Source organism: Ammospiza caudacuta, unplaced genomic scaffold (genome assembly GCF_027887145.1).
Source record: "Ammospiza caudacuta isolate bAmmCau1 unplaced genomic scaffold, bAmmCau1.pri scaffold_39, whole genome shotgun sequence".
NCBI classification, from domain to species: domain Eukaryota; kingdom Metazoa; phylum Chordata; class Aves; order Passeriformes; family Passerellidae; genus Ammospiza; species Ammospiza caudacuta.
The window spans coordinates 725,508-868,879 of NW_026683124.1; the positions used below are offsets into that span (position 1 = coordinate 725,508).

A 143,372-nucleotide genomic window follows, 5' to 3' on the forward strand; every position below is an offset into this window, starting at 1 on the left:
GACTTTTCCCCCTGCTTTTGCCACATCTGTGAGCTTAGTTTTGGCATGTTTTGCTCCTTAGCAATGCCCCTGATATAATCCCGGGCCATTTTCTTTGAGTCACTCATTTTCCCAAAATTTTCTTTTTTTCTCCTCCAATTGCAATTCCTTTGATGGTATCTCTATTCCAGCGTGTTTGTAAGTCCTTCTTTTCTGTTTTGACCTTGCTGGGACCAGCCTTTTTTGCCTTATTCCCCAGTGACCTGGCAGAAGGGACGGAGTGTTCCCTCAGCATTTGCTGATGGGACAGAACTGGGAGCTGGGGCTGAGGCATCACAAGCCTCTGCTGCCCTTCAATGAGACCTGGACAGGCTTGAGAGTTGAGCAGAGAAGGACTTATGAAGTGTCATTGGGAAAAGCCTCTAGAAGAGGTTCAGGCTTTGTAATTACCAGGCAACAGAAGTGCTTTAGTATAGTGGAGTCTATAACGTTTTCTTTTAATGTCCACTCAGGAAAACCACTGCTTCTCTGTATGTTCTTTGTATGTACATTAAGAAAGCCTTTGAGAGAAACATGAAAGAATTCAAAAACTTCCCCTGATATTATTTGAATTTTCACGATTTTCTGGAATGCCGGGAGAAGTGTAAGGTTGCTAGAAGCAAAGTGAAAGCAAATCAATAAATTTTAAAAGAATCAGAACTATTTCTAGTTTGTTCCTTGAAGAAGTTGTCAAACAAAGTCACTTTTGCAATCCTTTGAAAGATCTTATAGGAAAAATCATTGGCCAAAAGTGCTGCTCTGTGTTTCTGAACAGCAACATGCATTTTGTGTTGATGCAAGGTTTGTACCAGGGTTTGGGGTTTTTGTGTGTGTGCTTTGAATGCGAGTCTTTGCAGGACTATTAATAATTAGACCATGTACTGAAGAGAACATGTTACTGTGTTGTGCTGTTCAGTGCTGAAGAGGGTTGAGACAGAGCAGGTAGCTCTGTGTCTGTGTGTAACTTGCATGAGCAGCACGGGAGCAGTGCCCAGGGCCTGGAGAAGCAAACGGGTTCCCAGTGCTGAGGACAAGGTGTCCAGAGCTCGGGATTGTCTGGCCAAGCTCTTCTGGCTCCTTGTGCTTCGAGCCCTGGCCGGGAGCCCTGCAGAGCCCCAGGTGCAGCTTCCTAACTTCCCCCCTCTTCCTCTTCCTCCTCCCTGCCTCCAGGGTAAAGGCACTCCCTGGCATTGCACTGGCTGTGCCTCCCTCCTAGACCAGTGAAGGGATCGTTTCCCAGCCAAGGTGGCTCTCCCATGGAGACAGGAAAATGGGCAAACTCCTGCTGCCCCAGCATCAGGCAGGTGCAGGGTGTCCTTGCCTGTCAGCCCCTGCCCTGCTTCCCAGAGATGCCACTGATTGTTCCAGAAGTCATGGATCTGCATTTCCAGGAGCATGTTTGCAGAGACACGAAAGAGAAAAATTGACAAGAATTGTTTGTGCTTCTCTTCCTGATTTTTTCCAATGTATTTTCTAGTAGGAAAGCATGGACCAAACTGGCAAAGTTCCTATAATGTAGGAAAAGCATCCTCCTGTATTTGACTTGAGTTGAGGACAGTTGCAAGCTCTCCTGTCAAATGTACACAGAAAATTCTCAGTGAATTTGCTGTCTTTCTGCTGAGTCAGTATAAAAGATGAGGTTTCTCAGAAGCTTAATACTAATTTTTCCATTTATATGGAAAGTCAAAGTTGTTACTTCATATGATGGCAGGATAACGGAGGCAGCTGTGGTGGTGTCCAGGTTTATCTCCTGTACCCAATGGTGATCAGCAGCAGCATCAAATCAGGTTCATCTTAGTTTTCTGCAGACAGGTCTTGATGAAAACATCAGTTCACGTAGAGCAGGGTTTGAATCCCTGCAGTGCAGGTGACTCTGCACGGGCTCTCTGGGCCACCGCCTGCCAGGGGCAGACATTTCCCTTGGCCGGGGCCGGAGCCCTGGCGTGGCAGTGCCTGAACAGCACCTCCCTGCCTACAGTGCCACCCTGGCTGGCTGCCCCAGGGCCTGGCATTTGACCCTGCACTTGCTGCAGGAGTCCCGGCCCTGCTTACACCCTGAGCAAACGCTCGGACCCATCTCAGAAGCTCGGTGCCCCAGGGGGCCACCACAAGTGGTTGCCAGGGACCTGGGGCCATGGCTGCCCTGATTTTGGGTACACGGCGCTGATGTCAGAGTGGCCATTGTGACCTGTGCCACCAAGGCCACAAAAGGGAACGCAGGGCTCAAGCCGAGTGTCAGTGCGACCTGACAACGGGAGGAGAAGGTAGGGCGGGGATGTGGCTGCCCAGGGACCAGAGGGGCCCCACACCTTGGGGCTCTGGGCCTGTGCTGCAGGCTCACCTGCCTCTCCCTTCCCAAAATCACAGAATCAGCGGAGGAACAGCCAGAGGACACTGCAGTGTTCCTCAAGGCGACGACGGGAGGAGAAACAGACAGGAGCAGGGCTCACGCAGGCCTGAGCAGGGAGTAGAGGCCTCGTGGCTCTGGGCCTGTTCTGCAAACTCCCCCCCCTCCCTTCTTTCTCCCATAGAGAGAGAGGAACAGCACCTCGAAGTGACCACGTCCCTCGAGGAGATAGACTCAATGTAGACAGCCGCCATGTCTGGCAGCAAGCAGGACGGCACTGGTGCCAGGGAGCCAGGTAAGGGCAAAGCAGCCCTCTGACAGCCTGGCCCAGGGGCTCTTGTGGTAGCAGGCAGCGTGGGGATCAGAGCAGAAGCAGGGGGAGGGAGGAGCTGCTCGGCCATGCTGGGGCTGGGAGCCTCATTCCTGCCCAAGTGGGGCCCAGCTGGGCCAGGGGGCAGCTCCTGGGACAGCCGTGCCCACAATGGCCCCTGCTCTGCAAGGCCTCCAGCCCTGCCCATCAGCCAGGCAGGGACAGAGCAGCCTTGGGGCCGATGCTGCTGCAGGTTCAGAGCCCCGCAGAGCTGCTCATGCCCGGTGCCATTGGCTCTGTCCCCTGCAGCCTGCATGCTGTGTCGCCGTGCCGAGGCTGACCCGGACATGTGCGGTGACAAACTGCAGAAGGGTGGGCTCTGTGCCCACGTGTTCTGCATGGTGAGTGGCTCCGGGCGCTCCCTCCACCTTTGCAATGGGCAGCTCCTGCCGCCCTCTCCTCATCAGCTTCTCCCCTTGGCTGCAGTTCTTCGCCACTCTACTATTTCAGCAAGAGACGGACCGCGGGGGACTCATGGGCTTTCTCCCTCGAGATCTCCTAATTGCAGTGCGGCGGGCGGCACAGAAGGTGAGAGCCTGACAAGAGCAGGGAGATTTGTGCCTGGCGAGGTTTGCCAGAGCTTAGCCCAGACTGCAGGAAAGAAAGGCCGGCCCAACAGCTGGGACAAAGTCTGGCTCCCAGCAGCTCTGGCACAGAGGCCCTGCCACAGGAGCCTCCCTCCTCCAGCTGGCGGCTCTGTGGGCTGGGAGCCGGCAGTGGCCACGTCCTGCGCCCTGCCTGAAGCCCTGGGGCTGCCCGGGGAGGCCTCGAGGCTGCTGCTGCTGCTGCTGCTGCTGCTGCTGCTGCTGCTGATGCAGCTGCTTGGCTCTTTCCAGCGCTGCTGCGTCTGCGGCCAGAGCGGGGCAACCATCATGTGCTGCAGGGAGCACTGTGACAGATGGTTCCACCTGCCCTGTACCAAGGAGGGCGGCTGTGTCAATGTATACGTTACTCCATTCAGGTACCTCATCTCTCTTTATGGCCACCCCTGGGGAATGATCCAGCATTTCTCACTTTCCCCATCCCTTTGCCCCCAGCTCTTTCTGCCCTGAGCACCGTCCAGAGCAGGTGGTAGAGGCGACTCCTGAGCCGGACACCGTTTGCCTCATCTGCCTGGAGCCTGTGGAGGACAGAAAGACCTTCACAACCCTGGTGTGCCCAACGTGCAAAAGGACCTGGTTCCACAGGGACTGCATCCAGGTAGGAGCCCTCCCCTCAGCCCCGGGGCACAGCAGGTGCTCAGCAGCAGCAGCAGGGCCTCACTCACCCTGCCTGTGTTTGCCCTGCAGGGACAGGCCTTGCGCGCTGGTGCTATGTATTTCCAGTGCCCCCTGTGCAGAGACAGTGGGGAATTCCCTGTTGAAATGTTCATCCTGGGGATCCGAGTCCCCTTCAGGTTGGTGTCCTTCTGCCTGGCCCACCAGCCAGGAGGGTGCAAGTGCTGTGCTGTGCCAGGCCCTGCCCCAGGAGCCCTGGCCCTGCTCTGTCCCGTGAGTCTGGGCTTCAGCTTCACCCCCAACTTGGAAAAGTGCTGGAGAAAGAGCTGGGACACCCCGGACCTCCGTGAGGGAGCGCAGCAGAAATTCATCATCTCTTCCTTTCTCCATCAGACAGCCAACATGGGAGGACAACGATGCCTTCGCAGATCTAGGAGTGAGGCACGGCCAGTGCAACGCCAGGGATTGCCTTTACCCCGGAGGCAGGGAGGAGGCAGAGGAACAGGGGTAAGTTGGGAAGCTGCACCTGGGGCTCTGCAGGGAACCTGTGTCTCGGCAAGGGCTCAAAGTGGGAAGAAGCAGAAGCGCTTGGCTAGACAACCACGTGCTGGTACACTTTGTTCTCAGTGCTATGAGCTTGTTTGCCTCCCCAGGCCCTGGCAATTGCTCCTGTGCTCCTCCTGTGCTGCTGAGGGCACCCACAGGCGCTGCTCTGGCCTGAGGAACAGCACACAGAGATGGGAGTGTGACAGCTGTGCTGGGCTCGGAACATGTATGAGTCAAAGTCCCCGGTGTCCCTGGGCTGGGGGCAGTGCCCAGGCCGGGCTTGGCAGAGCACAGCATCCACTGCTGGAGGGCTGGGGGCACTGCTCTGGCCTGGCCTGGCCGGGGCCTGGGTGATCTTTGACATTCCTGCTTGCCCTTACAGCCTCCAGGGATGAGTCAGAGCTCAATGGCCCCAGGCCGGCCAGACAGTCAGGACTACAATCTGCTCATGGCTGGTCAGAACCTGAGGCTATCAGCCCCAGCTCCCACAGCCCTGTGCCATTGGTGCTGGTTTCCCCACCTCCATCTCCAGAGACGGGCAGCCACAGCAGGCCCCAACACGCAGCATGGCAGCAGGCGCTGCCATCTTCCTCACTGGACACCAGCAGCATCAGCAGATCAAGGGCAACGTGCAGCACGTCCCCTGACCCTGAGGACAGGGTCCATTCCAGACGTGCTGGGCCCGGCCGCAGGAGAAGCTCCTCTCGCCGGCAAAGTTGCGCCCAGAGTCCACCTGTCCGGTCCAGGAGTCGCCGTGACAGGAACAGTAGGACAGGGCCAAGGGCTGAGAGGCCCAAGCAAAGGGAGACACCATCACAGACATCCCCCAGACGCAGGCGCTCCCGCCAGCAAGGCTGGGCCCAGAGTCCACCTGTCCGCTCCAGGAGTTGCCATGACAGGAACAGAGGGACAGGGCCAAGGACTGAGAGGCCCAGGCGAAGGGAGACATGGTCAGGGCCATCCCCCAGACGCAGGCGCTCCCGCCAGCAAGGCTGGGCCCAGAGTCCACCTGTCCGCTCCAGGAGTCGCCGTGGCAGCAGCAGTGGGACAAGGCCAAGGACTGAGAGGCCCAGGCGTAGGGGGACATGGTCCGGGCCATCCCCCAGACGCAGGTGCTCCCGCCAGCAAGGCTGGGCCCAGAGTCCACCTGTCCGCTCCAGGAGTTGCCATAACAGGAACAGAGGGACAGGGCCAAGGACTGAGAGGCCCAGGCGAAGGGAGACATGGTCAGGGCCATCCCCCAGACGCAGGTGCTCCCGCCAGCAAGGCTGGGCCCAGAGTCCACCTGTCCGCTCCAGGAGTCGCCGTGGCAGCAGCAGTGGGACAAGGCCAAGGGCTGAGAGGCCCAGGCAAAGGGAGATATGGTCAGGGCCATCCCCCAGACGCAGCCGCTCCCGCCAGCAGCGCCGGGCCTTGACTCAAACTGTGCGGTCCAGGAGTTGCCAGGACAGGAGCAGGAGGACAGCAGCGAGTGCTGAGAGGCCCAAGCGTAGGGGGACATGGTCAGGGACATCCCGTAGGAGCAGCCGCTCCCACCAGCGACATCGGACCTCAACTGGGACCTCCAACAGCAGCACGTAGCGCCGTCATCTTTTCTTTCTAGGCCGTGTGTTCCTTGCCGGAAGTGAAGGTGAGAACGGTCAGTGCAGGGACCCTGAGATGTGCAGCTCTGTGGGCAAACCCTATTAGCTCTTGATGTTTCTACTGGCAGGAAGAAGTCTGGGCTAAATACCTTGATTTCTGTGTAACTGTATTCAGTGAAAAGTCACTTAAAGATGTGGCTAATTAGAAAGGACTCTTGTTCCTGCCTTTAGACTTCAACCTCAGATGTTTCCCCACTGCCTACCCTTGATAATGAACCACTCCTTAATGGGCTTGGATATGCTTAGGGAGACATTCAGAGCAAGGTGGCTCTTAGGGAAGCTGTGTCCGAAAAGGACGTGTGCTGTGTTGCTATCCTTGAACAATCTCATTTCAGTAAAGCCAAAAGAAGAAGAAAGAGAGTGAGACATTGCCTCATGTGTCTGAAGACAACTCCTACACCATTGCTGCGGAATTGAAAGAGGCCTTTCAAAGAACAAACCAGAATAGACGGTATTTCCTCCGTCTATTCTGGTTTATTCTTTGAAAGACCTTCAAAGAACAAACCAGAACAGACTGAGGAAATACCCTGGGACAAAGAGGATGCACAGGACTCTGCCCCAGATGACCATTTGGGACCTTTGCCTGAGGATGACGCAGCTCAGGAGACGAGTTACTTCAAGTTTTCTTTCTTTGGAGTCACAGAGGAGCTGGGCATCAAAGAAGGTAACAGCAGAACCCATCTAACAGTGCCATTGCTAAGGAAGAGCTTCTGGCAGGCACTGTAGGGCAATATGGTGTAAAAAAGGTCAGGATGCAGGGGATTTTCAGCAACAGAAGTCAGTAATTAGGCAGAAGCATTTTGATCTTCATTTTTGCTTGCCAGGGTTGTGGTAGATTATTGAGAGGTGCCTCATGCTTGCATCTCAGGAATTCTGAAAGGCATGCTTTGAGAAGGCATTGGGGGTTTTTGCTGAGTGGTGAAAAAGCTTGTTCTCATGCCCTGAATTCCTCAAACAGGGAAAAAGGTGACACAACAGTCATATCAAGTTTCATAGGAACTCACAGGCTTTTAAGGAAATGTGCGGTAATGTAGAGGGAGGAGCAAAGTCCGAGAGCTGGCCCCAAGATCCATGAACATTCTGTTTGTTACTGAATTCTACTCTTGGACCTTTAGAAAAAGGAAATGGAATGACACATGATCATTGGGGTGTCCTAACCTTAGATAAAATGAGGCCGTCTGAAATGAAGATGAAACAACATTAACTCGAGTCCCAGTCATGTAGGAGAGAAAAGAAACCCCGTGAAGTTACCCAAAATATTAAAAAACCCAACACAACAGTACAAAGCAATGAGCCCCCCAGACTTGAGCTGAACTGAGAAGGTATTCAGTGTCTTCTGAATGCAATGAGAAATGTTTAAGAATACATAAGGGATCCCTGGAACAAAGTGGAAAACACTGGAGCAGAAATGTAGCTTAGAAAATCTGGCAGGGGCAGACTCTGTCCTTCCTAAATCTCTCTTCTCCACTGTAAGTATTTCACTTGAAAGGAGGCATTTTTCCTGACAATTAGAGGAATAATCTGGTTTTGGCTTTTTTTCTCTATTGGTGCTGTCATTGCAGAGCCTCACGCGCTTGGGACAATAAAGCCGGTAAAAGCCACATGGCAAGAGGATCCACGTTTCCAGGACAGCAGTTCTGAGGATGACGATGAGCCTGAGATGTCAGAAATTGAACAGGAGCAAGAAATGCAAATTCCATTTCTCTTTGTTGTCTACTTGGCTGTAGTAGTTGGATGCTGTGGGAATATTAATAGCAGCACTCAGGGAATGGGAAACTGACATTTCACACCTCTGAGCAATGAAAGTCATCTTGGAAAACCGTTTGTGCTGAACGGAGTCAAAACTCCCAGCAACCCATTGGATGTGAATGTGAATATGGAAAGAAAGAGCAGAGCACAGGAAATTAACTGGGTCATTTTGGTTTGACCAACTCCAAACTGAGTTTGGCCAAAAGCCAAAGACACAGTCAGTTTTCTCTTTAAAAGAGGATTTGGAAAATAAAAAGATCTATTTGGTTTCTAGGGAATAAAGCTTTTCAGTGTATGGCATTTCTCTGAAGCACTACAGGATTAACTTGTGTTCATGAAATTTGATAGTACAATTTAGGATGCTCAAATCCCTTTGTCCTTTTCTAGGTTTCTTTCTTTACCATGCACAGGAAGTGCTAGAGTTTTTTTTTTTTGTTCTCCAAAGATGATGAACACCTAAGAGATATGATAGAATTTCTTTGTGCTCTTTTTTTTTTTTTTTCCTTTTAAAGCCTTCCTGTAATTCAGTGAGGAGGAAAAAATGATTCCTAGTTGTCAAAGTTTTCTAGTCAAAATTTGCCACCCTCACTTGTGATCCAAGTTATGGTAGAATCCCGTGAGAAAGTCCTGACAAAATAAAGGTCAACCAGATTTCTGGCTTTCTTTTCTTTCAGACAATTACCGAATAGGAATCTGGACTTTTAGAGTTTACCAAAAACTTAGTCACTTGACAGCTTACGTAGACATTTTGGATCCTTTCAGGTATTTAAATCATGTTTATCTTTTTCCTCTCTTTCTGGTGTTACCGTTAGGAATGTTGAGTGTTCTTGTCAGCCACATATGTCCCTGTGGTTCTTTGTTCTAATGAATCTGGGGTTTCGCTTCTGAATCCAGTGAATTTTGTATTTAGAAACAAAGAAAACAACATCCAAAGGAAACATGCACAGTCCCCAAAACCTGGACAGGCCACCAAAACAGTTGCTGGTTAGATTTTGTAGAATAGAATCTTAAGACAAGCATAAAGGATGTGCCTTCCATGAGATTGATTCCATAACTCTGCTGAAATGCACTGCTGTGTTCACACAGTTCCCGGCCGGCAATCTTCCAGGCAGCCTGATTTACAGCGTGTGTTGAAATGGAGAGCTCAGGCCTCAGTTCTGGGGGAAGATGTGGGGTGCTGGTGCTGAGCTTCTAATGCAACAGCTACAATTTCAGTGCAATTCAGATTGCAGCATGTTGAGGAAAAGTGCTGCTGCCTTTGATTGTTCTTAGCACACCAGGCTGCAGTAGGGAACATTTCTGCTGGAGCCAAGGTGTGGTGGGGGCAGGAGAACAGGAAGGATGTGAGAATTGATTTCTGATTTTAGTGCTGTGTTGGTCAAGATTGTTAGAAGCAGCAGCACAATCACAAGTGTTTAAGGCTATTAATTGGTTGTTTCTTTTGTGCAGAGGGTCCACAGTTATTTTATAGATTAGTAGAAGTCAGTGAAGAAAAAGAGGGTTAGGAAGACAGACGTAGATTATTGCTTGAGGTGAGTATGGAACATCTGTTCCCTGGTAAGTCCAGGTGAAAACTGAGCATGGGGAGGGATTGCAGGTATGAATGTGCATGCAAAATTAAGTCAGGACCTCGAGAAGAGCTTTAAATTTGTGATGAACAGGGAAGAGAAGATTTTAGTGTAGCGGTGTATATAACATCCTGTTGTGTGGTCCAGTCAGGTAAACCACTACATCTTTATATGTTACAGGAACAGCTACTTAAGTGTATGTAAGGATAGTGAATGTAGAGACTTCTCCTCATAGTGGATTCAAGAACTTCTCTTTAGAATTTGTTAGATTTTCATTATTTTCTGGAATGCCAAAGGAAGCATTAGCATACCCTACAGGAAGTGCAAGCAAACCAATAAAGTTTTTACTGATTAGAAGCGAGTCACGTTTGTTCCTTGAAGGAGTTGCCAAACAAGGTTACTTTCAAAATGCTTTCAAAGGTCTAACAGGGATCAATATCAGCAAACCCTGTTAGGTCGTGTTTGGGAGCTGGGGCTGAGGCTCTCGTGCCCTGGGGAGCCACGGGAAGGCTCCAGGCCTGAGTGTGCGGCCAGGCCGGGGCCATTGAGCTGCAGCCCACCCCTGGTGGATGCAAGGGCAAGCAGGAATGCCAAGGGACCCCAGGGCCGGGCCAGGCCAGGCCAGAGCAGTGCCCCCAGCCCTCCAGGAGCGGATGGGCTCTGCCAAGCCCAGCCTGGGCACTGCCCCCAGCCCAGGGACAGGCGGGTGCTGTGCCCGAGGACCGGGCCCAGAGCAGCAGAGCTGTCACAGCCCCAGCTGGTTCTGGTCTGCGTGTGGCCCAAGCAGGGCCCGTGGGTGCCCTGGGCAGTGCAGGAGCAGCACAGGAGCAGTTGCCAGGGCCAGGGGAGGCACAGGGCTCAGCCTCTGCACGGCGACACAGCATGCAGGCTGCAGGGGACAGAGCCAATGGCACCGGGCATGAGCAGCTCTGCGGGGCTCTGAGCCTGCAGCAGCATCGGCCCCAAGGCTGCTCTGTCCCTGCCTGGCTGATGGGCAGGGCTGGAGGCCTTGCAGAGCAGGGGCCATTGTGGGCACGGCTGTCCCAGGAGCTGCCCCCTGGCCCAGCTGGGCCCCACTTGGGCAGGAAGGAGGCTCCCAGCCCCAGCATGGCCGAGCAGCTCCTGCCTCCCACTGCCTCTGTTCTGATCCCCACGCTGTCTGCTGCCACAAGAGCCCCTGGGCCAGGCTGTCACAGGGCTGCTTTGCCCTCACTTGGCTCCCTGGCACCAGCGCCGTCCTGCTTGCTGCCAGACATCGCAACTGTAAGCAGATAGTCCCTTTCCAGGAATGACGCAGTCACCTCCAGGTGCTGATCCTCTCTTTCTGTGGGATAAACAAGAGCTTGGGGCGCTGCCATGGCAGGGCTTCCCTCAGCTGTCGGCACTTCCAGCCCGGCTCTACCAGGGGCTCTGGCAGCGCCACGGCGCACGGCAGCTCTGGCATGGCAGCTCTGCACTGCAGCCTCGGCCAGCAGCCAGATCTGCGGGCTGGGACTCCGCAGCGGCCGCACGCTTCTCCCAGAGCCCGAGCAGCGGCGGCTCGCTCCCAACACCGAGCCGGGAAGGCGTTGAGGTGCAGCGCGGGCTCGGCTCTGGGCACGAACCGCCCCGCCCCTCACACCCGCCCGCCCTTTCCCGCCCTCCGGCCCCACCGCGCGGCGCCCGCGCTGTCATGGCGGCTCTCGCCCACAAGGCGGCGCCCTGAGCCCTGCAATGGCGCCGCGGACCTTCTGGCACTCTGGAAGGCGCGGGCCTGGACCTGTTGCAAACTGGGCCCTACGTCCCATTTCCTGAAGAAAACATGTCCTGTCATGCCTGGGCTGTCCATGCTTCCAAGCCTGATCAACAGGAAGAGACATTTAACCTGTGACACACATAGCAGCCTACAAGCTCGAAGTGATGGCCAGGTGTTAAAAAAGCAAAGTAGTTGTTGCTAGAATTGTCTTTAAGACTCAGGGCTGGGCCCGTTTCACTGATCTCAGACCCAGAGGGAGGTTGACAAAGCTTGGGAAGAAGGATGCCCACTGATAGTGGACACAAAGGATGCAGAATTTAGGGGCCATAAGGACATCTGCTAGAACTGCCAAGTTAAGGAAAACAGTCCTAAAGTCGTCTCAGCAAATATGCTGAGATGAGCACCAGCTGGGTATAAAAGAGTGTGATGTTTGCAGGCAATGGGACTTTGGCACCCAAATTATCCTGGGCCTGGCCATGGGATGGTTCTGGTCACCAGAACACATGAAAAGACAGCATAATGCAAGCCCTGGGCATTGTGCTTCATAGAACCCAGACAAAAAAGCTGGGAAGACTGTGCTGGATTCTTGTGTGGTATCTACCCCTTCTGTTCCTTCTTCTTCTCAAAATATATTGTAAGCCTGACTTAAAAAACTTACTTAGAGCCATGGTCAGTGCCATATTCTGAAAACTTACAGCTGACTTACAGGTTTAGTATCTCACAGAGCAGGTTTGAGGCCCTGGAATTGGAGGGACAGACAAGTGATGAGGTAGGCAAAAGTCCTTCTGGAATAGAGGAGCACCTAGGGCAGGTCAGGCAACACCATGCATGGTGAGCACCTCTGTTCCAAGGGAAGGCAGGGTCCCTTCAGGCCTTCCCAAAAGCATCTCAAGGGAAGGTTTCCATCTCCCCTGCCCTGTTTCCTTGACTTTAGCTGAATCTTTCTCTCACTGAAAGACAGGAAGCTCAGGTGTGTTAGGAGAATACTGTGAGCATTGGCAGTGGTGAACAGTCAGTGTGAAAAACACCAATCACTTGTTTTTAAAATTTTAAAAGTTTAATAGTAATAAAATAGTTATAAAAATAGTAACACAATTAGAGTAATAACAATTTGGATAAATTGAATTAAGACAATATGAGACAATAAAAACAAAGAGTTACAGATGTTCGGGTACCTTTTTCTGGGCATCAGGAGCCTGAAAAAGGACACCCATTAACAAAGGATTAACCCTTAAGAACAATAGCCTGTTGCATATTCATACACTTCATACATGATGCATAAATTCCATTCAAATACAGGATTCTGTCTGGTCACTGTCAACTTCTTCCTTCTAATCCTAACAGCGCCTCCAAGGTGAGAAGAAGTTTGTTTCTTCTGATAAGAAGGCAATAAATTCCCTTTCTCTGAAAGATTTAGGTGTCCTGTGGCTGCTATCTCGCTGCAAGCCCTTTCTGTTAAACAAAGCATCTTACATAGCATAGTTTCTTTTTTTATAACCTAAAACTATATTTAACACAGTGCTTAAGAAAATTAATACAGCATTGCTTTCTAACACAACACATATAATATTCATTTTAATATTTGCGAAAAGCCAATCATAAAATACATGCATTTTTCACAATCCCCACTCCTGTTCTTTGTAAATCATTTGGCTTGAGCAATATTTTTTTCCTACTTATATCTTCTGGACTATGCTGGTAAAATAAAACACGGGATTACACAAGAAAGAAATATAAAAACAGTTGTAACACAAATTAAAGATCTTAATTTCTTCTAATACATTACCCCACCAGCTAGATTTTAACATTGTTTTCTAATTTTTGGACTGGGACCTGGGTTATTATATGCATATATATTTTTCTTTTTGATTTCTTTTGCTTTTGCTAGAATGACTTTTCTGTGGTCATCAATTTTCAACGATCTGATATATTGAACTTTCCACAAACACCCCCTTCTTTGGCCAATAAATAGTCTAAAGCGAACCTTTCTGATACCCTACTTTTTTTGTTTGGATTAGCTGACTTAATTTTAACTCTAATGCCTGGGCAGCCTTACTTGCTATCATTTCTATAACTGCTTGGAGTCTTGTAATACAATTCAACAGATAATTTGGAGTCAATACAGAGTTAGATTGCTGTGCTGGTTTTACCTTTTCCTTTATTATTTGGGTTTTTTTTTTCCAAATCTTGAACCGCATCTTCAAGATTAAATTTAAAACAAATCCATCTCTCTCCTGTTGGACATTCAGTTCTAAATCTATTGCCACTTTTTCTTAAGTTTCTTGTAATCCAATAATTTACTCCATTTTGCCTACAAGTTCTTAATTTGGATGGGTTATAACAGTGGCTGTTGACATAGGTGTGTGTAATAAAGGAGGAACTTTGGTTTCTTTCTATGTGATGCGTTCTGTAGCATTTGTGACACAATCCTGCTGGTATCCCGAAAGGGAAAAGGCAACAAATGAGTGCCAGAAACAGGAATAACAGAGGGCCAGTATGGCTTATACTCCCACCTCTCATCCCTGTGAGGTTGCAACCCACAGCAGGTGTATTTGATCTTCTCGGTGGTGAAATAGAGAGGCCAATCTGGTCTTGCCCTCTATTTCCTTGTCACTTTCTCTTAACTAATTGCTAGGCAAATTGTTTTTGACACTCTTTAACTGTGGTCTCTTACTGTTCCTCAGGTATCTCTCATTTAACAGGCACTAATAATTCCCATCCACAAAACCAAGTCAGTACTTTAACACTTTTTGCAATAAGAGCATAAATTTTGCGCATCACAACACTAATTACTCTTACAATTTAAGCATTTACTTATAACCCACCTAGCATGTCCAGTATTGGAATGAATCAAGTAAAGTTTACTAATGGAAATAGTAATTCCCCTTCTCCCTTGTACAATTCTAGGGCTAAGGTCAGAATACAAAAACATTCTTGATCTTTCTATCTGAGGTATTCCTCCCCCAAGGAGATGTTTTATTCAGGTAGTGCTCAAAACCAGTGATATAAGCATTATCTTATTTCTTAATTCAGTGTAATTCTTTGTACATTTTTTGGATCATTTGGGTTTTCTCAAACCATTACCACTCAGTCCCCATTGGAAAGTCAGTTCAGTATCACCCGGTTTAAATGTGATAGTCCCTTCCTCAAGTTTCTTCACAAGTCCTTTGATTCTGCTGGCATGAATTCACTCTCTTTCCGTGATTTTGATTGTTGCTTCAGTAGTACCTGGAAAGGACTTCTTAATAGCATAGTAATAAAAGAAAGATAATACTGCATTAACTTTTACTATTTGATTTCCTCCTAAACTTTCTGGGTTTAGCTAAAAGCTTTCTCTACAGCAGCCTCTTCTTCAGGAAAAAAGCCTTCTCGTTAACGGCAAACAAAACACACAAAAGAAAAAAAACAACAAAAAACTTATTACTTAAGAAAAACAAACCGCTATGTGAGGTTTGGAGAGTCATCAATCTCCGCTTTGATTTTATCTTTGAGTGCTAGCCCCTCTCCCCCTCTCTTCACGGCCTTGCTGTCAGTGCTGTTCTTGGCCCTTCCCCCGGTGCGGCCCCTTGGCTGCAGGGCCGGAGCCGGGAGAGCAGCCCCGGGCATGGGGACCCTGGGGGCTGCCCTGGGTCTCTTTTGCCCTCTCTCTCTGTCTCTCTTCTTCTCTCTCTCGGCCCACTTCCCGGGCCGACGCTGCCATCCCGGGCTCGGGACCCCGACAGTCTGGGAGCCCCCCGGCAGCTCTGCCCCGGAGCCAGCCCGCTCCTGGCCGCAAACCTGTGTCCTCTGCTGCCAGCACCGCCCGGGGCACCTCCATGGATCGGTCCCTGCCGCAGCCCCCGAGACCCCGCCGCTCGTAGGGAGCGCTCAGACACCTCCCAGCCTTGACAACCCCAAACTTGGCGTGCCCAGGTGCTCCTGACATTCTTTCTCTTTCTCTAGGCAACTTATCCTCTTTTCTCTTCAAGGAGGGCCCGTTCTGCTAAGGCTTTTCCGGACCCCAGTGTGGCATTGAATAACCTCTTAACAACCATGTGTTAAGACACTTCTCTGCCTTTCATGCAAAAAACTTGCATTCACACTTCTGCTCTCTTCGAGCACCAAGATGTCATCACTTCACATTCTAACATCTCAGAGTTTCCTAACTACTTCTCTACTTCAACTTCTCTCTTTCTTCTCTCTCAGTTGTAACCCTTATGGGGTCGATATTTATTCTTCCCCTATTTCTTTCTCCAGCCCAAACTTCTTCGTTGATTTTTTTTTTCTTCATCCTCTTGGCTTAATTTCAAAACTCTAGCTGTCATTTTCTTATTTTCTAATATAACTCTTACTCTTAATTGCACTTGTAAGACTCTTCCCAATAAATTGCTACCTGCCCCTGGGACCAATAACACATCTCCCATCTAAATTTTAGTTTCTTCCCTCAATTACCACATCTTTAATGACCAGAAATGTAAAACTTCCTCTTTTTGCCCCTGTTACTTTCACTATATGTTTGCTCACACTATAACCTTTTGGAACGTTTAACAGGCAGGTTTTCTCTGCCCCTGTGTCTATAACAAATTCCAATTCTTCTTCTTGGGGACCCACTTTTAAAGTTATCACAGGCTCCTGATGGTATTTGTTCCCCCCCAAAAAAATTAGAGCCTATTACTTTTTTTTTTTTTTTTATGGACCCATTTCTTTAAAGATTTTCAGATCTTCTGCTTACTTAGGACCATTTTCCTTTTTCTCTAAAGTTTGTTTATCTATTTAGTTGGAGTTTTTTCTTTCCCCTCTAAAAGCTGTCTCTCAAAAATCTTTTGTTTTCACATTTCGCCTTTGATATGCTGTCTCATTTATTCTCTTGGTTATGTAATTACAATAACTGTTCATGTGTTTACTCCCCTCCTCATTATTTTAACCCCATTCAAGAGGTACAGTTGGCATTTTGTCTTCTCTGGGGGTCCCTGTGGATTATCTTTTTCTTAAGCTTTTATTTCAGTTGCTCTGATTAATTGCTTTTCTTCCTGAGAAAAATATTATTTTCATTACCAACCACATCTCTTCTCAAGTATACATGTTTGGACCTAAAAGTTGGTCTAATTGTTCAGCTATGCCTATGGGATTCTCCAAATATCTCTTTTATTTATTTCTTAAAATTTCAGACCTCAGACAAAGTGAAAGAAGCATTTACAAACTCTGATCCATCACCCCCCTTTGAGAACCTCTCTTAATGGAAATAGACCAATCTCTTTATCCCATTCTTTTTGGATTTTTATCTTCTACAGCCTTTCTCACGTATTTTTAGGAAGAATCAGGAGAGGGCTTTCTTCTAACTGAATTTTTAGTGCTTCGATAAAGTGATTCCTTTAGAGAGTTTCCCTGAGCAGCCAGAGCTGTTGTTACCAAGGGAATGGAGCTCAGGGCAGGACGGGGAGACTCGGCCCAGCTCAGGGTCTGGGGGCTCCAAAGGCGGGGTCTGCAGCCGGGATGGCCCGAGGGGATCGGCCCAGCTCAGGGTCTGGGGGCTCCAAAGGCGGGGTCTGTGGTTGGGATCGCCCGAGGGGATCGGCCCAACTCAGGGTCTGGGGGCTCCAAAGGCGGGGTCGGCAGCCGGGATGGCCCGAGGGGATCGGCCCAGCTCAGGGTCTGGGGGCTCCAAAGGCGGGGTCTGTGGTTGGGATTGCCCGAGGGGATCGGCCCAGCTCAGGGTCTGGGGGCTCCAAAGGCAGGGTCTGCAGCCGGGATGGCCCGAGGGGCTCGGCACAGTTCAGGGTCTGGGGGCTCCAAAGGCGGGGTCTGTGGTTCGGATCGCCCAAGGGGATCGGCACAGCTCAGGGTCTGGGGGCTCCAAAGGCGGGGTCTGTGGTTCGGATCGCCCGAGGGGATCGGCACAGCTCAGGGTCTGGGGGCTCCAAAGGCGGGGTCTGTGGTTCGGATCGCCCGAGGGGCCGTTCCGGTGCAGGCCGAGCTGGAGCGGGGATCGCCCCCTCACGGCTCACGGCGGCTGATCCGGCACAGACAAAGCCGGGACTGACCCCGGGAGCCGACAGAATCAAGGCAGCCGGGGATGGGACAGACGGAACCCCCCTCGGTGCGGTCAGCGCGGTAACCACGGCGCACAGGGCAGGACAGACCCCCAGCCCCGGCACGAACTGCGGAGCGGGACTGGGACAGACGGACTGGGACACACGGACTGGGACACACGGACTGGGACAGACGGAGTGTGCCGGAGCCGGCACAGGGGCTGGGAGGGCTGGTGCGAACGAGTGGGGGAACGAACGGGAATGGATGAGGTAATTTGTTCTCAGCTTTATACTTTCCCCGTTTTGCTTTTATTGACTTCCAAAAATGTTATTTTCTTACAGCCTCCCCCCTCCCCAGCATGTGGTATACTCTTTTTCTTCTGGTTTAAACGGTTTTTACAAATAAATCCAGAGCTTAGCAAATCTAAACTTCTGCTTGGATACTTTGAAATGGTCGACGAGCTAACTCACGACCTTCTCATATTGTTTTTCTTATCACCCTTTTATTTATCTTTTGGCAAATTATACATGTTTCAAGTACTTGTTTTCTTACTCTAAAAGTCTCAGTGCACCCATAGTTCTTTTAAAAAAATGATCACACCTAGCCTGTGTATCCCACCGGGCTTTTTGATGCATGTCTTCTGCTACTCCCTCATAAGCGTTTTATTATCTAATTGTCTTCCATATAAAGATGTTTCTATTTCCCCAATTTATCTTGTTCGCCACGATCTTGTTTTAATTCCCCCCCCCTCTTTTTTTTCTTCATTTGGAGTTAATATTAACTCTTTCAGCTCTATTTTCTGCTGCATCTTTAGCTTCTTGATCTGCCAATTATTTATTTTATTTCTTCTTATTTCTAGGTCTTTACCTTTTGGTGTCCTTTAATATGTACTATTGCTATCTCTCTTAGGTAATTTTAATGCCTCTAAAACCTCGAAAATAAGTTTCTCATGTACTAATCTTTTTCTTCTTTAATTAAGCAATCTCCCTTTTAAAATTTTTCTTAAGGTACGTGCTACTCTAAAGGCATACCTTGAATCAATATATAACTCTCTTATGTTAAATTTTCTAATGCTGTTTTTAAGTATATAATTCACAAGTTTGCATGTTTTTTCTCATCAACTTCTGCATACCCTGTATTTTGCAATGAGTTGTATTTCTGTTTGTTAACATAACTCCCAAAGTGCTGTCTTGGGGTATTTCTGTTGGTAATTTTTTTCTGTTTTTAATTTCCTGTATCCACCTTACTGAATTTCTGTCTCATTTTTCAGTTTTCTATCTATTCGTCCCCTGCTTCTGTTTTTCACTTTTTACTAACAACTTAAATACCACTTTTCTTTCAACTACTTACACCCAAAAAAACCCCTTTTTCTCACACTGCTTTTCAATACAATCCACCTCCCTCCAAGGAGATACGGTAAGGCTTAAAATGCACAATCGACATTACCTATACTTTCATTCATCTACATTCACTCACTTTTATTTCTCATTCACTTTCACACATTCCTTCACACTCTCAAGACACAAAGTGGATCCTTATTGCTAGAAAATCACAGGTCCTTGTGGCCCCCTCTTTTGCTTTGGGGGTTACCTCCAGGTCTCAGTGTCACCAGGCCCCCTAGAAGGGCCCTGACTCTGGCTGCCTCTGGTGTCCGTTCCCCTGTGAGGCTGTCTGCGTGTCTTTCACACTCTTCAGCTACGGCCCCTCACACGCCCAGGGAACGCTAGCCTGGTTCGCAGGTCACTCACTCCTCTTCGGCCCAGAAGCCCCCACCCAGCCGGGAGCTACAGCCTGGTGTGCAGGTCACTCACTCCTCTTTCCGCTGCCTCCCCCTTCCCACCCGCCCGGGAAACTGAGGCTGACTCTGTGTGGGTCTCACTCTCACACACCACAAAACAGCAATAAGGTACCTTTTACTTTCACATCACCTATTACAAGTTTAGGTGTTACTGGCCAGTCCCGGTGCTATTGGATATCCCTCAACCCAGCTGTGTTATCCAACCTCAAATGCTCTTGGGCAATTTTTCCCTCAATCCTGCTGTGTTGTCCAACCCCAGATGGTCTCGGGTAATTTTCCTTCAATTCAGCTGTGTTGTTCAACCCCAGATGCTCTTGGGCATTTTCTGTCCCTCAACCCAGCGGTGTGGTACAACTACAGATGCTCTTTGGCATTTAATTTGTTCTGCTGTGTTGTCCAACCCTGGATGTTCTTGGGCATTTTTTTATCCCTCAATCTAGCGGTGTTGTCCCACCCTGAATGTTCTCGGGCATATCCTCACTCTGACAGAATTCTGCTCAACCCTGCTCTTGGATGCTCTTGGAATATAAATCCCTCAACCCAGCAGGTTTTAGGGGCCCCTCCTGTCCTGTTTCCTAGTGGATTGGGCTAGGAAACCTTGCTCCCCACCTCCGAGGGGTCCAACCCCTCCCTGAGACCCAGTCCCAGTTACTCCGGGGGATTCTTTCACTCTCTTATGAGTCGCTTTGTCTCTTTACTGGCCGCTTTTCCAGCGAAAAGTCAGAAACGCAGCATGGGAGACTCCGCACTCACTGTGCAGGTCTGGGACAAGCAGCCCTCCTCTCATTCACACGCGTTCATCCCCCGTGCCTGTCCCCCCCAGAAGTACTTACCAATCCTTTTTCCTTCCCGGGTTCTTCGTGCGCACTACTACTCTTAGGGGGCAAATTACAGCAGTTGTAGGGAGCCTTTTCCCGTTCTCTTTGTTTTATTGTCTCCTTTTGTCCACAGATCGTAACCTGCGTCTGTCCGTCACTTCAGGGGAAGCAGAGCGAGGCTGCCAAAGAGGGCAGGGCGCGCCTTCCCCACTCTGACTCTCCTAAAGCACCGGCAGCGAGGTGTTAGTAACCATCCTCTGCTACCAAATTGTGAAAAACACCAATCACTTGTTTTTAACATTTTTAATGTTTAATAGTAATAAGATGGTTATATAGTAACACAATTAGAGTAATAACAATTTGGACAAATTGAATTAAGACAATATGAGACAATAAAAACAAAGAGTTACAGACGTTCGGGTACATTTTCTGGGCAGCACGAGCCTGAAAAAGGACTCCCGGTAACAAAGGATTAACCCTTAAAAACAATAGCCCGTTGCATATTCATACACTTCATACATGATGCATAAATTCCATTCAAACACAGGATTCTGTCTGATCAGTGTCAACTTCTTCCCTCTAATCCTAATAGTGCCTCCAAGGTGGGAAGAAGTTTGTTTCTTCTGATAAGAAGGCCATAAATTCTTTTTCTCTGAAAGATCTAGGTGTCCTGTGGCTGTTATCTCGCTGCAAGCCCTTTCTGTTAAACAAAGCATCTTACATAGCATAGTTTCTATTTTAACAATTTTTATAACCTAAAACTATATTTAACACAGTACTTAAGAAAATTAATACAGCATTGCTTTCTAATACATCACATATATTATTCATTTTAATATTTGGAAAAGCCAATAATAAAATACAGGCATTTTTCACACCCCATTTCTGGACATCAGGGCTCCCTGCTCCCCTTTTCCTGGCCATCCCATGGCTCCCAGCCTCCAGACTGGCCATTGGCTTGACCCTGGGATGCCCTGGAATGCCTTGGTCCCCCATTCCTGCCTTTTCCAGCCCCCAGCCCCAGCTTTGTGCAAAACAAGAGACTCCCTGAACTCCTTGTTCTCAAATATCCCCAGTGTCCCCACCCTGGTCTCCCCTTTTTGGGAAACCCTGGACTCCCCTTTCCTGGGCTCAGGGACCCCCTGGAACTCCCTTTTACCTCTCCACATCCCTGCCCCTGTCCCCTGTCCCTGTCCCCTGTCCCTCGGCTCTGTGGGGCCCAGGGTGGCAGCAGGAGCCAGGGCAGCCCTGGGGGAGAACAACCCTGAGCCCCAGCTGGGCCAGTTCCCCCAGGTCACTCCCAGCATGGGCCCTGTGGCTCCCAGTCACCCCCAGGATGGTCCCAGTCACTTCCAGTTACACTCAGGATGTTCCCAGTATCATCCCAGTCACTCTCAGCATGATCCCAGTATGATCCCAGGTGTTCCCATTCACCCCTACTATAGTTCCAGGCACTCCCAGTATGGTTCCAGTCCTTCCCAGTATGATTCCAGGATGAACCCAGTCACTCTCAGTACGGTGCCGTTTGCCCCCAGTATGGTCCCAGTCACTCCAAGTCACCCAGTAGGATTCCAGTCACACCCAGTAGGATTCCAGTCAATCCCAGATACTCCCAGTATTATTCCAGTGACTTCCTTTATGGTTCTTTTGTGATTCCAGTCACTCCTGGTCTCTCCCAGTACATCCCAGTTGTCCCTAATGTGTTTCCACTCACTCCCAGTTGCTCCCAGTAGCTTCCAGTATGATTCCATTTGCTCACAGCCACTCCCAGTCACCTCCAGCATGATTCCTGTCACTCCCTGTATATCCCAGTTGCTCCACCATGGTCCAAATTGCCCTCAGCCTGCTCCTAGTCACTTCCAGTATGATTCCAGAAGGATCCCAGTCACCCTCAGGGTGGTGCCAGTTGCTCCCAGTATGATCCCATTTGTCCCAGCATAGTTCCATTTCCTCCCAGTGTGATCCCAGTTGCCTCTAGCACAGACCCAGTCCCTCCCAGTATGATCCTACTCTGATGCCATGATGATCCTAGTTGCTCCTAGTATGGTCCTGGTTGCTCCCATTTCCTCCAGTCTGATCCCAGTTGCTCCCAGTGGCCCCTGTGTTATGTTTTGGAATGGGAGGAAATTTAGGGAAGTGATGCAAAGTTTTTTGTGTATCTGACAGTCTGTTGAGCTGCTGAAAAGCTAGACGTGCTTTTGTGAAACACATATGGTAAAGATGAAAAAATTCAGAAACTTTTCTTTTCTTTGTTGGTCGGCAGGGAGGTGCTGGGTTTCGGTTTGGGCTTCTGCTCTGTGTCTGGGCTGGGCTGGGCCAGGCCATCTTGCTGCAGGCTGGGCTTCTTTTCTATTTTCTGGGCTGCTTGCTGGCTTCTCTCTCCATGGGCTCTGGTTTGGCCGGGCTGGGCTTCAGCAGCTGCCGGGCAAGGAGACAGGGGAGGCTGTGGAGCTTTAGCCAGAGCAGGGCTGGCTGTGGCTGCGAAGATCTCGCTGTCAGGCTGCTGCTTCTTCTTCTTAGCGTGGCTGAGACCAGAGACTTCTGTGGCTGGTGTAGAAAACTAAACACTAACTATAAAGCTGATCTGAACACAACTGAGCCACACCCTTCTGTTAGTAGTTACTGGTGGGTTAGGTAGGCTTCAGGCGTGATGTTAACTTTTTCAGTACTTCAATCTTCTTTTCAATGAGAGAAAAGAAAAAAATGCAAGTATATTAAAAACAAGATGAAGACATTAAAGGTAATAAAGAAGAAGGTAAGTAAGTCCCAGATGGGAGGGGTGAGAAGATGCTTTGTTTTTAGAGCTGAATTCCTCTTGTAAGCTATAAAGAAAAGACTCTTTTCCCTTATAATACATAAAATGATAAGGAAATTAAAGTGTTTGAATTGATATTAGGTAAAGGCTTCTATGTTAAAGTAAGCAGATGTTGAAATAGCTGTAATCTCATGAGAAGTTTGTACAAAGAAAGAGCACAGTCTTGTGCTTCTAAAAATGAAGATCTGTGCTCCCAGAGATGAAAGTGATTTTAGAGATAGATAATGAGAACTTTTGCCTTTAAACAGCTCATCTTTAAAACAATACCCCATAAACCAATATAGCCCATCTCCAAGCTGTGGGAAGGTAGAAATAAGGTAGAAATAAGAAAGATTTTACGATAGCAAGGTTCCCCTGGCGGTTGTTATTCATGACAAAATTGAGAACCATGAGAAAACTGTTTTTTCCTTTTGTAGAAAAGTCTCCATAACTTTATCAAGACGGACTTCTCTCCCTAAGTGAACTAAAAAAAGACTCTTTGAGAGGTAGTAAACTGACTAGAAATCTTAAGTTTAGTTTCTTTACATTATCAGTGAGAAAGAAAAAGTTGTGGGGAGAAGTATTCTAAAAAGTTTGCTTTGATTCTTACTACCTTTTTTCTCTTTTTACTTACTATTATTAAAATTTTTCTTTCTACCCTTTTAAAGTTTTGAGCCTGCTTTACCTTTCTCCTAATCCTATCTCACAACCAAAAATAAGTGTATTAGTAATTAACCAACACCAAACCCACCACATTCTTTAGTGCATTAGCCAAAAAAAATCTCAAAATTAAAGAGATCTTATATTAGCAAACCAAAACCACGACACCCTAGCACAGACCCAGTCACTCCCAGTATGATCCCAGTATGAATCCATTGTGATCCCAGTCTTCCCCAGCACAGTCCCAGTCAATCCCAGTTGCCCCCAGTGTAGACTCAGTTACTCCAGTCGCTCTCAGTGTGTTCCCAGTCACCCCCAGTATGGTTACAGTCACTCCCAGTATATCCCAGTTGGTCCCACTATGATCCCTGTTGCCCCAGTTCTGGCCCTGCTGAGTCCCAGTGTGCTCTGATCCTGCTCCCAGTGGGTCCCAGTGCTGGGCACGGTGAATCCCAGAGTGTCCCGGTGTATCCTGGAGTATCCTGGTGTGTCTTGGTATGTCCCGGTGTGTCCCAGTGTATCCCAGTGTGTCCCGGTGTATCCCAGTGTATCCCAGTTTATCCTGGTGTATCCCAGTGTATCCTGGTGTATCCCGGTGTCCCAGTCCATCCCAGCCTGTCCCAGTCCATCCCGGTCCATTCCCTTCACTGGGAGTGACTGGGATCATACTGGTGGAAAGTGGAACCTTACTGGGCCAAGTGGATGTGACTGGGAATGACTGTGAGTGTGCTGAGGGCAACTGGGATATACTGGGAGTGTCTGTAACCATGCTGGGGGTGACTGGGAACACACTGAGAGTCCCAGAGGGTCCAAGGACACCGTGGTGACACTAGGGAACCTCATGGAACCAAGGGGATCATGGTGGCACCACTGGAGCCCGTGGAACCAAGGGGATCATGGTGGCACCACTGGAGCCCGTGGAACCAAGGGGATCATTGTGGCACCACTGGAGCCCATGGAACCAAGGGGCCTTGGTGACACAGCAGGGCTTCAGTGAACCCAGAGACCATTATGGCTCTGTGGGGCCTGATGGAACCATGGAGACCATTGGGACCCTTCAGGGCCTCGTGTCACCAAGGGGGCATTATGGCACCTCAGGGACACATGGAAGCAAGGGACCATTGGGTCCCATGGAACTGAGGGAACATGGAATAGGCCTGGCTGGCTTGGCCTCCCAGGGGCCACTGGACAGCTCTGGCTGATGTTGGGGTGTCAAGGGCTGCCTCTCATCAGCTCCTGGAGCACTGGGGCTCTGTGCTTTCCTTGCTAGGAAAGGAACTGTCAATCTCTTCTAAGCACCCATGGCCAGAACTGGGATTTCAACTCCAAATTTTTCCTATAGGAATATTGCCAGGACAAGTGTGGCAAGCAATGGTTTCAGGAGAGTCACCTCCCATCTGTCCCCAAAACACTGGGGAAGGCTCCGTGCTTTCCTCCCTATGAGAAACAACTGTCCTACTTCTCCAGGCATGCATGGCTGAGATTGGTCTTCCACCTCCAGAAATCCCTAAATCCAAAGACTGCTCACAAAAAAAATCTGCCATTCCTGACCAGTTTGGCTGGCCTTGGCCCAGTGAGACTCTCACCTGCCTTCCAAACACTGAGGCTCTGTGCTTTCCTTCCTATGGAAAAGAACTGTCCTTCTCAGCCAGGTGCCCTTGGCCACAATTGGGATTTCACTTCCAGCATTCCCTGTAGTGACAGACTGGAGGAGATCATTGGCTTGAAACATTTTGTGTGTGAGGGAGGAAGGGGCAGGTCCAGCCTTGCCCTGCCCTGGAACCCCAGCCCTGCCCTGCCCTGGAACCCCAATCCCCCCAGAGCCTCTATCCCAGCCCAGCAGTGGCTGCCAGTCCCTGGCACAGCACAGGCAATGCTCCACGGCCACCTCTGCAGCCCCAGCCCAGCTCCTGAGGGACCAAATGAGCCCAAGTCCCATCTGGGGAAAGGGCCCAGGAAGACCAAGGGGTATTGAAGGCTGACCACAAGGCAAGCACACATCTTGACCCTACCTCCTCTTGGAATTTCTGTCTGAACACTGCTGGAATCCAGGAGTTGGTAACTCTGTGTGTGCACCTCTGTATCTTTTCAGCCAACAAAGCCAAGGGAAAGCACAGTTCCATCAAATGCAAAAGTCATTCCTCTGCTGGATATTAAATCCACTTTCCACAGCAGACAGCCTCAGAGCAATGGAAAACACCTTCTGTGCCCAGCACAGATCCCAAGGTCTCCCCAAACCCTCCCTGCCCCAATTCTGCCCAGATTTGCTCTTTGCACACACGAGTCACACACTGAAGTCAGGAGCTCCCTCCATGCCCAGAGGGAGGAAAAGAGAGAAAGGGGATGAAGAGCTCTCCTGTGCAGAGCCAAGGTCCAAGTGCTCTGGGATGTCCCAAAACCATATGTCCACCATCCCCCAGAGATTTCCGTACAGCAACAGTTTCACACAAAGACAAAAGAAAAGGTAATTCTGTGAGATATAAACACAATTAAGATGTTGACTAAGATGATATTTATTTGAGCTTCAGAAATATTAGGCAATTCCCTGAAGCTTGAAGCATGAAACCAGTCAGCTGAAGGGCACTTGAATGACCAGAAAGCATTGAGAGGAGTGCTGAGGGTTTTTTGCAGGAGAATGGACATATGCAACATGTGCACAATCCAGCCTTCATAGAAACTGAGTAAGGTCACCATGCCCTTGAAGGACACAAAAGAAGAAGAACACGCTCAGCAGCAGACGGTTCAGGATGCAAAGGCACACAAGAAAACCATAGTGAGATGCATGAAGAAGAAAGACTAACTAAAATTAACTGAAATGTCAAAATGCGTGCGTAAAAAGGATTTAACCAATCATGTATTAGCTTGAGGTATGAACAATAGAGAACAGTATAAATATGGCTTGCTTTTTGTAATAAATTGGTTTCACTTGATCATATTAATCATGGTGTGATGTCCCATTAATGATCCTCTGCACCTGGGAACCAGAAATGCATGCAAGCCTCCACCCCAAGAGACATTATGAATTCAGAAAACATGGCCATTAACTGCTTTATACCAACACAGAGTAATGGCAACCAAAATGCAGTCAGAACAGGGTTTTTTCCACTCTCTCTCAAGCCCCACACGTTGGGCACCAAATTTTGTGCTGGTTTAGGGCAAATCTGGGAGAAAACCTCCAAAGAGGCTCCTCCAGAAAGGAAACGCACACGGCCCCTCCCCACAACCGGGTCAGGAAGGATTCCCTGGAGAGAAGTGGAAAGAACCTGTTTATTTAACAGGCAAAGCACCCCCAGCACACAAAATGAACAATACCACGTGACAACACTCTTTCATCACTCTGAAAAAGATGACAAATTCAGAAAGTCTCTCTTGGGAGTGGTCGCTCTGTTATCAGTCCCTCCAGTGCTGGGGTAGCTGCTGCAGCCACAAGGTGCAAACTCTCAGTGTTTCCCAGGTCCCAGTCCAGAGCAGGTTTGAGTGGCTCCAAAAAAGGGAAAGGAAAAACAGTCCAGGGAAAAATTTGGTGTGCTTAGCTAAACTAACTAATGAGCAGAAACAAAAGCAAGAGCAAAGCAAAAAGCCAAGCAAAAAGCAAAAGCAGCACCATGTACTGCCCTGTCTCTGTGTCCTGCCAGCCATGGGGGAGCGGCTGATAACAAAACCAAAACAAAACTTCGCTCTTCAGAGCCAGTCTTGAAGGCACAGAACATAATATCCAGCATAAACAGAACAGATGAATGGGGATACAAGCATCATAACGTCACCTTAGGACAGTCCTGCACCCAAAATTTTTTCCTGCACCCACTGCTGCATCCTGAGTCCTGTCCTGCACCCCGAGTCCCATCTTGTACCCAAATTCTGTACTGTCCCATACCCCAAACTCAAACCTGCCCCCAAACCCCAACCCCACCCCTCGTTCATCACCACATTCCTGTTTCACACCCTCTCAACTCCTGTCCCTCTCCACCCTTGTCCCACCCCCAAATTTATTCCCTGTCCCTGATCCCCTCCCTGTTCCCTCCCCAACCCAGTCCTTGCCCACAAGTGGGGGGCAGCAGCAGAGGCAGCTGGTTGGGGCCGGTGGAGTTGGAAGTGCTGCAGCCCCTGAGCCTCCTCGCCCTGGACACGCTCCAGAAGTGCATCTTCAGCCACGAGAGCCACAGCCAGGAACGAGTGTCACCTGTCCCCATTGATCATCTGTAAGAGACAGTCTGAGGTTTCCCTTACCTGCCTCACGACCACTGTGATGGACGGAGACTGAAGCCCCCTCCCAAGGGCTGAGACTGAGACCCCTATAACTCTAACACAGGGGGCTGGCCGGACTGCAGCGAGATGTTTGCCAAGTGTTGCCTGCAGGTGTGTTCCCTGGACCAAGAAAACAATTGGTCTTGCTCACTGCTGAGAACATGGACTGTCTGTAAACTTATCTGTTCCCTCTTGGTGGTTTCAATAGACTTACCTGTTCCCCCTTTGGTGGAGGACTATAATAGAACCAAGACTTTGAGATTCTCCCTGACGTGACAAGATCGATCTATTGGCTTGACCATGAGGGTTTCATCTCTTGATTGGCAGCGATTCCTCCCCTCTTTCTCTCTCTCTCTCTCTCTCTCTCTCTCTCTCTATCCTTTATTCTCCTTTCTAATCCTTCCATCACATCTGCTGTGGGCTCTCAACAAGAGGCGCATTTGTTTTGATTAATACCAAAATCCCCTTCCGTGTTGCTTTTGCCCTCTGAGATCAGTTAACGAACCATCATGACCCCCGCTTGTACGAGGGGATCATGACACCATCCTGGTGGCCCTGGTGACCCTACCATTGTCCCTGCTGGCCATCCTGGTGGCTGTGCTGGCTCTGCCATGGTCCCCACTGGCCATCCCGTCCAATCACTCTCCGTGTTGGCCATTCTGGTGGCCCCAATGGTCCTGCTATCATCCATGCTGGTGGCCACAGTGTCCCCCCATTGTCTCTGGTGCAGACGGCCCAGCGAGTACATCCTGCTGCTCACCAAGGTGGGGCTGGGGTGGTGGCCATGGGGACATGGAAGTGGTCAAGAGGGTGTTGGTGGTCATGGAAGGGTTGGCCATAGAGGCCAGCAGGATGCTGGTGGCCATGGGGGGCTTGGGCATAGACTGGTGGCCACAGGAGAACAGTGGTGGCCATGGGCAGCATTGACCATAGAGCTGGTGGCCAGTGGGATGGTGGTGCCATAGGGTGGTGGCCATGGATGGGATTTGGCCCCAGGTGGCCACAGACTGGTGGCCCCAGTGGCCCGTGGCTCATCTTGCCCCTGCAGGACGAGAATGGCCGCACCCTGTCGGACGAGGACATTGCGGCTGAGGGTGACATCTTCATGTGTGAGGGTGAGCACGAGCTCACAGGTGCCATTGGGGAAGAGGCCCTTCAGTGTCCCCTCACTCACCCAGTGTCCCCACAGGCCATGACACCACGGCCAGTGGCCTGGCATGGCTCTTCTACAACCTGGCCGGCCATCCTGAGCACCAGGAGCGATGCTGCCAGGAGGTCCAGGAGCTCCTGGCTGGCCAGGACACTGCAGACATTGAATGGTGAGATGTCCCCAGGGCCACCCCAGTCATGTGGCTTGGGAGCATGGTGCCACCCCCGCTTGTCCCCAGGGAGGACCCGTCCCAGCTGCCCTTCACCACCATGTGCATCAAGGAGAGCCTGCGGCTGCACCCTCCTGTCACTGCTGTGTCCCGGCGCTGCACTGAGGACATCCCCCTGTGTGATGGCCGTGTCATCCCCAAGGGTATGGCATGGCCAGGGTGTCCCCAGTGTCACCACCCACCCTCATCTGCTGTCCCTAAAGTGGCCATTCCCATCCCACCAGGGGTCATCTGCCTGATGAGCATCTAAAGGACCCACCACAACCCAGACTTTTGGCCCAAGCCTGAGGTAGGGCCACGCTCTGAGGTGTCCCTGTCACCATGGTGGTGACAGCTGTGTCCCCTCTGTGTGACTGTGTCGGTGTCACCCCAGGTGTTCAGTCCTCTGACGTTCAGTCTGGAGAACAGCAAGGAACGGTCCCCATCGTCCTTCATCCCCTTCTCTGCTGGCCCCAGGTATGTGCTGGAGTGGGGACAGGAGTGTCCCCAAGTGCCACCCCTGTCCCTGGCTGGGTTCACAGTGGGGTGACAGTGGGGAGGAGCAGGGAATAAATGGTAGCATGAAAGGGACGGTATCATGGTGGTGGTGGGGATGTGTTGTCCTTGGCCATAGGACACCCCATGGCATGGACATGTCAACCCATGGACTTGTCTCTAGGCCACTTGTGTCACCATCCATGGCCATGTGCCCCATGTCCTCCTCCATGGCCATAGAGCCCCATGTCACCATCTCTATCTGTGACATCCCCCATGCTCAATATCACCATCCACAGCCATGTCCTTGTCCCCATCCCCACCACATCCCCACCCAGGTCCTTGTCCCCATCCCCACCATGTTCCCACCCAGGTCCTTGTCCCCATCTCTACCATTCCCCCACCCATGTCCCACAATGTCACCATCCGTGTGTTAGTTAAATGTCTTTATATTTACCCCAATGTTGGGTGAAGGATAATGAAAAATGAAAGAAAATAAAAGCATTTACGTGTCCATGTTGGCTGAGTATCCGTGTACCTGGGCGGGTAGAAAGGACCTTTTCTAGAGGGATTTCCACTCCATTGTCTCCAAAATCCTGGGTTTTGCCCCAGTCAATCACCATTTGGCTGTGGAAGATGCTGGTGGGCCAGAGAGAATTAGAATCATGGAATGATTCAGGTTGGAAAAGAAGACCTCCAACACCATTTGGAATTCTGGATGCCACCCGAAGAATGATAGGATGCAAAAGGTGAGACTTTTTTGGGGTTGAAAGTAAAAAACTGTGCTGTCCACTATGAAATTCTGATGTCTGTTTGCATCCCAATGGATTTTTCTCTGGCCGTGTCCAAGTGCCCAAGGTGAGCCAGGAAGATGTGGAGACCACCAGCCAGGTGTCTTCCCAATATGGATCACCAGGACCATGGATGACCAAGTCTCCGCCCAGCAAGGGTCACTGTGGACCATCCAGTGGGGGTCCCCACTGGGGAATGGAGTTGAAGCAGCGCTCAAAGCTCTTCCTGTCACTGTAGGACACAAAACAACACGAGCGCACACACTGCTGCTCTCAAGGGGAAGAAAAGGGAAGTTTATTTCCTGACTCCAACATTTATAGTTTTCTAAAAGCGACCGTGGATTGGAGGGTGAAAGTGCCACCTCTCCAATGACACTGGACAAACTAACAGTCCATCATATTTTTCTTCTTCTATAAAAGAATGCAAAACAATAAGTTATTTACAGAAAGTGTTTGAGAAAGTTTGCTACAAGAATGTAAACATCAGAAGGCTCAGAAAATCTTAAAAAATCAAGGCAACACTCTTCCTGCACACAGGGCACTTGTTGGGCATCCCTTACTGCAGCCTCCCTTGGTGTTGGGTCACGGCAGAGTTCTGGGAGAAGCTCTTCCCACACTTGGGACACTGTCAGGACCTCTCCCCAGTGTGGATCCACTGGTGGGTGACAAGGGTGGAGTTTTTCTAAAAGCCCTTCCTGCAGTCAGGGCAGCAGAAGGGCCTCTATTCTGTGTGAATCTGCTGATGCTTGAGGAGACGGTATCGGCTCTGAAACCTCTCCCCACACTCAGAACACTCATAGTCTCTCCCCAGTGTGGATTCTCTGGTGGGCAATCAGCCTAGAGTTCTGCCTGAAGCATTTCCCACATTCCCCACACTTGTAAGGCCTCTCCCTGGTGTGGATCCTCTGGTGCAGAATCAGCCTAGTGCTCTGACTGAAGCTTTTCCCACATTCCCCGCACTTGTAGGGCCTCTCCCCAGTGTGGATCTTCTGGTGGACAGTCAGGCTGGAGGGGTCGATGAAGCTTTTCCCACATTCCCTGCACTTATAGGGCCTCTCCCCAGTGTGGATCCTCTGGTGGGCATTCAGATGGCAGCTCTGCCTAAAGCTTTTCCCACATTCTCCACACTTGTAGGGCCTCTCCCCAGTGTGGATCCTCTGGTGCAGAATCAGGCTGGAGTTCTCAATGAAGCTCTTCCCACACTCTGAGCACATGTAGGGGCACTCCCCAGTGTGCATTGTCCGGTGGATGATCAGGCGGGAACTGTCACGGAAACCCTTCCCACATTCCCCACACACAAAGGGTCGTATCCCAGTGTGGATCATCTGGTGGAGTTTCAGGCTGGAGCTCCTCCTGAAGCTCTTCCCACATTCTCCACATTTATAGGGCCGTTCATTGGTGTGGATCCTCTGGTGGACGATCAGGTTGGAGTTGATCCTGAAGCTCTTCCCACATTCCCCACACTTGTGGGGCCGTTCATTGGTGTGGATCCTCTGGTGGACGATCAGGTGGGAGCTGATCCTGAAGCTCTTCCCACATTCCCCACACTCATAGGGCCGTTCCCCGGTGTGGGTCCTCTGGTGGATGAGCAGGTGGTCGCTCCTGCCGAAACTCTTCCCACATTCCAAGCACTGGTGGGGCTTCTTGCCATCATCAAGCTGCTCATGGAACACCACCTCAGTGCTCTGGCCAGATCTCTGGCTGCCTTCCTGGCACAGACTGGGTCTTTCCACCTCAGAGCACCCTGGGCTGGGTTTGCAGCCTCTCCTCCTGAGGGATCTCTGGGGCTTTTCCTCCCCGTTGGATTCCTGTGCCCTGGAGCTGCTCAAAACGGCCTCTGCCACAAGGTTCTGCTGTGGGGATTTGTCCTCCCTGGTCTCCATCCTCAGCTCCTTCCCTGGGGGAGGAAGGACAAGGAGAGGATGGGATTTGCCTCCGTGCCAGAGGGAAGGGGAAGGAGATCCCCCCAGTGCATCCCTGGCTGGACAGCATCAGCAGTGGGGCTGTGCTGCAGCCGGAGCCGTGCTGGGCTGGGAGATGGAGCAGGAGAGAGGGGAAAAGGGGCACCGACTTCCTTCTCACCTGCCTCAGTGCCCTGGGGCATCTTCCTCTTCCTCGCAGCCTTCTCCATCCAGATGAGGTTTGGGAATGGGAAATCCTGGTTTGGCGGAAAAACAAGATGTGAGTGCACTGCCTTTGATGGTCCCACTGGCCAAGTCCATCTCTAGAAGTCACCGGGTGTCTGGTGGCCAGAAATACCTCCAAAAATCAAGGAGTCCAAAAACCTCTCCCAGGAGTTCCCTGTTTCCAGTGTCCTCACTTTGGGGTTATGGGGGTCTCTCTTCTCAGAGCTGCTGGGGGAGCTGTGGGTCCTGGGTATTCCCCCTCTCCCAGGTCCTGCTTACACAGGCTGAGGGTCTTTTGGGGGTCCCAGGGGTGAAATTATGATGCTCGTATCCCCATTTGCCTGAAATAAGCTTTGCACCTTTAACACTGGTTCTGAGAGCAGAGAGGGAGGAAGAAGAAGCACAGAGTTTGTTTTCAGAACCTCTCTCACTCCTCCACATTCCTGCTCCTCTCTTGTCTGCAGATGGACAGACAGCGGGACAGAGCCCTCCTTTGCTTTTGGTTAGTTTGAGCTAGCAGAGGCAGAGAAGTTCCCTGGACAGTGGGTTTTGGTTTTTCCTTTTCTTTGGACCTGTCTAAACCTGCTCTGGACTGAACACCCAGAAGAGCACCAGGTGCTCACACCTGTGCCCCACTGGGGCTGGGCCACAGCATTTCCAGCACCAGAGAGACTCATAGGAGATTGATAAGAGACTGAGCAAGCCAAGCTACAGCTCATGGAGGGACTTTGTGAGTTTGTCATCTCTTTTGGAGCAGCAAGAGATTTTATTGTTTAATACTGTTCATTTTTGGGGCTGGTGAGTGCTTTGCCTGTTCAATAAACAGTTTTTTCCACTTCACTCAAAGCAAATACTTTTCCAGAACCAGCTGGAGGTGGGGCCACTTGACTTTGCTCTTCTACAGGAAACACCTTTAGAGTTTTTCCTCCCAAAATTGCCCTAAGCCAGGACATTGGCTTTGAAGGTCCCACTGGCCAAGTCCATCTCTAGAAGTCACTGAGTGTCTGATGGCCAGAAATACCTCCAAAAATCAGGAATTCCAAAAACCTCTCCCAGGAGTGCCCCATTTCCAGTGTCCTTATTGTGGGGTTATGGGGGTCCCTCTTCTCACAGCTGCTGGGGGGCCCATGGGTCCTGGGCATTCCCCCTCTCCCGGGTCCTGCTCAGGCATGCTGAGGGGGTTTTGGGGGTCCCAGGGCTCACCCTCCCCTGATTCTGTGGAAATTGTTTTTGTGACACGTGCCAGTTGGGAATGGAATCAGCAAATGCTTCTATCTGCTGTGTCCAAAACAGACACAAAGAAAGGTTTTGAAACTTTCTGACCAAATAGACAAATAAAGCATCAAAATCAAAGAAGTATAGTAGAGCAAAAGAGATGAGGCAGCAAGACGACTGATGCTTAGAATAAAATAGAGGAAGTTGGGGTAAAGCTAAGAGATATTGCAACAAAGCAATTAAAAGCTTATGTATAATAACAAGCTTGATGCACTTGACAAAATCATGTAGCAGACACCACTTGCAAGGCCTCCCTCCAGACAATCACAAGAAGGATAGCAATCAATGACCACCTAGAAATATTGTGAAATTACTGCTCCCAGCTTATTGATATTTGCTAATTTGGACTAACCGAGCACATTGGAAAATGCTTTGTAGGCTTAAAAACAGTATATATACTTTACTGAACTGTGTGTGCTATGAGTGGAGCAGTGACTCCCCAGCCACCCAGCGCTGCGTGCTTGCTTTAAAATAAAAGGTATAGAAGTAAAATTCACATTGGCTATTGAAATTTTACATCAGGTTTTCCAGGGTCCCCTTTCTCCAGCATCCCCCCACTCTAGGCACTCAGCGCTTCCCCTGCTCCCCTTTGCACTCCTGAGAGATCCAAAAGTATCCCCTTCATCAAATAAATTTAAAATACCTCTCTCAGCGACACCAAAATATATTTGGGACTCAACTCCTGTGAAAAACGCCAATCACTTGTTTATAAATTTTAAAAGTTTAATAGTAATAAAATGGTTCTAAAAACAGTAATACAATTAGAGTAATAATAATTTGGACGATTTGAATTAGGACAATACGAGATAACAAATACAAAGAATTATGGATGTCCGGGTACCTTTTTCTGGGCAGCACGAGCCTGAAAAAGGGCACCTGTTAACAAAGATTAACCCTTAAAAACAATAACCCGTTGCACATTCCTACACCTCATACATGATGCATAAATTCCATTCAAACACAGGATTCTGTCTGGCTATCATCAACTTCTTCCTTCTAATCCTAACAGCCCCTTTGAGGCGGGAAGAAGTTCGTTTCTTCTGGTAAGAGAGCAAAAAATTCTTTTTTCTGAAAGATTCAGGTGTCCTGTGGCTGCTATCTGATGCGAGTGCCTCATTCCTTTCTTTAAAAAAACCTCACTGACATAGTTCTTCTTTTAACTACAAAAGTTACCTTTTAATTACAAGACTACATTTATTATTAAACTGTTAATACAGCACTACTAATCAGTATACCAAAATACATATGGTAAATGTGAAAATGCCTGTATTTTATGATTGACTTTTCGCAAATATTAAATGAATATTATATGTGTTGTGTTAGAAAGTAATGCTGTATTAATTCTCTTAAGTACCATGTTAAATATAGTTTTAGGTTATAAAAATTGTTAAAATAGAAACGATGCCATGTAGGATACTTTTTTAAAGAAAGGACTTCCAGCGAGATAGCAGCCACAGGACACCTGAATCTTTCAAGAGAAAAAGAATTTATTGCTCTCTTACCAGAAGAAACGAACTTCTTCCTGCCTCGAAGGTGCTGTCAGGATTCAGAGGAAGAAGCTGACACTGACCAGACAGAATCCTGTGTTTGAATGGAATTTATGCATCATGTATGAAGTGCATGAATATGCAATGGACTATTGTTTTTAAGGGTTAATCTTTGTTAGCGGGGGTCCTTTTTCGGGCTCATGCTGCCCAGAAAAAGGTACCCAGAGGTCCGTAACTCTTTGTATTTGTTGTCTCGTATTGTCCTAATTCAAATTGTCCAAATTATTACTACTCTAATTGTATTACTATTTTTAGAAACATTTTATTACTACTAAACTTTTAAAATTTTTCACACACCATAAGCACACATACCTTTGCTTAAAACAATGCTTGTTTATTTCGAATACAATACCTGCTTGTAAGCCTTAAAACACAACACACAGAGCTCCATTCTTAAGCTTTAACCTTCCTAATATCTTGCTAGATAAACTTTCTGCAGCTTAGAGAGCTATTCAGACAAGCATTAATACACAGGCCATTGTTCTATTTGCCCTTTCTTTTTCTACAGTTTAAACAATTTTTCTGCTGACCTATCTCATGGCTGCGCTCTACTCACAGTTCTGCTGTCTCTGAGGCCTGCCTTTTGCAGCTTTCCCAAACCCCTCTGATTTTATGGATTCCCACAGTAAATATCTGCATAGAGCCATATAATACGCACTTTTCATAACTCCGGAATCGGCAACGTCCAAACCCCAGCAAAATCCCCCTCTTCCCCCCCAAAACCCCTCCCGGAGCTGCCGCTTCCCCTCGGCGCTCACCTGTGGGACGCGGGGCAATGCGATGCTGCCGGGCCCAGCCGATCTGCGGGCTCGCCGTGGAACCCCGCAATGCTCCTTCCCGGCTGCTGCTCCTCCTCGGGCTGCTCCCTCCGTGCTGCTCCTGTTCCTGCTCCTCCCCTTCCCCTCTCCCTCCCCTTCCTCCCGCTCCAATCCCGGATCCCCCATTCGCACCCCCTCTGCCCCACGGCCGCAGCAGCGCCGGCTTTGGGGTGTTGGGGAAGATGAAACAGGAAAGCCTTACAAATATGATTGTCTGGCAAAAGATTTTAAGAATATGGAAACTATAAGCGAGTTTGAAATGAAAGCAAGCTATGAGATCCCTTAGTTACTGAACAACGGGAAAACAACGGTGTGGCCGCTGAAAGTAATCCCCTTTTGATGGAACAATTCCTTCTGCTTGCAGGCAGGTCCCAGGGTCAGAGCAGCCCCTACTGAAGGGGACCACAGAGGAGTTTTTAGGGTTTAAAATGTAGCACAGTATGGTAATGTAATGATTCTTATAGGTGGTATGAAAATGCTGTAGGATTTGTATCTTGTATTAGATTGGTTAGTGAGAATCAGAATATTCAACACAGAAGAAGATTAATTATATTGTAATGGGAACTTTGCTGTTTTAGCTCTTACCTCTCTTACTCTTGCTCTTACCTCTTGTCTCCTAGCTCTTGCCTTTGATGCTTTTAGCCCTTTTACTCTCTTACGCTTCTACTCTCTTCCCTTCTCATCCTCTCTCCCCCTCTCTTCTCTCGGGCCTGCTCCGAGCTGTGGCTGCAGCTCCCAGCAGGGCCCTGCACCCAGGCCCTTTGCAATAAACCCCAAATCCCAGCAGTGCCCTGTGGAGAGTATTATTAATAATTGGTTAGCTGAGAAAGGCCATACTGAAATGATGCCGCTGGTTAAGCTGAAGGAGAAAAGTCAGCAGTCAGCAAGCTAAAAGGAAAGGTCAGCAGTGACCTTGCTGCAACATGAGGAGAGGGAGTAGAGATTAGTCCTGAATATATCCTGAGAATATGTGAAAAGTATCAAAAGTAGAACCATAGGAATGCAGAAGTAGGCGTAGGTGCTGATATGTAACTGACCAATCCTGAGCTCAACTTTTGCAATATGTATGAAGCTCATTATTAACTGTATTTAACCCGCCGTACTGATCAATAAAATTGGGCCTGTGATGATCAAATTGATGTCTGGGTCTCCTTCCGTCGACAGTGCCCTGCACCCAGGCCCTTTGCAATAAACCCCAAATCCCAGCAGGGCCCTGCACCCAGGCCCTGTGCAATAAACCCCAATCCCAGCAGGGCCCTGCACCCAGGCCCTGTGCAATAAACCCCAAATCCCAGCAGGGTCCTGCACCCAAGCCCTTTGCAATAAACCCAAGTTCCACGACCTGGCTGCAGAGATCTCTCATCTCTGTCCATCCCGACTGTGCTACCCCCATCAATCCTACACTGGGGCAGGGGGGGAAACCCCAGAGTCCCTAGCGATGGACAGGGGGCTCAGGGCTCGGGGATTAAGATGTACTTGTGTGATAAATAGGTATGATTCGTGCTGATAAAAATTGAAACAGTAATCAATATTGATACAGTAATTAATATTTGAGAATAATAAAATAGTTAATAGCTAAAAGTTGTAATGCCAAAGAAGAGAGGGAAAGGAGGGGCTCCACCCACCCCCCCTTCCCAGCAGATGTTCTCAAGGACCACAGGAAAGAAGCTGAAGATACAGTTGCTAAAAATGACCAAGAACCTGGTTGGGTCCAAGAAAATGCTAATTATAAGGGACTTATTGCTTTGATATGTAGATGCAGTGATACATTAGTCTTGGCTTACATTGTACTGGCTTGGTGCGCATGTGTAACCCAAAGGTGAATTAAAGGACAACGAAGAAGACTACAGGGCCTTCATCAGTGACGACCCCCAAAGACTTGTGCGACCACCAAACCGAGTGATGGCGCATGCGTGATAAAGGTGGTAATGAAGGCGGAGACAGAAAAGTGACGAACGGAAAATAGGAGGAGATGGCATTGACACATGGCATATAAGGGGTGACTTCCACTTGGCAAACCTGTACGTGAAGTGGCAAGGGTCATTGAACTCTGCCCTCCGTACCCCGCGGTTGTTTTTGCTTATGCGCTATTATTTGAACCAAATTATCCCTTGTTTATATATTTTTTAAACTATTTAATTAAAATTGTTACTATTTTTAATATTGTTTGGCCTTTTTATGTTGGGATAATTGGGCAAACATAACACTTGAAATTTTGTTGTTATGTCTAGGCTCTGAAGCAGGATTTGTCATTGTTGTGGAACCAAGATTTGTCAGGACCCAGGACATCCCTCTGGCTGTCCTGAGCAGCCCAGACCCCTGCCAGGGGGCTCAGAGACCCTGGCACAGAGCCCAAAATGCCCCTGTGGTTTTGATTATGACCCATGGAGCAAATTACCAATCTGGTATGAAGATCAGCAAGCCACAACACTTTAGGTAGCATATTGGTGAAGTTATTACAGGATGGAAAAGTAGATTTCAGGGTTTTTGGTATGGGGGTTCAGTAGGGAAGATGGTGGGAACTGGATGTGTCTAGCTTTCTCCTTCTTCTTCCTGGCCTCCATCTTCTGCTGTGATGGTGGCACTTACAGATTGGTTTAGAGTAGAAGCCCACTGTCTAACACAGGTGATAGGTATTGGAAAGTAATTGTAAACATTGTATATGTCGTTTTTAGTATAAAGACATAACACAACCCTGGGGGAGGCAGAGTGCCTGGAACTGTCTTGCTGAGCTCACCTTGGCAGGACAGGAGAAAATTTTTTATAGATAAAATAAACAACCTTGAGACTGAGAAATGAAGAGCCCTGACTCCTTCTTCAAGCACCAGACTGGGAAAAGAGACTTTGGAACTTTTCTCAGGGTCACTCTGACCAGCCAGAGATCCTGACAAAGATTAACCAAGGATTAATACAGAAATAGATGTTCTAATCTATCCTTGCACTTCTGCTGGTCCCTAGGAAGGCTGGTGGGTGATTTCTGTCTGTGTTCAAATATTTAAAGCAACAACAAATAGTCCCACACTTTATATTTCAGATAAACAATTTAATGGCATCTTAACATTGGTTTCACAATCTTATAACGTGCATATTTTACTCCTTGTGAAGCTGAAATCTTTTTAAATACAAGTAATTCTACTGAAATTTTAGAAGTTTCGAAACCATTTTAACATACTGAAAACAAAACAGTCTAAAAAGACAGGTCTAACAGCCATTAAAATGCAGGAAAAAGCAAGAGGACTTCAGGTAAAAGAACATTCATTTAACAGCTACATTTCTTCCACTAAGTAGTTATGTGTTAAGAAAAACAGAGTAAATGTAAAAGAACAGAAGTTCTTTGAAACCAGAATTTCTAATGCCAGAAACAGCTTTGAAACAACTTTCTGTGTAGTTCTATTTATTTCCAAATTTAAAATTGGCTAATTTGTGTCCCAACATTTTGAAGCACAAGGGAGGAAAGGTGGAAGATGCTCTGCAGGGGTTGCAGTTATAGATCTATAAAGTTTATATGTGTAAAGGAATGAACACAGTATTAAACACACTGAGTATGACAGAAAAATGCAACAAAGCACCAACTCTGAGAGAAAAACAGCCCTGCAAGCAATGCCAGGGCACTGGGCATTTCTGCATTTTAAGCAAAGAGCTTTACAGTATCTTTAATTTTCCTTTTCCTGTCCATTTTGGAGAGCACAGCCCGCCTCGTGCATTCTCCTCATGGTTTTGAGTTTCAGAGCAGAGCCTGGAGATTTCACACTGCATGGAGCTGGGCTCTGGGAAGGAAAATAAAGCCATCCTTTAGTTTCTGTAAACAATCTGATTAGCTGCTTGGTTTAATCTTAGGAAAGGCTAACATACCTTTTTTGGTGCTGTGGAATGTAACTGTGAAGCTTGTGGATAATCTTTGTACAAATTTTTAAACATTTCTTCTTCCGAGACTATGCTCTAATAAATTAAAAAGTTACTTAGTCACACTATATTAAAAATACTTTTTCTTTCCCCCTAATGATATTAGACTATGAAAAAAAAGATGTCATTATGAGGCATAACAGTTCAATAAAAAGAATGTTAATTATCTACATACAATGACAATTCCAGAAAGAACCAATAAATTAAAAATATACACATAAATATTGGCTGGAATGTGGAAGCCCAAACTCCATTCTCAGCCCCAGCAGTGAGCACAAAGAGCTGCTCAGCCCATGATTTGTTCTCTGGCTCTTACCAGGAGGTCAGTGTGCTCAGAGCTGTCTGACTCAGTGTCCAGCTGCACAAGCACTTTCTGCTTTTTCCTGCTGCTCTGCCCTGCAGGCAGGTTTGTGCTTCTTCCACTCTGCATTTTATCCATTGGAGGAGTCTTTATAACACATGTCTGGGAAAGAAAATGTTTCTCTTTTTAGATTATATTTTATGGGGTAAGTATGGAATCTAAAGCCAAACTCAGGACCCAGTTTACAGTCTGAGTGTCCCAGAATTCACCTGAGAGAAATGGTGGAACTCTGATCTTTCCATCCAAACATGAAGCAAAGACCCAAACAAAGTGGGGTGGGGTGGAAATATAATTTTTTTATATTATTTTTGTTGCCAAATGAGGAGAATGAAGGGGAAGCTATGGAAGAGCTGAGTTTCATGGCACATTGTATTTAAGTTCTCCGTGCTTATCTGCAGAAATTCAGGTTATTCTGAACTGTAGCCGCTACATTGGACTCTATCAAACATCAAAGAAAATGGGAACAAACAAAACTGCAGGAAAAGGCTTTCAGAGAAAGATTGATAGCTACATCAAGATTGGTGTTATTTAAAATAGTCTTTTCACTAGAAGTGAAACTGAGAAGCATTGAATGGTCCAGTGCAGTCCTTTTTTAGACTGATAACATCAAAATGGTGCTGGATTCCATTGTTCCAATGTGAAAACCACAAGTGAACTCCTGACAGGAAGAAGGGTGAGTTCTGCCGTCAGGACTACTTTGATACTTTGACCATTTTTACAGCTATATCAGCTTTTCTCTCTTTCATAGAGGAAAAGTGCCTTTACAAATGGACACTTTTAAAGACTAAGTAAATCAGTTCTAGAGACATTAAAAAATCAACAACTGAGCAAGAAAAATTACACACTGGGAGCTCTTCCAGAAACTGCTGTCTAATATCTCCATGGGATGGTGTGACCCTTTAAAATCCCTTCTTATCCAAGGGGGAAAAAAATAATCTACAGAGAAGTAAGAAATATAGGCAGAAAAATGCAACAAGAAAAATTCACTGTTAGGAGTTACAAAACTTCAATGTTGGACTGCCCAAGAGGCTTCCTGTACTGAAGGAGGCATTTTTTATTTTTATTTAAATATTTTTTTTTATTTCAGGAATATAATTTGGAGATTTTCTATTTTTACATGAATAGATTCACTGTATAGATCTAAACAAGGTTTAGCAGTCAGGAACATAAATTTGTATTTTCTATAATTTAAAAAGTTTGAAGTCAAAAGCATTCCAATGTCTTTTGTTGAATGCAAATAAATTCTCATGGCACTTCAATTGATTCTACAAATATAAATATTACCAAATTGTAAAAGCAATTAAAAAGTTAAAGTTACCTTGTGTTTCTTTTCACTGTCAGGAATCACACTGCCAGAGTGCTCTTTTACAAGATTCTCCTACAAAAGAGTTATGTGACAGCAAGGAAATATTGATTTGAATTCAGTTGTTAAAAATCTTCTTGGTGTAATTACAGAGGACAGTCTACAATCGCAGACTGCTACAAAGTTCACACAAATAGATGACCAGATTTAGCACAAGCCCAGCATTCCAAAGTCACTGTTTTTCTGTTCAGTTTCATTTCTTATCCAACTTCTCACACAGCACAAGCCCAGGCCACACCTCTCACCCCCAGTGCTCAGGGAATAAAAAAACTCCACCTTTTCTTCCATTTCTGCTCTCAGCTGTTCCTTAAGGGAGGACAGTTCCCGTTTCAAACATGACAGCTCATTTTCCTACAAACCATTAAATAAAGGACAGGGTTAACTCTGCACAGCCCAGAAAAAGGAAAACAGTCCCAAGTGAGACAGTAATTAACAGGGACACTCATTAGATACACAAGATAATTCTATGTGCTTTTCAGCCCTATACTTGAAGCTTTGCTTTAGCTTGTTTAACAAAGACTGAAGCACTGTAAGAAACAGGTACTTGATCAGAAGTGTTCAAGGTAATACCTTAAAACCCTTGGGAGAGCAGGGGTGAGAGGGCACAATCTAAATATTTAAAACAAAAATTTCCTATTCAAAGTCAGAAACATGGGAAGTCAGAACATGACACGCTACCTGGAGGAGCAGACACAAACACACTGCTACTGCAATTTATTTTTAGAAACATTTTGAGTTTTTAGTGCCCAGAATAAGATCTGTTGCAGCAGGTTGGGTGGGACTGCTACTGGTAAAAATTAAAAGCACACTGGAAGAGTTCCCAGAGAATGTCTCTGGTGGGAAGACCCCAGAGCACAGCAGGAAAAGAAACTCTCTAAGCAAACTGAAAAAAGATCTTTAGAAGTCACAAACTGACTGAAGATCACATCTTTTGTCTCTCTGTGCTGTTGGTGGGCAAGAGGGAGGGATTGGAAAAAAAGATGTTTTAAGGATTTTTTAAAATTCTTATTACTCACTTTTAATTCTATTATTAATTTTTATACTATTTATTTTGAATTTGCTTTACCCTCAAAGTGTTTTTCTCCTAATCCTTATCTCAACTCAGTCCTTGAATTTTTCTTTCCCCTCCTCTGCTCAACAATAGCAGAGAAAAATGAGTAAATGCTTTTTTTGTGTGTGCCTGCACTTAGCCAGTATAAAACCCCTACACAAGGACATCAGCCCCTTCACTGAATTATTGACCATTGCAAAGTGCTCCTTACCAGTGCTCTTTCTGATGAGAACTGCTTTTGCTGTTTCATTTTATATACTTTTAACTCTGCATCTTTTTCTTCAACCATTTTATCATATTCTTTCTGTGGTAAAAAAAAACCCAAACCAACAACAAACTCAAAACATGTGACTAAATGTTGCAATTATAGAGTTATCCAGTCTTTAAACATCATTTTTTCAAACCAGGCCCTTAAGATTCATAAAGAAAAGATTCATTGATGCTTCCGCAGAAACTGTAAAACAGGAAATGCTCAATTCAAGTATTATTTTGTGGACTGGCAGAGAGTGCTTTATTTCTGTGCAGCAATATGTGCTCAACACTAAGCCAGCCGTGCCATCTTTATTAATGTATCTGCTAAAGATATTGCAAAATGAGGAATAGAAAGGTAAACTAAAATGTGTCAGGCTAAACTGCTGATGGTCACTAAGTAATCTCAGAGAGAGCCAAACTGATACTGAAAAATATTGCATTCACATGGTATCAAAGGAAGCCTGAATTGAAAAAAATCTAAAAATCCCAGAAGTTTAGATGAATGGAATTTATCTGCCCATAGGAATGTGTTCATAATCTTCAAATGAATTTGATTTTAGATGATGCAAAGTGCAGCATGTGTTCAGCTTCCTTTTCCCAGACTCAGGCCTGTTTCTGCTTTCGAAAGGTCATTAACGTGGTGTCACAAGTTATAAACATGGTATTGACATGGTATCACCCATTGCAAACCACAGCAAGCAGGAAAATCTCTGACCTTGTGCTTTTCCATCAGTGTCACCATCTCAGTTTTCTTGTGCTGACATCTGGTATCAGTTTCTCTCCGTATCATTGCAGTTTCATCACAAAGCAACCTCATATTTTCAGTAATAAATTGCATCTCATTCATCAACATAACAATATAATTTTTTTTAGATCTTAATTTCTTCTTCCCCCTGTGGGTGCAAAGTTTGCAGTCCCACTTGGGCTTCATTTGCTTTTAAGATCCCTTTCAAATACCTCATCTTTTCTGCAGATTGTTAAAATGGGCAAGATCAAAGGTACAGCCATGGCAGGCAAGCTCACTGCAAACCAAAAGGCCATTTCAAGCCCTCTGCCCGAACATTTCTTAGTATTGCCATCAAAAAAGTGTGGGCGGAAAAGTCCTAATGTGGGAGACGTTATAATCTAATTTAATTGTGCTGACTTTATACCAAGGGTGGAATTTCTTTGCACTATATCTTGAAAGAAAGAATTTTTAATGGAGTTCTTATTTTAAAGATATTTTCAAATACTCCAACCTAAGAACCAAATGTACTAAAGCTTTGCTCACAGGCAAACACAACAAGTTCCATTTATATCTGAAATGTAAGAACAAGGACTCCTGCCAATAAAGCTTCATAAAAACATTTTAAATTAAAAAAAAATTAGATTGTAAAAATTAACACCTCTCACCTCTTCACGAAGTTTATTTTAATTTACTTTTCTTGTTTCTATGTCTTTTTGATAGAAGTCAACTTCTTCCTTATGTTGCTTGTTCATATTTTCCTTGTCTAACTGCAATTTATTCACCTTTTGAGAATGCAGAATTGCTGCTGTTATTTGTTTAGGAATTACTATGTTGATGATTTTTTCTTACCTCTTATTTTTGAACACAAACACTCTGTTACTTTTCAGGCATATGATTAAAGTGTTTGCTATTTCGAAGTTCACCTTTTTTTTTAATAAAGAGTTGAACTTAGGCCTGAAGTGAGTTAGAAAATACTCAAAGGAACAATGGCAACAGCACAATGGGGAAGACTGCCCTAAGCAGTCACCCTAAATGCTGTGAATGCCTCAGAAAAAAACAAATACAGATGGAGATTTTATTCCCTCTCTTGTAAGTCTGTATCAGATTTTCACAGGTTTTATGGTACATATGGTACATTTTTCTCCCAGCTATGCATTTTGATTACAGTTTTTCCCTTTTAAGTTTATCATATGAATATCCTCAAAAAAGTCCACTTTTCTTCAAGTGCAGTACCCAAAGCTGGACACAATATTCCCATCAGAGGGATTGCCACTGAAGAACACATTTAAAGAACAGCCTAAAAAGAGTAATATATTTATATATATATATATATGTCCTTTAAATTCTTTTCTGTTACAATGAGGTTGCTGAACCCTGTTCAGTCCACTATCAACAAAAGAAAGGAACAGATTTGAAACATCATTAATTGCAATGTGAATCCATCTCTTAATGTCCAATAGTCAGTGTCCAATGATTAAAAATGGAAGCATCTTCTAAAAACTATGAACTCATTCCTGCAAAGTCTGTATCCCAGATCCAAAAACCAGTTCAGAATGTATTTAACAAGTATTATCATTATTTACAGTGGGACTTAAAAACACTCACCTCATCTTCTACATGATGTTATTTAAACCTACCTTCTCTTCATAAGTATTACTTTTCTTGCTTTCTGCAATAATTTTCTTTTTCAGCACCTAATTCTGTTGAAATAAAACAAAACAAGCACTGTACCTTAATAAGTTAATAGAATTATGTCATGGTTTAACTGCATCAAGAAATTCCAGCTTTCATCAGGCAAATAACTCTCAGCTGTTGTACAGCTCAGGTTCCAGAACAATTTTTCAAACAAATGAATGTTCAGCTAATTTCTGTGATAATTACTGTTTCTTCATGACCTTAAGAAAGGCTCCTCCTGAGCAGCAGCAGGGAATAACAAATGAGGTGCAGAATGGGTATTAAAACTAAGATGCTGCTGACAGAAGGTGTGAAGATGTCATGACCAAAAATACAAGTTATTTATTTTTACAGTGAAGTTACTACAGTTTGTGCCAGTGCAGAATTCTTTTCTACTAGTGGTAACTGAGATACTCATACAAGTACATAAATAACACTATGCACTAAATGAAAAAGAATAGAAGTTTATTAAAGATATTATTTTTGTAATTGCTCTTTTCAAATTAAGGCTCATTTAACAAATCAAGTGATTCCAAAGCTGACTCCCTAGTTTGCTCAGGGTTAGGATAAGAAAGGAGAATTTTTAAATTAAATAGGTGTATCTAAAGACATCACAGCAGACACAAACCTGCTGAAAAGGCAACCCAAAGTATAATGTGTTTATGTATTTGTGATATTTAAAATCTCTACACACCTCCTGCTGCAACTCTTCAATGCATTTGGTTTTATTTTCCACCTGTTTCTTTAAATTATTCATCTGAAAAAGATATTTCAGACATGAATTAGTAAGTTCTACAAATGGCTCCCTATGTGAGCAATTCCTGTAAATGTTCTCAAACCTGCACTTGCACCAGTCTGGTTTGTTCCAATGGGACTGAAACACCAGCTGACATGTCAGAATAATCAGAGTTTTAGCCATAAAGTACCACAAGATGTTAATTAATAACAGTGAACCAGTTCCTTAGTGGTTAGAGACTCAAGAAAGAAGAAGAAAAAAACCCCAGGATCTTCACAATTTAAAAAATGCACTTGTATCAAGTTCCCTACATCCATGAAAAAATGAATTTTCCCAATTATTTTCTAGAATCTTCAATGGCTTTTCCTTTCTGGAAATTTCATTTTCAGTACTCTTAACCAGAAATTAAAATTGTAAATCTTAGACGTGTACAATGAAATTTTGAAATCCATTCTAATGCTCAAAACCCCAGGTTGCTTTGAAACAATAGAAAGAAAGTAAAAATGTTTGAATCTATTTAAGCTAAAACTCACACTACATATAAAAAGCTAATCCAGAGCCCATCCACCACTGAGTGGGTATATGAAAAACAGAAAAGCAGGTTCTCTGTTTGCCTGAAAACAAACAAATAAATCTTTAATATCAAACTTCCAGCACAGAGTGAACATCCCAGTGACTGTGCTTGTCTTTTGAAATACCAGGGCTCACATGTGGACACACAAGGGCACAGCTGGCAGCAGCTGGGAAAGAAGAAACCTCTGGCAGAGATCACATCTCCCAGGCAGAGCTTTGCAGAAAAAACCCCAACAAAGATTTTACATTGAATGCTGTCCTGCAGGTTCTGTAAGATATTTTCATGACACAGGACATACATTTTCTTCTCTGTCATCCAGTGTACTTTTCAACTCTTCACCTGTCTTTGCCATTTTCTCCTTCAAAGACTCCTGTTCATTTCTAAGTGCCAATATAACAAGCATTAGTAAATATTTACATATTGCCTTTAACTTACTTTCAGTACTTCTAATAAACCCATATTTTATTTTCCAAAAACAGCTGCTAATGTTGATGGGAACTTCATAAGCTGCTCAATGAAAATGTTCTTAAAATGCAGCAACAGGCCCAGTAAGTCAATATGTGAACTGTCCATACTTCTTTTAAATAGGAAAAGATGTTCCAAGAACCCAAGGAAAATACATCCTGACCTGGACTATTGCAATGCAGCTGTGAAACATGGGAGCTGCCTGTCTGTTGAACTGGGGATACAGAGAGTAACTCTGATCCAGTTTTGCCTTGTCACATTTCATCCATAACCTTCAACTTCCATTTGAATTTCCTTCACACCTGAGATGTCTAATGCAAAACAAGACAGCTCCTACTGTGTAATACAAAATGATGGCAAACATTGTTCCTGCAGCAATTGGTATTTCTAATCTGAGAAAATTTCTACTTGGCCAACAGCAATTCTGAATAGTTTCTGTTTAGCTATGTAATCTAGAAAAACTTTAATCAAAAAAATCCCAGAAAGCAGCATTTGAACATAACCAACTATTTGAGTCTACTTCCTTAAACAATATCAAATATTATTAGTATTTTTTACTTGCCTTAGCTGGCTATTTGCCTCTTCTAGATTTTCAACTAACTGCTTTGTATTTTCTTCTTCTTTCTTACTATCCTAAATAAAGACCCGTGTCAGCAAAGAAATAAAATTCAAAGTGACTTCTTAAAAAATTCAAAGCCATCCAAAGCACACTGACCTGCCTTGTTCACAAGTGTAAATACACTTCCATTCCAATTCAAACACAAAAAATAGCTCAGGTACTCTACAGACCCAAGTCACGTTGCAGCTCATCATCTAATTTGTGAAACTGAGTCATTTGTCAAATTGAGTATTGACTCAAATTGAGTCCTTTCAAGAAAGCTGGAAGTTTACAACTTGCCTCTTGTTGTTCTTGCAGCTTCTGGAGTTCTGCTGCCACAGCATTTTTCTCTTGTGCTGTTTGTTCTTTCTCTAGTGAAAGCTTACTGAGATACACTGTTAGCTGTTAATTCTTTAACCTAATTTAAAACAAATGGCCAAGAGGAATAAGAGGATGCATTTTGAAATCTCCTTTTAAATAAACATACCCATTATCAAGTGTTATTCCATGCTGAAAGAAGTCCAGGCCTTTATCTACAAATATAAGCTTTGCAGCAGAGCCAGAGAGAGATGTAAAAAGGTGACAGAAGAAGGGAAGAAAATCAAAGTCAACTTTTATATAAATATAACGGTTAGTGAAGATGATGTAGTTCAAAGCAAGATTAGCAATGAATTCAGAAACTTTCTCTTCTTGTTAAATAAGTCAGAGAGATATGGAACAACTACATATGCCATAGAATACATACAAATAGAGAAAGTGGAATTTAGAAATGTAAGTATATAATTAATGGCATATATGTGGTTCAAAACTTCCATTAGAAAACAATCACAGTTCATTTCACTGTGTATTAAAGCAACTTCTATATTACACCAAAACTAATTCAATATTCTATTTTCAAATGGTCATACGCCTCTTGTTCAAGATCTGCTTTCAGAGTCACAAGCTGCTTTAAATAATCTTGTTCCTTCTCAGCTGTTCTTGTCAGCTGTGCTTTCAAATCCTGGAATTCTTTCTGCAAAATGAAAAGGAAGAGTTTTCAGTATCCATGAGCAAACTCCAACTGCTGGAGGTTATCAGACATGAACTAAGAGCACAAGGCTTTCAGAAGAACCCAACAACATCCATGCCATGGATTATCCAGATTGGATCTTTCCAGTCTCTGCTGGGATCTGGAAGTGGTGTGAGACAGTGAACTGTGACACCAGTGCTGTTCATGTCTGTCCCCTGCTGTGAGTTTCATTACTTGGGCTGCGCAATTAGGGTGGGACCCTGCTCTGGGTGTATAAACTTGTATCCAAGTCATGATGTGTAACTGCACTATTTCTAAAAACATGTTACTATTGCCCTGCTTCAGACCTCTCTCATCTGGAGAGCATTTTCATTTCTCTCTCCACATTTCTCTGTTTCTGCAAATTTTGTACAGTAGCCTCAAGCCTCAAGATTCTTCTTCAGTAAAAGTCCTCCAATTTGCCCATTTTAGAAAATGAGTGAAACTCAGTTCAGAACACTCAATGCACAGATTATAACAACAAGCAGACATAGTAAAATGCACACCTGATTTCACTATCTTAACTTTAGCTGATATGGATTCTTGTTAGGCTTGTAAATATAAAATCATAATGAAAATAAACCTCTGTTAAGAGTGTATTTCATATAGCTTAGACTTCTGTGACAGAAAATGGGCCTGTGTCACAGCACAGCAGGGTTCACAGAGGCAAGAGCTAATTACCTTCCTGGAAGGAAGGAAAAATGGGAAAACTTTATATCCAGAGGGAGTGGCATTTGAATGGGCATGAACAAAGGAGGAAATAACCAAAAACCTTGAGATGGAAAACCAAAAACAAGGGAGACAAGAAAAACCAAAAGCATGGGAGACAAGGAAAACAGAGGCAACAAAGAAGTTCTTCAAAGAAAACACTGAAATTGTGTGTGAGAAAGTTTAGTAGAAATGTTCAGGTAGACTGGATGGAGTTTATTTATGGCATTTAAGATACTTACAAAGCAAGAGGAATTTCATATGAAGAGCAAATGCCATGAGATTAATAAAATTAACATTTACCAGAGTTTCTGACAGCTCTTCAAGTTGCACTTCTTTATCACATTTTACTTTAGTCATCTCTTCTACAGCACATGAAATGTAAAATTATTGGAACAGAAATGATTTTTCATATTTAGCAGGCAGTATAAAACATTTACCCTTTTGCAATACCCAGTTCTCAAAACTTGTTGAATTAAGTTAAGAAACTGAAAAGCTAATTTATGACTTAATCTAAATATAGACTTGAAAAAATGATTCAGACATTAGCAAATCTATATCTGAAGAGAAACTAAATATTTATCTTAAATAAGATTTACAGCCTATTATGTTTTCCACAAATATAGCTTCAAATAAACCATGGACTGTAAGACTAGAGTATTCTCCAAGTATTGATGCACCTGCATTGTTCCAGAAAAAAAATCTGAACTGCTGAAGGTATCTCATGGATATGCTGGGAAAGGAAACCAGTTGCTACTAACTTCCAAATGGTTTCTATGTGCACTTGCACAATTCTGGTATTTTTTGCAAGTTCTCAACAGCAAGGCAGAGCTCTGACTCTGGGGACTAAGGAGCACATCCCTAGAAACCACAGGATATCAAATTGATGATATTTAAAGACAACCCCTGCCAGCATCATTCCACTTCCAGCATGGGGAGGGTCACAGAAACCTCCATGGGAGGGTTTTATCTCTGCTGCAGAAGTCACTCCTGGCACCTGCAGTGCTGCTGCTCTGAGCTGCAAACCAAAATTACCTGCAGAGGAATTCATGCATGAATGGTCTGACTATTGGAGCTGTGCACAGCACTGCCCTTTGGCTGCTGCCAGCACCAATGAGCCCCAAAGAAAAGGGATCAGCTGAGTAAAAATAAATCCAGGCATTCCTGACAGGCACAGGCACTGTAAAATCATTTCTCCAACTACCAGAGACAGTCCATTTCCAGACAACAGCAGAAAACATTTTTATTACTGCCCAGCTCATTTTCTGCCTTTCTACAAGCCTTACCCAGTTCAGCAGATTTATTCTGGAGCTCCAAGGTAAGCAGCTTTGAGTCATCTTCAGCTTTCTTTAATCTAAGAAAATGGTAAATTAAAAATCCCAAATGTAGAGTACAAAGCACTGCATTTGAAACTTACAGGACAATAAGACAAAGTCTTACCACAAGCACTTTAAGAACATTTACCTTTCAACAGGCAGATGATAGATCTGCCTGCAACACACATCAAATTTCACTTTTACAACCTCAGAACAGCAGACATAAAAGTAAACAAATATATACCTACCTTTAAGAAATCTGTATTTCTTAAAGACAGAATTATGAAAGTTGGAGGGGACAAAAATTTACTTTTTATACAGTATCAACTATCACAAACAAAAAAAAAATTACATTAAATTCTCTGCATTTAGACCACTGCGTGAAAAAAACCTCCAAATTTCAGCTTCATTTCCAGTTGTTCTTGATTTTGTCATAGACTGCAACCTGTAAGATCACTCCTGGAATTTAAACTCATTAATTTGCCTATTTTGCAAGCTTTTCAAATCGGTAACAGAAGTCTCAAACTCCTCTGTCAGGGCTGCAAGCAAAGCCTTCATTGTTTTACATTCTTCCTCCTGCTCTTCCTTTTCTCCAGTGACCTGAATTAATGTTTTCACTGTAGTCTGGAATTCAGTTTCCAAGTTCTTTTGAGTAACCTTCAAGACATGATATCATTTCTAAACATGTTTTGCAACAAACAGCTACAGCTGTTTCATGTCTAAAGTATCCATAATTATTTATGCAAATACTCATCTAATCTATTTCTACTGTAAAACTATAAGCAAGGGGTACCTCTGCCTTTTGCAATGAAATTTTAGCCTCTTCCAGCTCTGCCCTCAAATGCTCTTTACTGACCTGGGATTCCTTTAACATTTCTTCATGATGTACTAAACAAAAAAAGATGTTTATATTTTAAAAAATAGGATATTTACTAAAAAATGCTGCCAAAAATGGAAAATTACATACATTTAAAGAATGTAACAAAGACCAATGGTACTGACATCATATACTATAAAATAATATATAAAATTTGAATATAGATGGCTTAAAAGTATTGGCAATCAAGTTCTGAAAAGTTCCCTCAGTGACATCTGCCTGACTGTAAATTTGCAAACTGAAGCAACATATTTTTCCCTTGTAATTTTCAAAAGCTCTCACTACTTGACTCACCCTAAAAACTGCCCTGCCAGTCCTGCTCCCACATGAGCAGCTCCTGCTCCAAACAAAAATAAGGCCTTCAAGGCCCCAAAATTCTGCTGCCAACCAGCAACAGAATAGGACTGTCATGACCCTGTTTCCTGTGCTTCTCTAAACAATTACATATAATAAATAAACAATTATAAACAATTACATTTCAATTCTATAAACAATTCCATTTAAACACAGCAGGCAGAACTCTTACATTTTGCTTCCATTAAGTCAGCAATCTTATTTTGTGATGTCTGCAGCTGAGCCTTGATGTCTTCTATGACATCATCTTTTTCATCTCTCTGTATAGTAAGAGCTGAAATCTAGAAAAATGCAAGAAATATCATCATGAAGTCTGGAAAAGATATTAATTTTCGTTTGTACCCCAGGTATGATAATCAGACATTTTGCTGTCATTCAAGATAGACAGATAGATAGATAGATAGATAGATAGATAGATAGATAGATAAAATTTGTCTAGATATAATCTTAGCCAAATATTGATCAAGTCACATTACTCTAAACAAAAAAGTTCTCCAATTCAAAATCAAACCATAAATTCCAGTAGAGTAAAGGGACTGAAACACCACTAAACTTAGCAGAATTTGACTTAAATACAGCTTCAGATGTTATTTTGTCTTTTTTACTAATACCCAGAAACACTTCTTGGCTCTTGCATTGCCCCTTTAGGCACAAACAAAGCTCTACATCTTAGATGGTAAAATGAGCAAACCTGCTTTTCCTTTCGACTGACTTACAGTTTGCATTCTTTCTCAAACTTGTCCACTTTTTCTGCTTCTTCTTTTACTTTGGAGATACAGTAACATCCATAGTTAACATTCTAGCTGAAATATACTCCAAGTTCAATACAACTTCCAGTTTAAGATTGCCTGGAATTGTACAGCTGTACCATTTGTTTCCCAAGAGTAATTGCTGAGGCAATGTTTGATTTTATAATCAAAATACAAACAGAAAAGAGCATGTGAGAATGAAACAGGAACATAGCAGGCTATACATACAGAGAGAGAGCATTTAGCTAAAGTTTCTGTAGCTATACACTAGTGCATTATCATTTAAATAAACAAACTATGGGAAGTAAGTATTGATCTCTAGACTGTACTTCACAGACAAAACTTCAATTTTGAGTGACTGTTTGAGAAATAAAGTTCCAGCTTTGGCCCAGTGGAACAGCAACAGAAGGGGTCAGGCAGTGACCAAAGGCAGCAGGAATAAAAGAAGGGTCCCAGTGTCTCAGTGTGAGCTGCTCACCATTCCAGCCCTTCACATTTCTCTGCCCTGACACTGCATGTGTAACACAAGCTATGAAGTACAAAACTGAGCCAGCTGCATAAACTCAATAAACAGAATTCTCACATTTGAAATTCATTTCCAATCTGTCATTCTCTGCTTGCACACGAAGCTCTCCAAATGCCACTGTCATTCTCTAAACACAAAATTTTATATTTGAAGTTCAATATTGGAAACCCTGGAACTTCTCCAGGGGCTGCTGCCCACCTCAGCCATTCTGAGGAACCAGCAGGGAGGTGAAACAGAGCCCAAAGAGAAGCCAGAAGTTGTGGCAGTGACCCAGCACTAAGCACACATCACCCAGATCACAGGATCTACATCCCACACACTGCTGCACCTTCTCCATGGAATGCGTTTGATATAACACAAAAATAATTCTTGAAAAGGGATTGAAAACCCAACTTCCTGCATCACACATGACATGATACCCACACATGATGGATACAAACAGTATCCCAACATAAACATGGAACTCAGCTCAGCTCACATAACTCACATTCCTTGCATCAAGTTTGCTCACTTACTTCTACGTTGCTGTGAAGTTCCTCATACAATTATATTGTTGCTTCCTTTTTCTATTCATCTATCAAAGCAAGAACATATGAGAAAGTTTTTCTTTTGGACAAGAATTCCAGCTGTCCAAGTGATTATACTTAATCAGCATAATAAATTTAAAAAGGAATTATCAACTCCATTCTTATTTAATAAGTCATTATGAAACATGCTGCCGAAAGTTACAGAATCTAGGAAAAATGTGTATTTCAATGAAACATTAAGCAAGCTCAGCTTTTAAATTTCCTTCCTAAGATATTTTTTCTGTGAAAAGTGTAATTCTGGATCAGTTTATGTGACCATATTAATTATTATAGTATTAATGCTGTTTAATAATAATCTATCAAAACTGTTAGTATTTATAAACTGTAATCTAGGGTTTAGCACTGAATTTCTTCTTATCAGCAGATACCTATAACCACAGAGCTGTCATTATAAAATTGCAACAACACTCCATGTCCATATTTTCCTTCTTTCCTTTCACTTTTGTAATTGATACTATTTTTTCCTAAGAAAACAATTAAAAAGAGAACAGTAAAAGAAACAGCTATCAAAAAAGAACAGTACATCTATATACAAGGGTTTCTAGAATTAAGGCTAAAAAGAAATAGACACTTCTTAAGTATCCACGATCAAGTTAGTAAAATTCTGATGATTATAATACCAATTCTAAATTGCATATACAGTAGGATTTCCAATCAAGAACATATTTTAAAACCTCAAGAATTTAAACTTTATTAAGTTATCCAACTGTCTTGGCTTGTTCAGTTTCATGAGAAGAATTCCAGTTACTCATTACACCTTGGGGTTCAGACCTTTTTTCCCCACAAATGTGTGATGGCTGAAAACAGGAAATGTCAGCTCTGGAAATTTGTTCCAGAGTGCTGGGAATTCAGAGTAGATTCTACTGCCTAAAACCAGGCATGAAGTGTCACTGCCTATGTCTGAATATATTCCCAGAGTGTGGCTGGGACTGCAAAGCTTCAATGGGCTGAGCAGCCTTGGGGAGCCCTGCCCTGCCCTGCAGTGGCTCCAGTGCCAGTCGGGGCTGTGGGCACTGCCTCAAACCTGGAGCACTGTTTGGGCACCCAAAGAGCTCCCAGGCTGGCAACTTTGCAGCAAGCAATTTCACTGCCTTCAAAAGCCCTCTGCGTTCAGCATTACAAACCACAAGTCTGTTAGACCTGGGGCTTCACTTCCAATTTTGTGAGCCACTTAAAATTCATTTCTCATTCTGAGAGCCACATCCAGTCGATCTCAACTGGAGAACTTTTCTGAACAGCACAAGAAATTTCTTCTTCTTGCTTCTGTTTGTGAATTTAGAGCAAGCTAGAAGCACATTTACTCTGATAAATAAAAGCTAAAAAAGCATTTACATTTGCTGGTCTTCTCTGTGAAGCGAATGCAGGTTTCCTTGAGCAGATTACACAGATGCCTCGAAGCAGCAGCTCTAAGGGAGGGAAAAATATCATGTTTGCACAGGAGTGCACAGTGCTTTGTGCACCTAAGGAGTAACAATGGAAATGACCTTCAAAATTTAACAGCTACATAAAACTGCCCACATGAAAACTGATTATTTCCACCACAAAAATATATCCTTGGTTCTATTACTTACTCTTCCAGGAGATCTTTATTTTCACATATCTCATCTTCCAGTTTCAAATGGAGTTTCTCATTTTCAATCTGATTTCATAGGGAACAAATGCAAAAAGACACTGTTATTGAAAAATCTATTAGAAATGCACTTTGACTTCTTAAATCCCTCATGAAAAAGTAATTTTGGGCATCAGTAGACAGAAGTCTGTTCTATCTGGTATTACATGCTGAGTCATCTTTTGCATGAAAGATTCAATAATTAATGAACAATAATTTACCAGCAAATGAGACACTTACAGGTATATTCTTCATACACACCCTCACACAGGACAGGTGCCTGCAACTTCTCAAAATAATCATTTTCTCAAGGCACAAACCAAACTGCAACAGTCTTTAATATTTAATTGTATCAATAATAGTGTCATACTGAATCAGGAAGCACTGAACTTCATTTATTCAATGTACACTATACAATACTGGCCTGCAGTTCTTGAATGGCTTTCTTCTGTGCTTCAATAATCTTTCTATTCTCTTGGAGTTTTCTTTCTTTCTGGTTTAGTTCAGTTTCCACAGTCAGTTTCCACTGCTTGATCTTTTCAGCCTCTTTGTAGAGTTTTGAGAACAATTCATTCATTGTTTCTGGATTCTATTAAAACAGGTTCCACAATTTAATCTCAAACATTATCTAATTAATAGTATATAATATCTAATTAATACTGTTGTAGATAATGTATTTATCTCTTAGAAACATCACAAGAGTAATATTTTTTCCACAGATGGTGATATAAGCTTATATATGATCAGGAGCCCAAGTTTAAATCTTTGTGCATCCTCTGTGTATGTATCAAAAGGCATTACAGAGCACATAGAAGAAACAAATACAATGAAATATCCCAAACCCCCTTCAGACATCACCAAATAGATGGGCTTAAAGACATGGATAACTGCAGTCCACCAAAATCAATAAAAATTTTGCCAGAATTATCAGTGAAGCCAAAATTCATTCTAGCAGGTTCTTCACCCCATTTCTGTCCTCTCCTTCTGACAGACACTGCTGAGTTAAGTAGAAGAAGCTTCAGAGACTTTATCCAAGAGTACCTGTGATATTGCCATGAACACACACAGAATCACAGAATCACAGAATCACAGAATCACAGAATAATGAGGCTGGAAGAGACCTCTCAGATCTTCGAGTCCAACCTATGCCCTGACACCTCTACTACAGCACCAAGTGCCATGTCCAGGCTTTTTTAAACACATCCAGAGATGGTGATTCTACCACCTCCCTGGGAAGAGCATTCCAGTGCTTCATTATTCTTTTAGTGAAATTTTTTTCCCTAATATCCAACCTATCCTTTCCCTGCTGTAGCTTGAGACTGTGTCCTCTGGTTCTGTCAGTGCTGCCCGGTGGAAGAGACCGACCCCACCTGGCTCCAACCTCCCTGCAGGAAGCTGTAGAGAGCAATAAGGTCACCCCTGAGCCTCCTCTTCTCCAGGCTAAACAGCCCCAGCTCCTTCAAACGTTCCTCACAGGGCTTGTGTTCCAAACCCCTCCCCAGCCTTGCTGCCCTCCTCTGGATGTGCTCCAGCATCTCAACGTCCTTCCTAAACTGAGGGGCCAGAACTGGACACAGCACTCAAGGTGCAGCCTCAGCAGTGCCAAGTACAGAGGCAGAATGAGCTCCCTGCTCCTGCTGGCCACACCATTCCTGATCCAGGCCAGGAGCCATTGGCCTTCTTGGCCACCAGGGCACACTGCTGGCTCATGTTCAACCGGCTGTCACCAGCACCCCCAGGGCCCTTTCTGCCTGAGCACTGTCCAGCCACACTGTCCCCAGCTTGGAACGTTGTAGGAGACTTCTGTGGCCAAAATGTGGAACTCAGCTCTTGGACTGATTAAACTTCATGCTGCTGGACTCTGCCCATTCATCCAACTGATCTAAGTCTCTCTGCAGAGCTCTCCTTCCTTCCAGTAGACCAACACAAGCTCCCAGCTTAATGTCCTCTGCAAATTTACTCATGAAGGACTCGAGCCCTCACCCATGCCGTCTATAAAAACATTAAACAGAACTGGTCCCAGTACAGCCCTGAGGGACAGCACTGGTGCCTGGCTGCCAGCTGGATGCAGCACCATTCACCATCGCTCTCTGGCCCAGCCATGCAGCCAGTTCTGAGCCCAGCACAGAGTGCTCCTGTGCCAGCCATGGCTGCAGCTTCTCCAGGAGTGTGCTGTGGGAGACAGTGCCAAAGGCCTTGCTGGAGCCCAGACGCACAACACCCACAGCCTTTCCTGCATGCACCAGGCAGTCACCTGCTCACAGAAGGAGCCCAGGTTGGTCAGACATGACCCACCCTTGGTAAAGCCCTGCTGGCTGGGTCTGATAGCCTGGCCATGCTGTGAGTGCTGTGTGATAGCACTCAGTATGAACTGCTCCATTATCTCACCTGCTACTGAGGCCAGGCTGACTGGCCTGGAATTACCAGGATCCTCCTTCCTACCTTTTTTGTACATGGGTATCACACTGGCCAGTGTCCAATCATCTGGAACCTCACAGTGAGCCACAATTTCTGATAAATGATGGAGAGAGGCTTGGCAAGCTCATCTGCCAGCTCCCTCATCACCCTGGCATGGACCCCATCTGGACCCAGGGATTTATAAATATCCAAGTGTCCCAGCAGTTCTCTGCTCACACATGGAGCAGGAAGGAAAACCACCACCCTTGTGGCCTTAGAGCACCTTGAAAGTGTCCTACAAGCAGTGCTGGGCCAGTGGTTGAGGCAGGGAGAGCAACACAGGAGCCCCAAGGGCCCTTTGGTTCACTTACAACAGCCCCAAACAACATCCTTGTTTTGGCTGCATCACAGTTTTGTTACAGTCCTGATGGTACTTTAATAGCTTAGGATTAAAAAAGTCTAAAAAGTTGTCAGGGATATGAAAATCAGCAGAGAGAGCACAAGAAATGTGTTTTATTTTGTGGTAGCAAACAGTGTTTTGTAGCTGCAAAGTACAGAAGCTATTGCAAAAAAAATGAGCTGTACTGAGTTGTGCTTAAGCAGAGATCTGCTGGTAAAGACACTGTGAAAGGAATCCAGTGCTTGAGGAAACCACTGAATTCATTGTTTTACAGATAAAATAAATCCAGACCAGGCAATTGGGACAATCCATTTCGGTTTTCCAAATAATACTCTGACTTCAACCCTTCTGCCCCTCAACAGAGTATTCAGAGGCAGTTCCACAAGGATAGTTAAGTGTTTAAATCTTACTCTAATTAAAGCTCATAGACTTTGCAGACACTTCAAACAAAGAAAAAAACAACAATATTGCAATCACCTTAATTTTTAAAGATTTGTTTCCAGGCATGTTCACTAAATCACAAATATCTCCTCTAAAGTGATTCAGCTTTAAACAGGAGACAGAAAGCATTATTCCCGTCTGACTACTTCCTTTAGCCCTGAAATATCTACTGAATAATGCTTTAGGCACTGTTTGGGAACAAATTCAAAAGACCCCAAGGAATTAGATGTGCAGAGTTGATACTGAGCTGACCTCTTCATCTACTTCAGAGCAAAGTTTCACTTGCTGTGAAATTGTATCTGAAACATGAAGAGATTTTGATCAATGTATTTCTAAAAAAAGTAACAGTGAAACTGTATTTAACAGTTACAGATAGGAAACTGTGAGACTACTCATGAAAATAAAAACTTGACAATATATAAAAATCTAAAGAAGGTGCATGGCAAATATTCCAATCGTACCTGAATCAGTGATTTTGCCACGGCTCAACACATCGAATGGCAGCTTAAATTCATCATCCGAGCATCTGTTAATACCCTACACAAATTTAAAAATTAGTTCCTTAAGAGTAGATTTTCAAAGAAGAATTATAAAAGCCAGAAAAAATCCCTACAGATGATGTGAAAATAGAATGTGTCATTAATTAAACAGCTGCCTACAATTTTCAAAGCCCAAGGTATTGGTAATGGCTTTGGAACTCACTTCTTACTTCCCAGTGGTTGATCAAACTGTTGGTGTCCTGCAGTTTGATTTATAGACTGCGGCCAAAGGGGAGCTTTCAATGCAGGGAACTCAGCAGCTCCTGCCTGTCTGGGCACTGGTGCATGGCAAAGGACTCAAGGAGAAAAATTACTTTTCTGAAGACTTCAGTAGTTGATATTTCTTTTTTGTTTTACTTCCAAGGGCACTTCTAAACCATATCTGATTATGTTTCAATATGAAAATACCCTTTTACAAGTTTTTGAAGTCACAGAAGTTCATCCTGTAAACAGCTAACTCATCTGATGTCAGAATATCTTGTTTGAATCTCAACATATTTCATAAGGAGCTTCGACATGAAAAAATAACTTGTTGAATTCTGATAACTCAGTGTGGGGACAGAACATTTTCACTGCACACCTGATCTGGTGAGACCAAGACACCAATGCCAGTGCGAGGATCTGAGTGGGGCCTGTGGGAATCCATAAAATCAGAGGGGTTTGGGAAAGCTGCAAAAGGCAGGCCTCAGAGACAGCAGAACTGTGATCAGAGCCAAGCAGCAGCCATGAGATAGGTCAGCAGAAAAATTATGCAAAAAGTAGAAAAGGACAAATAGAACAATGGTCTGTATATTAATGCTTGGCTTGAATAACTCCCTAAGCTACAGAAAAGTTTATCTAGCAAGGTATTAGGAAGTTCTAAGCTTAATAATGGAGCTCTGTGCATTGTGTTTCAAGGCTTACAAGCAGGTATTGTATTCAAAAAAGGCAAGCATTGTTTTAACCAAAGGTACCTGTGCTTATAGTGGTTGGATAGAACTGCTGTCAATATGCTTTTGCTTTGTGTGATTGGTCAAAAAACTTTTAAAGTAAGTTGTCACATTAAGTTCTTTGTCTGTTGCCTGGGATGTGAGCTGCTGGCATCTTCCCATTGTCATAACCAAGTAATGAGACTGATGCTGGAAAATAAAACAGCTCAAGGCAGTTCCTCAGCAGTTCCGTCCCATTGGTGATTTGTACACAGACTCCGGCCAGCGACAGAGCCCTGCTCGCTCTCTGGGCTGAATTACCCACAGCAAATGTGGACTTACAGCACAGAGCGGATGCTCCAGAAGATGATTCCCTTCAGTTTTGAGAGAACACAACAGCAAAAGTCTTTGAAATTCAAACCGAAGATGTCTGTGCATGTGCCACTCTAGGCATATGCACAGAAATAAGTCCAGTGCAGGAGCCGTCCCGGCCTATGCAGGGGCAGGTGTGTGTGTGTGTGTGTGTGTGTGCTCCAGCTCTGCCGGGACAAGCAGCAGGTGTGTGTGTGCTCCAGCCCGGGACAAGGGGCAGGTGTGTGTGTGCTCCAGCTCTGCCGGGACAAGGGGCAGGTGTGTGTGTGCTCCAGCCCGGGGCAAGGGGCAGGTGTGCGTGTGCTCCAGCTCTGCTGAGGCAAGGGGCAGGTGTGTGTGCGCTCCAGCCCGGGGCAAGGGGCAGGTGTGCGTGTGCTCCAGCTCGGGGCCCTGCCGGGGTACTCCCCGGGCCCAGCACTGTCCCCGTGTCTCCGGGAAGGGCCCCTGCGCTTTCCCACCGTCCCCTCCTCAGCCGCGGCCTCCAGAGCAGCACAGCCCGAGGGGGCGGCCAGCGGGGGAAGGGGGGGGGGGGGGGTGGTATGTGCCGCCCTCACCAGCCCCGGCCGAGCGCTCACCTGGGATCTGCCCGCAGACACCTGCCCAGCGCTCAGGCGCGGCGGCATGAACAATTTAAAGCGGTTTTCCTTCTCCATGGCTCCGATAAAAGGGCGGCCGGGGCGGCCCCAGCTCCCAGCGGCCGCTGAGGGCGGGCGCGAAGGGCGGGTAAGCGGCAGCGGCCCCTCAGCGCGGGAGAGCTCTGAGGGGAAGGGGGAGTACCGGCTGCGCAGGGAATAACTGGGGGAGCCCAGTCCTCCCGAGGGAAAAATGCGTGTTTTGTGATTGCCTTTTCGCAAATATTAAAATGAATATTATATGTGTTGTGTCAGAAAGTTATGCTGTATTAATTTTCTTAAGTAGTGTGTTAAATCTAGTTTTAGGGTATAACATAATGTTAAAATAAAAACTATGCTATGTGAGATATATTTTTAAAGAAAGGACTCGCAACGAGATAGCGGCCACAGGACACCTAAATCTTTCAGAGAAAGACAATTTATTGCTCTCTTATCAGAAGAAACGAACTTCTTCCTGCCTGCTCAGCTATGAAGATGCCGTCAGGATTCAGAGGAAGAAGCTGACATTAATCAGACAGAATCCTGTGTTTGAATGGAATTTATGCATCGTGTATGAGAGGTATGAATATGCAACAAGCTATTGTTTTTAAGGGTTAACCCTCTGTTAATGTGTGTCCTTTTTCAGGCTTATGCTGCCCAGAAGAAGTTACCCAGACATCTGTAACTCTTTGTTTCTGTTATCTCATATTGTCCTAATTCAAATTGTCCAAATTATTAATACTCTAATTATAAAAGTATCTTACGTAGCATAGTTTCTATTTTAACATTATGTTATAACCTAAAACTAGATTTAACAGACTACTTAAGAAAATTAGTACAACATAACTTTCTAACACAACACATATAATATTCATTTTAATATTTGTGAAAAGCCAGTCATACAATATGCATTTTTCACACAGGTAATGCAGGCCCTGGAGCCATCTCCTGAAGCTGGCACAGCCCAGCAGATGGCATCGGTGAGGAGGGAGCTGCTGGGGGGCAGTTTGGAATAACTGTGCTGTCCTAGGGTGACATTAGGATGCTTGAATCCCCAGCTGTCTGTTCTGTTTATGCTGGATATTATGTTCTGTGCCTTCAAGCCTGGCTCTGAAGAGTGAAGTTTTGTTTTGGTTTTGCTATCAGCCGCTCCCCCATGGCTGGCAGGGCACAGAGACAGGGCAGTACATGGTGCTGCTTTGGCTTTTTGCTTGGCTTTTTGCTTTGCTCTTGCTTTTGTTTCTGCTCATTAGTTAGTTTAGCTAAGCAGTCTGAATTTTTCCATGGACTGTTTTCCTTTCCCTTTTTTGGAACCACTCAAACTGCTCCAGACTGGGCCCTGGGAACACCGAGAGTTTGCACCTTGTGGCTGCAGGAGCTACTCCTGCACCGGAGGGACTGATAACAGAGTGACCACTCCAAAGAAAGACTTTCTGAATTTGTCATCTTTTTCAGAGTGGTGAAAGAGTGTTGTCACCTGGTATTGTTCATTTTGTGTGCTGGGGGGTGCTGTGCTTGTTAAATAAAAAGGTTCTTTCCACTTCTCCCCAAGGAATCCTTCCCGACCCGGTTGGGGAGAGGGGCTGTGTGGGTTTCCTTTCTGGAGGGGCCCCTTTGGAGGTTTTCTCCCAATTTGCCCTAAACCAGGACAAAATTTGGTGCCCAACGCATGGGGCTTGAGAGAGAGTGGAAAAACCCCTGGTCTGACTGCATTTTGGTTGCCATTACTCTGTGTTGGTATCAAGCAGTTAATGGCCATGTTTTCTGAATTCATAATGTCTCTTGGGGTGGAGGCTTGCATGCATTTCTGGTCCCCAGGTGCGGAGGATCATTAACAGGACATCACACAATGATCAATATGATCAAGTGAAGCCAATTTATTACAAAAAGCAAGCCATTTTTATACTGTTCTCTATTGTTCACACCTCAAGCTAATACGTGATTGGTTAAATCCTTTTTACACATGCATTTTGACATTTCAGTTAATTTTAGTTAGTCTTTCTTCTTCGTGCATCTTGCTGCAGGTTTTCTTGTGTGCCTTTGCATCTTGAACCGTCTGCTGCTGAGCATGTTCTTCTCCTTTTGTGTCCTTCAAGGGCATGGTGACCTTACTCAGTTTCTATGAAGGCTGGATTGTGCACATGTTGCATATGTCCATTGTCCTGCAAAAAACCCTCAGCACTCCTCCCAATGCTTTCTGGTCATTCAAGTGCCCTTCAGCTGACTGGTTTCATGCTTCAAGCTTCAGGGAATTGCCTAATATTTCTGAAGCTCAAATAAATATCATCTTAGTCAACATCTTAATTGTGTTTATATCTCACAGAATTACCTTTTCTTTTGTCTTTGTGTGAAACTGTTGCTGTACGGAAATCTCTGGGGGATGGTGGACATATGGTTTTGGGACATCCCAGAGCACTTGGACCTTGGCTCTGCACAGGAGAGCTCTTCATCCCCTTTCTCTCTTTTCCTCCCTCTGGGCATGGAGGGAGCTCCTGACTTCAGCATGTGACTCGTGTGTGCAAAGAGCAAATCTGGGCAGAATTGGGGCAGGGAGGGTTTGGTGGGACCTTGGGATCTGTGCTGGGCACAGAAGGTGTTTTCCATTGCTCTGAGGCTGTCTGCAGTGGAAAGTGGATTTAATATCCAGCAGAGGAATGACTTTTGCATTTGATGGAGCTGTGCCTTCCCTTGGCTTTGTTGGCTGACAAGAAATGAACATCCCTCTTTTTCTTGGGCAGCTCCTTCTCCAAGGAAAGCAGGTGGGAGTTGGAGCCAAGGAGCTGAAAGCTGCAGGTGCAGCCTGGGCTGGAGGGAGCTCAGATTTGCACAAGGCTGCTCTGAGTGCCAGGGCTTGGATGGGGGAAATGGTGGGGTGGGGGTAGGGACAGAGTCTGATTGGTTGTCAGCCATGAAGGGTCTTGATTTTCATATCTATTCAAACTGCATAAGGAGGTACTTGGATTCAGTGTCAATTGAAGATTGCACATATCAATTTATTAACAGGGAATAAAACCTAAACGGGACCTAAGAAATCTTTTCTCACTGTTTTTTAAAATAGAATATATTCAGTTTGAATACACTTCTGAAATCTGCCTAATTAACCACAGAAGATTTGAAAACTGAAATCAAATTATCCCCAGAGGCTTGGCTTGTTTAAGTGTTCTGAATGTTATTGAGCCCTGGGACACTGAATTCCTGCTCTGAAGAGCTGAAGGCTTAACAAGCCTCTGGAGCAGGAAAATTCAGCAGCAGCCTCGAAGGTGCTGAGGATGTCAGCAGCCCCCACTGAGGCCATCCCTGCCCAGAGACCGTGGGGGAATGGGCAGACAAGGAGAGCGTCCCTGGGGCTGGGGCAGCACAACTCAGAGGCACCAGCGGCTCCAGGTGGAAAATGGAGTGTGGAATGTGGCTGGGAGCTCAAAAGAACAAAACAGCCTTTACTGGGAACTTTAGAAAAATCAGAGAAACTTTGGCAAAAGGTTTAGTATGACATTCAATCAAAAAAAACCAATTCTCAAAGCACTGACTTAGCCCATTCACCTTCACAAACTCTTAGCTTGATCAATTTTAAGTTACTCAAATTTTACAAGAAGTGTGAATTAAAAAGAGAGAAAGACAAAAAAGATACAGAGAAGCACACACATAGCTACCAACTCCTGGATTCCAGCAGTGTTCAGATAGAAATTCCAAGAGGAGGTAGGGTCAAGATGTGTGCTTGCCTTGTGGTCAGCCTTAAATACCCCTTGGTCTGCCTGGGCCCTTCCCACAGATGGGACTTGCGCTCATTTGGTCCCTCAGGAGCTGGGCTGGGGCTGCAGAGGTGGCTGTGGAGCATTGCCTGTGCTGCGCCAGGGACTGGCAGCCACTGCTGGGCTGGGATAGAGGCTCTGGGGGGATTGGGGTTCCAGGGCAGGGCAGGGCTGGGCTTACAGGGCAGGGCAAGGCTGGACCTGCCCCTTCCTCCCCCTCACACTAAATGTTTCAAGCCAACAATCTCCTCCAGTCTGTCACTACAGGGAATGCTGGAAGTGAAATCCCATTTGTGGCCATGGGCACCTGGTTCAGAAGGACAGTTCTTTTCCATAGGAAGGAAAGCACAGAGCTCCAAGGTTTGGAAGGCAGGTGAGAACCTTGGTAGGCCAAGGCCAGCCAGACGTGTCAGGAATGGCAGGTTTTTTTTTTGGGAGCAGTCTTTGAATTTAGGGAATTTTGGGGGTGGAAACCAAATCTTGGCCATGGGCACCTGGAGAGGCAGGACAGTTCTTTCCCATGGGAAGGAGAGCATGGACCCTCCCTCAGTGTTTTGGGGACAGATGAGAAGTGACTATTGTGAAACCACTGCCAGCCAGACTTGTCCTGGCAATATTCTTATGGAAACAATCTCGGGATATAAGGAAATTTGGAGGTGAAATCCCAATTCTGGCAATGGGTGCCTGGAGCAGGACAGTTCTTTTGCATTGGGAAGGAAAGCACAGAGCCCCAGTGTTTCAGCAGCAGATGAGAAGTAACCCTCAACATACACAGTTCAGCTGGACCAGTCAGGCAGTCCATGGGAGGCCAAACCAGCCAGAGCTGTTCTGTGTTCCCTTGGTTTTATGGGGCTCCATAGTGTCACAATGGTGCCTTGGATCCATGGGGCCCCACAGTGTCATCATGGTGACTTGATTCCATGGTTTCCAGCAGTGTCACAATGGCCCCCTGATTACAAGAAGACCTGCAGTGCCACAATGGCCCCTAGGTTCCGTGGGGTCCCACAATGTCACAGTGGCCCTAGGTTCCATAAGGCCCCACAGTGTCACAATGGTCCCAAGGATTCCATGAGCCCTTGCAGTGTCACAATGGTCCCAAGGATTCCATGAGCCCTTGCAGTGTCACAATGGTCTCCATGGTTCCACAGGCCCCAAATGTCATGAGACTCCTCTGTTCCATGAGGTCTGCAATGTCACAATGGACCTTTGTACCCTGAGGCTTTGCTGTGTCATAATGGTCTCCTCTGGTATTACCGTGCCTGAGTGGGTCGCAGCTGGTGAGAGAGAGAGATGGTGAATCTTGTTTCTTGAATCAGAAGGCTTGATTTATTAATATAAGATATTATATATAATACATTATTACTATACTAATAGAATAAGGAGAGAGGTTTGCAGAGCAGCTAGGCTAGGCTAAGAATAGAAAGAAAGAATCTAAAACAAAGTTGTGTCCAAGGACTCAGTCCCTAGCTTGTTCCTTGTGATTGGCCCTTAATTATAAACATGGGAAAATGAACCAATCACCAATCAAAATAGGTGCCCCTGTTGCATTCCCCAGCAGCTGATAATAATTGTTTACCTTGTCTTCTTGTTGCCCGATTGATAAATGACACAAAACTCGGATAAGTTTTGTGGGTGCTTTATTAAGGGCCCGGGGAACTGGGGGACTCACGTCCCAAAGTCCGAGCCCCCAAATTCGCGTATGGGTGCTTCCCTCTTATACATGCGATTCACAACAAAGTTTCCAAGAAACAGTTCCCTGTTCCCCTTGCCTAGTCTCTGAAAAAACAGTCCTCCGTTCCCCTTGCCTGGTCACAGACCCCTTGTGATACATTCCTTGGTTCACAAACAAGGTCATCAATCCTCTGCTTATCTTATTCTAAGAGCATTGTATGCTGCCTCTAGACAGGTTAGCATTCTTACCTTCTTGCACTAGTTTAATTATTTATTAAATCTCTAAGACTACCTGCTAGGTAACACACAAAACCCAACACACTTTCAACGGCTACAAAACTACTTTTTAACAAACCAGTTCACACACAACTCACTATAATTAAATATTTTGCTAAATTTCATTTCTTTTCCAACATTTCCTCCCTTTTGAGCATCCTTCAGTCCCGCTGCAAGGATGCTCAATCAACAGTAACATCTTCATAACGAGGTGGGGAGTGTTCTTCATTCTGCCGCCCACAGGTCATCGCCTTCAGCAACCGGAGAGATCGCCTCTTTTCCTTTTCGATCGCACCTAAGAGGCATCTATATACAATCCATATAGTCACTAAAAATACTAAAAACATTAGTACATACTGTATAGCAGACGTAATCCAGCCAGACAGGTGAAGCCCCAAAGAATCAAATACTGCTCCTATCCAATTATGCTGTGCTTCTCTTTCAATTTCCTTGGTTTTTGTTTCCACTTCTGCCAGTTGAGAAATATCTTTCTCAACTTCAAGTGCAACATTTGGAATGTGTACACAGCAATGATCTATTCTCCTACTCAGGTAACCACAAACTCCATGTTCCTTTAACAGTAGCAAATCCAATGCCATTCTGTTTTGTAGGGTCATTCTTGATGTAGCTTGCACTTGCAAATTTAGATCTTTAAATCCCTTCTTAGTAGCTGCTGCCAACCTTTCTGTCTGTCCTAACAAATTGTTGAGCATTTCCCTGTTTCGATATGTCGCTACCGGAGGGAATAATGACTCCAATATCCATCCAAATTGCACTCCTGAGCCAGGTTCATGCCACTGCTCCTCTAGGGATTCTTCCCTCTTTCTGAGTCCTTTCCTTTGGATCAATCTATTCTGTTTCCAGTATGGACACAATATGGGAACCCCTAGGGTGATTTGTGTTACTGATCCATCTAGAGGTAAATGTGTGGTCCACTGTCCGTGTCCCAACACCCAGACTAGATTTCCAGGGCTATGCACAGTAGTATATCTGCAATCTATAGGCCCATCCATGGACTCTCTGCTAACCGTGTGATCATACCCCCTACACTCGCATCCCCACTTTAATGCCATTTTCACCGGTACCAATCCGATTCGGTCTTCTGGTGTATCACATGTAAAAACCTCAGTACAATTCCAATCCTCTTTCTGCGGTCTGAACTCTCGGGAAGATATAGACGTGATAAGGGCCCTATAATGTGACTGATTCTTTACTCCTGACCATTGGATGCACCATTGTACTTCCCCAAGGTAATCATAGTGTTCCAAAACACTAGGTCCCCATAATGTCTTCCAACTATTCCAGGTGTCAAAATTCTGTGTGACATTCTGACAACTCATCTCGTTTTGTTGGGATTTCGTTCTTATTCGTACTGTATTGCATGGCTCATCTATTGGGGTTGCAATTAAACACCTCCTGGTATTTTGAATCCAACCATAATGATTGGATTTCTTTTCACATTCCTCTTTAGTCATAGCCCGAGTGGTCATACACAAATCCCTCCATACATCTACTGGTTTGGGAACTGACTGGCAGGACCATGAAACATTCTTGAATGTTTCAGGCATTTTGGTTACTGGTATTATTCCCCAGGGAATTGGTTCACCTGCAGCCTGTGGTAACGGCAGGCAAGCTGTTATTTTAGTCACATTCTGCATGATCCCAAAATCTCTGATTAATCCTACCACTAAATTTTCCTGCTCAGTATTTCGTTCTATTGTATCAATAACCTCCCGTCTACTCCTACCGTGTCTCTGTAAGGATAACATCATTCTGTCATGCCTCCACCATGCATTTCCTATTCTAGGATTAGTGACACTCGACCACCCACAACCTTTGCCTTCCTTCCCCCACCAATTGGTCCCGTCCTCTATTCTGTCCCAGGTCAGTTCCCTATTTTGCTTCCACCATTTGACCCAAAGGTTCCTTTGATATCTTGATCTTACTAGGAAGGAACAATTTATTCTGAGAGGTGGCCCATCCCACATGTCCACTGCCATTGATACTGGATTAACCTTTATGTTTTCAGCACGATCCCCTGTCCATGGCAAAACCCTCATACTCACTCTTTTGTAATCAAAACTATCCCATATTTTGACCAAGCATGTATATTCTTCCGTATCGTTTGTGGTTACCTTGGTAAGATTCAGTACCGTGTTTCCTTGTTGTTTATCCTGATCCCAACCGACTCCTATCTTGCCTCGGCTTCTTTCAGCCCCCCGTTGCCATATTGCAATAACTTCACCGGCCTCAACTTTCTGGCTGTCAAAGATAACACAAGTTAATTGAACATCCATCCCTTCCATGACTGTAACCTTTGTTTCTTCAACCTGTACTAGAGTAGACCCTTGAACGGGTAATAGTCTCATGATCACTAGCAGTAATATAATTAAGAAGGCGGCTTTGTGCGGAAGATCATCCAGGTTGGAGACACTATCTGGGTTTCCCACTGGAACGGTGCCTTCTTTACCCTGGTGTAATGGATCCAAGCATCCATCCCCTGGACCTTCACCGCCGTGTAGGTCGTCATCATCACCTGGTGAGGTCCGCTCCATGATTCCCGTAGCGGATCCGTGATCCACTTCTTGACGTACACCTGGTCCCCAGGCTGGATGTCGTGGACAGAATTCTCCAGCGTGAGCGGTCTATTCCACTGTAACGTATTTCTTAAAGAATTCAAGATCTTATTAAGTGACATAACATACTCTGCAATCGCCTGGTCCCCACTCACATGTACCTCCCCTTTTAATACAGTTGCATGATATGGTTTGCCATATAATATCTCATATGGACTTACGCCTACCTTTTCCCTTGGTTTAATTCGAATCCTGAGTAGGGCCAAAGGCAAAGCTTGAGGCCAGTGCAGTTTAGCTTCCTGGCAAATCTTTTTGATTTGTCCTTTCAGGGTTTGATTCATCCTTTCCACCTGCCCACTAGACTGAGGTCTCCAGGGGGTATGCAAATTCCAGGTTATATCTAACATTCGTGCTAATTCCTGCACTACCCCGGCTATAAAATGCGGACCCCTATCTGATGACAATCCTAAAGGTACTCCAAATCTTGGTATTATTTCTTTTAACAAGGTTTTTACCACCTCCTTAGCCTGATTAGTTCTACATAGAAAAGCTTCCGGCCACCCTGAGAATGTACATACGTACACTAACAAGTATCTGTATCCCTGTGCCCTAGGCAATTCGGAAAAATCAACTTGCCAGTAATCTCCTGGTTGTGGCCCGACTTGCAACTTTCCCATTTGTATTTGTCTCCTAACTACTGGATTATTTTTCAAACATACTGGGCACATTGCATTAACTCTTTTTGCCATTGTTAACATCCGACTAGAGATTATCTCATTCTTCAAAAATTTTACCAATACTTCTGCCCCCCAATGACATTTATTATGTTCTGATTCCAAAATAAATGTCATTCTGCGGGTAGGTACCACTATTTGTCCCATTGGTGTAACGTACCACCCAAGTTGATTCTTCTGTGCCCCTAGCAAGTTTATTAGTTTTCCATCTTCTATTGAATATTTGGGCTCCTGATTCAGGTATGGGGTAGCCGGATTTGTTCTTACCGGTACCAATGCCATTTGAGTCCATACTTCCCGTGCCACTTGCCAAGCTGTAACATCAGCAAATCGGTTTCCTCTGTAAACATCTCCTTCCGCAGTCTGATGTCCTCTAACATGCATTACTGCAACTGCTTTGGGACTGTGTACCGCATCCAGTAGCTGTAGCACTTCTTCCCAGTGCTTGATGTTGGTTCCCTGTAAATTCAAAAGCCCCCTTTCCTTCCATAACGCCCCATGTACATGAACCACACCAAAGGCATATTTAGAATCTGTCCAGATATTAACCCTTTTGTCCTTGCTCAAATACAGGGCTCTGGTGAGTCCAATCACTTCTGCCTTCTGGGCCAAAGTTCCAGGTAACAAAGCCTTTGCCTCTATTACCTGATCCAATGTTACCACTGCATACCCGGCATAGCGAGTCCCATTCTCGACAAAACTGGATCCATCAGTGTATAGTTCCCATTCAGGTTCTTCCAATGGTTCATCCTTTAGGTTGGGTCTGCTGGCATATACTTGTTCAATTACCTCTACGCAATCGTGCACCAGTCCCCCAGCCTCCTGGTCACTGCGTAAAAACTCTGCTGGATTAACATGATTAGTAGTCCTTATTTCAATATCATCCTGTTCTCTCAGGATGGCCTGGTATTGCAACATTCGACTGGATGATAGCCAGTGACCCCCCTTTTGCTCCAAAACGGCCATGATCATATGGGGAACAAACACTTTCATTTTTGCCCCCAAAGTCAATTTCCAGGCCTCTTGAATAAGAATTATTGTTGCCGCCACGCTCGTAAACACGAGGGCCACCCGGAACTTACCGAATCCAGTTGTTTAGAGAAGTATCCCACTGGCCTCTTCCAGGATCCCACCTTCTGGGTGAGGACCCCCAATGCCAGTTTTTGCCTCTCATTCACGTACAACTGGAATTCCTTGGTCACGTCAGGGAGTCCTAGGGCTGGGGCCTCCTTTAGTGCCTGCTTCAATTCCTGGAAGGCCTTCCTTTGCTGTGTCGTCCACTCCAACCGATGCTGCTTCAAGGCCTCATATAGTGGCTTGGCTAGGAGACCGAAATTCATGATCCACAGTCGACACCATCCCACCATTCCTAGAAAAGATCTCAATTCCTGATGGTTACGAGGCAAAGGAATAGCACATATTGCCTCTATTCGGTTTACTCCCAAACGTCTCTGCCCTTGTGTGATCTCACAACCGAGGTAAATAACGCTATTTTTGACCAATTGAGCTTTTTCCTTAGAAACCCGATACCCTGCTTGGCCAAGCATGTTGAGTAATTTAATTGTTAATTCCACGCACATTTCCCTTTCCTTAGTAGCCAGAAAAATGTCGTCCACGTACTGCAGGACTATATACAAGGATGGGGATATTGTTACCTGGGTTATCTTCCATTCCTCCAGCTCCTTGGCCAGTTGGTTTCCAAAAATAGTAGGGGAGCATTTAAATCCCTGTGGGAGTCTCGTCCACATAAGCTGCTTCTTTCTCCCAAAATCAGGACTCTCCCACTCGAAAGCAAAATATTTCCTACTCTCTATTGCCAGTGGGATGCAGAAGAAGGCATCTTTAAGGTCAATCACTGAGAACCATTTAAACTCCTCTGATACAGATGTTAACAAAGTATAAGGATTAGCAACAACTGGATGTATGTCTTTCACTATTTCATTAATAGCCCTTAAGTCCTGTACCAAACGGTACTTACCATTAGGTTTCTTTACTGGAAAAATTGGAGTATTATACTCCGATTCACATTCCTGTAATATTCCTTGAGCCAAAAATTGTTTAATTAACGGGGCTACTCCCCTCCTTGCCTCAAGCTTCAAGGGGTATTGCTTTACCCTCACTGGTCGGGCCCCTTCCTTTAGTTCCACCTTTACTGGCTGTGCAGCTTTAGATTTTCCAGGGACCCCTGACTCCCATACCCAGGGTACTACAGCCTGCTCAATTTCTTCTGGAATAGGAGAGGCATCCACTTCCTTGATCACAAAAATGCCTGCTATTTGTTCCTCAGGTATTTCCAATTTCACCCTTCCCCCTTCAAATATTATTTTCACATTAAGTCGGGACAACAGGTCTCTGCCAAGAAGGGGTGTGGGGCAGTTTGGCATATACAAAAATTGGTGATCTAATTCCTTCCCCCCAAACCTAAGATTTAAAGGTTGTAAAAATGGTTGTTCCTCTAGCTTCCCTGTTGCCCCCACCACCTGTACCGTTGTGTCACTCAAAGGTCCCAATTGTCTATTGAGTACAGAATAAGTAGCTCCAGTGTCTACCATAAATTCTTGATCCTTTCCATCTATTTCTAAAACTACCCTTAAATCCTTTTCTAGTCAGCTTTGATTCTGATAGTTTCCCAAAACTAGTGCTTGAGCGACTTCTGCTGGTCCTCCCGTGAATCCTCCCACAGGGGCATTTCCCATTGGGGCTGTCCTTAATCCCATGTTTCCCATGCCCATACCTCCTCTAACCGGGCATTCATTTTTCCAGTGTCCCAATTGTCGGCAAAAGGCACACTGGTTTGGATCCAACCTCCCCATGTTAGGTGCAAACCCAAATCCTCCCCGACCTCTTGGCAACCCCCTCTGTCCGTGATTAGCTCCTCCCCGACCTCGACCCCTAATGGGTCTTCCTCCTGCCCCTGCCTGTTGCATTACAGCCAGAATACTAGCTTGTTGTCTTTTTGCAGTTTCTTTTTCCCTGTTGTTGTATACCTTCCACGCTACCTCCAGCATTTTATCCAAACTTCTAGTATCCTCTCCTTCCAGCTTTTGTAACTTTTTCCTAATATCCTCTTGTGATTGCCCCATAAACAACAATGCCAATTGAAGTTTTCCTGATTGATCCTCTACATCTAAATTAGTAAACTTCCGAGCCATGTCTTTTAATCGTTCCAAAAAGGCAGACGGAGACTCATTCTTGTCCTGCTTGACCGAATACAACTTAGACCAGTTCATAGTCTTAGGTATTCCTGTCCTAATTCCTTCCACCAACAATTCCTGATATCGTTTTACAGCCCTTATTCCTCCCGTAGAGTTTGGGTCCCACTTAGGTTCCTCACTTGGTACCAATTCATCAACTGTCTCATTTAGTTGTCTCAACCGAATTTCCTCACGAGCCTTTTCTCTAGTGGCTCTAATAACCATTTCCTTTTCCGTGGAATCCATTATAGTATCTAATAATACCTGTAAATCATTCCAGTCCGGATTCTGAGTCTTTATTACCATTTTAACCACCCTTGCCACCCTTTCAGGATCCTCCCGATAACTCCCTGCTGATTGCTTCCATATTACCAAATCCCCGGGGGAGAAAGGCACCTTTATAAGTATCCTTTCTCCCTGTGGTCCCACAGCTTCCCTCAACGGCGCAATTAACTGTGGCCCCTTTTGCCCCTTCCTTCCCTTGCGAGTCCGCCCTGCTAATGGAGTTCTTTTAACACTCTCATTCTTTTCACCATCACCACCATCACTATCACTCTCACTAGATCCCGTTTTTATAGCTATATCCGCAGGGGGAGCAGGCGGCACATTAGGAGCAACCGGAACCCTTGGAGGTGCTATACAATAAGACAAATCTTCCTCGATTGAAGGATACAAATTACGCTCCTTTCTTTCTTTACATCCCACACACTCCCTTTCATCATTCACTTCTAAAACCAAAATACCACATTCCTTTTGCCATTCCTCTTTCCGATATAAAACGAAAAACAAATCCAAATATGGTATTTCATTCCATTTCTCATTTCTCCTTAAAAATTGCATCAAAGATTCCATTATCCCCAATTCCAGTGTACCATTCACCGGCCATCCCGCTTCCCCAATCTCATATTCAGGCCACCAATGATTACAATAATCTATCATTTTGCTTTTATCCAATTCTTGATAATACCCCTCACTTTTCCACCGTTTCAATATACAACCTAATGGTGTATTTCCAGGTATTTTACCACTGGCTTGCACTAAGGTTTTAAAAGTTTAAAAGACATCATATTACAACCTTTAATTCCACTATTAATCCCAATAAACCAATATACCTTAAACCAATATACCTTCTCGCCGTCCTTCCCTAAAACAAACAGGAGGCGAGTTCCGGTCCTGTGTTCTTAGACGTCTTATGGCCGGAGCCTAGGCTTTTTTACCAACCACCAAATCCAAATCCAATTATCACCTTTTTCCAATATAAAGCACCTTCGGGCTTACCTTGGCAGTTGTCCAACAGGCGCGGGGTGTCGGTCACGACCAATTACTCCCCGAGAAGTGCTCGGTGCCGGCTTGGAGTGGATCGGGACGCGAACCGCCCCAGCAGCCCTTGGAGTCCTGCCGCGGTCACCAGAAAACTGTTGCCCGATTGATAAATGACACAAAACTCGGATAAGTTTTGTGGGTGCTTTATTAAGGGCCCGGGGAACTGGGGGACTCACGTCCCAAAGTCCGAGCCCCCAAATTCGCGTATGGGTGCTTCCCTCTTATACATGCGATTCACAACAAAGTTTCCAAGAAACAGTTCCCTGTTCCCCTTGCCTAGTCTCTAAAAAAACAGTCCTCCGTTCCCCTTGCCTGGTCACAGACCCCTTGTGATACATTCCTTGGTTCACAAACAAGGTCATCAATCCTCTGCTTATCTTATTCTAAGAGCATTGTATGCTGCCTCTAGACAGGTTAGCATTCTTACCTTCTTGCACTAGTTTAATTATTTATTAAATCTCTAAGACTACCTGCTAGGTAACACACAAAACCCAACACACTTTCAACGGCTACAAAACTACTTTTTAACAAACCAGTTCACACACAACTCACTATAATTAAATATTTTGCTAAATTTCATTTCTTTTCCAACATTCTGAGGCCTCCAGAAGATGCAGAAATCCGAAAGAAAGGATTTCTGTGGAGAAATGTCTGCGACACTCTGGCTTCACAGTGTCACAATGGACCACTGATGACATGAGGCCATTCTGTGTTGCCCTGGAGCTTTAGTTCCATGCAGCCCTGCAGTGTCACAAAGGCCTCTTGATTTCATGAGGCACCACAGTATCACAATGGTCCTCCCAGGGCCACCATGAGAAGGTCCATAGTATCACAATGGACTTCCTCATGGTCTCACTGGTTCTATGAGGCCTCATTGTGTCCCAATGGTTTGCTAATTCCACGGGGCATCATAGTGTCACAATGGTCTCCATGTTTACATGAGGCCCAGCAATGTCACAGTGCTCTCCATGATTCCATGGTGCCCCACAGTGTCACAATGGTCCCTTGATGTCACAGGGCTCCACAGTGTTACACTGGCTCTTTGGTCTGACAGGGCCCCACAGTGTCGCAATGGTCCCTTGGTCTCACAGGGCCCCACAGTGTCACAGTGGCCCCTTGGTCTCACAGGGCACCACAGTGTCACAATGGTCCCTTGGTCTCACAGGGCCCCACAGTGTCACAATGGTCCCTTGGTTCCATGGCCCTGTGCTGCTGCATTCCCCCCTCCCCTTCTCAGGCCGCCCTGCCAGCTCAGAAATGCTTCTTGGGCCTGGGCCTTGGCCAACAGCTCCTGGGCTCAGCTCCTCTGCAGCTCATCACAAACACTGTCTGCTCCAGTCACTTCTGCTGCCCAAACAGTTCCTTTCTCTAGGAGCAGCCCTGGGAACTGTTTTTGTTCCCTCAGTGGCACAACATCCCTGTTCTCACACTGCCAAAGAAAGCTGTTGGTGCCAAGTGCGGCCAGGATGAGCCATCGCTGGGACTGCAGCCCCTCTCTTGGGGCCCTGCAAACAGCGCTCCAAAAGGAGCCCTTGGAGCTCTCCTGGGCCAGCGACTCCCTCTGAATGGGGCCTCTCCCAGCTGGGAACTCTCCCGTTTGCTGCACTCGGGGATCCTGAACAACGACGGAGCCTGGGCTGATCCCCCCACTCCTCCAGGCTCAACCCTTTGCCCTTTGCTGGGGAGATGGCAAAGGATCCACAGTGAGCATTTCCTGCCCTCAGGGGAATTTCTCACAGGTGCCTTGCCTTGACTCTTTGTGTCTGTGTGCGCACAGGAGTGCCTGTGCTGGGGAAATGTGGCAGAAATGCTGCTCTCTGAGGGGTTGGAGTGCTTTGGATAGCTGAGTCAGTCAGATATCCAGGTATCAGTAAGTAAGGTTTTGTCACAAGCTCTAAGCTAAGTTAAATGCTGCTAAGAGCTGTTCTTTTGCTAAGATATAAAGTTTATTTTAAGTTATTACCTAATTTTTTAAAGTGGTATTCCTGTTTTAAAATGTTAAGTCACAAGTTATAAGTTAGGTTAAATACTGTTAAGTAGCATTCTTCTGCCAAATTGTGAAGTTGAAGGTATCACTTAAGGTTAAGGTGTAATTCTGTTAGGTTTGAGCTCTATTAAGCTTTTAGGCTGTATCCCTTTTATCCTTGCCTTCACTGTGCTTGTGTCATAGACACACACAGGGACAGTTCTCAGCTCATTTCTGGTTTGATTGCCTGGACTTGGTTTGGTTTTGTTGTTACTTTGTTTCCTTGCTGTGCCTGAACTGTCCAGTCAGGAGCAGAGTGACTCTTGCCAAGGAAATCTGTGCTGCTGTCCCTTAATATTAAATCTGATTTTTGCTGATCCCTTGCTGGGGATTTTTTCCAGTGCTCTCAAGCCCTTGTTCGTAACAGGGTGAAGGAGCCCTGGCCCAGGCTCTGGCCCTGGGGGACACGGGGACGCTGCCGGAGGGTCCCTGTCCCCCTGTGCCACCCCCAGGGCCCCAGCCCCCGTCCCCATGTCAGGATCTGGGGTCGATCTCATGGAACATCCTATGGGGGAGGCTGCAGGGCCAGGGGCAGGGGGACCCGGGGGGACAGGGGACCCAAATGTGCACGAGCAGGGTTGGACTGATCTTGAGGGGAACTGTGAGGGGGGCCGGGGCAGAGTGACCTCCCCAGTGACCTCACACAGCCCCTGTGATGTCACACAGCATCCTGTGATGTCACACAGCCCCTGTGATGTCACACTGTCCCTTATGAGCCACAAAGCCATCTGTGATGTCACACGGCCCCTGTGATGTCACACAGCCCCTGTGACATCACACTGCCCCTTATGATGCCACACACCTCTTCTGCAATGTCACATAGACACCAATGATGTCACAGCCCACTCTGGGATGTCACACATCACGCTTGTGATGACACAGAACCAAATCTGGGATGTCACCCTGGAATGCAATGCAGCTGCACTGTGATGTCACAGAAAACACTGTGATGTCAAAAAGGTACCCAGTGATGTCACTGTCTGTTCTGTGTTGTCACAGCCTGCTCTGTGATGTTACACAGCCACCCAGTGATGTCACAACCACCTCTCTGATGTCACAGAGTCACCCTCTATGATGGCAGGATCTGCTCTATGGCCTCACACCCTACTCTTTATTGTCACAGGCAGCTGTGTGATGTCAAAACAGTCTCAGTGATGTAAAAAAACCCTCTCTGCAATGTCATACTGCCACTCTGTAATGTCACAGCACACACTCAGCCCTCACAGCCAGCTCTATGATGTCATACAGCCATGCCTTGATGTCACAGACTGCTCTGTGATGTCACACAGTCCCCTCTATGATGCTGTAGCTGCTCAGTGACCTCACACAACAAACTCTGTGATGTCGTAGCCCAATCTGTGACCTCACACAGCCCACTCTGTGCTGTCACACAGCCTCTTGCTGACATCACAGCTGCTCTGTGCCTCTATGACACAGCCCCAGAGGTGCTGCTGTGACACAGCCCCCTCTGGGACATGCCACAGCCCCTGCCAGTGCGGAGGCCCTGTGAGCTCTGTCTGTGCCCTGCTGGTGTCCCTGAGGGGCCCTGGCAGTGCCCCAGCCCTGCTGGGCTGTGCACAGGAGCTGCTCCTGGCCAGAGCTGTCTCTCTGCAGCGCTGCCCTTGCCAGGAGCTGCCTCTGGGCCAGGAGCCCGGCCCAGCTCAGCAGCACAGACACAGCACAGGGACTTTAATGAGCCTCTGGGGCTTTGGTGTTCTTTGCTTCAGACCCATCCCCCAGAATGTGCTCAAAGAACTTCGCAGGGACTCAAAAAGAGGGGGAAACACTGAAGTTTCTCATACTATAAATAGATCCTTCTGAGGGACAGGACTGAGAAAATGTGCCCAGGTTCCAGGTAGAGCAGAACACAGGTGGAAGTGATGACAGGTGGGGACGAGCGACGGAAAGGTGTCTCTGGTGCTGGACAAAGCTGCGTCTCTGTCCCTGCAGGCTGTCGGCATCCCCTGGCTGCCCCACCTGGCTGGACCCTTCCTTTGCTGACAGCTCTGCCTCCTGCCTGCCTCTGCCCACCCACACAAAGCCTTTGGCTGCTCCAGGCTCCTGCTGGGGAAGTGCTGCACCACAGCCCTGCCCTGCCAGGGAAATTCCTTTCTCCTGGTGCCAGTCTGGGCCTCCCCAGCTACCATTGGTGCTATTATGTCTTCTTCAGGCCCATTCCCACTATGAAGAAAAAGCTCCAGACTCTCTGAAACCACCCTTCCATCCCTCCCAGGCTATTCCCATTTAGTCATCAATCTCTACCCCACTGACACCAGAGCTATTAACCTCTCCCTGATGCTTATCTGATGAGGCCTCCAAACCCCATCTTGGGAGATTTTTGTGTCCTCTCCAAGACCTGTGAAAATGGAGAAGCAGTGGTTAAAGGATTTTTCTCCTAAATCTTGCAGTGACAGAACAAGGGTCAATATCTTTAAAATGAATGAGTGTGGATTTACATTTGATATAAGGAGGAAATCTTTTATAGTTATGAGAAAGGCACAAAGCTGCAAGAGTATTTCCAGAGAAGTGGATGCCCAATCCCAGGAATTGTCCAAGATCAGGATGTTTGTGCAGCCTGACCCAGTGAAACCCTCTCATCCTCAGGGACAGAATTCCTGTAGTGTGGGTTCTCTGATGTGCTGGGTGCCCTCACAGCGCTTCTTGCCAGAATGTCTGCTGAGGGCAGCCAGGCTGCTGCAGGGGCAGTGACCTCACAGCCATCGCCATGGCAGCCCTGTCCCCTGGGCCTGGCTCTGCCCTTTCCTCTGCCCCTGCCTTGGCTCTGCTGCCATGAAGAGTTTTGTCATTAATATCTTGTCCCCAAGGTGCTGGGGCCAGTGGCTTCCCAGTCAGGCTCCTGGGGCAGAAGTGGCTTTTCAGAGCCCAGCCAGGAATGAGCCCTGAGGCAGCAGCTCTGCAGTGGTGGCACCAGGCTGGGCTGCCAAGGGAGGCTTCTGGCCATGGCCTGCAAGCAGCTGCTGCTGCTGCCAAGGTGCCTTTGGTGCCTCAGGCTCTCCCTGGCACAGCTCCCAGCACGGCACTCTGCCCTTGTGCCTGAGCCCTTCCCTGTGCTGGGGCTGGCCTGGGGCTTTGCCTGCAGCAGGACCTGCCCTGCTCATGGCACAGGAAAGGCAGTTCCTGCTGCAGCAGGAGGCTCTGCCTGCAATGGGCTCCAACAACTCCAGCAAGGCCCATGTTGACTTCAAAACTGCTTCTGAGAGTACTTTATTATAATAATTGTTATAGCTCCTGAACTGTGGAGTAAATAATTCTGGTAAAGATCTTTCTGTCCAATCATGATCAGAATCAGCTAGAGCCATATTTATATAAATTTATCTGGGATTCCATGATTAATCCTGTGGGACAAATTGGGTTAAAGTTGAATTCCACCTGTCAAATATTTTACATATAAACCTTTGAAAAATTCTGGGGCTAGGATTGGATCCAGCCACTCCCAGTCTCCTCTCTTAGAAGGAATTGTAGAAGTCTGGGGGCCCTGCAGGATTTTGAGGATCCATGGCGGCTGTTGGGTGTATTTTCTCCATGTCATGACTCAGCAGGAGTTTCTCCAATAAAGAAATAAAGCTTTTGCCTAAAGCTCCCATTGTGCCCATGACCGGAACCCCTGTGAGTGTCTGAGACATCCCGGCTCTTTGGCAGCCTGGGGACTCCTGGGATGTCACTGGGGAGCCTCCGTGAGTGCCTGTGACAGATCGGTGCCTTTGCAGCACAAGGTGCCCTGGGATGTCACCATGGAATGGCTGTGGCTGCCTCTGGCCACAGGGCTCTTTACCATCCCAGAAAGCCCTGGGAGGTGTCCATGGAGCCCCTGTCTGTGCCTGTGACATTCCAGCCCTGGAACAGCCTGGGGACTCTTGGAAAGTCCCCATGGAATCCCTCTGAGGGTCTGTGACAAATCTGATCCTTAGCAGGCAACCATCACTGGGACCCTGTTGCTATGGTCAGTTTCCATGGCAACTATCACCAGACATTTATTGCTATGGTCAGAATCCATGGCAACCATCACCGTGACCCTGTTGCTATGGTCAGTTTCCATGGCAACCATCACCAGCCGCCTGTTTCTATGGTCATTCCCTTGCCAGCTCCATGAAGACCCCATGCCAGGGGTAGTTGCCATGGACACCAGCTCAGGCCTGCAGATGAGCCCATTGCCATGGCAACCATTGGCATCCCCATCCCCAAGCTCATGGGATCCCAGAACCACAGAATTGGCTGAGCTGGGAGAGACCCATCAGGATCCTCCAGAGGGAAGAGGTTCCCACAGCCCCAGCCAGGGACCCGCTCCCAAGGCTGTTGCCATGGCCACCAGGGCTGCGACCAGCTGGGATGCTCGCTTTCCACGGGGCCGGGGCTCAGGAATGGGATTCCCCAATTTCCTGCTCCAGCTAAAATTGCACTGCCCTCGCTGCCCTCCCACCTCCCATGGAAAGCGCAAAAGGCAAAGATCCCAGGCTGGGATAAGAACAATTTATTTGGAACTGAAACAAAATAAGAAACAAATAGATCAGAACCAATATTGGTAACAAAAGTGATAAATAAAATTGTTTACAAGGAAAACTTAAACACAACTCACTGGGTCTGCCTGGCCACAATTTCCCCTGTCTGGAAAGAACACCCTTCTCCTCAGGAAGAGAGAGAGAGAGAGAGACCGTTTCCTGCCTCTGGAAATGACCTGAGGTGGGAGTGAATGTAATGACAAGGCCGTGGCCAGACCCTCATGTTCTTCAATCATACATCACGTCATTGGCAGGTGCAGGAAAAGGGACAGGTGTCTTCCCAGACGGCATCACGAGGAACATGGACCACCAGGGCTCTTCCCAATGTGGGACCTCCAATGGGGGATGAAGCTGGAACTGGGCATAAGGCTCCCCCTGCAGTTGGAGCATTTGCAGGGCTTCCCTTACCAATGAATCTGTTGGTGTCTGGTCAAGTGAGAGCTCTGGGTGAAGCTCTTCCCACACTGGGGACACTCATAGGACACTCCCTGGTGTGGATGCGCCAGTGGGTGATGAGGGAGAAGTTTTGCTTTAAGGCCTTCCCGCAGTTTGGGCAGTGGAAGGGCCTCTCATCCATGTGAATCCACTCATGCAGGAGGAGATTGGAGCTGCTCTGAAACCTCTTCCCACAGGTTGGGCACTCGTAGGACCTTTCCCCAGTGTGGATGCGCCGGTGGGTGACAAGGTGGGAGTTGTTCTTGAAGCCCTTCCCACAGTCAGGGCAGAGGAAAGGCCTCTCCTTAGCGTGAATCCGCTGGTGCTGGAGGAGATGGGAGCCGGTCCGAAACCTCTTCCCACACTAGGGACACTTGTAGGGCCTCTCCCCAGTGTGGATGCACAGGTGGGTGATGAGGGCAGAGCAGCAGCTTCACCCTTTCCCACATTCCCCACACTCGTAGGGCCATTCCCCAGTGTGGATCATCTGATGGCAGATCAGGGTGCTACTCTGCCTGAAGCTCTTCTCACACTCCAAGCAGTTGTGGCGCTTCTCCCCATCATGAAGCTGCTCATGGACCACCAACTTAGAGCTCTGGCTGAAGCTCTGTCCACCTTCCTGGTACAGAGTGGGTCTTTCCTACTCAGAGCACCCTGGGCTGTGTTTGAAGCCCCTCCTCCTTTGGAATCTCCATGGATTTTCCTCCCCACTGTAATTCTGCACTGTGGAGTCACTCAAAACTGCCTCTCCCATGAGGTTCTGCCAAGGAGATTTTTCCTCCCTGGTGTCCATCATCCGCCTCTTGTCTGGGGGAGGAAGGACAGGAGAAGATGGGATTTGCCTCCACACCAGAGGGAAGGGGAAGGAGATTCCCCCAGTGCATCCCCAGCAGGACGGTGTTGGCAGCAGGGTTGTCCTGCATGCAGGGGTCTGTGCTGGGCTGGGAGATGGAGCAGGAGAGAGGGGGAAAGGAGCACTGACTTCCTCCTCACCTGCCTGGGTGTCCCGGGACTCCTTCCTCTTCCTTGCAGCCTCCTCCTCCATCCAATCAAGGTTTGGGAATGGGAAGTCCTGTTCTGGGAAGAAAACAAACGGTGCGCACATTGTCTTTTGTTCTGGTTTGAAGGCAAACTTGGGGGAGAGTCTAAGTCGAAGTTACAATTTAAGAAGAAAATTTAGATCAGGGCAGTGATACAGAAACACTGCCTTAAACTGACAGAGTCAGGATATAACCTGACACCCTGGTAGTCAGGGTGGTGGCAGCAGTCACATTAAATGGTGGCTTCAGTCCTGTTGGAGTGATGAACATGATTCTGTCAGAGCAGTGATCCTGTAAAAGGGTCTCGTCTGCTTCTGAAGGTCCAGTGGTGGTTATGGAGCTCTTGTCCTCTGGGAATCCAGTAGGCAAGCTGCTCCTGGTGTTGCAAGGCTCAGCTTATATCCAGGTAGGAATGCTTGGATCCTCCCCCTGGGCGGAGCATCCCACAATGGAATGATGGAATATTATCAGTCCTGCAGTGACACTCAATGGCCCATTAGCAGAAGATATCTCCCCTGGAGGGCGTTATCAGGGGTGAGTCATGCAAGAGATAAAGAACACTGCCCCACCTGTTTATAGCAGTTCATGAAGATGGGGATTGAAAACATGCATTTGGCTACATCTTGCATTGCAACCTGACACAGTGGGGTAATCCCTGCTCAGGGGGTGAACACCACCCCCCTTACCCGAACTGGCTCAGGTGAAAAACCCCCACCCTGGGAAGGGCACACACACAGGGGACAATGTCACACTTGGCTCCCTCCAGAGGAGGTCTCTATCCCTTGCTCTCTCCCCCTTTTCTCTTTCTTTCCATCTCTCTCTCTACCTCACATTTACTGTTCAATAAAATGCATTTTGGTTTTGGTCTCGTTAGCACCTTAATTGGGGCAGAGGAATCTCTGTAACAATTTTCTTAACCATATTGCAATATTATTTGGGCACAGTGAGATCAGGGCGCTGGTCTCTGACTACAAGTGCCTTTGATAACAGCATGGTTCCCTTCTCTGAGGAGGTTGTGATTCTTTCTGGAAGAACTCTTGGAAACTTGGAAGGACTTGGAAACAGTCCCTCCTTCCTCCTGGGGAACTTATAGGAGAAATGATGAAGAAAATGGTTGTTATGACTGACCAGTGAAAAAGAAAATATTTTGTTGTCCTTCCTTGAAAAGGGTGCTTGGGGCAGTCTCTGTCTCTCTCAGCCCAGGGAATGCTTGGGGCTCTCTGTCCTCTCACCCTGGGGGATGCTCGGGGGGTCTCCATCCCTCTGGCCTCAGGCAATGCCTGTGCAGGGCTGGGGACCAGGGGCTCTGTGTCCCTCTCACCGCTGAGGGTGCTCAGGGCTGGGGGGGGCTCTCCGACCTTCTCACACCTGGGGAGGCCGGGGGGTCTCTGTCCCTCTCAGCCCTGCTGTGACCCCACCCAAACATCATCGGGGTCAGAGGGACAGAGACACCCCCAAACCCCCACAAGGACTGAACCTGGGATTTGGTTTGGGGCTGAGGATTAAGGAAGGGGCTTGAATTGGGGCTGGGTTGGAGTTGGGGCTGAGATTTGGATTAGAGCTGGGATTGGGGTTAAGGCTAGACATGGGATTGGCTTTATGGCTGGGGTTGGGATTGGGTCTGGGGCTAGACAAGTCTGGCACTGGGATGACATTAAATACAGAACTGTGAGTGTGTCTCAACAGGGAGTGAGACTGAGACCAGGGTCAGGGTCAGGTTTGGGACTGAGCTGACCCAGAACAGGAGAGAGGGATGTCACTGCAGGATGTCCCTGGCATCGTCCCAGCCCTCCTCAGGCACCTCCAAACATGAGGGGCAGCTGGGTGCTCCAAGATCCAGGTGCTCCCACCCTGTCCCTCAATACCAGGCGAGCATTCCCTGAGGGCAGCCCTGACTGTGACCCCTGGGGCTCTCGGATCAGCCCTCACATCCCTGTGGGAGCAGCTGCAGACAGGATGGGAGATTCCCCTGAGCACTGGACAAAATAAACTTGGTAGAAATCAAACCTGACTCTGCATAAATCGCTTTGATGAATACTTGTTTTTCCCATAAGTCATATGTGATGAAAACACAAATAAATTGCAAAGATGAATAAACCAAAAATAGAAGCCATTTTGTGGCAATTCCAAGTTTGATCAGTTCCTGAACAGCTCCAGCTCAGCTGCTGGTAGGTTCCAATAAGAGCAAAGTAGAAATTCGGCCCAATACAGATTATGAAAAGGAAGGGAAAGCTCTGTGTAGCTGTCACAAAGCTGACAGGGATGAAGAGAAAAATTATTCTCCCATTTGGCAAAGCCCCCAAGCCTGTGAATTCAGAAGTTATTCTGGAATTTAGCTACTTGAGCTAGGGTTCTTGTGGGACTTTCCGCAGCCTTGTGTTCCTCATCGTGGGGTGAATGAACCTTGTCAGCCTGGCTGGTAGCATTTGCTCCCTTTCCTCCAGCGATTTTAACAAACTTTTCAAGGAAGGACAACAAAATATTTTCTTTACACAGGCCACCCACAACACCTATTTTCTTCATCAATTCTCCCATAAGTCGTTCAGGGAAGCTGCATCCAAGTTTCCAAGAGTTCTTCCAGAAAGAACCATAACCATCCTAAGTGGAGGGAACCATGCTGTTGTCAAATGCACTTGGAGTCAGAGAACAGTGCCTAAACTCACTGTGCCAAAACAATGTCACAATCTGGTTAAGAAAATTATTAGAGAGATGCCTCTGCAGCCAGGAAGGTGCTAATGAGACCAAATCCAAAATGCATTTTATTGAACAGTAAATGTGAGGTAGAGAGAGAGATGGAAAGAAAGAGAAAAGGGGGAGAGAGCAAGGGAGTGACAGGGATAGAGACCTCCCCTGGAGCAGGGCAAGTGTGACATTGTCCCCTGTCTGTGGCCTTCCCAGGGTCGGGGTTATTCACCCCCTGAGCAGGGATTACCCCACTGTGTCAGGTTGCAATGCAAGATGTAGCCAAATGCATGTTTTCAATCCCCATCTTCATGAACTGCTATAAACAGGTGGGGCAGTGTTCTTTATCTCTTGCATGACTCACCCCTGATAACGCCCTCCAGGGGAGATATCTTCTGCTAATGGGCCATTGAGTGTCACTGCAGGACTGATAATATTCCATCATTCCATTGTGGGATGCTCCGCCCAGGGGGAGGATCCAAGCATTCCTACCTGGATATAAGCTGAGCCTTGCAACACCAGGAGCAGCTTGCCTACCGGATTCCCAGAGGACAAGAGCTCCATAACCACCACTGGACCTTCAGAAGCAGACGAGACCCTTTTACAGGATCACTGCTCTGACAGAATCATGTTCATCACTCCAACAGGACTGAAGCCACCATTTAATGTGACTGCTGCCACCACCCTGACTACCAGGGTGTCAGGTTATATCCTGACTCTGTCAGTTTAAGGCAGTGTTTCTGTATCATTGCCCTGATCTAAATTTTCTTCTTAAATTGTAACTTCGACTTAGACTCTCCCCCAAGTTTGCCTTCAAACCAGAACAAAAGACAATGTGCGCACCGTTTGTTTTCTTCCCAGAACAGGACTTCCCATTCCCAAACCTTGATTGGATGGAGGAGGAGGCTGCGAGGAAGAGGAAGGAGCCCCGGGACACCCAGGCAGGTGAGGAGGAAATCAGTGCCCCTTTCCCCCTCTCTCCTGCTCCATCTCCTAGCCCAGCACAGCCCCCGGCTGCAGGACAACCTTGCTGCCAACACCGTCCTGCCGGGGATGCACTGGGGGAATCTCCTTCCCCTTCCTTCTGGAATGGAGGCAAATCCCATCTTCTCCTTGCCCTTCCTCCCCCAGACAAGTGGCTGATGATGGACACCAGGGAGGAAAAATCTCCTTGGCAGAACCTCATGGAAGAGGCAGTTTTGAGTGACTCCACAGTGCAGAATTCTAACGGGGAGGAAAATCCCCAGGGATCCTGCAGGAAGAGGGGCTCCAAACACAGCCCAGGGTGCTCTGAGGAGGAAAGACCCTCCCTGAGCCAGGACGGTGGACAGACCTTCAGCCAGAGCTCTAAGTTGGTGGTCCATGAGCAGCTTCATGATGGGGAGAAGCGCCAAACTGCTTGGAGTGTGGGAAGAGCTTCAGGAAGATCAGCACCCTGCTCTGCCACCAGATGATCCACACTGGGGAATGGCCCTATGAGTGTGGGGAATGTGGGAAGGGCTTCAGCTGCAGCTCTGCCCTCATCACCCACCTGCGCATCCACACTGGGGAGAGGCCCCACGAGTGTCCCCATTGTCAGAAGAGCTTTTGGACAAGCTCCGATCTCCTCAGGCACCAGCTCATTCACACTGGGGAGAGGCCTTTCCTCTGCCCTGACTGTGGGAAGGGCTTCAAGCGCAGCTCCGACCTCATTATCCACCAGCGCATCCACACTGGGGAGAGGCCCTACGAGTGCCCCATGTTTGGGAAGAGGTTTCAGACCAGCTCAAATCTCCGTCTGCATGAGCGGATTCACACAGAGGAGAGGCCCTTCCACTGCCCTGACTGTGGGAAGGGCTTCAAGCAAAAGTCCACCCTCATCACCCACCGGCGCATCCATACTGGGGAGAGGCCCTTCGAGTGTCCCCAGTGTGGGAAGAGCTTCACCCAGAGCTCTGCCTTGACCAGACACCAACACAGGCACCAGTAAAGGAAGCCCTGCAAATGCCAGAAACACAGGAACAGCTTCATGCACCACTGCGGCTTCATCCCCCATTGGATGGCCCACATTGGGAAGAGCCCTGGTGATCCATTTTCCCTGTGATCCATCTGAGAAGACACCTGTCCCTTTTCCTGCCCTTGCAAACGACATGATGTGGGATTGAAGAACATGAGGGTCTGGCCATGGCCGTGTCATTACATTTACTCCCACCGCAGGTCATTGCCAGGGGCAGGAAAGGGACTCTCTCTCTCTCTCCCTCTGAGAAGATGGGTGTTCTTTCCAGGCAGGGGAAATGCATGGCCAGGAAGAGCCTGTTGTTGATGTATTAGTTTTCCCTGTAAACAGTTTTTCTTATCCCTTCTCCTACCAGTATTATTACTGTTTCTGTTTGTTCCTTATATCATTGCTGTTCCCAATAAATTGTTCTTATCCCAGCCTGGGATCTTTGCCTTTCGTGCTTTCCATGGGAAGCAGGAGGACAGCGAGGGCAGTGCAATTTTAGCGGGAGCAGGAAATGGGGGAATCCCATTCCTGAAGCCCAGCCCATGGAAACCGAGCATCCCAGCTGGTGCCAGCCCTGGTGGTGATGGCAACAGCCTGGGGATCACGTCCCTGGCTGGGGCTGTGGGACCCTCTTCCTTCTGGTGCCCAGAGACAGGAGTGGAGGGAACGGCTGCAGCTGAGTCGGGGCAGGCTCAGGTTGGATGTCAGGAAAAGGTTTTTGCCCAGAGGCAGCTGGGGCCCTGCCCAGGCTCCCCAGGGAAGGGTCCCAGCTCCAGGGCTCTCTGAGCTGCAGCAGCGTTTGGACAGCGCTGCCAGGCCCAGGCTGGCATTGTTGGGGTGTCCTGTGCAGGGCCAGCAGTTGGACTGGAGGATCCTGATGGGTCTCTCCCAGCTCAGCCAATTCTGTGGTTCTGGGATCCCATGAGCTTGGGGATGGGGATGCCAATGGTTGCCATGGCAATGGGCTCATCTGCAGGCCTGAGCTGGTGTCCATGGCAACCACCCCTGGCATGGGGTCTTCATGGAGCTGGCAAGGGAATGACCATAGAAACAGGCGGCTGGTGATGGTTGCCATGGAAACTGACCATAGCAACAGGGTCACGGTGATGGTTGCCATGGATTCTGACCATAGCAATAAATGTCTGGTGATAGTTGCCATGGAAACTGACCATAGCAACAGGGTCCCAGTGATGGTTGCCTGCTAAGGATCAGATTTGTCACAGACCCTCAGAGGGATTCCATGGGGACTTTCCAAGAGTCCCCAGGCTGTTCCAGGGCTGGAATGTCACAGGCACAGACAGGGGCTCCATGGACACCTCCCAGGGCTTTCTGGGATGGTAAAGAGCCCTGTGGCCAGAGGCAGTCACAGCCATTCCATGGTGACATCCCAGGGCACCTTGTGCTGCAAAGGCACCGATCTGTCACAGGCACTCACGGAGGCTCCCCAGTGACATCCCAGGAGTCCCCAGGCTGCCAAAGAGCCGGGATGTCTCAGACACTCACAGGAGTTCCGGTCATGGGCACAATGGGAGCTTTAGGCAAAAGCTTTATTTCTTTATTGGAGAAACTCCTGCTGAGTCATGACATGGAGAAAATACACCCAACAGCCGCCATGGATCCTCAAAATCCTGCAGGGCCCCCAGACTTCTACAATTCCTTCTAAGAGAGGAGACTGGGAGTGGCTGGATCCAATCCTAGCCCCAGAATTTTTCAAAGGTTTATATGTAAAATATTTGACAGGTGGAATTCAACTTTAACCCAATTTGTCCCACAGGATTAATCATGGAATCCCAGATAAATTTATATAAATATGGCTCTAGCTGATTCTGATCATGATTGGACAGAAAGATCTTTACCAGAATTATTTACTCCACAGTTCAGGAGCTATAACAATTATTATAATAAAGTACTCTCAGAAGCAGTTTTGAAGTCAACATGGGCCTTGCTGGAGTTGTTGGAGCCCATTGCAGGCAGAGCCTCCTGCTGCAGCAGGAACTGCCTTTCCTGTGCCATGAGCAGGGCAGGTCCTGCTGCAGGCAAAGCCCCAGGCCAGCCCCAGCACAGGGAAGGGCTCAGGCACAAGGGCAGAGTGCCGTGCTGGGAGCTGTGCCAGGGAGAGCCTGAGGCACCAAAGGCACCTTGGCAGCAGCAGCAGCTGCTTGCAGGCCACGGCCAGAAGCCTCCCTTGGCAGCCCGGCCTAGTGGCCACCACTGCAGAGCTGCTGCCTCAGGGCTCATTCCTGGCTGGGCTCTGAAAAGCCACTTCTGCCCCAGGAGCCTGACTGGGAAGCCACTGGCCCCAGCACCTTGGGGACAAGATATTAATGACAAAACTCTTCATGGCAGCAGAGCCAAGGCAGGGGCAGAGGAAAGGGCAGAGCCAGGCCCAGGGGACAGGGCTGCCATGGCGATGGCTGTGAGGTCACTGCCCCTGCAGCAGCCTGGCTGCCCTCAGCAGACATTCTGGCAAGAAGCGCTGTGAGGGCACCCAGCACATCAGAGAACCCACACTACAGGAATTCTGTCCCTGAGGATGAGAGGGTTTCACTGGGTCAGGCTGCACAAACATCCTGATCTTGGACAATTCCTGGGATTGGGCATCCACTTCTCTGGAAATACTCTTGCAGCTTTGTGCCTTTCTCATAACTATAAAAGATTTCCTCCTTATATCAAATGTAAATCCACACTCATTCATTTTAAAGATATTGACCCTTGTTCTGTCACTGCAAGATTTAGGAGAAAAATCCTTTAACCACTGCTTCTCCATTTTCACAGGTCTTGGAGAGGACACAAAAATCTCCCAAGATGGGGTTTGGAGGCCTCATCAGATAAGCATCAGGGAGAGGCTGAGGGCTCTGGGTTCAGTGGTATGGAGACTGAGGACAAAACAGAGTAGCATGGGAGGGATGGAAGGGTGGTTCCACAGATTCTGGAGCTTTTCTTCATGGAGGATATAAGCATGACAAGGAAACAGTGGCACCAAGGGAACATAGGGAGGCCCAAACTGGACACCAGGAGAAAGGAATTTCCCTGCCAGGGGAGGGCTGTGGTGCCCCACATCCCCAGCAGGAATCTGAAGCAGCTCAAGTCTCTGCGTGGGCAGGCAGAGGCAGGCAGGAAGCAGAGCTGTCAGCAAAGGAAGGGCCCAGCCAGGTGGGGCAGCCAGGGGATGCCGACAGCCTGCAGGGACAGAGGCGCAGGGCAGGGACACCGTGGGACAGCCTGGGCTGCACAGGGCACAGGGATGGGCAGCAGCTACAAGACAGCCCTGCCAGAGCCAACTTGGGCAGCACTTTGGCCATGGCTGCTGGGCCTGGGCCTGAGGCAGGAGCAGGAGACAAGTGACCCTTGCAGGGCTGGGGCCTCATTGCCTCCTTTTCCCTGCTCAGCAGCCTCGCAGGGGCCGCCCATGCTCCTGCCCTTGCCATTGCACAGCCCCACATGCCAGTGCCCATCCCGGGAATGGCCCTGAGCAAGGAGGGAGGGTCAAGATGTGCCTGGCCAGGGGCTGGGGCTCAGGCCTTGGCCCTTTGCATTCCTGAAACAGCCAAGTTTTGATCAGCATCAGAGACCCCTTTGTCTTGCTTGTCCCCAGGTGCCGTCACTGCCTCCAGTGTTCTGCTCTAACTGGAATCTGGGGACACTTTCTCAGTTGTGTCCCTGACAGCGATCTCTTCAAAGTACAAGAAACTTCCGTGTTTCAATGTCACTGACTTCTTGAGTGTTCTATGAGATCACAGAACTGGCTGTGATGTCACAGAGTAGGGTGTAATGCCATGGAGCAGACTCTGCCATCATAGAGTGTGGCTCTGTGGCATCAGAGAGTGGGCTGTAACATCACCAGGTGGCTGTGTAATATCATAGAGGAGGCTGTGACATCGTAGATCAGACTGTGACATCACAGTGTAACTTTGTGACATAGAAGTCTTCTGTGACATTGCAGCACTGCTGTATGACATCACAGGGTGACATCATAGAGTTGGCTCTGTGACATCACATTGGCATTGTGTCATCTCTGGAGGCTTTGTGACATGAAAGGGGCAGTATGACATAACAGAGATGTCCATGTGACATCAAAGTGGCCGTTGTGATGTCACAGGGGTAGTATGATATCACAGAGATAGCTATGTGACATCCCAGGAGGCTGTGCGACATGACAGGTGGTTCTATGACATAACAGGGGCTGTGTGACATCACAGAGGCAGTGTGACATCACAGGGGCTGTGTGACGTCACTGGGGAGGTCACTCTGCCCCGGCCCTCCTCACAGTTCCCCCCAGAGCAGTCCAACCCTGTTCGTGCACAGCGGGGTCCCCTGTCCCCCCGGGTCCCCCCACCCCCGGCCCTGCAGCCTCCCCCAGAGGATGTTCCACGAGATCGACCCCAGAGCCTCACATGGGGCCGGGGGGCCGGGGCCCTGGGGGTGGCACAGGGGGACAGGAACCCCCCAGCAGCGTCCCCATGTCCCCCAGCGCCAGAGCCAGGGGCAAGACTCCTTCACCCTGTTACGAACGAGGGCTTGAGAGCGATGAAAAAATCCCCAGCAAGGGATCAGCAATAACCAGATTTAATATTAAGGGACACAGCACAAAGTTCCTTGGCAAGAGTCACTCTGCTCCTGACTGGACACTTCAGGCACAGCACGGAAAAAAAGCAACAACAAAACCAAACCAAATCCAGGCAATCAAACCAGAAATGAACTGAGAACTGTCCCTGTCTGTGTGTGACACAGGGACAGTAAGGGCAAGGATAAAAGGAATATGGCTTAAAAGCTTAAAAAGCACTTAACAGTATTTAACCTAACTGAAAACCTATGTTAGAAATTTAACAGAGGAATAACACTTCACAATATTCAACTTAGCTTATAAGTTATATTAAACATAACAACTTAGCACAAGAACAACTCTTAGCAGCATTTCACTTAGCTGAGACTTCATGACTTTACCTTACCTACAGGCCAGACTCACAGCTATTCAAGGCACTCCAACCCCTCAGAGAGGAGCATTTCTGTCACATTTCCCCAGCACAGGCACTCCTGTGTACACACAGACACCAAGAGTCAGTGCAAGGCACCTGTGAGAAATTCCCCTGAGGGCAGAGAATGCTCACTGTGGATCCTTTGGTATCTCCCCAGCAGGCAAAGGGTTGAGCCTGGAGGAGTGGGGGGATCGGCCCAGGCTTCGTCGTTGTTCAGGATCCCCGAGTGCAGCAAACGGGAGAGTTCCCGGCTGGGAGAGGCCCCATTCAGAGGGAGTCGCTGGCCCAGGAGAGCTCCAAGGGCTCCTTTTGGAGCGCTGTTTGCAGGGCCCCAAGAGAGGGGCTGCAGTCCCAGCAATGGCTCATCCTGGCCGCACTTGGCACCAACAGCTTTCTTTGGCAGTGTGAGAACAGGGATGTTGTGCCACTGAGGGAACAAAAACAGTTCCCAGGGCTGCTCCTAGAGAAAGGAGCTGTTTGGGCAGCAGAAGTGACTGGAGCAGACAGTGTTTGTGATGAGCTGCAGAGGGGCTGAGCCCAGGGGCTGTTGGCCAAGGCCGAGGCCCAAGGAGCATTTCTGAGCTGGCAGGGCGGCCTGAGAAGGGGAGGGGGGAATGCAGCAGCACAGGGCCATGGAACCAAGGGACCATTGTGACACTGTGGGGTTCTGTGAGACCAAGGGACCATTGTGACACTTTGGGGCCCTGTGAGACCAAGGGGCCATTGTGACACTGTGGGGCCCTGTGACACCAAGGGACCATTGTGACACTGCGGGGTCCTGTGACACCAAGGGACCAATCTGACAATGTGGGATCTCATGGAATCATGGAGACCACTGTGACATTTCTGGGCTTCACGGAACTGAGGGGGCTGTACTGACACTGTGTGGCTCCATGGAGTGTAGGAATCATTGTGACACTGAGAGGCCCCATCAAACCAGGGGTCCATTGTGACACCACGGGGACTCATGGAGACATGGAGACCATTGTGACACTTTGGGGTGTCATGGAACCAAGGGGCCATTGTGACACTGCAAGACTCAATGGAGTCAAAGGTCCATTGTGATGTTTCAAAGCCTCATGGAACCATGGAGAGACCATTAAGGCACTTCACAGCCTCATGGAACCAAGGGGCCATTGTGGCCCTGGGGGTCCCCACAGAACCAAGAGGACCATGGTGATACTGTGGGGCCTTGTGAAACCAAGAGGCTTTTGTGACACTGCAGGGCTGCATGGAACCAAAGCTCCAGGGTGACACAGAAGGGCCTCCTTTCATCAATGGTCCATTGAGACATTGTGGAGCCAAAGGAGACCATTGTGACACTGCAAACACCCAGGGTCCAAAGGTTCATTGTGACATTGCAGGGCTCATAGAACAGAGGAGTCACATGACATTGTGGGCCTGGGGAACCACGGAGACCATTGTGACACTGCAAGGCCTCATGTAATTGATGGGACCCCTAGGGTCGCTGAGCGGCTGTATGGAATCAAGTGGCCATTGTGAAAACACGGGGCACCATAAAACCAAGGGAACGCAGAACAGATCTGGCTGGTTTGACCTCCCATGGACTGCCTGACTGGTCCAGCTGACCTTGGCAAGTTGAGGGTCTCTTCTCATCTGCTGCTGTAACACTGGGGCTCCATTCTTTCCTTCCTATGGAAAAGATCTATCGTTCTCCTCCAGGCACCCATGTTCAGAACTGGGATTTCACCTACGAATATCCTTATTTCCATCGATTGTTCCCATAGAAATATTGCCAGGACAAGTCTTTCTGGAAGTGGTTTCTCAAGGATCACCTCCCATCTGCTCCCGAAACACTGGGGAAGGCTCCATGCTTTCCTTTCTATGGGAAAGCATTGTGCTGCTTCTCCAGGTGCCAATGGCTGAGATTGAGATTCTACTTCCAAAATTCCTTAAATCCTAAGACTGCTCCCAGACAAAATTTGCCATTCCTGATAAGTCTGGCTGGTCTTGGACTAGTGAGGCTCTCACCTGCCTTCCAAACACTGGGGCTCTGTGCTATGGAAAAGAACTGTCCTTCTCTTCCAGGTGCCCATGGCCAAATTTGGGTTCCACCTCCAACATTCCCTGTTGTGACAGACTGGAGGAGATTGTTGGCTCTAAACATTTCTGGGTCAGGCAGTAAGGGGCAGGTCCAGCCTTGCCCTGCCCTGGAACGTCAGCCCTGCCCTACCCTGGAACACCAATCCCCCCAGAGCCTCTATCCCAGCCCAGCAATGGCTGCCAGTCCCTGGCACAGCACAGGCAATGCTCCACAGCCACCTCTGCAGCCCCCAGCCCAACTCTTGAGGGACAAAATGAGCCCAAGTTCCACCTGGGGGAAGGGCCCAGGGAGACCAAGGGGTATTTCAGGCTGACCCCAAGGCAAGCACACATCTTGGCCCTACCTTCTCTTGGAATTTCCATCTGAACCGTGCTGGAATCCAGGAGTTGGTAGCTCTGTCTGTGCTTCTCTAAATCTTATTTTTATTTTCCTCTTTCTAATTCCCTCTTCTCGCAAATTTTAATTAACTTAAAATGGAACAGGCTTGGAGTTTGTAAAGTTGAATGGGCCAAGGTAATGTTATGAGAAGTGTTTCTTGTTGATTTAATGTTATATTAAATCTTTTGCCAAAATTTCTCTGATTTTTAAAGTTCCCAGTAAAGGCTGTTTTCCTCTTTTGAGCTCTTGAGAATCTCTTGTTGGTATTTCTCCAGTGAGTCCAAATCAGAAGACACAGACAATTGTAATTTCTTTTAAATGTCTCCTTGAGTGAGTTGTTTTGGGACATGGCAGTCAGGGCTTGTCTGTCCTGCTTGGCACAGCCCAGGCAGGGCTTTCCCAGCCACATTCCACACTCCATTTCCCAGCTGGAGCTGCTGGTGCCTCTGAGTTGTGCTGCCCCAGCCCCAGGAATGCTCTCGTTGTCTGCCCATTCCCCCACGGTCTCTGGGCAGGGATGGCCTCAGTGGGGGCTGCTGACATCCTCAGCACCTTGGAGGCTGCTGCTGAGTTTTCCTGCTCCAGAGGCTTGTTCAGCCTTCAGCTCTCCAGTGCAGGAATTCAGTGTCCCAGGGCTCATTAACATTCAGAACACCTTAACAAGCCAAGCCTCTGGGAGTCATTTGATTTAAGTGTTCTAATCTTTTGTGGTTGATTAGTCAGATTTCAGAAGCCTATTCAATGTGAATACCCTGAGATTAAAAAGACAGCAAGAAAATTTTTTTTAGGTCCTGTAATTTTTTTTTTCACTAGTAATTCATTGACATGTGCAATCTTCAGAGTGAATCCAAGTACCTCCTCATGCAGTTTGAATGGATATGAAAATCAAGACCCTTCATGGCTGACAATCAATCAGACTCTGTCCCTACCCCAACCCCACCATTTCCCCCATCCAAGCCCTGGCACTCAGAGCAGCCTTGTGCAAATCTGAGCTCCCTCCAGCCCACACTGGACCTAGCCAAAAGATCACAGTTGAACAGGATACAATTTAATAACAATCACACAATTAAAATAACAATCACACAATTACAAACTCTTCCCTGAGCCATGTGCAGTGTCCCAGCAGGGTCTGATGAGTCCACCATTCACAAGTGATTTCCATACTAAAATTTATTTCACACAAACATGGTTCTCTTATGTATATAAACACAATGAAGTTCTTGTATCAGGATTCTTGTCCCGGAGTGAGGACAGAACAGCTCGAACAATTCCTGATTTGCAAAGCTTTCAGTGCTGGATGGAGAAGGGAGGTCAGGCTGCTCTTGGTGTTGAGGAAGTGCTGAAACCAGCCTGAGGGAAAGAACTGGCCTTCTCATCCAGGTGCTCATGGGCTGAAATTGGGATTATTCCCCCAAAATCCCGTAAATCTGAGATACAGAATATTTATATCTGAGATACAAGATATTTATTCTGTTGCTCCCAGATGAAAGCTGCCAGGACAGACAGATCTGGCTGGCCTTGGCCTCTAGTGGCTGCTATTTATCAGCTCCTGGAAGACTGGGCTCCATGCTTTCCTTCCTGCTTTCCTTCCTGTGGAACCATGACGACATTTCAGGGCCTCGTGGATCCAAGGGACCATTGTGACACTGTGTGGCCTTGTGGAACCAAGGACATCTTTGTGGCTGTGTTGGGTCACATGGTCCCCAGGGGCCCATGTGAAGCAGCAGGGTTTTGTGGAGCCAAGAGGCCACTGCTGCATTTCAGGGCCTTGTGGAGCCAAAGGGCCGTTGTGATCCTGCAGGGCACTGTGGATCCATGGAGAGCATTGTGGCATTGCAAGGCCCCATGGAATCATGGAGACCATTGTGACACTGTGGGGCCCCACAAAACCAAAGGGCCACTGTGACCCTGCAGGGCCTCTTGGAAGCATGGGGCCATGGTGGCACTTCAGAAGCAAGGAGAACATTGTGAAACTGCAGAGCACCATGAAACCAAGGGAACATGGAACAGATCTGGCTGGCTTGGCCACCCAGGGCCCACTTGACAGGCCCAGCTGATCTTGGAATTGAGGGCTGCTTTTCATCAGCCCCTGGAGAACTGGAGCCCAGTGCTTTCCTTCCTAAGGAAAGAATCAGTTGTCCTTCCAGGTGACCACAGCCAAAATTGAAACTCCCCTCGAAAATTCCCTGTATTCAAGGGTTGTCCCAGACAAAAGCTGCCAGGACAGAGAGCTCTGGCTGGTCTTGGCCTCTGGTGGTCACCTCTCATCTCAAGGAAGCCCTGAGGAAAGTATGTGAACAGCTTTGACTGCTGGGACATCAATGAGTATCACGCTCTTAAAACTCAGATGCTCTTCTGATTATGTGTCTTTTCTTTCTTATTGTGTATTATGTGTGAAGTATTATTTTCAGCTAAAAATATTATTCTTATCAATTTCCCAGAGTTATCTGAAACAAAACAGCTCATCTACATATGACTCCAGGTCACCTGTATAAGCAAACACAAGAAACAATCCAACAGGAATTATTTGTCCCTGCTCCCATCTATCACATCTCTGGAGATGGAGGTGCAGCCCCAGCACTTGGCAGGGCTCAGAGTCTCACAAGCTCAGGTCCCACACAGAGAACTGGCAGACCCTGGGGTCCTCTTCTTCGTCTCTGCACGCTCAGCCATGCTGAGATGGACACTGATGGTTTCTGGGCCAGGCTCTCTGAGCCCAGCCCAGCTCCCTGCAAGCTCTGCCAGCCGCCCTGAGCTCTGGGCAGCACCAAGGGCCTCTCCCCAGCCCAGCCCAGCCAGCTCTGGCCTCACAGCTCTGCTCAGGCCAGGCTGCTCTGGGCACTGCCCCACGGCCTCAGCCCCTGGCAAGGGCACAGCAGCAGCTGCAGCTGCCACAGGACTCAGCCCCAGCCATGGGAGAAGGTGCCTGGCCAAGGCCAAAGGAGGCTCCCTGGCTGCCCTGCTCCCCTCTGCCTGAGGTGCTGAGAGCTCTGCAGCCCCTGCTGCCATCCCATCTGCCCAGGGCAGCACAAGAGCCCCGGCCTTGGGGCCCTCAAGAGCTGCTCCTGCTCAAGGCCCAGGGCCCATCCCAGGGCTGGGGCAGCCACAAAGCTGTGCCCATTTTTGTTCATTGCTGCTCTGATGGGGATGGATCCTCATCCCCTTGGAGGATGCTGATGGATTTTATTACTCCAAAGGCCTCTTCTCTCTTGAGCTGTTCAGGAATTCAATAGGAAAAGTTCTTAAACGTTTGTTCAAATCACCCAAAAAAAGAAAATCCCTTGAAAATAATGCAAGATTTTAATTCTACTGTTATATAGACGGATTACAAAAGTGTATTCAAAGTGAATATACTATATTGAAAACAATGCAGAGATAACTGTTTTGTCCTGTTTTCCTGTTTATAGGTTGGTATCAGCAATCCCCAGTTGATATTGGCCCCCAGTTCCTTCTAATGCAGTCTGACTAGATATGAAGATCAAGACCCTCCATGGCTGACAATCAATCACACTTTGTCCCTATCCCCTCCCCACCATTTCCCTGATCCAACCCCTGGAACTCCTGTAGATCAGGAATGGTGTGTCCAGCAGGACCAGGGCAGTGATTCTTCCCCTGTGCTCAGCACTGGTTGGGCAGCACCTTGAGTGCTGTGTCCAGTTCCGTGCTCCCCAATTTAGGAAGGCCATGGAGGGGCTGGAGCGTGTCCAGAGAAGGGCAGCAAGGCTGGTGAGGGATCTGGAAAACGAATACTGTGAGGAGCAGCTGAGGCAGCTGCTGGGGCTCTTTATCATGGAGAAGAGGAGGCTCAGGGGAGACCTCATCACTCTCTACAACTTCCTGACAGGAGGGTGCAGCCAGGTGGGAGTTGGGCTCTTTTCCTTGGGAACAGTGACAGGACAAGAAGAGACAGCCTTCAGCTGAACCCGGGGATGTTTAGGCTGGACATTAAGAAATAATTCTTCACAGAAAGGGTGGTTGGGCATTGGAATGGGCTGCCCAGGGAGGTGGGTGAATTAGCGTCCCTGGAGGTGTTTAAGGAAAGACTGAATGTGGCACTCAGTACTGTGGTCTGGGTGACAAGGTGGTGTTGGGTCCCAGGTTGGACTTGATGCTCTCCAAGGTCTTTTGCAGCCTGGTTGATTCTCCAATGATTGTGACCCTGCAGGGCCCTGGGGAAGCAAGGGTCCATTGTGACACTGCAGGGCCTGGTGGCACTAAGAGGACCATGGTGACAGTGTGTACGACATGGCAGCAAAGAGCCAAGAGGCCATTGTGACACTGTGGGGCTGAAGGAAAGGAAGGAGTCCATTGTGACAGTCTGAGTCCTGATGGAAGCACGGAGGCCTCTGTGACGCTGTGGGGCCTTGTGGAACCATGCAGAGCATTGTGACAGAGCAGAACCTGGTGTCATGATGGGGCCATTGTGACACTGCAGGGCCCCATGGAACCAAGGGCCCAGGGTTGCTCCACAGGGACAGATGGAATGAAGGAAATATGTTTGACACCGTGGTGGCCCTTGGGACCAAGAGGCCACTGTGTCACTGTGGAACCAAGGAGAGCATGGCTGCACTGTGAGACCTCAGGGAACCAAGGATCAATTGTGACACTGTGGGGCCTTGGGGGACCACGGTGCCATTGTGACACTGCAGGGCACAAGGATCCAAGGGACTTTGTGACACCAAGGGGTCCAGTGGAACCAGAGGGACATTGTGAAACTGGGAGGCCTCATGGAATCAAGGAGACTATTGGGACATTCCAGGGACTCATGGATGCATGGTGTCACCAAGCTGTGTGTGAATGTGGATCTGCTGTAGGGTAGGAGGGCTCTGCACAGGGCCCTGGAAAGGCTGGATCCAGGAACCAAATCCAACAAGGTGAGGTGCAACAAGTCTAAGTGCCGGGTCCTGCACTTTGGCCACAAGAACCCCTGCAGTGCTACAGGCTGGAGACAGAGTGGCTGGAGAGCAGTCAAGTGGAAAGGGACCAGCAGGGACTAATGAAAAGCAGGCTGGACACGAGCCAGCAGTGTGCCCAGGTGGGCAAGAAGGCCAATGGCTCCTGGCCTGAATTAGGAATGGTGTGGCCAGCAGGAGCAGGGCAGGGATTCTTCCCCTGTGCACAGCACTGGTTGGGCAGCACCTCGAGTGCTGTGTCCAGTTCTGGGGCCCCAATTTAGGAAGGATATGGAGGGGCTGGAGCATGTCCAGATAAGGGCAACAAGGCTGGGGAGGGGTCTGGAACACAAGACCTGTGAGGAGCGGCTGAGGGAGCTGAAGTTGTTTATCCTGGAGAAGAGGAGGATCAGAGGACACAAGGCAGTGTCAGGGCACAGGTTGGACTTGATGATCTCCAAGGTCTTTCCCAACCTTGCTGATTCTGGGATTCTCTGAAGCCACCCTTGGAGTAGTTGCAGGATAAGCCCTGGGCCTCCTCTTCAGAAGCTCCAGCAGCCCAGGTCCCTCAGCTTCTCCTGCCAGCCCCAAAGCCCATCCTGTCAGTCCTGCAGAGCCTCTGCAGCTCCTCCTCACTGCCCAGAACAGGGAGCCCAAGAGCCAGACACAGCAGCCCAGATGTGCCCCCCTGGCCTGGGGTGCCGCTGGCAAGGGAGCAGCACCAGGCACTGCAGGAGCCTGCAGACAATTCCTGCAGGACTTGTAGGATGATCCTGCTGCCCAAGGGACGTTCCCATGGTGCCAAGTCAGGAACTGCAATGGGGAGTGGGGCCAGAGAGGAAAGGGCAAACAGGGATGGGCTGTTTGCAGAGGAGGGAACAGGGGTGGGCAATAGGAAGAAATTTGTATCAGGGAGAGTAAAGAAAGCAAAGATGAAGTCAAGGAAATGCTCAGGGTAGTTTGGGGGTGGCTGCCAGGCAGCCCTGGCTCTGAGCAACAGCGTCTGCAGTGGGACAGGAAACTCCCAGCTGATGGGAACAAACTTTCTGGCTGACTGCAGAGGCCAGGACAAAGCTGAGTGGTTTCCCTGGTGTCCCCCAGCCCTTGCTGCCCCCAGGGGCTGATGGCATTTGTGCTCCCTCAGGTTCATGTCCCAACACCAACAGCATGGGGGTGCTCCTGCCTGCTGTGTGCAATGCAAACAGGGGCTGCTGAGCCAGTGCTGCCGTGTCTGTGCCTGCAAGGATGGGGCACCTGTGTGAGCTGGGGGAGAGGCCAGGGCTGCAGAGGGGGGATGTTGTTGGCAGATCCATGAGGACGCTCTGGGACGCTGCCCTGGGCTGTGCAGCGCACTGGGGATGGATCAGCCCCTGCTCTGCTGCTCCTTCCCGTCTGCCCCAGGGCCCTTGCAGAGCCCCAGCCATGCTGTTTGCCCCCAGCCTGCCCACGGCCAGCCTGGGGCTGCTCACGGGGCTTTTCTGTGCTGAGCATTGGCCTGGGTGGGTTCCTGTGAGAGCCTGGACAAGGAGCCTGGAGCCCCCAGGCCCCGGGCTGAGGCGTCAGCGCTGCCCCAGCAGTGCCCATGGCCTGTCCCTGCTGCAGCTCCAGCACTGCCACCCCCAGGGCTGTGCCAGGCCCCGAGAGCACTCAGGCCCTGCAGCAACACCAGGGCCACCAGGGCAGCGGGGCAGGGCCAGGGCAGCAGCACTGGCAACATCAAGTGCTGCTGCTTCTGGTCACAACTGCTGGGCCAGCACTGCTCTGCCCTCAGCTCTGCACACAAACATTGCTGCTGCAGCTCCAGAGAAGGCAACTAAACGGCATCTCCGCAGAAAACTCTGCTGGGACATCCTTTAGTTAATTTAAAGGCACATAGAGCTCATTGACACAGTCTGTGGCCACAGGGAAGGTGAAGAGAAACAAAATGAAAAATGGCAAAAACAATTATATTTATTAGTGGACAAGATTAAAAAAGTAAAATAAAAAGAGAAAGAAGCCCCAAAATGAAAACAACAAGAAGGATCAAAGATGACTTTTTTTTCAAGTGGTTTGCAGAAATTGGCCAGGAGTTTAATGTTTCTGAAAGCATGCAGTCATCAGTTTCCACACTGCAGCCTTGAGCTCCTGGTTCCTCAGGCTGTAGAAGAGGGGGTTCAGGGCTGGAGGCACCACTGAGTAGAGAACTGACAGGGTCACATCCAGGGGTGGGGAGGAGATCGAAGGGGGTTTCAAGTGAGAAAACACTGCAGTGGTGATGAACAGAGAGACCACCGCCAGGTGAGGGAGGCAGGTGGAAAAGGCTTTGTGCCGTCCCTGCTCAGAGAGGATCCTCAGCACAGCCCTGAAGATCTACACATAGGAGAAAACAATGAATACAAAATATCCTGAAAATAAACAGGCACTAACAGCAAGAAGCCGAAGTTCCCTAAGATATGATGTGGCACAGGATCTGAGGGATTTCACAGAAGAAATGTCCCAGGGCATTCCCCTTGCAAAGGGGGAGGGAAAATGCATTGGCCGTGTGCATGAGAGCATTGAGAAAGGCACTGGCCCAGGCAGTTGCTGCCATGTGGGCACAAGCTCTGCTGCCCAGGAGGGTCCCGTAGTGCAGGGGTTTGCAGATGGACACGTAGCGGTCGTAGCACATGATGGTCAGGAGGAAATACTCTGCTGACATGAAGAACACAAAGAAAAAGAGCTGTGCAGCACTTCCTGTGTGGGAGATGTCCCTGGTGTCCCAGAGGGAATTGTGCATGGCTTTGGGGACAGTGGTGCAGATGGAGCCCAGATCGCTGAGGGCCAGGTTGAGCAGGAAGAAGAACATGGGCGTGTGCAGGTGGTGGCCGCAGGCTATGGCGATGATGATAAGGCCGTTGCCCAGGAGGGCAGCCAGGGAGATGCCCAGCAAGAGGCAGAAGTACAGGAGCTGCAGCTGCCGCTTGTCTGCCAATGCCAGCAGGAGGGAGTAGCTGATGGAGCTTCTGTTAGACATTTGTTCTGTCTTGGCATCAGGATCTGTAAAAAAGTAATCATGGAATAGTTGTGCTTGAAGAGGACTTTAAATATCCCAGCACAGCCTGGAGGTACTTTCTCCCCACTGCCTTCCCAGGGCTCTGGTGCTGGGAACTGTCCGTGCGAGCAGCTGCTTCCCTGTGCCCCGGGCTGGGCACTGCCAGTGCTGCCAGAGCCCAGCCCAGCCCTTGGAGCTCAGCTCTGCCCTGCAGACCCCTCCCAGCTCTGGCACTGCCCAGGGGCAGCTCTGGCTCTGCAGGGTCTGATACGAACGTCAGATCAACCCTGAGGAGGCTGGAAAAGTGACACTGATTCTGCCTGTGAGAGGCCTTGTGCTGATTTCTCTCACTTATTGGTTTATTCACATCTGAGAGAAATTTTTTCATTATCTTCACCCAAACTAACAGATTAATATCTTTGGGCAATTACCATCAAAGCAGCCCAGGTCATTAGATTAAAAAAGCAGGATTTTCCCCTTTTATGCAGCCCCTTTCTTCCTTTCTTGCTGTGCACCCTGTATAACCTATTTGAAAATGTTCTGCAGGTAAATGCCTTGCACGGAGCAGTCCTGAACAATGCTGCATCCTCCCCACACAAGGAGAACACTTCCAAGCCTTACCAGCTGTCTCCTCCCACCCAGATCTTGTCCCCCATCACTGGGAGCAGCTGCCAGGGCTGGCTGAGAGCTGTCCCTGGCAGGCAGCAGAGTCCCTGCCCCAGCACAGCGCCCTGGGCTGCAGGACCCTGCTCTGCAGGACAGCCCTGGGCACCCCTGGCTGCTCTGCACAAGAGACAATCAGAGAATGTACTCACAGAGTCTGTAGGCATTGGGATGTTCCAGCTTGAGGAGATGGCTCCAGGAGCTGCAGCTGCATTGTCCCGCAGCCAGAGGTTCCTGTGCCAAGGGCTGGCAGTGATTCTGCCCCAGGCACTTCTTAGCACCTTCCCAGCCCTGACTGATTGAAGCTCTCTGGGCCTCTGTGCTGGGGCCAGGGTGGCTGCAGGCAGTGCCCCAGCCCTGCTGGGCTGGCAGAAGAGCTGCTCATCAAGAGAAATGTGCTTTTGAAGCTCTTCTTGGTTACCAGGAGCTGCCTCTGTGCCAGGAGCCCAGCCCATCTCATCAGCACAGACACAGCACAAGGACTTTAATGAGCCTCTGGGGCTTTGTGCTCAGGCCCTGAACATCAGTCTCTGAGAGGGAGCTGAAGAAACCTCTCCAGAACTCCAAGGCAGAATCCAACTCCAATGTTTCTTGGACTTTTAATGGGTCCCACGGAGGGACACAACTGAGAAAGTGTCCCCAGGCCCCAGGCAGAGCAGAGAACCGGAGGCACGGATGATAGGTGGGCACAAAGAAAAGCCAAGTCTTGGTGCCCTGGGGAACTGCAGGGTCTGTGCCACCAAGGGCTGTGAGGAGACACCTTGTCCTGAGGCACTGGGGCCTCCTGGCACAGCCCCAGCCAGGCTGGGCACTGTCAGCCCCTTGTCCTGCCCTCAGCATCCCCCCTAGCCCACATCCCAGTGGCCTCAAGGATCTGCTGGAAGGAGTCCCTTGGGAGCCTTGCTCAGGAATGGCCCTGGGGGCTCCTGAATGCTCCCTGCAGGGACTGCGGGTTTTTCAAAGGACTTTGGGTTTGGCTTTTGCCTTGGAGTCTCTGAGAGGTTTGTGCAATCATGGCCTCCAATTATCTGCTGTAATTAGTCCCTGGAGAGGCTTTGTCAATAACAACACTCAGTGGGGCTCCTTAATACTTCAGGGTACTTCAGTTATTTAAGCTGCTTGGTGTTTCCCTTTTGATACAGACTCTGTGAAAAAGATTGTGCAGTCCCTGCCTCCAATATCTCCTTTAATTAGTCCCTGGAGGGTCTTTATCAGTAATGACACCCAGTGGGCCATTTATGCTTCAAGGTACTTCAGCTATTTTAAGGTATTTGGTGTTTCCTTTTGGATACAGACTGCGAGAGATTTGTGCAATCATGGCCCCAGTTATCTGCTTTAATCAGTCCCATGAGAGCTCTGTACTGACACTCAGTTGGGCTCATTAATGCTTTCAGATACTCAAGGTTTTTAAGGTACTTTGGATTTTCCTTTGCACTCTGAATCTCTGAGAGGTGTTTATTCCAATTCTGGCCTTCAATTCTCTCCTCCAAGGAGTCCATGAGGAGCCTGTGTTGGCAATGGACCTCAGTGAAATTCATGCTTTGAGACACTTTCGTGTTTTCTTCTGACTGACTCTTGGAAAGGTTTGTGCAATCTCCTCTCAGGCCCTGAGGTTCAAGTGCTCAGCTCCAAATGCACCACAGGGCTCATTAGGATCAAGCAAGTCCTGACAAACCATGGCTCTGCCTTGATTTCCCTCTGCTCTTATGCAGTTCATCAGGCAGTTTTCCTTTTACAGTTGTGGAGAAATATTTCAAAGACCTTTTAAGTAATATGTAATCCTATTTTAAAGAGTGTATTTTATTACTGTTCTCTTTGGAGAAGGGCTGATTGGAGCATTAAGTGATTTATATTGATGTAGGGGTGCTCCTAAGGAGGTCTGGCCAGGTCAGTGAAGTTGTACCTTGGAGCTGACCCAGTGTGGACAACCTTGCCTCACATTTCCCAACCTCATGTGAGAAACCATTTTCATTTTCAAAAATTTTAATTATTAAGATCTTTTCAAAATACAACAGAAGATTTAATAAAGAAAATAACACAGTGCCGGGAGCAAAGGATTCCGTCACCGTGTGCTTATCTACAAAATGGATGTTCTGTCTTTTATACCTCTTGCCCCTCCCAAAGTCTTGTCAATCAACTCCTTCTTCACTGTCCGGGGGTGGAGATCACTGTCTTACACCTTGATTGGAGGTCAGGTGCTGCCATAGTAACAAGCCAACCCTCCCAAATGCCCCGACTACAGAGGCCATCCTGTGATAACAGTGCAAGGGGGAGGAGAAAGATAACTATACGTCTAGAAAACTTCTCTTAACATATATTTAATATTAACTCCTTAACTGTGACAGTCAACCATAGAATTACTCATCTATAACAAACCCCCCTTTTCTTTTTCTAGAAGTAATTTTTCTCGAACAATTAAGTAAAAAACTTTCTCTGTCTCTTGAATGAGTCATACCAGCATCTGTTGATGTGGGCAAGGACAGTGGGAACAGCAGAAAAAATCGCAGATTTTCCTTAGACACACTTATTTGGAATGGACAAAAGGGCATCACAGAGGTCCAGTATGGCTTTGACTCCCACCTACTGTGCCTATGTGGCTGCTACCCATAATCAGTGTGTGTTAGGGATGAGCATAGAGGCCAATTCAGTCCTGCCCTCCAGTCCCTGTTGAATTAAAAGACAACTGAGCAATGATAGAGGTCTGGTATGGCCTTTTGTCCCCACCTTACCATGCCAACAGGGTTTCTACCCACAGGAGGGCTATGGAGCCTTCTTGGTAGTGAACAAAGGGGCCAACCCGATCTTGCCCTCTATTCCTTGTCTTACTTCTTAAGGATGCTGCCCCATTACCTTTTTCAGTCCCTTGTGTACTTCTCCTCAACAGGTGCTGGTAATTCTCACCCACTAAAACAGGAAGACAGTTCTCTAGCTGGTTGGTGGAAGCCTGACTCTACTTTTTGGTTGTCTTGGTGTTTTCCTGCTTGTCTTTCAGTCTCTGCTTGAGAGTCAGTCTTGTTTCACCCAGCCTGGATGTTACAGTCCACTCTTTGGGTTCTTGTACTGGGCCTTTGACTCTGTTGCCATGAGTCCATCCCCGCTCTGCAGTTCACACGGCCGATTCAGTGGTGAGCAGTACCTGAAAGGGACCTTCCCACTGAGAAGTTAGAGGCTGATCTCACCATGACATATTCATCACCCAATTCCCAGGATTAATATTATGCATTCTGAAATCCAGGGTGGTAGTTTGAGGAATTGCCCCGTTATGCCTTAGCCCTTCTAAGGTTTGTGCTATGGACATCAGTTATTTCTTAGCATTGGCTTCCCCTTCCTCATAGGTGGGGTGAGGTCAGGAAGGGTAACCCAAACATCATTTCATAGGGTGACACCCCCAGATCTGACTGGGATTGGGTTCTAATTCTTAATAAGGCCATAGGGAGACGTTTTATCCATGACATTTGGGTTTCAATCATTAGCTTAACTCTTTTAAGAATTTGATTCATCCTCTCTACCAACCAGAACTCTGTGGATGCCATGGAGTGTGTAATTCCCATTTTATTCCCAGGGCCTGAACAACTTTCTGCAATATCTTGAATGTGAAATGAGTTTCCCGGTCTGAATCAATCCTGTTTGCTCTCCCATATTGGGGAATGATTGATTCTAGAAGTGTTTTACTCACAACACTGTCATCGGCTTTCACAGTGGCTACCACCTCTGCCCAATGAGTCACGTGATCTACTATCACTGGCAAAAACTTCCACCATTGTACCTGGGGAAGCTCGATAAAGTCAGCTTGGATGTTTTGGAAGGGCCTTAAGGCTAGTTCTCACCCTCCCCTGGGTGTTTTCCTCACGATTTTCTTATTCACTTTTTGATATATCACACACCGTTCAGTTACTTGCTTAGCTATTCTGAAAATTCCTATGCAGCCCAAATCCCTTAGAAATTGATCACCTAGCACTTGTGTACCCCAATGTGTTGTGCCACGTATGCCTTCTAACATTTTCCTGGCAAGGGGTTTATTCAATATTTGTCTCCCACCTGCTCATCTCCACTTCCCTTTGTTTTCTTTCTTGACTCCTATTTCAATGAGTTCTTCCTCTTCTGTCCCACTGAATATGGGGACTTTTTTCATTTCTTTTATGGGTGTTAATACCATTATTAGTTTATCTGTCTCTGATTCAGTTGCATTTTTAGCTTCAAAATCAGCTAAATTGTTCCCTCGTGCCTCCTGAGTTGCCTCTTTTTGATGCCCTTGAACATAGACCACTGCTACTTCTTCTGGCAATTGTAAGGTTTCTAACTCTTCTAAGACAAAATTTTCATGAATCAGTCCCTTTCCTTTTGAATTTAATAGCCCCCTCTCTTCCCAAATTTTTCCAAACTTATGCACTATTCCAAAAGTGTATTTTGAGTCCTGTATATATTGTTCCCCTTTTCCATGATAATGTTTCCAGTATTCATTTTAGGGCACACAACTCACACACTTGTGCTGACCAGTTGGAAGGTAACTTTCTCTTTTCTATGGCCTCTAACCCTTCATGCACTATAGCGTACCCCAATACTATGTGCCCCTTTATTACCCATGAAGATCCATCGAGGTACAACCATTTTCCACCTTGTAGTGTTTGATCTGTTATGTCGTTTCTTACTCTAGTTTGATAGTTTATGGCCTCTAGGCAATTATGTACTAGTTTCTCATCTGTTTCTCCATGCAAAAACTGGGCAGGGTTGAGTTGGTTACTCATGATTAGCTCTAAACCATTATCTATTAAGATGTCTGCATACTTTAGCCTTCGGGAATCAGTGAGCCATTTCACAGCCTTTTGGCTCAGGATACTCCTTACTGATTTTGCGATATATATCTTCAATTTTCCCCCAAAAGGTTAATTTTTTTCTTTCTGCTACGAGTATGGCAGTAACTGCCACAGCCTGAATGCAGGTTGGCCATCTCCGGCTGACAGGGTCTATAATTTTGATAAACAGGCCTCTGGTTTCCTGGACTGTGGGATCTCAGCACCTCAGGATGGAGGTGCAGAGAGGCCGAGACCACCCTTGGGGGGCTCGGGAATCCTGGGATGTTGCCAGAAGTGTCTGGTGGCAGGATTTTGATCCTACACAGGAGATGAGACCTGTATGAGGACTGGGAGGATTCCACTGGGTGAATGGTGAAGGGATAAGTTAGTTAAAGTGTAAAACACAGGGTTTAGGATTTTGGTACAGGGGGGTCTAGAGAAGTAAGATGGAGGAATTGGGGCGTGTCCTGTCCTTCTTCTTCTTCTTCTTGGCCTCCATCTTCTGTGGTGGTGGTGGCACTTTGGGATTGGTCATTACTAAAAGTGCACCGGTTAATAAGGGTAGAAGGTATTGGAGTAAAATGATAAATATTGTACACGTAACTTAGGGTATAAAGATAAGTGACCGCCCGGGGGCTTGGGAGTGTGCCCATGGCTGACTTGCTGTGCAGACCTCTGTCGGGCTGAAAGAAAATCTTTTAGATAAACAATTAATAAACACCAAGACCGAGACAAGATCAGAAGTCTCTCCTCGTCCTTTGAAGCGTCAGCTCTCCAAGGCCATCCCTGGGCCTTTCCAGGCCACCAGAACAGCAACACAGAAAAATTTACAAGTGGCGTCCCTGGACATAAATCAGCCAGAAGAACGCCAGAAAAATTTACACTGGACCCTCCCCAGTCCTGGGCTAATACTCCATGTGCTACCCCTTTTTCCATATCCACAAACAGATAGAAGGCAGGAAAACTCAGTGCTGGTGAACTGACAATGTTTTGCTTTAAAGCTTCAAACTTTTGTTCGTCATCTTTTCCCCACCTAATCTCTTCTTCCACTAACTTTTCATACAAGAACTGGATGGCCTGCGTGCATCTTCTCAATCCATAGCCTACAATATCCCAACTAGCCTAGAAACCTTCTGACTTCTCTCTTTGTTTTTGCTGGTGGGAGTGAGACTAACCCCGTAATTCTCTCAGGGTTCAGCCACCAGCTCCCTTGACAAATCACATGTCCTAGGGAATTTTACTTCCCTCTCTACAAATTTGAGTTTCCCTTTTGATACCAAAAGTCCTTGGTCCTTCAGAAAATTTAACAACACTATGGTGAATTCCCAAACTTCTTTTTCTTCCTGTCCTGTGAAAAGGAAATAATTTACATATTGTATGAGCTTTATCTCAGGTTTGATGGAGAAGAATTGTGTTACTTCTCCTAGGGCTTGACCGAAGAGGTTTGGAGATTTGGAAAACCCTTGGGGTAACCTAGTCCACCAAAACTGTTTCTTACTCCCAGAATCAGGGTCCTCCCATTCAAAAGCAAATATAGCCCTGCTTTTCTTTGCCAGTAGACCTGCGCAAAAAGCATCTTTTAGGTCTATGACACTAAACCACTGGTGTGCTGGGGGGATATTACTCAGTAGTGCAGAGGGGTTAGGCACTACTGGGTACCGATTCACTGTTTTGTTGTTCACTTCTCTCAAATCTTGAACAAGCCTGTAAGTCCCATCTGACTTCTTTACTGGTAATATGGGTGTATTATGGGGGGACATACATGGTTCTAAGGTCTCATCCTCAAGTAGATCCTGGATCAGTGGCTGCAGTCTTCATCTCCCTTCCAGGGAGAGTGGGTATTGTCATACACAGACTGGATAGCTGTCATCAATTAATTTTATTACTGTAGGTTTCACGTTCAATTTTTTGGTTTTGCCCACACCATCTCATGAATTTTGCCCTCATCCTCTTCCCTTATTTGAGAAGTTTAACTACCATTTTTCCTTCCTCTGGGAGTATTAAAATGCTTAGCTGCACTTGTAAATCTCACCCTAATAGATTGCATCCTGCTTCTGGAACTAATAGAACATCCCCAATTCCTATTTATTTGTTTCTTCAAACTTTATTTGCTTTTCTAACTGAGGCTTTGAACCTTCCTTTAGCACCTACTACTTGCACAGTATCTTGACCCTTTTTGCACCCCTTTGGGATTCTACAAAGACAAGATCTTTCAGCCCCCATGTCTACTAAGAATTCAAATTCTTCCTCCTGGGGATCTATTTTTAAAGTTCTCAAGGGCTCCTGATGGTATTCTGTCCCCAGGAGGTACAGCCCCTGACACCCCAAGTCTTCTGTTTCTCGATTTTGCTCAGTCTCATAGACCCTCAGCTCCTTTTCCCTCTGGGGGCAATTCTTTCTGATATGCCCCCTCTCTTCACATTAAAATCAAACTGGTTGTAGTTTCCCCTGTTTCCCAAACTCTCCTTTTTGTGCCCAGTCCCAGGGAGCTGAATCTCCCCTCCATCTATCTACCCGCACTTGGAATCCCCCTCCCTTACCTGGGTAGTTCTTTATGTGCTGGTTTCCTTCCCTAATGGCAGTTACCATTACCTTGGCTTTTGTCTTGGCTTTCTCTTCATCCCTCTTTACATACTCCTTCTGTGCTTCTCTTAAAAGATCCTCTACCCTCCTTTCTTGCCAACCATCGAGCTTTTTTAACTTTCTCCGTATATCTGGCCAGGCATGAGTGACAAAATTTACCTTTAGCGACCGTGTCAGGGTCAACCCCTGAATATTGCCTCGTATTTTTCCTCAACCTTTCTAACCACTCTGTTGGGGTTTCTTCCCTTTTTTTCTGCTCATCGAAAGCCTTACGGGCATTTTGATTACATGAAGCTGCCTCTTTGACACCACTTGTAATCAGTGTTCTGTATTTCTCCATTCTTTCTTCCCCCCAGTGCTCTTGTGGTCCCAGGTGGGGTGCACTGTGGGCATTTTCAGATCCCCTGGAGGTCCTTACATATGCTCCCTTTCCCATATTCATATCTCAGTTGCCCAGATCATCTGTCTATCTTCTGGTGTGAATAGCATGGTCATTATTGGTTGTATCTCTTCCCATGTATAAATATTGGGCCCCAGAAACTGGTCTAACTGTTCCACTAATCCAGTGAGGTCCGCTAGTAATCCCTTCAATTATTTCTTGAACATTCTCACATCAGAAGAACTGAGAGGCACGGTTACAAATCTAATTCCTTCCACCAACCCACACAGGGGTATTTCCCTCAGGGGATATAATCCTGCTGCTTGGTTCCCATCCCCTGATCTGCTTTCCTCTCATTGTGCCACCCTGTTTGTGGTGTTTTGACTAGGCCCATCAGGGGGTAGGGGAAGTGCATCTGGGGCTATTGGAGGTGGAGGGGGTAAGTGTTCGAATGGGTCCCATTCTTTATTTTCTGATACCTTAAACATGCTCACCTTTGAGGGTAAACTCTCCCTCCCACAGCATGCAGCATAGTCATTCTCTTCCTGATTGAATTGTTTCTTAGCTCTTACATGGATGTTTAATGCCTGACACATCCACCCTTCGTCTGACCCATATCCCAGTATACATGATTGCTCCTAATTTCCCTTCTGATCAATTTTACCATGCAATTCTGAATCACTTTGAGCTCATCCTTATCTCTGGTATTTGGGTCATATTTCTACCAGGCTAGTTTCCTTCCCAGTGGGCCATCTGGGAGTATACCTATTGGTACCTCTTCAATTTCTACTCCTCCCCTTGGGGATTCCCTATTTGCCCACAGTCCCATCCTGACTGGCCGATCACAGGCCCTGCTCCAACAGAGCCCACCTTTCCAACCACAGGCCCTCTGGACAGCACCTGCCTCTCTCAGAAGGGAAAAGGAAAGGGGGGCAGGAAAAGAAGAAACAAGGAAAAGAGGAAAGAGAAGAAAAGGGAAGAGAGAGAAAAAACAAAAAACTGTACTTCTCTTTAGACAAGTAAAAACAAAAAAAATCTTACAATCCAGGGGCTTCCATATCACTGGATTGGTCCCTGCCCTTCCTCTCCTCCTCGGTTCAATGCTCTGGTCCCACGGTCGCACTCTGCTCCCTGTCCCGCCTGGCTCAGCTGAGCTGTGGCCTGCCCCTGGCCCAATTCCCCTCAGCAGCTGCACTCCCACCCCTGGGCCAACCTGGCTCAGCTTTGGTGGCTTTGCCCGCCCTGATTCGAGTCAGAGGCTTCCATCCCACATCTGACCCAACTTGGTTTGGCTTCAGTGGCTCCCCCACCCCAATTTCGAGGCTCAGCCTGCCCCAGTTCAGGAGTCCCTGCTCCTGGCCTTACTCGGCTCAGCCTCAGCAGCTCTACCTGTGCCGATTTGGTTCGGCTCAGCAGCCGGCCCAGCCTGACCCCCTCGGTTTGGCGGCTCTGCCCTGACGTGACTTGGCTTGGCCGGACTGCCCCGACCCCCTTAGCTCGGCAGCACACAAACTGTTGCACCAGCTCCTGGGTGACTCCTTGCAGCAAACACCTTGGCGATCACCCCGCTTCCAGCCTGGCTTCGGCTGGCCCTGGAAATTACAGTGCTGGCTGTGCCCCAGAGGCTGCCCCCGCTCTGAGCACCGCACGAGCCGCCGCGCCATTTGGAGCTCATCGGCTCCCTTGGTGTGTGCTGGATGGGAATCCTGCCACGGGTCCCCAAGTCCCAGTTCCCAAGTCCCCACAAACCCTTCAATCCTACATGTCCCACCAGCCATGGGGTCCTTGTCTATGGGATCTCCACTTTCCTCCCCACCATGTGTCCCGCTGTTCCTTTTTCCTTTCTACCGTCCAATATCCTGATGTGTCAAGGGACCAGGATGGATCCAGTATATTACTAATGTGAAGCTCACGTTCATACACTGGAATTATGGAGTCACAATCTGGCCAAAAATAGTTATTTGGATGTGCTCACCGCCCTTCCCCTCTTTTCTTTATCCCAAAGTCTCCTGGTTTCTTTGGGCTTCCAACCTGCAACCATTGGTGGAACTGGGAGAGTCCAATAGCCTCTGCCCAATCTGTGGTGGGGCGCGCCCCTTTTGAAAACTCCTAAGACTACCAGGTGTACTTCCCAGACGAGTCCCAATTTGTGAGAAATTATATTTACTTCCAAAAATTTTAAAGGATTATTAAAACCTTATAAAAAATACAACAGAAGACTGAATGGAGAAAATATTATGGCACCGAGAGCACAGGATTTTTTCCCACCTTGTGCTTGTCCACACAATGGATGTTTTGCCTTTTAACCCTTTAGCCCATCTCAAAATCTTGTTAATCAACTCTTTCTTCGCTGTCCAGTGGTGGCTTTACATCTTGATTGGAGGTCAGGTGTTGCCATAGTAACAAGCCAACCCTCCCAAATACCCCAACTACCAGGTAACCCTGTGATAACAACACAAGGGGGGTAAAACAAACCTGTAAATCTATAAAACTTGTCTTAACATATCCATAACATCTGCCTTTTGTGAGAGGCATCAACCATCACATTACTGATCTATCACACAATTATTTCAAAACTGCTTCCTGTTTCAGCCTGACTGTCCCTGCAGAGGAACAGGGCATTCTTCATGCATTTCCACAAGGTCAGGCTTCTCATTTCATGGTGAGTCTGGGATGAAAATGTCCTTATTAAGAAGGATAAAAGCAGAGGAAATGGATTAGAAACTCTTAGAAAAAATTAGCCTTCTTACAGATAAAGTTCACCAATTTATTCCTTGCATTTCTCCTTTTCAGATTCTTTCAGTCTTCTACTCTGGGAGATGCAACTTGTTCTGCTGCTTATCATGAACTGATTGTGTTCTTAATTTATATCAGCACGAGAGATGTGAAATCATCTAAACTGAAAACAGAAAGAAACTGCCTCTGACAACCAATTTTCATGTTCTAGATGCCTTTCCAGTTGTCTATGGAAATGTGTGAATGATTATCACACAACTCTCCATTTCTGGCTGCAGCTTCTGGAGATTCTTTCTCTGAATTCAGTCAGGGTTGCCTTCCCCAACGAGTCCTGGTACCACCTCCTGTTTTCCAAGGTTGGAACAGTCACAATGAAAACCTCACCAATGGTACAGCTCCCCAGTCCACCAGGAAAAGAAAGGACAAGCTGTCAAGTTCTCCAAACATTTGTCCTGCTTTGCTGCAAGAGTCCTGCTGCAGGCACAGTGCTGAAAGCGAAGAGAAGCTGCAGTAGGTAGCACATCTTGTGACAGGAGCTCGACCTCATTCTCCAGGAAAGGTTCTTTAAAAGAGCAGACAAACCTATGGAGAAGATTCCTGGAAAACAGAGACAGCTTTCCAGAAGTGAAATGAAAATGGAAAGAAACCATCTGAAATGTTTTCCTCTATTTATTTCTATGCTCCCCTTTTCCATCTTGCACTACTTCTCCATGCCATGAATTCCAAATGCATCTCACCTCTAAGATCAGTGACTTAGTGAGTTTTAGACACTCTAATGCCATGAGCTTCACACAGTTTGCCTTCCCCTGTTTTGGTTGGAAAGCAATGCTGGAGCCATCAGTGCAGTGCTTGGGTTGGGCACGAATAATGCAGGCAGGGAATGTGCCCCGGCAGTGTGTGACCCTCAGCAGGGACAATGCTCAGCAATCCTGCAGGCAGGGAATGTGCCCCGGCAGCGTGTGACCCTCAGCAGGGACAATGCTCAGCAGCGTTGCTGTGCTCGGTCCCCATGGAACCATGCCAGGAGCAGCTGCTGAGCTCAGAAGCCATCGCAGCCCCCGCCCTGCCCAGAGCCCCTTGGCAGGGTGGGCTCCTGCCCTGGCTCTGTGTGCCAGCAGCCGGCAGCGCTGGGTGCAGGGAGCCCAGGGAGGGCACAGAAACGCTGGGTGAGAAATGCTGGGGCACAGCGAGATGGGCGAGTGCAGCCGGCCAGGGCAGAGGAGCAGCACGCACAGGGGGCACAGCCTGCAGGACAGATGGCCAGGGGGAGAAAACAACAAACTGCTCAGGAGGGTGGAGAACAAACTTTTAGTTGCAAACTTAAGAGAATGAGGTACTTAGGAAATCTGAAGTAACATGTAATTTCAGTAAATCACTTCATAAAGCACTGACTTAGCAAACTCTAACCTGTCTAATTGCAAGTTAACCAGATTTTGAGAAGAGGAAGTCAGGAGAAGAGAGAGAGGGAGAGAGAGATCCACAGTTAGTCTTGGATCTCAGCTGCTGTGAGCTCTGGAGCTGTGGGACATTTCAGTGTCCCACCCGTGTCACAGCCTGACCTGCTCTGGTCCCTCGCTCAGGTGGGGTTTTCGGGGTGCCAGGGGCTTGGCAGCCACTTTGGGGCTCCACCAGAGGCTGCAGTGGCTGGGGTGGGACAGTGACCACCCCACCTATGCAGAACTCTCCCTGCCCCCAAATACACACTGGAGATGTCTGGGGCCGTTCATCATTTCTCTGCTCTCCAGCACCAAGGCAACAGACTCTGGCTACAGCTCTGAGCTCATGCCCAAGGCAACCACCCCTATTACCGCGCCTGAGTGGGCGCAGCTGGTGAGAGAGAGAGGGTGAATCTTGTTTCTTGAATCAGAAGGCTTGATTTATTAATATATGATATAATACATTATAGTTATACTAAAAAGAATAAGGAGAGAGGTTTTGCAGAGCAGCTAGGCTAGCTAGGAAGAGATAGAAAAGAATCTACAACAAAGTTGTGTTCAAGGACTCAGTCCCCTAGCTTGCACTGGTGATTGGCCCTTAATTATAAACATAGGAAATGAGCCAATCAAGGTGTTCCTGTTGCATTCCACAGCATCTGATAATAATTGTTTACCTTGTCTTCTGAGGCCTCTGGCCTCCCGAAGACACAGAAATCCGAAAGAAAGAATTTCTGTGGAGAAATGTCTGTGACACACCCCTGGCAATGGGGCTCCATGGAGCTGCTCTCAGGAAACCCCCAAGAGGTGGGGAGTGCCCAAAAACTGCCTCAGAAACATAAGATACCCCAGAATCTCTTCAGGAATGTGGATTATTAAAAAACTCACTCAGTAATGGGCTCCCCCTCCCCTTCATCATCCCCAAACTTTGGCTGTCTCATTCCAGACCCCAGCCCACCTCCCTAGTCCCAACCCCAACCCATCCCACCCCTTCTGGACATCATGACCCCCCCGCCCCCAAGCTGTACTTCCCCAGTTTCCCACCTCCCAAACACTATCCCACCCATTCTGCCCCACCCAATGCCCATCTCACCCCTCCTGATTTGCAACCCACTTCGCCCAATCCCTTTCCAACCCCATTCCACACCAAGGGGCTGTGGAATCAAGGAATTTTGGGTTGGGAGTGAGTAGTTTCAGTGCTATTGAGGTGACAGATAAAACCCTATTGTCTCTTTGAGTGCCAAGAAAAGGAGACAACTAAACCAAACACCCCCAAAAGCCCCAAACTCCCCCAATAATTTTCCTGAATCCCAGATTCCTCTGAAGCACATGTAAAAAGTGAGGCTATAGATGCCTTTGATGAATTTATTTATTTTTACCCCAATTTTCTCTGTTTTAAAGGGATGAAGATGAATCCAAAGAAAATTAGGGTCAAAACAAAAGAATACCCAGCCATCTTCCCAATGCAGATCACCGGGAATGTGGGTCACCAGGGCTCTGACCAATGTGGGTCCTCCCATGGGGGATGAAGCTGGAGCAGTGCATGAAGCTCCTCCTGCAGTTGGGGCACTCACAGGGCTGCCCTTACCGGTGTCTCCGTTGGTGTCGGGTAAAGATCGAGCGCTGGGAGAAGCTCTTCCCACACTGGGGACACTCGCAGGGCCTCTCCCCGGTGTGGATGCGCCGGTGGGTGATGAGGGTGGAGTTGTGCCTGAAGCCCATCCCACAGTTGGGGCAGCAGAAGGGCCTCTCCTCTGTGTGAATCCGCTCATGTACGAGGAGGTGGGTGCTGGTGTGAAACCTCTTCTGACACTTGGGACACTCGTAGGGCCTCTCCCCAGTGTGGAACCTCTGGTGGACAACCAGGTCAGACCTGTGGCTGAAGCTCATCCCACATTCCGAGCACGCGTAGGGCCGTTCCCCAGTGTGGATCCTCTGGTGGCAAATCAGGCTGAATCTCTTCCTGAAGCTCTTCCCACACTCCAAGCACTCATAGGGCCTCTTGCTGTCATAAAGCTGCTCATGCGCCACCAGCTCTGAATTCTGGCTGAAGCTCTGTCCACCTTCCTGGCACAGGGTGGGTCTTTCCTCCTCAGAGCACCCTGGGCTGGGTTTGCAGCCCCTCTTCCTGTGGAATCTCTGGGGATTTTCCTCCCTGTTGGATTCCTGCACTGTGAAGCCACCCAAAATGGCCTCTTCCACGAGGTTCTGCTGTGGGGATTTGTCCTCCCTGCTCTCCATCCTGAGCTCCTTCCCTGGCGTAGAAAGGACAAGGAGAGGATGGGATTTGCCTCCGTGCCAGAGGGAAGGGGAAGGAGATCCCCCCAGTGCATCTCCGGCAGGACAGTGTTGGCAGAAGGGCTGTCCTGCAGCTGGGGGCCGTGCTGAGCTGGGAGACGGAGCAGGAGAGAGGGGGAAAGGGGCACTGACTTCCTCCTCACCTGCCTGGCTGTCCCGGGGCATCTTCCTCTTCCTCCAAGCCTTCTCCTCTTCCATCCAGCCAAGGTTTGGGAATGGGAAATCCTGGCATTGGGAAAAACAAGGTGTGAATGCCTTAGGTTGGGGATTCCTCCCGCCCAAGTCTATCTCTAGAAGTCATCTGGTGTCCATAAAAACCTCCAAAAATCAAGAGTGAATCAAAAAAAGCCATCAGGAGTGTCCCATTTCCAGTCTTATCCCTCTGGAGTTCTGGTGGTCCCCTGTCTCAGGGCTGCTGAGGATCCCCCCTCTCCAGGGTCCTGCTTAGGGATGCTGGGGGGTTTTGGGATTCCCCTCTCCAGCCTCCCTCTGGTCCAGCTACTTGGGGCTCCCCTCTCTTCCCACCACTCTCTCCTGGTTTAGGGCAAATTTGGGAGAAAATCTCCAAAAGATTTTCCTCTAGAAAGCAAATTCAAGTGGCCCCTCTCCCAACCAGATTAAGAAAATATTTTCTCAGAGAAAAGGAGAAAAAACCTGTTTATTTAACAGGCAAAGTATTCACCAGCACAAAAAAATTAACAATATTAAAAAAAAAAAAACCTCTTGCCGCTCCAAAATAGATGACAAACTCAAAAAGTCCCTCTGTGGGCTGTAGCTTGGCTCCCTCAGTCTGTTATCAGTCTCTTATCAGTCTGTTATCAGCCCCTCCAACACTGGAAATACCGCGGCCCAGGCCCAGCCAGGTGGGCCACAGTGGAAGCTGCCGGTGGTGTTCTGCATGTTCAATCCAGAGCGGGTTTAAACAGCTCCAAAGAAAAAGAAAAATCACAGTCCAGGGAACCTCTCTGCCTCAGAGAGCTAAAAACGAACTAAAAGCAAAGGAGAGCTCTGTCCTGCTCTCTGTCCATCCACAGACAACTGATACCTTAGGTTTTAAGTTTTTCTGTTCTGTTTTGATGTGCAGCTTTTAGCTTTATATTAAGTGTTACTGGGATCTTTTCACAAGGTGGTGAAGACAAAACAATCCTGTTCTAGCTGGAGACTCAAGGACAATCTCTTCAAACTTCAGGCCCAAAGCATAAACAACGTGAAAAGAGGAGGGCAGGCATTCAAGCAAGGAAGATGTAACCTCATAATTTGAAACTATTAATTGAGCAGTTAACTTTAGTCCATATACAAATGGACTAAAACTTGTTTAAATGTGAGATCTCATGACCAAGCCCTCTTCTGCTCCCATCTTGGAGCCATCCAGGCAGAGCCACAGCTGTGGCTCCAGTGCTTCCAGGGTGTGGCCTTTGAAGGCATTTCAATAAAAATCAACTTTATTCCTCTTAACTCCATGTGGCCTCTGTTCCATCTCCTTAAGGCACCGCAAGAGTCCAGGAGCCGGAATGTGGAGGAGTGAGTGCAGTTTCTGAAAACAAACTGCAGCTTCTTCCTCCTCCCCTCCTCTCTAAAAACCGGCCTTAAAGGTGCAGAACTCATTTCTGGGCTAAACAGACCGATGGGGTACGAGCATCATGAAGTCACCCCAGGACACGCCCCTGTCAGGGTCAGGGGGTCCCGTCCCCGCCTCATCTCCGGGCTGCCGGGGGTCCCCCAGCTCCGGTATCGCCCCTTCCCCTCTCCCCGCCCCGGGGGTCCCCCGTTCCACAGCCCCGGCTCTCACGGGGATCCCCAAAACCAATGTCCCGCCCCGTCGGTACCGGACCATCCCCACGTGGGCCCCCGGGACCCTTCCGAGGGGCGATCGCGGCTCCTCTCCCCCCGAAAAAGCTCCTCTTAGGGAGCCCGGGGATACCCGGGGCTCGAGTCCGGGACCTGCCGGCTCCGAACACTCTCCAAAAAACCCTCCCGGAGGCCCCTGGCTGGAGCCGGGGCGAGCTCGGCCTCCGCCCTCCCCTGCGGCTCGGGGCTGGGGGCGATGCTCCCGGGGCAGGGGGTGCTGCAGGCTCGGCGTGCGGGCGCTGCGAGCGCTGCGATTCTCCCGCTCCCGCTCCTGCTCCTCCTCTCCCTCCTCTTCCTTCCGCATTTCCTCCGCTCCCAGCCCGGACCCCCCTTTCCCACCGCTCTGCCCCGCAGCACCGGCTGCTGGGTGGGGGAGCCCCCGATCGGCCCCAGGGCTGGGCAGGGGCTCGGGGACCCCCCCGGGGCGGATCCGTCCCCCGGCCCGAGCCCCAAATTCCGCTCCGGGGCCGCCGGGCTCTGCGGGCCCGCCTGGCAACCGGTGAGTCATCGGCGAGAAAAGCTCTGGTTGGCTGGAATTGTGAAAGGAGCTGCGCCCTGCGGGTGTCCCCGGGAGCTGCAGAGTCCATCTGGAGCCTTTTCCTATTTCTTTCTCTCTGAGAACATTTCTGATTTCTTTCTCTCCCTCACTCCTTTCCATTTCTGGTGCAGTACAATCCAAGTTCGAGCAGATCGACAGGTTGCGTTCCCATGGTCTCATTTGCACCTTCACTCAGGTGTGAGAAGGTTGGAGAGGCCCCCAGCCCCGAGCACCCTCAGCGGTGAGAGGGACACAGAGCCCCTGGTCCCCAGCCCTGCACAGGCATTGCCTGCGGCCAGAGGGATGGAGACCCCCCGAGCATCCCCCAGGGTGAGGGGACAGAGACCCCCGAGCATCCCCTGGGCTGAGAGGGACAGAGACTGCCCCGAGCACCCCCTGGCACAGGGGTGAGAGGGAGGGAGAACCCCCAGGCATTCCCTGGGGTGAGAATGATGGACACCCCCTGGGGAATGGCCTGGGGTGACAGGGACAGGGACAACCCCTCCAGCCCCTCCCAAGCATTCCCAGGGAATGAGGTACAAAGACCCCTCAAGCATCCACTGAGCACTGTGTTATAAATGAGAAGCTTGACTGGGCCAATATTCAAGCAGCAATATATTTATTAATTAAAATGGTAAAGTATGAGCAATACAGCACTGGGTACAGTGAGGGAAGTTTTCCCTCCAACTGCACACCGATAGTTGAGGCTTACAGGTATTTATAGGGGTACTCATCACCTTTCTCAGCAGTTTCTATTCCAAATTTTTACTCAACAGCAGTTTCTATTCCCAATTTTTACATTATAATTCTATACACTACTTGATTTAGTTTTTCTCAGGATCTATCCCAGAAAGGAGTATCCCCAGATGGTGGTGGTTTGGTTTCCGAAAGAAGGAAGAAGTCTCCCATCTCGTGAGGTCCAGCTCTCCAGATGTGTGTCCACCTTTTGATTGCAAGGACTATAAACCTGCAAACAGTGATGTCCAGCTTTGCTTGGTCGAAACTATGAATCCTTGAGTTGATGTTCATCTTCCTTTCTCAAGCTGCTTTTCACTGTTTTGTTAAGGTCTGAGATAAGCATGTTTCCTTTATATATATTCTAAAGCTATAGTTTCAAAGATCCTTACTACAAGCAATATTCTAAAATTATACTTCAAAAGGTTATTATTGCAAAATTCTTTAAGGCTTAGCTACAAGCAGAAAGTTCCTGTCAGAAAGCAACATCCTTAAAGCTTTAATTCAAATGCTCCTAAATCAACTTAAGACTTATAAAGGTTAATTACGAACAAAAGATAGATTCAAAGGCCTTCTTCCATGTTTACTTTCCTCAATAATTATTAGAATTCGTCTTTATAACTGCCCCATGGTGGGTTTCCACACATATTACAATCAAAAATACACATGTTGACTGTATGTACCTGACACGAAACACAGCTTTGTATTTCACAGGGGGGCACAGGGATGGCTCCTGTGAGAAGCTGCTGGAAGCTTCCACCGTGTCTGGCACAGCCAATTCCTGGTGGCTTCAAAGATGGACCTGCTGCTGGCAAAGGCTGGGCCAGTTACAAATGGTGGCAATGCCTCTGTGATAACAGATTGAAAAGCAAATCAAAATAGAGATTGTGGGGCAGTTTTAACTGCAGCCAGAGGAGAGCAGAGGGAGAACATGTGAGAAGAACAACTCTGCACACATCAAGGTCGGTGCAGAAGGAGGGGCAGGAGGTGCTCCAGGCCCTGGAGACCCAGGCACCCTGCAGGAGAGCCATGGAAAGAGGGGCCCTGCTCCCAGGCTGCAGCAGCCTGTCCCTGGAGGACTGCACCCCTGGAAGAGTGACCCATGCTGCAGCAGTTTGGGAAGGACTGTTGTCCCTGGCATGGACTCACACTGCAGCAGTTTGCAGAGGGCTGCTGCCCCTGAAATGGACTCACATGGGAGAAGCTCCTGCACAACTGTCTCCCTTGGGAGGGACCCACGGTGCAGCAGGGGAACCACTCCTCTCCCTGAGCAGGGGCAGAAGCCATGGACGATGAACTGACCATAACCCCCATTCCCTGTCTCCCTGCACTACTGGGGTGGGAGGCAGAGCTGGGAAGGAGGGAGGTGAGGGGCTTATTTTATTTCCCCTTTTCCTTTCTGACTTTGTTATTAATAAATGAATTTCACATCTCTAAGCTAGGCCTGTTTTTCCCAGGACAGTATTTGATGAGTGATCTCGCCCAGTCCTTTTCTCAACCCATGAACCTTTTATTAAATTTTCTTTGTCCAGCTGCAGAGGGGAGTGAGTGAGCAGCCCACATGGATGCCTGGCATTTGGCCTGGGTCAACCCACGACACCTTGGTACCACAGGGTCACACTGGACCCTTGGCTCTATGGGGTCTCTCTGGCTCCATCAGGCCCTGCAGGGCCACTTCATTCAACAAGGCCCAAAGTTCCACAGTGGTCTCCAGGATTCCATGGGGCCCTGCAATGGCAATAAGGACCTTTGGAACCATGGGGGCCCACAGTGTCACAATGGGCTCTTTTGGTTCCACAGCTTCACAATGGCCCCTCGGTTCCGTGTGTCCTGCACTGTTCCATGGATCCTTAGTTCCATGGGGTCCTGTAGGGTCACAATGGTCTCCTTGGTTTCATGGTGCCACAGTTGCCATAATTTCCATGGTATCACAACTGCCCTTGGATCCCAAGAGGCCCCAGAGTGTGACAATGGCCCCTTGCTTCCATGTCGCCCTGTAGTGTCACAATGGTGCCCATGATTCCATCAGGCCCTGCAGTGTCACCATGGGCAGTTGGTTCAGTGACACTCCACAATGTCACCACGGCCCCATGGTTCCACAGAGCCCCACTGTATCACTGTGGTCCCCTTGGTTCCAAGGCTCAGAAGTGCCAGAAGGACCCTTTGGTTCCATCAGGCCTTGAAGTTTCAAAATGGTCTCCATGGTTTCATGAGTACCCCCTGTGTCACAAGAGACTCTTGGTTCCCTGAAGTTCCTCAGTGTCACAATGGGCCCTTGGTTCCATGAGGTTTGGTAGAGTCACAATTGACTCCCTGGTTCCATGAATCCCTGCTGTGTCACAATGCCCATGGTTCCATGAGTGTCCATGGTGTCACCACGGCCTCCTTGGATCCCCAGTATCACCACGGTCTCCTTGGCACCATCCAGGCTTTGTAACAAGAGACAGTGAGCCATTTTGGGCCTTAGATGAAAGGCTGCAGAACTCATGGTGGTGAGGCTGTGTCACTGATAAGAAACAAAAACAACCTGAATCTGAACGCCAAATATCATCTCAAATACCTTCAATCCCAGCCTCGACAGAGGTAGAAAAGACAAACAGAGATTCCCCAGTAAATCAAAAACAGGGACCTTATTTGGAATGCAGGCAAAATGCATTGAAGTGCATTCGAATGCACTCGCTATGACGGGGAGGTGATGATCCCCTATTCCAAGAGTGAACTTAAGAAGGACTAACTATTGAAGGAACTGCAGACAATCACAATATAAGAAAAGCAGGTGGCACAGGCAATTCTGGGATAGGGACACCAGAAAGCAAGAGCAGATGAAGCAGTGCAGTTGCCTCCCAGCTGAAGAAGATGACGTTCACATGCTGTGGGCAGCCACCCCATCAGGCCGTGCCACCATCCCCTGGTACAAGGGGGGGTCACGATGGTTCATTTCACTGATCTCAGGGTGCAAAGACACACAGCAGGGGACTTTCAGTATTAACCAAAACAAATGCATCTCTTATTGAGTGCCCACAGCAGATGCAGCACAAGGATTTGAAAGGAGATAAAGGACAGAGAGACAGAGTAAAGGAGGGGGGAATGGCTGCCAACAGAGAGATGAAATCCTCATGGTCCAACCAATGGATCCGTCTGGTCATGTCAGGGAGAGTCTCAAAGCCTTTGGTTAACTCAGGGCTCTTTTATAATCTACCGCTGGGAGGGAGCAGGACGGCACAGGGAGGGAACAGTGGAGAATAAATCCTTTGGGAACAGGCACAGACAGTCCAGTTCTGAACAGCACAAACTGGTGCCAGCAGTGAGTGGGGCCCGTTGTTTCAGGACTGGTTCCTACAAGAAACATCCCACTTCCCATGGCAGACATCCCGCTCCAGTCAGGCCAGCACCCCTGGGTTGGAATTTGAAGGGTCTCAGTCTCAGTCCTTGGGGAGAGCTTCAATCTCCGTCCTTGATGGCAGCTGTGAGGCAGAGGAGGGATGTTTGGACCGTCTCTTACAGACTGACATTGTAAAACATAAAAATAAACATGCATTTCCCCTTAAAAATAAAATTTACGGAATTAGGAAAATTATAATTTCTTAATTATAGGATTATTCTATATTTGTATTACAAAATTTTAATATTCGTTTTTTAAAAGTCCACAGCTTTTTAGCAAGCAAAAAATTTATTGGTCATTAGTTCTAAGTAACACAATCCCCAACATTAATTCATTGAGAAGTGTGGCTATTGACTTTTCCTTCTTTATGGTAATCAGTTGCATTTTAAATCCTTTTGTTATCTTTTTTTATCATTTTCACAGACAGGATAAAAGGGGTCACTTAGGGGTCCATGGAGACATTTCTGGGGCACATTTGGGGCAGTTTTGGGTCTGGGGAGTGAATTCAGAGAGAACTTGAGGGTCTGGAGCACACTTGGGGGAGCCGGGTGGGCACTTGGAGGGGCACTCAGGGATTCCGAGGGACAGTTCGGGGTCCGGGGCAGAACCTGGGGGTCCAGGGCGGCGCTTGGATGTCAGGGAGGGGAATTTGGGGCCCTTCGGGGTCCGGGCGGGCCCTTGGGGGGGCTCTGACGGGGCTCGCTGGGGCGCGGGGGCTGATGGGAGTTGTAGGCGCGGGTCTCATACGGTTAGAGGGGAGTTCGAGGCGCATCTGCACTGGCTCTCGGTGGAGGCGCGGGGTATGACGGGAGATGAAGTCCTGCCTAGAAGAGCACTGGGCATGCGCCACAGAGCATGATGGAAGCCGTAGTCCCGGAAGTGGCTCCAACGCTTTGTTGGGGGGTCCAGGAAGGCTCCTGGCGGACACTTCTGCGTCCGAGCCGCGACTTGAGATCCTCGGGGGAACGTAAACGGTTCGAGAGAACATGCGGGGAGCTCGGGGATATATAACCGGGCTCAGTAGGGCGCGGGGCATAACAGGAGTTTTAGGTGTGGGACCATGTTCTGAGGGGTCCTCGGGCCGCGGGGGATGAGAGGAGATGAATTCCCAGAAGTGGCTGTACCGGGCATCTGTGGGGTTGGGGGCACTCAGGGGGTCCGGGGACGCTTTTGGGCGTCCCGAATGTGCGCTGAGGGGGCACTGAGGGATCCTGGAGGGTCTGGGGGACACTTAAGGCACAAAGGGGTGGCGGATCCCGGAGTTCTTTCAAGTGCGGGGCATGACGGGCGTTGTAGTCCCGGCTCCAAAGGGGCTCATTCGGGCCGCGGGGCATGACGGGAGTTGTGGCTACCGTAGGCACCGTCCCCGAGTCTCCGATCTCTGGCGCTGATTGGCTGCTCGCGATGATGGGCGGGAGTCTCAGCAAATGGGATGCGGTGGAGGCGGGAACAGCCCATTCAACTTCGCCAGTCCCTCCCAGTACAGCCCAGTTCATCCCCAGTACAGACCCGTACAACCCCAGTACAGCCCAGTTCATCCCGAGTAGAACCCAGTACAACCCCAGTGCCCCTCCAACCCCTCCAGTACAGCCCAGTCCCTCCCAATACACCTGAGTTTATTCCCAGTCCCTCCCAATGTCATCCACAGGATGCCCCAGTGTCCCCAATCTTCCCCACAATGGCCCCAGTGTTCCCCATTGTCACCCCCAGTATGTCCCAGTGTCTCCCACAGCGTTCCCAGTATGTCCCAGTATCCCCGAGGGTCACTCCCAGTATGTCCCAGTGTCTCCCACAGCGTTCCCAGTGTCCCCAGTATGTCCCAGTCCTCCCCAGTGTTTCCAAGGACAGTTTCATTTCTCACGGTGGCCGTGGCAGCCAAACCCAGCAGTGGGGTCAGTGCAGTGCCCATGGCCACAGCCCCTTGCAGGGCCCAGTGCAGCTTGGGCTGATGATCCACCCTCACAGCTGGCCCAGGGCAGCTCTGCAGGGGCTTTGGTGGCACCTGGGGCTGGCACACACCTGAGCAGTGTGTCTGTTTGCACTGGGGAAACTCAGCGGTTTCAGATTGCTTCAAAAAAACCCCAAAAAGTGAAAACCCCTCTGAGGCTGAGTGCAGCCAGCTCTGCAAGCACAGCAGGGCCCAGGGCAGTGAGCACAGACAGGATGGGGCTGGGCAATGTGGAGCAAGGTTGTGCACACTGGGTCAGAGCTCCAGGCACAGCTTCTGTGAGCAGGCCAGAGCTGCTGAGGAGACCCTGGGTCAATATCAATCACAGAATGCTGCAATCACCTCTGCTCTACTGAGAAATTTAATCAAAGACACCCTTTAAAACAGGAATGTATATTTTATTACTGCTCTTTGAAATCTTTCTCCATGACTGGACTAGGAAAACTTTAATGACCCTCTCAGGGCTTTGGTGTTGTTTACATCAGACTCAGTCCTTGAGAGTGTCTTGAAAAAACTTCTCAAGAACTCAAAGTTAAATTTAGACTCCAAATTTTCTTGAAGTTTTAATGTGTCCCACAGAGGGACACCACTGGGAAAGTGTCCCCAGGTTCCAGTTAGAGCAGAACACTGGATGCAGTGATGGCAGCTGGGGACAAACAAGGCAAAGGTGTCTCTGGTGCTGAGCACACCTGGATGTGTTTCAGGAATGCAAAGGGCCCAGGCCTGAGCCCCAGCCCCTGGCCAGGCAGATCCTGTCCCTCCCTCCTTGCTCAGGGCTCTTGCTGGGATGGGCACTGGCACGTGGGGATGTGCAATGCCAAGGGCAGGAGCATGGGGCGGCCCCTGCCAGGCTGCTGAGCAGGGACAAGGAGGCAATGAGGCCCCAGCCCTGCAAGGGTCACTTGTCCCCTCGTGGCCTCAGGCCCAGGCCCAGCAGCCATGGCCAAAGTGCTGCCCATGTTGGCTCTGGCAGGGCTGTCTTGCAGCTGCTGCCCATCCCTGTGCCCTGTGCAGCCCAGGCTGTCCCACGGTGTCCCTGCCCTGCGCCTCTGTCCCTGCAGGCTGTCGGCATCCCCCGGCTGCCCCACCTGGCTGGGCCCTTCCTTTGCTGACAGCTCTGCCTCCTGCCTACCTCTGCCTGCCCACACAGAGCCTGGGGCTGATACCAAAAGGGTTAATTCAGTTTTTACTGTGCCTGTGAACTTTCAGCACAGGAACAAGGCATGCAGGGGCTGCTTTCCCAGCAGGAATGGTTGGGAGAGAAGATGAAGACATCTGGCTGAACGGTGCAGGGATAGAGAAAACAAGGACTGAATCTGGGAATTTGGTGTTTGTTTTATGGAAATGAGTAAATTGTAATTCACATTTAGGGACTGTACATAAGCAACACACTTGTAGAATTACATGTCCATGTGAGGTTGGGAGTTATCCCTCACCAGAGCTCTGGCCTGAATAAATGAAACCCTCTGAAACGGCAAATTCATGTACAGGCACAAAGCAGCTCTGTGCTCAGTGGAGTGGAGACTGAGGACAGCAGAGGAGACCTGGGAGGGATTGAAGGGAGGTTTCAGAGATGGTGGATCCTTTTGGCACAATAGAGAACAGCCAGAGAAAGAAAGAATTAATGCAAAAGGCAGATAGGGAAAACAGACAGGACCCAAACAGAAAGGAATTTCCTTGCCAGGGCAGGGCTGTAGTGCAGCATGGCCCCCAGCAGGAGCCTTTGTGTGGGCAGGCAGAGGCAGGCAGTCGTGGCCATCAGTGGGAGCCATTAAAACTCCAAGAAAATTTGGAGTCTAAATTTAACTTTGAGTTCTTGAGAAGTTTCTTGAAGACACTCTCAAGGACTGAGTCTGATGTAAACAACACCAAAGCCCTGAGAGGGTCATTAAAGTTCTCCTAGTCCAATCATGGAGAAAGATTTCAAAGAGCAGTAAGAAAATATACATTCTATTTTAAAGGGTGTCTTTGATTAAATTTCTCAGTAGAGCAGAGGTGATTGCAGCATTCTGTGATTGATATTGACCCAGGGTCTCTCCTCAGCAGCTCTGGCCTGCTCACAGAAGCTGTGCCTGGAGCTCTGACCCAGTGTGCACAACCTTGCTCCACATTGCCCAGCCCCATCCTGTCTGTCCTCACTGCTCTGGGCCCTGCTGTGCTTGCACAGCTGGCTGCACCCAGCCTAAGAGGGGTTTTCACTTTTTGGGGTTTTTTTGAAGCAATCTGAAACTGCTGAGTTTCCCCAGTGCAAACAGACACACTGCTCAGGTGTGTGCCAGCCCCAGGTGCCACCAAAGGCACTGCAGAGCTGCCCTGGGCCAGCTGTGAGGGTGGATCATCAGCCCAAGCTGCACTGGGCCCTGCAAGGGGCTGTGGCCATGGGCACTGCACTGACCCCACTGCTGGGTTTGGCTGCCACGGCCACCGTGAGAAATGAAACTGTCCTTGGAAACACTGGGGAGGACTGGGACATACTGGGGACACTGGGAACGCTGTGGGAGACACTGGGACATACTGGGAGTGACACTGGGGAGGACTGGGACATACTGGGGACACTGGGAACGCTGTGGGAGACACTGGGACATACTGGGAGTGACACTGGGGAGGACTGGGACATACTGGGGACACTGCGGCCATTGCGGAGAAGACTGGAGACACTGGGGCAGCCTGTGGACTACACTGGAGGGAACTGGGAGGGACTGGATATAAACTCAGGTTTATTGGGAGGTACTGGGAGGGATTGGAGGGGCACTGGGGTTGATCTGGGTTCTACTTGGGATGACCTGGGCTGTACTGGGGTTGTACTGGGCTGTACTGGGAGGCACTGGATAAGTTGAATGGGCTGTTCCGCCTCCACCGCATCCCATTTGCCGAGACTCCCGCCCATCACCGCCCGAAGCCAATCAGCGCCAGAAATCGGAGACTCGGGGACGGTGCCTAAGGAAGGCACAACTCCCGTCATGCCCCGCGGCCCGAATGAGCCCCTTTGGAGCCGGGACTACAACGCCCGTCATGCCCCGCGCTCGACAGAACTTCGGGATCCGCCACTCTTTTGTCCCTTAAGTGTCCCCGAGACCCTGCAGGATCCCTCAGTGCTCGCTCAGCGCCCCCTCGGGAGCCCCCGAAAGCGCCCCGGCCCCCCTGAGTGCTCCTGACCCCACAGATGCCCGGTACAGCCACTTCTGGGAATTCATCTCCTCTCATCCCCCGCGGCCCCAGAGCCCCTCAGAACACGGTCCCGCGCCTAAAACTCCTGCCGTGCCCCGCGCCCTAAAGAGCATGGTTAGAGGTCCTCGAACCCCCCGCAAGTTCTCTCGAACCGCTTACGTTCCCCCGATGATCTCAAATCGCGGCTCGGACGCAGAAGTGTCCCCCAAGAGCCTTCCCAGACTCCCAAACAAAGCGTTGGAGCCGCTGCCGGGACTACAGCTCCCATCATGCTCCGCGGCGCATGCCCAGTGCTCTTCTAGGCAGGACTTCATCTCCCGTCATACACCGCGCCTCCACCGAGAGCCAGTGCAGATGCGCCTCGAACTCCCCTCTAACCGTATGAGACCCGCGCCTACAACTCCCATCAGCCCCCGCGCCCCAGCGAGCCCCGTCAGAGCCCCCCAAGGACCCGCCCGGACCCCGAAGGGCCCCAAATTCCCCTCCCTGACATCCAAGCGCCGCCCTGGACCCCCAGGTTCTGCCCCGGACCCCGAACTGTCCCTCGGAATCCCTGAGTGCCCCTCCAAGTGCCCACCCGGCTCCCCCAAGTGTGCTCCAGACCCTCAAGTTCTCTCTGAATTCACTCCCCAGACCCAAAACTGCCCCAAATGTGCCCCAGAAATGTCTCCATGGACCCCTAAGTGACCCCTTTTATCCTGTCTGTGAAAATGATAAAAAAAGATAACATAAGGATTTAACATAGGACTGATTAGCATAAAGAAGAAAAAATCAATAGCCACACTGGTCAATGAATTAATGTTGGGAATTGTGTTACTTAGAACTAATGACCAATAAATTTTTTGCTTGCTAAAAAGCTGTGAACTTTTAAAAGATGAATATTAAAATTTTGTAATACAAATATAGAATAATCCTATAATTAAAAAATCATATTTTTCCTAATTCCGTAAATTTTATTTTTAAGGGGAAATGCATATTTATTTTTATGTTTTCCAATGTCAGTCTGTAAGAGACGGTCCAAACATCCCTCCTCAGCCTCACAGCCGCCATCAAGGACGGAGATTGAAGCCCTCCCCCAAGGACTGAGAATGAGACCCTTCAAATTCTAACCCAGGGGTGCTGGCCTGACTGGAGCGGGATGTCTGCCATGGGAAGTGGGATGTTTCCCGTAGGAACCAGTCCTGAAACAACGGGCCCCACTCACTGCTGGCACCAGTTTGTGCTGTTCAGAACTGGACTGTCTGTGCCTGTTCCCAATGGATTTATTCTCCACTGTTCCCTCCCTGTGCCGTCCTGCTCCCTCCCAGCGGTAGATTATAAAAGAGCCCTGAGTTAACCAAAGGCTTTGAGACTCTCCCTCACATGACCAGACAGATCCATTGGTTGGACCATGAGGATTTCATCTCTCTGTTGGCAGCCATTCCCCCCTCCTTTACTCTGTCTCTCTGTCCTTTATCTCCTTTCTAATCCTTGTGTTGCATTTGCTGTGGGCACTCAATAAGAGATGCATTTGTTTTGGTTAATACTGAAAGTCCCCTGCTGTGTGTCTTTGCACCCTGAGATCAGTGAAACGAACCATCGTGACCCCCCCTTGTACCAAGGGATGGTGACACGGCCTGATGGGGTGGCTGCCCACAGCATGTGAACGTCATCTTCTTCAGCTGGGAGGCAACTGCACTGCTTCATCTGCTCTTGCTTTCTGGTCTCCCTATCCCAGAACTACCTGTGCCACCTGCTTTTGTTATATTGTGATTGTCTGCAGTTCCTTCAATAGTTAGTCCTTCTTAAGTTCACTCTTGGAATAGGGGATCATCACCTCCCCGTCATAGCGAGTGCGTTCGAATGCACTTCAATGCATTTTGCCTGCATTCCAAATAAGGTCCCTGTTTTTGATTTACTGGGGAATCTCTGTTTGTCTTTTCTACCTCTGTCGAGGCTGGGATTGAAGGTATTTGAGATGATATTTGGCGTTCAGATTCAGGTTGTTTTTGTTTCTTATCAGTGACACAGCCTCACCACCATGAGTTCTGCAGCCTTTCATCTAAGGCCCAAAATGGCTCACTGTCTCTTGTTACAAAGCCTGGATGGTGCCAAGGAGACCGTGGTGATACTGGGGATCCAAGGAGGCCGTGGTGACACCATGGACACTCATGGAACCATGGGCATTGTGACACAGCAGGGATTCATGGAACCAGGGAGTCAATTGTGACTCTACCAAACCACATGGAACCGAGGGCCCATTGTGACACTGAGGAACTTCAGGGAACCAAGAGTCTTTTGTGACACAGGGGGTACTCATGAAACCATGGAGACCATTTTGAAACTTCAAGGCCTGATGGAACCAAAGGGTCCTTCTGGCACTTCTGAGCCTTGGAACCAAAGGGACCACAGTGACACAGTGGGGCTCTGTGGAACCATGGGGCCGTGGTGACATTGTGGAGTGTCACTGAACCAACTGCCCATGGTGACACTGCAGGGCCTGATGGAATCATGGGCACCATTGTGACACTACAGGGCGTCATGGAAGCAAGGGGCCATTGTCACACTCTGCGGCCTCTTGGGATTCCAAGGGCAGATGTGATATCATGGAAATTATGGCAACTGTGGCACCATGAAACCAAGGAGACCATTGTGACCCTACAGGACCCCATGGAACTAAGGATCCATGGAACAGTGCAGGACACACGGAACCGAGGGGCCATTGTGAAGCTGTAGAACCAAAAGAGCCCATTGTGACACTGTGGGCCCCCATGGTTCCAAAGGTCCTTATTGCCATTGCAGGGCCCCATGGAATCCTGGAGACCACTGTGGAACTTTGGGCCTTGTTGAATGAAGTGGCCCTGCAGGGCCTGATGGAGCCAGAGAGACCCCATAGAGCCAAGGGTCCAGTGTGACCCTGTGGTACCAAGGTGTCGTGGGTTGACCCAGGCCAAATGCCAGGCATCCATGTGGGCTGCTCACTCACTCCCCTCTGCAGCTGGACAAAGAAAATTTAATAAAAGGTTCATGGGTTGAGATAAGGACTGGGCGAGATCACTCATCAAATACTGTCCTGGGAAAAACAGGCCTAGCTTAGAGATGTGAAATTCATTTATTAATAACAAAGTCAGAAAGGAAAAGGGGAAATAAAATAAGCCCCTCACCTCCCTCCTTCCCAGCTCTGCCTCCCACCCCAGCAGTGCAGGGAGACAGGGAATGGGGTTTATGGTCAGTTCATCAGCCATGGCTTCTGCCCCTGCTCAGGGAGAGGAGTGGTTCCCCTGCTGCACCGTGGGTCCCTCCCAAGGGAGACAGTTGTGCAGGAGCTTCTCCCATGTGAGTCCATTTCAGGGGCAGCAGCCCTCTGCAAACTGCTGCAGTGTGAGTCCATGCCAGGGACAACAGTCCTTCCCAAACTGCTGCAGCATGGGTCACTCTTCCAGGGGGTGCATTCCTCCAGGGACAGGCTGCTCCAGCCTGGGAGCAGGGCCCCTCTCTCCATGGCTCTCCTGCAGGGTGCCTGGGTCTCCAGGGCCTGGAGCACCTCCTGCCCCTCCTTCTGCACTGACCTTGATGCCTGCAGAGTTGTTCTTCTCACATGTTCTCCCTCTGCTCTCCTCTGGCTGCAGTTAAAACTGCACCACAATCTCTATTTTGATTTCTCTTTCAATCTGTTATCACAGAGGCATTGCCACCATTTGTAACTGGCCCAGCCTTTGCCAGCAGCAGGTCCATCTTTGAAGCCACCAGGAATTGGCTGTGCCAGACACGGTGGAAGCTTCCAGCAGCTTCTCACAGGAGCCATCCCTGTGCCCCCCTGTGAAATACAAAGCTGTGTTTCGTGTCAGGTACATACAGGCAACATGGTATTTGTGATTGTAATATGTGTGGAAACCGACCATGGGACAGTTATAAAGATGAATTCTAATAATTACTGAGGAAAGTAAAGCATGGAAGAACGCCTATGAACCTACTCTTTGTTTGTGATTAACCTTTATAAGTCTTAAGTTGATTTAGGAGCATTTGAATTAAAGTGTTAAGGAGGTTGCTTTCTGACAGGAACTTTCTGCTTGTAGCTAAGCCTTAGAGAGCTTTGCAATAATAACCTTTTGAAGTATAATTTTAGAATATTGCTTGTAGTAAGGATCTTTGAAACTATAGCTTTAGAATATATATAAAGGAAACATGCTTATCTCACACTAAGTAAACAGAGAAAAGCAGCTTGAGAAAGGAAGATGAACATCAACTCAAGGACTTATAGTTTCGACCAAGGGAATCTGGACATCACTGTTATGAGGTTTATAGTCTCTGCAATTAAAAGGTGGACCCACATCGGGGGAACTGGACCTCACCATCTGCGAGATTTCTTCCTTCTTTCAGAAACCGACCACCACAATCTGGGGATTCTGCTTTTGCGATAGATCCTGAGAAAACCTAAATCACAGTAGTGTACAGAATTGTGGCATCAAAATTGGGAGTAGAAACTGCTGATGAGTAAATTTTAGAATAGAAACTGCTGAGAAAGTTTATGAGTACCCCTATAAATACCTGTAAGCCTCAACTATCGGTGTGCAGTTGGAGGGAAAACTTCCCCCACTGTACCCAGCGCTGTATTGGTCATACTTTACCATATTAAATAATAAATTGAATGCTGCTTGAATATTGGCCTAGTCAAGCTTCTCATTTATAACAGAATCCACATCAGCCCAGGCCGGGGTGGGCAGTGGCCGCTCAGTTCCATGGACTGGACACGGCTCTGGACGCTTCCCTTGGAGTGACTGCCGGGAGGGAACGCTGGGGCTGTCACCACTAGTGTGTCACACACAGGAGACACTGGGGCTGTCACCACTCGGGTGTCACACACAGGAGACACTGGGGCTGTCACCGCTGGGGTGTCACACACAGGGCAACGCTGGGGCTGTCACCGCTGGGGTGTCACACACAGGGGAATACTGAGGCTGTCACCGCTGGGGTGTCACACAGAGGGGAATGCTGGGACTGTCACCGCTGGGGTGACACACACAGGGGACACTGGGGCTGTCACCGCTGGGGTGTCACACACACACAGGGCAACGCTGGGGCTGTCATTGCTGGGATGTTACACACAGGGCAATGCTGGGGCTGTCACCGCTGAGGTGTCACACACAGGGGAATGGTGGCGCTGTCATCACTCGGGTGTCACACACAGACAGGGGAACGCTGGGGCTGTCACCATTGGGGTGTCACACACAGGGGAACGCTGGGGCTGTCACCACTGGGGGGTTACACACAGGGGAATGCTGGGGCTGTCACCACTCGGGTGTCACACACACACAGGGGAAGGCTGGGGCTGTTACCGCTGGGGTGTCGCACAGGGCAACACTGGAGCTGTCACCACTGGAGTGACACCACTTGAGTGTCACACAGGGGAATGCTGGGGCTGTCACTGCTGGGGTGTCACACACACAGGAACTCTGGGGCTGTCACCGCTGGGGTGTCACACACAGGAACGCTGGGGCCGTCACCGCTGGGGTGTCACACACAGGGGAACACTGGGGCTGTCACCGCTGGGGTGTCACACACAGGGCAATGCTGGGGCTGCCTGCTCCTGCCTTGTCCCCAGCTGCTCTGCCAGCACCTCAAGGGTACACAAAGGCTGAGCCAAAGGGTGAGAATTGCAAGAAGGGCTGAGCTGGCAGGGACCCATTGCAATCATTGAGTCACAGAATCACAGAATTACTGGGTTGGAAGAGACCATCAAGATCATCGAGTCCAACCCAGCCCCAACACCAGCTCAACTGGACCATGGCACCAAGTGCCACATCTAATAATTTTTAAACACATCCAGGGATGGTGACTCTACCATCTCCCCAGGCAAATCAATCTAATACTTTATCACCCTTTGTGTTGAAAACTTTATCCTAATATCCAACTTAAATTTCCTTTGGCACAACTTAAAACTCTCTCCTCTAGTTCTGTCAGTTGTTACCCGGAGAAAGAGACCGACCGCCACCTGGCTACAAGCATCTTTCAGGAAGTTGTCAACAGGGATAAGAACACCTCTGAGTCTGCTTTTCTCCAGGCTAATAAACCCCAGCTCCCTCAGCCACTCCTCACAGGACTTGCGCTCCAGAGCCCTCACCAGCTTTGTTGCCCTTCTCTGGACACGCTCCAGCCCCTCAGTGTCCCTCCCAAATTGGGGGGCCCAGAACTGTACACAGCACTCAAGATACAGTACAGGGGAAGAATGCCAGGTACACCAGTTCCAAGTGCAAGGGAAGAATGGCCTCCCTGTTCCTGCTGGCCACACCATTCCCGATCCAGGCCAGGAACCATTGGCCTTCTTGGCCACCAGGGCACATTGCTGGCTCACATTCAGCTGCTGTTGACCAGTACCCCCAGGTCACTTTCTGCCTGGGCACTGTCCAGCCACACAGGCCCCAGCCTATAGCGCTGCAGGGGGTTATTGTGGGCAAAATGCAGGACTTGACACTTAGACTGATTAAACTTCATCTTATTGGACTCTGCCCATCCATCCAACCATTCCAGGTCTCCCTGCAGAGCCCTCCTATCTTCCAGCAGATGGACACATGCTTCTAGCTTAGTATCATCTGCAGATTTACAAATGAAAGCCTCAATTCCCTCATCCATGGTATCGATAAAAATATTGAACAGAGCTGGCCCCAGACCAGAGCCCTGAGCGACACCCCTGGTGCCTGGCTGCCAGCTGGATTCAGCACTGCTCTCCACCACTCTCTGGGCCCTTCCAGACAGTTCTGAGTCCAGCACAGAGTGCTCCTGTCCCAGCCCTGGGCTGCAGCTTTTCCAGGAGTGTGCTGTGGGACAGAATGCCAAAGGCCTTGCTGGAGTCCAAACAGACACATCCACAGCCTTCCCTGCATCCACCAGGCGGGTCACCTGGTCATAAAAGGAGGTCAGGTTGGTCAAACACAACCTTCCCCTCCTAAACCCCTGCTGGCTGTCTCTGATACCCTCGGCCATCCTGTAAGTGCTGTGTGATAGCACTCAGTATAAACTGTTCAATTTCCTCACTGGGTACTGAGGTGAGACTGGCTGGCCTATAATTACCAGGATCCTCCTTCCCACCCCTGTTGTGAATGGGTGTCACATTGGGCAGCTTCCAGTCATCTGGAACCTCCCCAGTGAGCCAGGACTGCAGGTAAATGATGGAGAGCAGCTTGGCAAGCTCATCTGCCAGCTCCCTCATCACTCTGGGGTGGATCCCATCTGGACCCATGGATTTATGAACATCCAAGCAGCTCAGCAGTTCTCTGACTGCCTCCTCCTGGATAACAGGGGGCCCATTCTGCTCCCTGACCCCATCTACCAGCCCAGGAGCACAGCTCACCTGAGCCATCTTCCCATTAAAGACTGAGGCAAAGGAGGCATTAAGCACCGCTGCCTTCTCCTCATCTGCAGTTACTAAGTTTCCTCCCTCATTCAATAGAGAACAAAGTTTGGTCTTACTCTTCTTTTTGTTGTTAATATATTTATAAAAACAGTTTTAATTATCCTTTACAGAAGTTGCCAAATTAAGTTTGAACTGAGTTTTGGCCTCCCTAATTTTTTTCTTATGTGCCCTAGCAACCCCCTAAATATTTTCTGAGACCTCACCCTCCTTCCAAAGATGATACATCCTCTTTTTATTCCCAAGTCTTTTCAAAACCTCTTTGCCCATCCAGGCTGGATGTTTGCCTTGTTGACTCATCTTTTGACACACAGGGACAGTTGGTTCCTGTGCCCTCAAGATCTCTGTTTTGAAGCACATCCACCTTTCCTGGACTCCTTTCTTTTTAAGGAATATTTCCCAAGGAACTCTCTGAATAACTCTCCTAAACATGCCAAAGTCTGCCCTCGGGAAGCACAGTGTGAAAGTCTTATTGATGTTTATCCCGATTTCATCAAATATTGAGAATTCTATAATTTCATGATCATTGTTCCCCAAGCGGCCTTCAATCACCCCATCTCCACCCAGCCCATCTCTATTCCCAAACAACAGGTCCAACATAGTCCTTCCCCTGCTGGGCTCACTCACCAGCTGTGACAAAAAGTTGTCCTCCACACACTCTAAAAGCTTGGGGGCTGCTGTTGAATTTTACTGCTCCAGAGGCTTGCTCAGCCTTCAGCTCTTCAGTGCAGGAATTCAGTGTCCCAGGACTCATTAACATCCAGAACACCTTAACAAGCTAAGCCTCTGGGGGTAATTTCATTTCAGTTTCCAAATAATCTGTTGTTAATATGACAGAATTCAGAAGTGTGTTCAAAACGAATGTATTCTATTTAAAAAGAGAGTGAGAAAAGAATTTTTAGGTCCTGTTTAGATTTCTTTTTCCTGTTAATTCGATTATATATGCAATCTCCAATTGACACTGAATCCAAGTACCTCCTCATGCAGTTTGAATAGATATGAAAGTCAAGACCCTTCCTGGCTGACAACCAATCAGACTCTGTCCCTGCCCCCACCCCACCATTTCCCCCATCCAAGCCCTGGCACTCAGAGCAGCCTTGTGCAAATCTGAGCTCCATCCAGCCCAGGCTGCACCTGCAGCTTTCAGCTCCTTGGCTCCAACTCCCACCTGCTTTCCTTGGAGAAGGAGCTGCCCGAGACACAAAGGGATGTTCATTTCTTGTCAGCCAACAAAGCCAAGGGGAGGCACAGCTCCATCCAATGCAAAAGTCATTCCTCTGCTGGGCTCTGCCCTGCCCCTGATCCCCACAGCCTGTCCTGTTTCCTTCATCCCTGCATTGCCAGGCTCTTTCTGGGACAAGGGAGCTCTGCTCTGTCTATGGAAGGAGGTGCAAGTGCAGCCACTGGAGTGGGAACCACAACTCATCAGGTTTGTGTCCTTTGGGAGTCAGGAACTGGTGGGACTCAGAGGCACACGAAGTTTCTCTTCATGGCACATCTAAAAATGTGAATATGATAAAATTTAATAAAAACCAAAACCCTTCCCTCTTCTCCATGTGACATTCCAGAAACATATGACATGTCCACCATCCACAAGGGATTTCCATACAGGAAGGATTTTAGACAAAGACAACTTAGTTGTAGTTTTATGTCAGTCTTGTTCCAGTCTGAAACAGGGCCCAGCATGGTGCCGGGATCATCAGAGAGCTGAGGTGTGTGCTGGAGTTCAATGCCCTCCACATCCCGCAGCAGCCCTGCATTTCCCTCCTGCAGCCTTGGTCTCCAGCACAGCCATGGAGGCTCTTTGGGCTCTGGACTGTTCCTGCAGCCCCCAAGGGCAGCTGAGCTCTGCCTTTGGCACAGTCAGGCCTGGCCAGCGCAGGCCATGCTCAGCAATTGCTTGTGTGTGCCTGGCCTTGCTGTCAGCCCCGGCAGTGGCGGCGTGGCCCCTTTGTGGCCTTGTGCTGGCCCAACCATGGTGGCCCAGCCCCTGTGCAGGCCCAGTCCCTTTGCAGGCCCAGCCCAGGCCAGGAGCATTGCGGCCGGGAACGGCCCCTGTGCCGTGCTGCCCACAGCAGCCTTGGGGCTCTGTGCCCCATGGCCTCCCTGCTGGGCAGCCTCTGCCAGCTCCTGCAGAGCCCCTGGCACCTGTGGGGCTGCACAGACAGCCCTGCCCCGGGCTCTGCCACCCTCTGGGCCAGAAGAGAGGAAGCCAGGGCTGTCCACGGCTAGAAACAGGCCCTGAGACCTGCAGGAGGATGGAGCTGGGCCACAGCCAAACTCAGCCCAGGCCAAAGCTGAGCTCAGCAGCCAGAGCTGCCAAGGGCTGGGCACAGAGGCTGGCACTGACAAATGTCCTGGGCCCCCTCCCTGCTCTGTCCATGCCACCAAGGGCACAGAGCAGCCTCCTCTCTGGCCCTCTTGCCTGTTTGCAATGCCTTGCACAGGCGCTGGCCCTGCCCCACAAGGCCTGGCCTGAGTCCTGCCCCTGCACGCTCAGCCAGGCTGAGATGGACACTGATGGTTTCTGGGCCAGGCTCTCTGAGCCCAACCCAGCTCCCTGCAAGCTCTGCCAGCTGCCCTGAGCTCTGGGCAGCACCAAGGGCCTCTCCCCAGCCCAGCCCAGCCAGCTCTGGCCCCACAGCTCTGCTCAGGCCAGCCTGCTCTGGGCACTGCCCCACAGCCTCAGCCCCTGGCAAGGGCACAGCAGCAGCTGCAGCTGCCACAGGACTCAGTCCCAGCCATGGGGGAAGGTGCTGGGCCAAGGCCAAAGGAGGCTCCCTGGCTGCCCTGCTCCCCCTGGGCTGAGGTGCTGAGGGCTCTGTAGCCCCTGCTGCCATCCCATCTGCCCAGGGCAGCACAAGAGCCGTGGCCTTGGGGCCCTCAAGAGCTGCTCCTGCTCCAGGCCCAGGGCCCATGCCAAAGCTGGGGCAGGCACAAAGCTGTGCCCATTTCTGTCCCTTGCTGCTCTGATGGGGATTGGTTCTCAGCTTCTTGGCATTTGATGATGAATTTTCCTACTGCAGAGGCCTCTTCTTTCTTGAGCTCTTCAGTTCAGGAATTCACGAGAAAAGGCTCATAAACATTTGTTCACAATGCCTGAAAAAGAAAAGCCACAGGGAATACTCCAGGTTTTCAATTCTTTCGTGGTTAATTAGACACATTTCTGAAGTGTATTCAAACTGAATATACTGTATTGAAAACAATGAAGAGAGAATTGATTTATCCTGTTAAGTTTTCTTTTCCTGTTTATGGACTGATATCAGCAATGTCCAATTGATATTGACCACAGCACCTTCTAATGCAGTCTGAATAAATATTAAAATCAAGAGTTTAAAGCGGACGATCAGTAACGCTTTTTCCCCACCACTTACCCACCATTTCACTCATCCAAACCCTGGGAACCCTATGGGTCAGGAACAGGTAAGATACCATCCCTGGAAGTGTTTAAGGAAAGACTGGATGTGGCACTCAGTGCCATGGTCTGGGTGACAAAATGATGTTGGGTTCCAGGTTGGACTTGATGCTCTCCAAGGTCCTTTGCAGCCTGGTTGATTCTCTGATGATTGTGACACTAAGCAAGGCCCTGGGGAAGCAAGGGGTCATTGTGACACTAAGCAAGGGGCCTGGTAGCACTAAGGGGACAATGGTGACACTGTGTGTGACATGGCAGCACAGAGCCAAGGGGCCATTGTGACACTGTGGGGCTGAATGGAAGCAAGGAGTCCATGGTGACAGACAGTCTGGGTCCTGCTGGAACCACAGAGGCTACTGGGACACTGCAGGGCCTTGTGGAACCAAGGGGCCATTGTGCCACTGTGGAACCAAGGAGACCCTTGGGAGAGCGTGGGGACAATGGAATCAAGTGGGCATTGCAGCATTGCAAGGACTCTGGGAACTGAGGGAACAATTGTGACACTGTGGTGCCCCATGGAACGAAAGCGTCCCTGGTGACACGGCAGGATCTTGTGTCGCCAGGGCTCCATTGTGACACTAAAGCACCAAGGAATTCGTTGTGGCACTCTGAGGCCTCATGGAACCAAGAGGCCACTGTGACCCTGCAGGGCCTTGTGGAACCATGCAGAGCATTGTGACAGAGCAGGACCTGGTGTCATGATGGGGCCATTGTGACACTGCAGGGCCCCATGGAACCAAGGGGTCAGTGCTGCTCCTCAGGGACTCCTGGAATGAAGGAAACATGTTTGACACCGTGGTGGCCCTTGGGACCAAGAGGCCATTGTGACACAGTGCAACCAAGGAGAGCATTGCTGCACTGCCAGACCTCGTGGAACCAAGAGTCCATTGTGACACTGCAGGGCCTTGGGGGACATGGTGAGATTGTGACACCAAGGGATGCCAGGGAACCAAAAGGAACATTGTGACACTGGGAGGCCTCATGGAATCACGGAGACCATTGGGACACTCTGGGGCCTCATGGAACCGTGGTGACACCAAGTTGGCTGGGAATATAGATCTGCTGGAGGGTAGGAGGGCTCTGCACAGGGGCCTGGACAGGCTGGATCCAGGGCCCAAATCCAACAAGGTGAGGTTTAACAAGTCCAAGTGCTGGGTCCTGCACTTTGGCCACAACAACCCCTGTAGCACTACAGGCAGGGCACAGAGTGGCTGGACAGCAGCCAGGCAGAAAGGGACCTTCAGGGAGTGATGGACAGCAGGCTGGACATGAGGCAGCAGTGTGCCCAGGTCGGCAAGAAGGCCAATGGCTCCTGGCCTGGATCAGGAATGGTGTGGCCAGGAGGAGCAGGGCAGTGATTCTTCCCCTGTGGTCAGCACTGGTTGGGCAGCTCCTTAAATGCTTTGTCCAGTTCTGGGCTCCCCAATTTATGAAGGACATGGAGGGGCTGCAACATTTCCAGAGAAGGGCAACAAGGTTGTGGAGGGGTCTGGAACACAAGAGCTTTGAGGAGTGGCTGAGGCAGCTGGGGTTGTTTTTCCTGGAGAAGAAGAGGCTCAGGGAAGACAAGCAGTGTCGGGACACAGGTTGGACTTGATAATCTCCAAGGTCTTTTCCAACCTTGCTGAATCTGGGATTCTCTGAAACCACCCTTGGAGCAGTTGCAAGATGAGCCCTGGGCCTCCTCTTCAGCAGCTCCAGCAGCCCAGGTCCCTAAGCTTCTCCTGCCAGCCCCAAAGCCCATCCTGTCAGTCCTGCAGAGCCTCTACAGCTCCTCCTCACTGCCCAGAACAGGGAGCCCCAGAGCCAGACACAGCAGCCCAGATGTGCCCCCCTGGCCTGGGGTGCCTCTGGCAAGGGAGCAGCACCAGGCACTGCAGGAGCCTGCAGACAATTCCTGCAGGACTTGTAGGATGATCCTGCTGCCCAGGGGATGTTCCCATGGTGCCAAGTCAGGAACTGCAATGGGGAGTGGGGCCAGAGAGGAAGGGGCAAACAGGGATTGGCTGTTTGCAGGAGAGGGAACAGGGCTGGGCAACAGGAAGAGATTTGTGCCAGACAGAGTAAAGAAAGCCAGGATGAAGCAAAGGAAATGCTCAGGGCAGTTTGGGAGTGGCTGCCAGGCAGCCCTGGCTCTGAGCAACAGCGTTTGCAGTGGGACAGGAAACTCCCAGCAGATGGGAACAAACTTTCTGGCTGACTGCAGAGGCCAGGACAAAGCTGAGTGGTTTCCCTGGTGTTCCCCCAGCCCTTGCAGGCCCCAGGGGCTGATGGCATTTGTGCCTCTGGACCATGTCCCCACACCAACTGCAATGGGCTGTTCACGGGGCTTTTCAGTGCTGAGAATTGGCCTGCCCGTGTTCTTGAGAGAGCCTGGGCAAGGAGCCTGGAGCCCCCAGGCCCTGGCCTGAGGCGTCAGCGCTGCCCCAGGAGTGCCCATGGCCTGTCCCTGCTGCAGCCCCGGCACTGCCGCCCCCAGGGCTGTGCCTGGCCCCGAGAGCACTCAGGCCCTGCAGCAACACCAGGGCCACCAGGGCAGCGGGGCAGGGCCATGGCAGCAGCACTGGCAACACCAAGTGCTGCTGCTGCTGGGCACAGCTGCTGGTCCAGCCCTGATCTGCCCCCAGCTCGGCACACAGACATTGCTGCACTGTGCAGAGAAGGCAACAAAAGGGGGATCTCCAGCGAAAACTTTGCTGGACTGTGGCAGTGAGGATCTATGTTCTTGATAGCTTCATATGAAATAAATCCTTTATTTCATTTAAAGGTATCAAGAGCACAGCTCCTCACTGACACAGTCCGCAGGTCACAGTGGAAGTGTGGAGAAACAAAATGATATATGGCAAAATTAATTGCTTTCGTTTAGGGACAACATTAAAAATGGTAAACAACGAAAAAGAAGCTCCAAAATGAAGCCAACAAGAAATATCAAAGACAACTTTTATTACAAGTTATTCTCAGAAACTGTCCAGCAGTTCAATGTTTCTTACATTGTCTAGTCATCAGTCTCCACACTGCAGCCTTGAGCTCCTGGTTCCTCAGGCTGTAGATGAGGGGGTTCAGGGCTGGAGGCACCACCGAATACAGAACTGACAGGGCCAGATCCAGGGATGGGGAGGAAATGGAGGAGGGTTTCAGGTAGGCAAAAAAGCCAGTGCTGAGGAACAGGGAGAGCACGGCCAGGTGAGGGAGGCAGGTGGAAAAGGCTTTGTGCCGTCCCTGCTCAGAGGGGATCCTCAGCACAGCCCTGAAGATCTGCACATAGGAGAAAACAATAAACACAAAACAACCAAAGGCTAAACTGGCACCAATCACAATGAGCCCAAGTTCCCTGAGATAGGAGTAGGAGCAAGAGAGCTTGAGGATATGGGGGATTTCACAGAAGAATTGACCCAGGGCATTACCTTTACACAGGGGCAATGAAAATGTATTGGCTGTGTTCATGAGAGCATTTAGAAAGCCACT

At 48.5% G+C, this 143,372-nt stretch overlaps 4 protein-coding genes and 1 pseudogene across 4 annotated transcripts in view; 1 reads left to right on the top strand and 4 right to left on the bottom strand.

The window, feature by feature from the left end:
* The first annotated feature begins 2,617 nt into the window (after nt 1–2,617).
* Nucleotides 2,618–4,893, top strand: LOC131571806 (PHD finger protein 7-like). The gene is given in 10 exon segments (XM_058824575.1): nt 2,618–2,660; nt 2,985–3,076; nt 3,162–3,263; nt 3,572–3,696; nt 3,773–3,946; nt 3,948–3,986; nt 3,988–4,131; nt 4,346–4,459; nt 4,606–4,743; nt 4,881–4,893. Coding segments are annotated over 10 exon segments (984 nt in total).
* A 25,244-nt stretch (nt 4,894–30,137) lies between these two features.
* LOC131571863 (zinc finger protein 664-like) lies at nt 30,138–32,316 on the bottom strand. The gene is given in 3 exon segments (XM_058824617.1): nt 30,138–30,961; nt 30,963–32,058; nt 32,244–32,316. Coding segments are annotated over 3 exon segments (1,317 nt in total). The 5' UTR covers nt 32,293–32,316; the 3' UTR covers nt 30,138–30,789.
* Nucleotides 32,317–38,995: 6,679 nt separating this feature from the next.
* LOC131571862 (synaptonemal complex protein 1-like) lies at nt 38,996–61,115 on the bottom strand (annotated as a pseudogene).
* Nucleotides 61,116–69,158: 8,043 nt separating this feature from the next.
* LOC131571807 (uncharacterized) lies at nt 69,159–119,842 on the bottom strand. Its single transcript, XM_058824576.1, is given in 8 exon segments — nt 69,159–69,435; nt 70,750–71,128; nt 71,131–72,681; nt 73,759–73,851; nt 81,605–81,899; nt 115,315–115,399; nt 117,062–117,204; nt 119,408–119,842. Coding segments are annotated over 8 exon segments (3,258 nt in total).
* Nucleotides 119,843–142,883: 23,041 nt separating this feature from the next.
* LOC131571808 (olfactory receptor 14J1-like) overlaps nt 142,884–143,372 on the bottom strand; it is a 933-nt gene continuing 444 nt past the window's right edge. Inside the window, exon 1 of the mRNA XM_058824577.1 lies at nt 142,884–143,372. This exon is cut by the window's right edge and continues 444 nt beyond it. Within this exon, the coding sequence (XP_058680560.1) occupies nt 142,884–143,372 (489 nt within the window).